General features: G+C 31.3%; 6 protein-coding genes and 1 long non-coding RNA gene across 10 annotated transcripts in view; 3 read left to right on the forward strand and 4 right to left on the reverse strand.

The window, feature by feature from the left end:
- Positions 1–21,181: 21,181 nt before the first annotated feature.
- Positions 21,182–24,285, reverse strand: LOC126769037 (max-like protein X). 2 transcript variants are annotated; one of them, XM_050487576.1, is made up of 5 exons: positions 24,109–24,285; positions 23,955–24,031; positions 23,390–23,500; positions 21,814–22,011; positions 21,182–21,461 (listed from the first exon to the last, which is right to left on the reverse strand). In XM_050487576.1, the coding sequence occupies exons 1-5, from the start codon at positions 24,182–24,184 to the stop codon at positions 21,300–21,302; spliced, it is 624 nt and encodes a 207-aa protein (XP_050343533.1). In that variant the 5' UTR covers positions 24,185–24,285; the 3' UTR covers positions 21,182–21,299. The 2 variants fall into 2 exon arrangements, with proteins under 2 accessions (XP_050343533.1, XP_050343532.1); XM_050487575.1 differs by having other exon boundaries at positions 21,182–21,467.
- A 572-nt stretch (positions 24,286–24,857) lies between these two features.
- On the forward strand, positions 24,858–39,727 carry LOC126768943 (F-box only protein 28). 3 transcript variants are annotated; one of them, XM_050487422.1, is made up of 8 exons: positions 24,858–24,999; positions 25,288–25,592; positions 25,944–26,192; positions 26,406–26,601; positions 30,539–30,755; positions 30,998–31,196; positions 33,955–34,068; positions 34,601–39,727. In XM_050487422.1, exons 2-8 carry the CDS (start codon positions 25,317–25,319, stop codon positions 34,811–34,813), a joined length of 1,464 nt encoding a protein of 487 aa, XP_050343379.1. In that variant the 5' UTR covers positions 24,858–24,999; positions 25,288–25,316; the 3' UTR covers positions 34,814–39,727. The 3 variants fall into 3 exon arrangements, with proteins under 3 accessions (XP_050343379.1, XP_050343378.1, XP_050343380.1); XM_050487421.1 differs by having other exon boundaries at positions 24,868–25,108; XM_050487423.1 differs by having other exon boundaries at positions 24,868–24,999; positions 25,291–25,592.
- A 7,430-nt stretch (positions 39,728–47,157) lies between these two features.
- Positions 47,158–64,114, forward strand: LOC126768991 (putative carbonic anhydrase 3). Its single transcript, XM_050487522.1, has 7 exons — positions 47,158–47,370; positions 60,506–60,550; positions 60,679–60,843; positions 61,624–61,762; positions 62,091–62,196; positions 63,191–63,418; positions 63,599–64,114. The coding sequence occupies exons 1-7, from the start codon at positions 47,307–47,309 to the stop codon at positions 63,842–63,844; spliced, it is 993 nt and encodes a 330-aa protein (XP_050343479.1). The 5' UTR covers positions 47,158–47,306; the 3' UTR covers positions 63,845–64,114.
- Positions 64,115–66,389: 2,275 nt separating this feature from the next.
- LOC126769086 (uncharacterized) lies at positions 66,390–67,398 on the forward strand. The gene is made up of 2 exons (XR_007669330.1): positions 66,390–66,917; positions 67,287–67,398. It is a non-coding gene; the product is annotated as an uncharacterized LOC126769086 (long non-coding RNA).
- Positions 67,399–68,777: 1,379 nt separating this feature from the next.
- On the reverse strand, positions 68,778–70,208 carry LOC126769050 (coiled-coil domain-containing protein 12). Its single transcript, XM_050487600.1, has 3 exons — positions 69,840–70,208; positions 69,645–69,765; positions 68,778–69,053 (listed from the first exon to the last, which is right to left on the reverse strand). Exons 1-3 carry the CDS (start codon positions 69,983–69,985, stop codon positions 68,841–68,843), a joined length of 480 nt encoding a protein of 159 aa, XP_050343557.1. The 5' UTR covers positions 69,986–70,208; the 3' UTR covers positions 68,778–68,840.
- Positions 70,209–72,148: 1,940 nt separating this feature from the next.
- On the reverse strand, positions 72,149–84,518 carry LOC126768919 (putative uncharacterized protein DDB_G0271606). The gene is made up of 2 exons (XM_050487372.1): positions 84,429–84,518; positions 72,149–74,936 (listed from the first exon to the last, which is right to left on the reverse strand). The coding sequence occupies exons 1-2, from the start codon at positions 84,435–84,437 to the stop codon at positions 73,212–73,214; spliced, it is 1,734 nt and encodes a 577-aa protein (XP_050343329.1). The 5' UTR covers positions 84,438–84,518; the 3' UTR covers positions 72,149–73,211.
- Positions 84,519–98,887: 14,369 nt separating this feature from the next.
- The window catches only part of LOC126768949 (uncharacterized), an 11,026-nt gene continuing 335 nt past the window's right edge, over positions 98,888–109,578 (reverse strand). Inside the window, exons 2-9 of the mRNA XM_050487433.1 lie at positions 108,842–108,986; positions 107,721–107,843; positions 106,051–106,231; positions 105,777–105,850; positions 105,618–105,710; positions 105,009–105,532; positions 99,542–99,617; positions 98,888–99,083 (exon numbers count right to left, since the gene is read on the reverse strand). Coding sequence (XP_050343390.1) covers positions 98,919–99,083; positions 99,542–99,617; positions 105,009–105,532; positions 105,618–105,710; positions 105,777–105,850; positions 106,051–106,231; positions 107,721–107,843; positions 108,842–108,986 — 1,381 coding nt within the window. The 3' untranslated portion in view covers positions 98,888–98,918. The remainder of the gene's footprint in view (positions 99,084–99,541; positions 99,618–105,008; positions 105,533–105,617; positions 105,711–105,776; positions 105,851–106,050; positions 106,232–107,720; positions 107,844–108,841; positions 108,987–109,578) is intronic.

Below are 109,578 nucleotides of genomic sequence, written 5' to 3' on the forward strand. Positions count from 1 at the left end.
ATATATATATACACAAATTAAACCAAATAATAATAGTAATAGTTACACGATTTGGGATGAGATTTGGGTATTATTATTCCCGTAAAGATCCCGTAAAGAAGAAGAAGAGAATTTTATCTACAAAAGCTTTTAAACAATCCAGTATTACATTAGCAATCTTATATAATTCCTTAATAAGAAGCAACAAGGTGAATATTGTACAGTAGCTAGGAATTCATATTATCAAACATATCAAGTTTTAAATGTGAATTTTCGAGAACGAATTTAGATTTAAATGAAATTTTACACAAAACATACCAGCTCTGTTACAATAATTCCCTAAAAAATGTTAGTATATTTATTAAATTGCTAAACTGCTATAAAGGCCAATCTCGAAACATACTTTCTGAAATTGTACGCTTGATAGGCTGGTACGGCTGGGTAGGTACCATCCATTCATCAGATATTTTACCGCTAAATAGCAATAAGTTGTATTTCGCTTGGAAGGATGAGTGAGCTAGTGTAACTACAGATACAAGAGACATACCATCTAGTTGCAAAGTTGGTGGCACATTGTTGATGTAAGAAGTGGTTAATATTTCTTACAACGCTAATGCCTGTGGGCATTATTGACCACTTACCATGGTCAAAAAAAGGGTGGGTCAAATGAGCCGATCGCTTGGGTACTTTATAAAAAAATATATCAATACAGTCAAACAGAAACATAAGAAAACTGTCATTGATCATCATCTGATCACATTATCACTCGAGTAGAGCGAAATCCAAGTATCATGAGATCAAAGTAACTGGTCCATTTTATACCGAGATCACCTAGACGTTAGATTGTTAGTTAGTTAGTTCTAACTATTTTTCTCTTAATTAGTTTGTCAAATATAGTAAAATCAAATTATGTCGATTGACATAGAATATTCTCAGTAACAGACCACAGTTTGGAAGTTGTCTTGAAAGCACGTGAGCAGCTGCAGACCTGAACACTCAGGTTGTATTGGATTGCTGTTCCATTGGATTAATAGTGAGGGGTAAATAAGTGCACTTATTTTTCATACAAATTAAAGTATTGTAATATCTTGTTGACTATTTATTCTTAGTTGAGTAGACCGCCGTGACAGAAATCGATTAGGAACGATATAAAAATATAAAAGTATCTTATTGCACTATATGTTGTTTTAATTTGGTCGATTAGATTAGCCATTATCAGTAGGTTTAATTTAATTATAAAATAATGTTAAAAGATGTTATCATGCCGAATTACTATTAAAACGGTACTTTGGACTGTCATTAAATGGACATCCACCTAGAAATATTCACGTCCCCTTATGGATTCTTATTACTAATGGAACAATAATGGTAATGTCTTGCTATTATATTTTTAAATTGAGTCTAATTTGAATTATTGTTTGCATTAGCAGGTATATAAGAAATAATATTGAATGTCCCAATTGTAAATAGTGACAACGAATAGAACGATTTTTTAATTCTTATCAGTCGAAATATGCTTCTTTTGGCACAACTAGAACGTGTTAAGAGATCTGGCTACAAACTAACCATAGTTATATTATAGTACATCATAATATAGTTCTGTATACAATTAAAAACTCAATATCTCTAAAAAGGCATTGGAGTACCACCGGCACAGCAAGCGGCCCGATGATAGGATGTCTGCCTAGTGGATTTGTAAGAAAATAATAACAATTAGTAAATAACTTATTTGCAGATATTTATACAAAATAATTTGCTAATCAAAATTAATTTTACATGAATCTAATAAAATCTAATTTGATTCTAAGGGCGTGGACCCATGTCTATAGTGCGGCAACGGCACGGCACCGCTGCCAAGAGACGGTGCCGCAGCACGGTGCGTGCACGGTGCAGCGCAATATTTGAATGTTGCTTAGTTCGCATGTGTCGCTGGTGGGAGCACGTCCCGTTCTCTTATCTATACATCTATACTAATAAAATATAAGTAAAATTGAAGTGTTTGTCTGTAATTTCAAAATAACTGCCTCATTTAAAGTTAATATGCCTATTTGAGATTTACCAAAACCAAAACAATTTTTTTTTTGTCTGTCGTCTGTCTGTCTGTATGTCCAGGCTAATCTTTGAAATAGCAAAAAATTACAAATTTAAATAACTTAATTATTATAAGAAGTTTTTTAAGGTTCCGTTTAATCTTTATATCAGTTGAGTTTATCAAAAATTATAAAAACCATATGTATTTTTATTGTTATCTATACACATATAATGACTTTTCCTGATTGATTTATCAATACAGAGCCTAAACCATAAGGTTTAGAAACATAAAATTTGGGCAGTTAATACATTTTATAATGTAAAAATCCTACTAAGAAAGTTGAAATTGAAATGTAATTTTATATACAAGCTATTGGTTAGAAATAAATAAATATGTATTTAAGTGTTTTTGAAAGTCTACCCCCTAAATGGATAAAATATGGGCTGAAAGATTGTATGGGGACTCCGTAATTTTTATCTAAGAAGGATGATATTTAATATTAAAGCTTCTGAGAAAAAATAAATGCAAACGTATTTCGTCGTTTTTAAAAAATGGAGTGGAGCCATTAGTATAAAAATGGGAAAAAAATAGTCTGATCTGCTTGAAATTTACTACTTATTTAATTGATAAACATGTTTTTCAAAGTGTTTAGAAATTTCACCAAACGGACGATTTTTTATTTTTGTTTTGAGAACGGTCGTATGTACGACATATTCGCTAAAAAAGTTCAGATATATACTTCTGGGGGCAATTAACAAAATGCAAAATACGCAATGTCTTAATATTAATATCCCCTAGGGAGGTTTTTTTATAGAATAGGAAGGTGGACGAGCATGTGGGCCACCTGATGGTAAGTGGTCACCAAACGCCCTTAGACATTGGCATTGTAAGAAATGACAACTATCGCTTATAGCCAATGCGCCGCCAACCTTGGGAACTAAGATTTTATGTCCCTTGTGCCTGTAATTACACTGGCTCACTCACCCTTCAAACCGGAACACAACAATATCAAGTATTGCTGTTTTGCGGTAGAAAATCTAATGAGTGGGTGGTACCTACCCAGACGAGCTTGCACAAAGCCCTACCACCAGTATGAAAGTAATACTTTTTTTTATACAAACTTTACTATGTTAGTGAAGTTTGTATAACGTTTGTGTAACGTAACGTATGCCATTATTGTCATGTGTACAACCTAATTGGTATTCTCAATATAACCCTCAATTCCTACTGATTTATTTTAGGATGTGCTCGAGGTGAGTTAGTTTTCATTCCAAGAATATCATCTATGAGAATATATCATTCGAATTTCAAAGTACTGTTAAAATGTGCTTACCTGTGATAATTAAAAGTCTCATAACATATCGTAGAACATGGCCGACATTCATTTAATTGAATTTTTCACGAATTAAATCACGGGTTTGAACCCAGGACCTTCAGGTCTGCAGACCAACGAGGCAGTCACTTAGCACTTTACTGTATGGGCGAATAGATCGATTGGCGAGTATTTATACCTTTTTGATAAAAAAATAAAAAGGCAAAAAAATAAATAGAGTATGTTTTGTAAAATATTAACGTTGTTAAATATGTACCAAATTATCGGATTAAATAAATAATAACTAACGATTTTATTCTGATGTTTTAAATGTATTTATATTACTGTACATAGTTAAATATTTGAACATAAGACTAAAAGTGATGTTTTCGAAAATAGTGACAGGAGGATTTCACGGTAAAATATAATCATATACTATTTGTATCTTTAATGCTACGGGCAAAACCAGAACAAGTTGTGGCTGTGTTAATAGTATATACAGAAGCGTAAACAAAACTGTAGTATTAATCATTTATTATGCATCTCATTCATCCATTATATACATCTATTTCAATCTTTTATGTCCTGAAACGATAATTCATATTCATTATTTAATTTACAGATTATCTAAAGATTACGGAAGAAAAAAAATTTTATCCTTCCGTAACCTTATTAAATATTATTTATTTTATTATTATTGCTTGTTTTTGGAAATGCATATCTTCTTCTAAAATATGAGAGAATGATAATAATCAGTAAGGAAGTAACTGTATAACTAGCTTAATAATCAAAACTAGTTTAAGTTCTAGTAGCGAAACTTTGTTTTATAAAAATCCCAATATTCGTCTCACACAAAACACTGTCTACATTTATAATACAATTTTTAATTATATAAGGTCCTTACATATGAAATTGGCGTTTTGTACGGGAAGAATATAAAGTCAAATTTTTTTTGTAAAATATATTTAATTAATCAAAGTATGCACCGTTGTTATCTATGCACTTTTGCCATCTCATAGGTAGTTCATTGATCCCTTTACTAAAAAAACCATGGGGGCGATAATCAATAAACTCTTTGAAGGCAGTTTGAACTGCCGCATCGGAGTTGAATTTTTTTCCTTGTGAGAATTTGTCCAAATTCCGGAAAAAATGGTAATCTGTTGAAGCAAGGTCCAACAAGTTGAAACCAAAAACGTTCCGTGCTTTCTTTTGCGATACCAGCGCGGTACACATCATTAATCCTTCGAGCTGTTTCTGCAGCACTGGTGCCACGGTAGAACTCATACTCGTAAATATACCGATATTTTATGTTTTCCATTGTGCGGTAATAAGCGACGACAAAGAAAAAAATAATGAGGAAAAAACAAATGAGGAAAAAAGCATTTGAGTTTTGAAAACAGTCATTGATTTCAAAACTCAAATGTACCAGCTAAATGAATTTATAAATTTGAATTTGGAATTCTTAACCAAAGAGAAGATATTTCAGATCAAAGTAGTCAGTACGACAAAACGCTAATTTCATATGTAAGGACCTAATATATGTTTTTATATAATTAAATCATAACATGATTAAATCTTAGTATATTTAAAACAAAATCATAAATTGCTAATTCGTTTTTTTTGTATGATGGAGCAAACATACAAATAATCTGTACCGTAACCGTAACAGCCTGTGAATGTCCCACTGCTGGGCTAAAGGCCTCCTCTCCTCTTTTTGAGGAGAAGGTTTGGAGCTTATTCCACCACGCTGCTCCAATGCGGGTTGGTAGAATTCACATGTGGCAGAACTTCAGTGAAATTAGACACATGCAGGTTTCCTCACGATGTTTTCCTTCACCGTAAAGCACGAGATGAATTATAATCACAAATTAAGCACATGAAAATTCAGTGGTAATACTTTCAAATTATTAAATGGCATCCAACAATTATAAATATATTTTTTTATAAATATTTCTTTCTTTTTCAAATGTGATAAATTGATAATGTATCGTTTTATAAAATAAATAACAACAGCTACCTAATTAAGATACCTAATTTAGCTAAGCAACAGTTATGGAAAACCGCTTAAATAGTGGCCAAACTTATTCTATCCACTCGATATCTAGTCACTATAAGGCTGACATGAAAGTCAACCCACCGGAAATTATCGCGGTTCTATTATTATCAGAATACGTGAATACATACATGTATCTATCTACTGAGTCGCTGGATCAGTAATATTTCAGGCCCGAAGGAGAGCGCACGTTACGCCCTTTAGGCACGAACTATTTTTGTTATTTGTACTTTTGGTGAAATCTAATATTAGATTTTTTTCATGTTCAGTTCAACCGATACTCAAACATATGCCTGACTATTGTCTATTCTTAAATATGGCTGCTATAGATTGAAATTTCTTTTTTCGGAATAGTTAGAAGAAACATAGAAGATAAGTTTTGACGTTAAGTTTTAAGGGTCCTTGAATTAATTTCTTTGTCGACCCAATAATAATTGAGTGGAGTTTTAAGACGCTTAAACGTAATATTAATAAAACGAGAAGAATGCGGTAAGTTCTATAGCTTAAATTATATTTATTATGTTTTATAATTGTTTTTTGCAACACACATAGAATATACTGCTATATTTATTACTCAGACATAATTAGCCTAATCAACCACTTAAGCAAATGGTATAACAGTACTCGAGCTGTCTAGTTAAGTTAGAGCCGTAGGTTCGATGCTTGGCCTCATGCATTCACTCCCAGTACGGGCTTAATAAATATTTAAAGGGGAAAAGAGGAATGTTAGTTAATACCTTGAATACAGTTGATTTAGTTTAAAAAAATACATATTATAGCTATTTCGTCATTTATTAAATCTGAATATTATGTATAAGCGTCTTATTATCTTACGGTATTCAGTTAATTCATAAACATTAAATAAGAGTATGTAAGAGTACTTAAAATAATTTGCACAATTATATTTATCTTGAAAAATCCGTTTTGTCCAATAATCAATAAATCCTCCAATCTTGAAAAAAGTTTTAAGAATGACAAGAAACAATATTAGGAGAATTATTGATGTGTAAATAATAAATAATGGATTTCGGAATGATGAATCCAAACAATTTGTTTCAAATCTAAACAATCCTGTTGAGATAAATTTTGTTATGTGTTTTTAATACATATTTGGATAATAACTACTGTAATACATACATTTACTTTTTCTTTAATTAGATATTTTTTTATTTTTTGGAAAAGGAAAAATATTACTTACGATATTTTCCGGTACATTTTACTCAGTCTTCAATCAGGGAAAAAAACGGTGTAGTATGTAAATTAACTAGAGCAAACATTAACATGCTGTTTTATTACATTCCATTAAATATTTTGGGTCATTTAGTTCAATATTTATAATTATGATTGATTTAGCAAGAAGTAACCTGTCTAAAAATTATTTTTCTGCGAATTAAATAGTCATCCTGTTAAAATATTTTTTTATTGGACCAAATTAGACCAGCATCATATTTTTCAGAAATTATGTTGTTGTTATTCTAATTTTTTACAATATTTAATTTTTATATTATAAACATATAATATTTCCGTTCATTTCTTCAAAATAGATATAATTTTTTTTTATAGTATAGTCAGTCTACCACTGACGAGTATATGGGCCATCTGATAAGTCATTCATAATTGTTAGATTCGTTCATTTATTAGAATCAAATTTTTAATATAATTAAATATATACCTTCTTAAAGTTATAATCGAATGTATATATCTAAAAGCTATCATAAAATGTTGGAAGAAATATACCAATTGTTAATATCTAACACCTGCAATTATTTGAAAGAGTATTTATAAATTATTTAAGTATGCATTATGAGTTAATAATAATATTATTACCAAGGTTATTTTTTAATATAATATAACTTATTGATACTGTTTTAGAATTAATTAATCTCTTTAGATATTGCAGATTACGGATTGTAACATCGTTTTATTGTTAATTTGAATGAGGTATTTTGTTTTGATAATATAAAAGAACCGATACGAATAAAATCAAACAATTGCTTACTCGATTATAATAGATTTGTTGTCTAACTAGAATTAAGTTTAATCACATTCTTAAGATATAGCAATATATTCTTTTTGTTATTCTTGTTTTGTCATTCTCGAGATCGTTAATTAAAATTCTTTACTAAAAGTAATATGTCCAATAGGTTGGTAACATATTTTCGATGGCAAGTAATATCAACTGTCCACTACACGCTAAACTTTGGGGCTGAAATAATATAGAGTAGTGAAATAATGCTTTCAAACTATCATAAGTTATTAATATTAGCACTTCAAAGCTACTTATAGTAAAATGACAAAGGCAGTTAAAAATGGATCAATAGAAGATAATGTAATAAACAATTTTCTTTTAATTAAACAAAACATATATTTTTTTACAAATAAAATGCAGTAATTTTAAACATTCCTGTAAAAATCGAATATTAGTTCTTGTGTCAATAAAAGACATATAAAGACGGAATATAGAAATGCTCAGATAATTGCATTCACGCAGAGGTCTGAGTGGCGCCGCAGGACGAAAAGCAATTTGTTTGGGACAAAAGTGGATAAATTTAATTGAGCATATAGGTATAGTGTTTGTTGCTGTTGACTGCCTCGTTGGTCTAGTGGCTTGATGTAAGGCCGCAGACTCAGAGGTCCTGGGTTCGATTCCCAGGTCGGGCCAATAAAAAGTTATTGGGTTTTTCTGTCAGAAAATTCTTAGTAGCAGCCCGGAGTCTGGAAGTTGGAAGTGTGTTCACTCCCGTGCCTCGGAAAGCACGTAAAGCCGTTGGTCCTGCGCCTAAACTCTTTCCGGTCGTGTTGGATTGCCGTCCCATCGGATTATGAGAGTTAAGGAATAGAGAGTGCACCTGTGTTTGCGCACACACTTGTGTACTATAATATCTCCTGCGTCGGCTAATTTTTCTTAAGATTAGCCGCCGTGGCCGAAATCGGTCTGGAGGACATTATTATTATTATTGTTTGCTGTCTTAGAGTTAATTAATCGATGTTGTACCTTAAATATACATTAACTATAAAATAAGTGACTATTTTATATATTATTAAATATTGTCTATAAGCAACTAATAAACTCTTGATATTATTTTATTGAAAATATTGTTTGAAGTGAAATAAAAATTTTCATTAATAAATTTGCGTTCGTTGATATCCAATTTATTCCGAACTTTCACCGTCTTCGAATCAATCATCCACGCTAATGAAATGTCTGAAAAGTATTTATATTATACTTTATTTATATTGTATTTGAAATAATCGTGTGAAGTGATTTTTATGTTTTGAAAAAAGTGAATTTTGTTTCGTAAAATGCAACAACGTTGTCTCGATGTTGCTGAAGATTAATAGTTATTGCCGTGAGTGGATTACCACACGGCGACTAATATAACCACCCAATCTCATCCCGTGTGGGATGTAGAAGTCGTCCCGAGGAAATATTTATCAGAGAACAGCGTCTCTCTAAGTACTATGAAAATCTTACTCTTATCAACCCGTCTGCCAAGCTTGGCGATTTTGACATATGTCATCTAAATCATTAACTCCACAAAACCTCAGCCCCTAGTCCCCCTAGTAGCCCCCTATGGGTTAGTAGTGGGGTAACCTTGCTATTCTTGCATGGAATGTCTTAACATTCCTAGTACAGAACAGGCCTAGGAAGAGACAGAAAAATTATTCATTTGATATATAAAAAAGGAATTGTAGTAAAAAAGTAGCATGTACATATTTAATCTACTCACCCATAGTATATACACAAATACCCACTCACATATATACACATACATACACAACACACACACCCATGCACATAAAACTTCATACACATGCGCTCACACGCACATATTCACAAGCATACATTATTTTTTATTTCTACTTTCATAAGTACTTATTACTAGATATTGTAAAAGCTATAATCTTTCTCCTGTTTTCTATAAAATTAAATAAATAAATAGTTCCTTGCCCAAGAGGGGGAGCCAGGAGACCCTTAGTACAGGGCAACCTAGTTTGGGCTCCAGTCTCCCACATACGACTGTATATATATAATGTAAACATTATTGTTTATGGGAGAGCATACATAAATTTATTATTATTTATTATTATTCCATGCTATCACCGGCAGAGACCGTGTTAGCAACAATGACGACCTCCGGCTCTGGCAACATTTAACGCTCACACACAGCGGACCATCGAGAAGATCATCGAACTAAAAGAAGAACAGACGAAGTATCACTGGAATATCGCCTGAGAGGGGGAGGACACAGTTATCCTGAAAACCGGTAAACTGCTCTATTTCCGGGAGGGTGGCCAAATGTCCCAAGGTAATGTAGGGTTCATAGTCCAGAAGTCCATAACGTAGTGGAAATCGAGAACATGTCGACTAGGTTGGCGTACCTTATACTAAGAATCATCAATCGGTATTCCTTGCTGTGCCTGTGGTTTCATCGGGGTATAACTTAAAGAAATCACTAAAACCAGACTTATAATATTATAGTATATACATAACATTTTTAGTTTTATTTTTGTGGGATATTAGTATTTATTGGTTTTTGCCGCACCCGCATCTAGATAGGACAACATACAAGTGGCCACGAGAAAAACATAATTCCCTTTTATTTATTCCGACATACTTGAATATCTTTCCCTGTGTTTTATTTATTGTGCAAACGATACCTTCACGGAAAATTGTGTCATTTTAAAACGAAAACGTAAATCTGTTTAAATAAGTACTTATAATCAACTAACCGACTAACTGGTTCATTTTCACCCAGAGAATCGGAATTGCGATTCTAAGGAAAAATGCTGGTAGCATTCTTGCCACCATTCCAGTTACGCGGTTACGATTTATACAGTAACTATTTTTTAATTTTTATTTGTATATATTTAAGTCTTTACTTCACTTGTCAAACTAAGTATAAATTTAACAAAACCATGAAAAGATATATATGTGGCAACGAAACGAACTTACCTAACCTATAAATTTTAACTTACAAAGTTATTCACAAACCGAAAACAAATACTTATGTATGAGTATTTTCAAACGACCTACTACCTCTTGAATTATGTCAAAACTATAAAAATTCTAAAAACTGTCTATGATCATATCTCGATATATTTTATAAGAATTAATGCCATGTTTATAAAAACGAATTTGCAAATAATGCATTATTTTAGAACAAATTTGATTACCATACAAAAGGTTACAGTGAGTAGCGACGTATGCCAGCATAAGCTAAACCCTATTTAATATGTTTTATCATATAGATCTGAGCTCAATGTAAGTTATATTGGAAGTATCTGAATCTCTGAAACTATCCATTTTTTAACTTTGTTTTGTTCGTATAAACTTTCAATCATCGTCATTTTACAGACTATCATTTATCGGTAGCTAAAGTTTCAACCAATTAAACTGAACAGTTAATTTATAGCATTTTTACCGAATAAATGTTCGACGTGATTCTTTAAACTGACATAACTTTATTATTTATGAACCGATTGAAATAAAACAAACACTAAATTTTAAGTGAAGTTAGCCATAATACATCAGTGAAAACCGCACCCAAATCCGTTTCTTATGATGAGCGTGTACAAACGCACAGGCAAACAGACAAAAATTCTAACAATCATTGTTTTGGATTCTATTGCGCCCCCTTGATTATAGTTTTACTTAAATATCTTCCATGTACAGACAGCGATCAGTTACATTGTTATTATATGTAAAGATTTCTATGTCCATTATTTCGCAGCGATTACAACAAAACAATTTAAACATTTAAAAGTGCGGCAACATTCGCACATTGCGCCGCCCGACGCTGCTGCCCGTGAAATTGTTACATCTCCATACATTTGTTTCAGCCGCAATACGCGTTGTCGTTCGCACCGCGCGAATATTTGCTACAGCGAATTTCCCGTGGCCACGCTGTTAAAGAAAACAAACTTAATAAAAGATATCAAAGCGCTTGAACTATTTTATGTGCTAGGGCGATCCTTTTGCACCATTGTACCAGTATAAGATTTATCCTTTGAATATAAAACTCGGTATTTTGAGTTTATTATTTTCACGGCAAATAGTGTTTAAAAACATCCAACATTTTCTTCTTTTCTGTATTCAAACCAACTTTACTCTTACTCTTTATATATTATTTTATCTTTATATATTATTTTATCTTCATATATTATATTATAATATATATAAATCGTTATATAACGACTATACATTATTTATATTTTTTTGTGTATTTTGGTTTAATGTGTGGGTGAGCTACTTTCAAGGAACATAACATCAAATTTTCTGTGGTTCTCAGCGCATTGATGATGTGAGGAATATATAATATTTCTTACAATCCCAATAACTACGAGTGGTGATGACTACTAACCGCTTCATTTACTCGTCTGTATTTCTGTAATAAATAGTAAATAATTGAAAATCTATTCAAAGCCATCATCTCGTTTTTTCGATATTTTAGATCTATAATCTAAAATATTCAAAAAAACGAGCTTCCAGCCAGAGACTAAAACATTTTATATATACAATTATCCACGTATGACTAAGTAAGTTTTTTTATTAATTGATAAATAAATGGAATAGATTTAACAGCTATTTTCAATACGATTACATTAAGGACGTGATGGGTAATGTGGTTAAAAAACCCATTAACCAATTCATTTAAAATGGTATTGTATATGATGATATATCATATTTTGTATTATGATTTTAACTAATTTACCGTAAAGTGAGTACAGTACAAAATTTTAAGAAATTCAACTCAGTAATAATCTAGACTTAAAGCGCGTCTGTGACGTTAAAAAAATGTTACAAGTCTTGATTTTACTAATATAATCAACTACTTCAAGAAAATTACTATTAAATTCTGAAATTTAATAAATCCTGCCCATCAAAAATATTTCTTCTTCTTCTTCTTCGTCGTGACACTCTTGTCAGAGCGGTCGTGGTCGCCATGAAGTATTATAAATTATTCGGCGCAGATGTTATTCGCCTCACGAGCCTGCGCCATATGTCCCTATCAGTGGATGCAGCCTCGTGCATTCATGCAAAGGACCGCCAACAGTTGTTTTTATTTGGTCGGTCCATCGCATGGGCGTCCTTCCACGTGGTCTGATGCCATCCACCTTGCCTTGAATAACAAGGCGCTCAATGGAGTCATTTCCTGGCCGGGAGAATTAAATAAAAATATTTACGTAAACGCAAAATAAAATTCAATTATAAAAACCACAATTTTGTTTAATATTTATTAATATCAGAATATTATACCGTATTGTTGTCGTTCGAATGATATTCATTGTTTACTACCTCAGTTCATAGCCTACAATATCGAATTGCAATCTACTCAGCTACTTCCCTTTTCATAAAAATCCTTACGGATCCTCACTGTTATTTTTAATCCCATCAAAAACATAAATGTGAAATGAGAGCTAAGTTTCTTATTATTATATATGCCTTGGTTGTTGACTTCAACGACAAAAGAAGTGATATCTAAATGGGTACCAAGTTTAATGGTCAGTCCTGAAATTTATTTATAACACCATAAAATATTTTATATAAACTTAAAATATCCTTTTTCTTATAACTTAGGATAATATATTGAAGCCTAAGATCTGACTTGGCTAGTTCTCATATACGAATTATATTATAGTCTGCGCTTACATAGATAGCTTTTTAATAAGAATAAGAACAAAAAATCATTCAATACATTACTAAAATAAATTTTTCTCTTAAAAGACAATAATTCGTAGGATCAAGCACGAACCTTTAGTTTTACCATTGGACTATTTTTATTTTAAATCGATCATATAAATCGTCTTTTTTAAATATCAATTTTTCGTGAAGGATTACTATTACCACGAATTTGAGAGGTGGTTATTTGGCTTGGCTAATATCAATGACCGAAATATTTTGAAGCCCTCTGGAATTCTAAATGCCTTCTAACTTAGCCGAATAATTTAACTAGCCGTGCAACGGAACGTTAAATCGCATTTCAGTTTTATTTAAGCCAAAACAAAACATATGTATAGAAATAAAACAATATTGTAACTTACTTATATTGCACTTATAATACCACGTTTATCGTTATTAATGATAACGTAAATCTGTTTATTGATAGTAACTTCGCAACATATCTACCGTAACTTTATTCGGAAGTTTTATAATTGCTATCATCTATCAAGTTCGCAGAATTTTAATTTACCTTTTCTGTTATTCTACGAACATATTCGTAAATGTAAATGATAACATTTTTTTTTTATTTTATAATAAAATATGTAAACCATTATTTTTTTGTATAATAAAAAAATATGACGGGTGAATAGGCCACTTGATTTTCAAAGGAAATTCACTGCATCGTATATTTGGTACGAACGGCTACGCGCCTTGCGACTTCAACAAATGTATGATGATGTCTGAGATCCAATATCGTTCGTTTATTTGCCGCAAAAAAATGGACTTCGAAATTTTTCGTAGGTGCGTATTAGTTATTCGTTGTGTTTGTAAAGATTTTTTTGTTAGTTAATATTTAATTTATTATTTTAAATTATATTTTACATATTCCTTTTTTCAATTTTTGAAATGATAAATTTTCACTTTATTCTAGTTTCTTTTTGAGATAAGGTTTTTTTTTCACGCAGTGCAAAACCCTCAGAAAGGTACCCAGCTCCCATGGGGGGGGGGAACTGGGTTATGTGGGATTCTTACCCACTAAAACCATTGCGATGGCCGTCCTCAGCACGGATCGGAGAGGCTGCGGGACCGGTATTACCTTTGCCCCCGGAGGAGAGCTCCGCTCGCAGCTCGGTGGAGCTCTCCTCAGGGGGCAAAGGTAATACCGCCCCGCCCCCGCACTCCTCGCTAGTGCATACGGCAGCGTGAGGCCATCCCGGCTGCCGTCCTGCTCAGGGTTTTGAGATAAGCTAACCTAACTGGGCAGCTATTCCATTTATGTTTAATAAACATGCTATTATTGCATGTTTATTCGAGACAACTTGAGATATAATAATTCAATCCGGTGTACAATAAACAAGGCGGTGGTCTCAACTGCCTGTGGCTTGAAAACCGCGTCGTACGAATTGCTGCTTCGTGCATGAACCGTCGATCGCGCTCCTTTTCCATGGTAAGATGTTATGACCCTCGTGCTTATAAATACACTGGCTCACACACCCTTCAAACCGGAATACAAAATCACTAAATACTACTACTATACTATTGCTGTTTGGCGGTACATACCTTAGTAAAACTGGAAATAGTATTTTAAATATTTGACGAAAGCCAAGTTTGAAATTTATATTAATAAATTATTACATTAATATTGTCTGATTAAAAGCTTGATGACATTGTAATCAAATTTATTTCATTATTAAATGATTGTTTAAGTCTGCCATATGCATGATTAATCTTAAGAATCTTTATATAACTTGACATTTTTTTTCCTAATTCATATTATTATTTATTGTGCTTTAAAAGACTTTTTATTAATGTCTGCTTATTTAATCTTTTAATGTATTATCTATATTTGGAAACTTTATTGGGTTATATATGTGTTGTGTTCGTTATTTAATAGTGACATTATATTGTTTGTTTCCTGCTTTTAAAGAAATAAATAAAAAGCTAAATTAATTTATCCAGCTTATAACTTATTGCGAAAAGCAAAGTTAATTAAGTATCTATTTAATGAAGTGATAGATCTGCTATCTATATTAATAAATGAGATGTTTTTTTTTTGTGTTAGCTACTTAACTAAAAAAACTACTAAACCAATATACATAAAACTTATACCAAAAGATTCTTGATGATAAGTGTGCAAATAATATGCAAATAAAAAAATATACCGTAATAAATATATAAATTGTACATTATGTATGTTTCTTGTTTTTATTTTTGCTTTTTATTTTACTTTATTAAATCATCATTTGTTTACATCTAAATTCAATTCAAACAGACAGACACTATATTAGTCATATGATACTTGCAAACATTCTATATTTATTCTTGAATCAAACAAATGGATAAACTGCCAATCAACGATCTTGAAATAGTTCGTTTATAGAAACGAAGAAAGGAATACTTACCAATTAAATTAATTAGTGAAGCTTGACAGTGGAGTCTAATTTAGCGTTATGATCATTAATTTCCTTGATTATTTTCCAGTTACGAATGAACAGTAACTCAAGTAAAATCAGAAATAGAGACGAATGTAAAATATATAAACACGTAACGTAAACATACTATTATACTCGGTTTCCTACGATAACGCAAAATGCCACAATTTTAACGATTACGTCATTATAGATTAACTGATCGTTTCCACAACTTACCGCATCTATTTTAGAGACAAAATAAATTATAAAGGAATTGCTCTGTAATAGTATTTAACACTTTAGAAACATTTTATATATCTCATTATATTGTAGAAATTAATAAATGACATCAGTATTTTTCAACACTTTTAAATGGTTTATTACTTTTTAACAATTTAATGTATATTAACAAAAGTCTGATTTGGCACAAATACGTTACCATATTGAACAGAATCATTACAGTTATTGTAAAATAAAATGATGAATACAAACGTTATTTTACAAAGTTCAACTTGGATGTTGGGAGTCCACTTAAGGGTTCAGAATACGCTTGTCCTAATGTCGCCTCCTGTGAGGCCGAACCTTAGCTTAGGACACCGTCGACATCAGGAAGGAGGACATAATGTGTGCAATGACACCGTCATACGCCTAAGCGCGGGCGGGATTTGCAATGCTACCACCCGACCAAATCTTTACTGTGTCAGCTGACGGTCTTTCAACCGCTACCCAGGCGTTCTTTATTTTACATATTTTTTTACAAGATGACGCATAAAACTAGGCAGCTGACGATTTTTTTCCAGCTCAATATGATGTTAACTATTAATAAAAAAGTTTCAGCCGGCGTACTATGACTTTTTTTACCAAAATAATATGTATTAAACGAAGTTTTCCATTTACTCATATTTAACTCCAAGAAACTCTTGTAGTTAAATAGCAAATTCGTCTACGATAGAAACTTTTTTGCTATTACTATAAAATAGGCGACTATAATAACCACTAAGATGTTGACCCCAAATATTTTATGGCATACTCATAAAAACGATGAATGTGACGCGCTCCTTGGCCGACGTGTTTATTATACTTAATCTTAAGAAAATCGTCCAGAGCTATAGAGCTCAACTTTACTATAGAGTAAAGGCGATAAAATAATTATGAGAGGCTTGATTACTGTCAACGTCTTAAACAGCACATTATAATTTTGTTATGTTTATTACTATTATTTATTCGTGAAAATATGATAAAAGGATACTTAAAAAAAATAAGCTTTTCCGCAAAACAAACAATAAATAAGTCATAAAAAGACTACATAAACGTAAGAAAAGAAAGAAGTAAATATATATACTTAATATATATACATACAAACTTTTGCTTCTTATCATATGCTAAATTTGTTTATTCTTTTTTCCATCTCAATTCTCGTTGTATTAACAAGGGGTGACGTGACTCGGAACTGGAATTTTTGGAAATTCTGATATATGAATTCTTGTGTAAAATTTGTAGCTGGTGTGGTCCTTGATCTGTTGATACTCTGTGATATACAATAATGTGTGGTATCATTTTAAATATTGAAGTGAACTGTTACAAACATGTTGGTGTACTTCATAATGCATGGTCGACTGTTATGTAAAGTGAATTTATGTGTTAATACTTAAATAAGCTTATATTCGTTAAGTATTGAAAGAATACAAATGATAGATTGTAGATTATATATATATACCTCAGTAGGTATAATATCAGTATATTGAATTCGTTTTAACGGTCAATAAGCAGAGCTGGTCTAGTAAAACGTCTTAAAATATATTTGATACGTAAAAACTTTTTTTAATTACAGGTAAAAGACTAATATATTTAAAAAGATGGGCCGTAATACAGGTGGAGTCGAGACGAATGGTGAATTAAGAATATTGTTAGTTGTAACCGTAATCATTGGTCTGCTGCTAATGTTGTCTCTGCTCATGTGCTATGCGTGTGTTTTGAAGCGGCTTTGTTGTGGCACTCCAAGAGAACGAGCAAAGAATCTGGGTGGCGCGAGAAGAACAGAGAGTTACCCAATGGGTGACGTCACATTATTATCGCAACAAACCGAAAGTGAACGTGTGTAATAATGGTACCAATAATTTTAATATTTTTTGTAAACTATACAGAATAAAATATGTTTATATAAAAATCTATGTGTAAACCAAAATTGCTAACAAGATGTCATCTTCACGTCACACATAATATTTAAAAAATTAAGTCATCATAAGGATACTTAGAGTGGGCAATATTATAGATTTTTAGGTACCTACCTATGTTTATTTAAATGAATGGCTATAATTAACATACAGGTTTATATAATTATTAATCAAATAAAGAAGTAATATGTAAACATTTTAATGTTGTAATTTACGTAGGTACCCATGCTGTATTTAGACTTAACTTTTACTTATTTAATTATGTACGATAATATTATTTACTTTTCATTAAAGTAATTGAATAATGATAATAACGTATAGAAATGCGATCTCTTTATCTTTACCTATAAAATCATTGTTTTTTTTTGTCTATTGTTATAGTAGAATTTTACTTGTGATTTTCGCTAAACATAGAAAATAAATTACCTTGATGTCGTTTTGAATTTTTAGGTAAATTTTACACTAAATTGTTTATCGTTAGCTACAACATAACTAATTCTTATTTCATATGAAACAGCTGATATAACAGTGAATATAATTGTATCAAAAAGATACAATTATATTCACAACTTTATCCGTGTGTTAGGTACAGGTAAAATAGTAGCCTACGTATATAAGCTTGAGCCACAATGAAGGCTTGGGGATCGAGCTTGCTTCATACCAAATTTTATCAAAACCTTTTTTTATGGTTGCCGTGAAAGCGTAACAAGCAAAGTTACTTTTACAATTATACTAGTTGTAAAATATAAAAAACAATAACTGGACGTATAAAAAAACTTATTTGAATAATATTTGCTGTTATAATATAATGACTTGATATATATTTCAACCATAGCACGAGGGCTACGTCGTTTTAACAATTTAGAATTAATTATTTTTTAGGGTATAGAAATGTTATAATTTAACAGTCATATTTTTACTTTATTATTATATAACGAAATGAAGTAATATATGAGTATATAACGAAATAAAGCAATTTAGTTAAACTACACGCTTTAATTAACTTATTATTGCACCTCAATAGAATGAAAGTTAGTCAGGTAAAATTGTTGTAAGGTTGTAAATTTTTGAATTCTGGTCATATTTTTATAATGGAAAAATAAATGAATTATATTATTATATAATTATATGGATGGGTAGTCACCCATCACATCGTCACATCACTTTTCTCTTGTGATAAAGCTCGTACTATTTTATTGTAAAAGCTTTAGATTAATTTCACCAAACTATACTACGTATATTGTATTATGGAAATATTAATAGTAAGACGGGCTTCTTTCTGAAATTTCGTAATCAAATGATCTTAACATTTGCAAATTCGCAATGTCCATATGTTATCCATTTGTAATAATACTGCCCGCACCCAACACACTGAAACTTCGTAGTGGAATAATTTTTGAATTTTATGAGTTGAGGAGGCCTTTGCACGTAAATTACCATTGGCTCTTCTTATATTATGCATAAAAAATAAGTAAGTAAATGTCAACTTTGATGTACGCTACACCGAATTTTATACCAGATTCTCCGAAAACTCAAGAAATTTTATTTTAAGTTTCACATTATATGTATATTTTCCCTTTTATGACATCATCGATTTTTTTAACTAATGTGTAATACGTTTTCACCCATCATACCATCTCCAGGTACTTTATATATATATATATTTGAATTTTATAGAATTAAAGCTCTCATAACGATAACGTTCAAGTGTTTTTCTCCACTCGTATCGAAAAGCGTATCGCTGTCGTCTTAAAAAGGATGTGGAATGGTTTAGTTTACCCTTTATTTTAAAACCCGGCTCTCGACACTATATACCTAACATTAAAAGACAATACAATTACGTAAAAAATTGATTTAAAATCACCGCGTTTACAGGTTTCGAGGACACCTCATCAATATACTATTACGATTGGTCGAACGATTTTGCGAAATCTTCCTCTGCAAAGCAAAAAATCTTTGCAACGCCCTTGATTCAAACATTTCTCTATATAAAAACCTTTTTTCTAGATCAAAACTTACCTCTAAAAATACCGTTTCTGAATAAAGCTGGTAGATAGCATTCGATTTTCAGCATTGGATAAAGATAATGACAATGAACATAATTTGCGTAAATAATGTCACCGAATTAAATTCTTACAAAAATTTATCTCAATATTATCGAACATATTTTTATTTTGAATGTTAGGTACCTGTATACAAATATTGAATCAATAATATAAAACATTTATAAATATAATAAACAGTACGGGAGTGTGTCTGTACTACCCGCAGAAATCAATTTGAATTAAAAATGAAGGCTCATTGAGCTTGTTTGTCAATATTCTACTTTATTTAAAACATTCAATTCACTATGAAACATCTAAAATAAATTTTTTACATTATACCGAAAGCCACACTGAAAACTATCTTTTATTTAAGAGTAGTAATCGAGTAAAATAACAGGCGCTAATAAACTATACTATTAAATTATATAGCTATTTAATTAATTAAAAGTAACTTTATTGTTAAATGTATTGAGTTATTTTATTGTACTAATATTGGTGTTCTTTGAATACGATTTTAATATTTATGAGAGTATATATAAAATAATCCTGAAGGTTATGACAAAAACTATACAAAATTGAAGAATTTTAAGTTAAATTTTTTTCATTTATTTTGCTGTCTATACCGACAACAGATGAAAAAAAAGAGTTACAGTGTGCGAAATGGATGAAGCGAAGCGTTGTAGAAATTGTTTACAACATGGAGGGTACTTTTTATAATGGGAAATTAGAAAAATCTATAGAATAACAAAAATAGTCTTCTTTAAATTCAAATCTTCATTCGCGTAGATACTGGAGTTAAATAAAAAAAGTCAAATATCCACGCGAATGAAGTATCCAAATAAAAACACAACGAACATAATGACACTGCTACTGACGCTGGTTTACAATCACTGAATTATCAACAAAAATATTTGTTCCTATAAGGACCTTCTCTGCCACAAACTCGTTTGAAATATACGTTTTGTTACATTAAATGTACTATACAGTTAATTGAATTTTAACTAGTGAAATAATTATCTATAATTATTAGTTGTGACTAATACAATAATTAAATTGTCATAAATGAAAATTTCATTACTTATTTTAATCACAGATTTCTTTTATGCATACATTTTCTAAGTAGGAAGTAGATGAATATTTTTTGATAGTTTCTTTTACTTATATTCAAAAATTAAGTCAAAACCCTTACTTATATATATATCTAAACAAAAAATAATGTAGAATCAACAAAAACTATATTACAAATTATTTATTATTCACCGTTATTTTCGAAAAAAAAAAATCTATTAACAATAATAAAACAATAATTATTTCTTCTCTTTGAATTTACAAAAAAAAAATAAAACAAAAATAACAATTTAAAACTATTTAAAATTTGCTACATATGTAAGTAAAAAGCATCATTCATGCGAATGATTGTATAAATATAATGATTATAACAATAAACTTTTTGTTTTTAAAATTACTTTGTATTCAAGGCACTGACGATATTATAAAATAGATAAAAAGTAAGAAAAATATTTTATTATGTTATCTGTTTGTAGATAATAATAATGATCTATTTTTTTTACTAAGAGTATGGCTGTGATGTTTTTATATATTAAATTTTTAAATGGTTAACTCGTATCTAAGGTGTATAGTTTTGTTCTCGCAACACACCATGCACCAAAGTCCGAAGCGATTGAGGCTTGCAATATTCTTCCAGCCAGTTGAATACGCCTGCAGAGAACTCGGCAAAATTGTTAGTCGGAACCGACTCAAAGGATTCAAACAGTTTATCCATTATACCCTGGAACTAAAGAATGTTGTTATTTCCAGGTTAAATAAATAACCTAAAAATGAAATGAAATCTAGCTTTGCATGGAAATATATATATTGTTTGAGTGATCAAAATCGTGGTTCATTTTTTGTTTTAAGGAATTTACATAATATCTTTCGAATAGTTCTGTACCATAGCTGTAAACTAAATTAAAATGTCAAACTTTATTTTACACTATTTTTATGTTTGTAACTTGTATGTTTGTCTTATAAATAAATAGTCCCTTTAATTACAAATATTAACATTTGATTGTTAAAAAAATAATAACCTTGTCAAAATAAGATACGGACAAATCGTTAATTTCCAAAAAAAAAATACTTACGACTTGAAACTTGTCCTGGTCGCTTAGCCTCTGTTCGTTGTGACCAGGAACTGAATGTTGCGCTTTGACTATCTGTTCGTAATTCGCCTGCATTATACGTAAAGCGACAACGTCTTTCCGGAGCGCATTGCGCTCTTCCTCTTGTCGTCGCCGTTGTTGAAGTAAGTATTGAATATAATCTATGGACTTCTGAAGAACCTACGATATACCATTATAAAATATTAAACATTTCTTGTCAGGTGCTTATTATAAGGTAAATTGTACGTCCCGATATTAATCGAGATTAGAAATAGTCGGGTATTTTTGCCAGCTCTTCTTTTTTTTTTTTTTTTATATCGCCGGGAGGGCAAATGACTCTACTCCACCTGATGGTAAGTGGTAGTAGAGTCCAAACGCGACGACGGCCAGTACAGACGGGAAAAACGTTCTGCACTAGCCGCCTTCGCCTTGCCGGCCCGCAAGATGCCTCTTCACGCCTCGTTTGAAGGAACCCGGGTTGTAAGAGGAGGGGAATACGTGAGCTGGTAAGGAATTCCATTTTTTGGAAGTGCGACAAAGAAAGGAGTTGCCAAATTTCTTTGTTCGCGATGGAATTGATGTCACAGTTAGGCGGTGACATCGAGAACCAGCTCGCGTGGACTTAAGAAGGAAGGGGGAAGCAGGAATTAGAGAGAATAATTCCTCAGAGCACTCGCCGTGATACAGTCGATAGAAAGCGCTCAGTGCTGCTATCTCACGACGCAATTGTAAAGGTTCAAGGGTGTTTGTGACCTTTACGTCGCCAATAATGCGTACGGCACGTCGCTGCAACCGGTCCAAGGCCTCAAGTAGGTACTTAGCGGAGCCATCCCAAAGGTGCGAGCAATATTCTACGCAAGACCGTACCTGTGTTTTGTACAGCAGGCACGCAAGACCGTACCTGTGTACCGTCTCAGACAAATCGATAGTAATTTAAGATGGAACTGACAATACAAACTTATTAAGTGACCATTTTAAGCCAACTGTAATAAAATATTCTAGTTTATTCATATCTTTTTAACAGCCTGTAAATGTCCCACTGCTGGGCTCCCTTTTGAGAAGGTTTGGAACTTATTCCGTCATGCTGCTCCAATGTGGGTTGGTAGAACACACATGTGGCAGAATTTCATTGAAATTAAACACATACAGGTTTCCTCACAATGTTTTCTTTCACTGTCAAGTACAAGATGAATTATAAAAACAAATGAACACATAAAAATTCAGTGGTGTTTGCCCGGGTTTGAACCCACGATCATCGGTTAAGATTCTTCACCTTCTAACTACTAGGATATCTAGGCTTATTAATATTTATTTACTGTTTAATTTTATTTAAATTTAATTTTCATATGATGTTGGTGACCATATTTCAGTATATTGTATGTAGTTTATTTTTATATTTAATTATACTAATTTTAACAAATATATTAAAATATTACACTACAATACAATTACTATACAAAATTGAGAACTAAATTGTTAGATTTTATTATCTCTACATAAACCTATATATGAATTTTATTTTTCTCTTTGTTTTATTATATTTTAAAAAATAACTTACAGCAGCTTTGCTTGGTTTATATCCTGAAGCATCAGTTTGCTGGCAGGTAGGTACAAGTTCTTGCAATGAATCATAACCTTTTTTAATGGCATCTCTTCTCTTTTGCTCTGCCTAATATAAAGATAAGAAGTGGTTGAATATTGATTTTTACAACAAATATAAATAAGCGCAAAGTAATTACTACATTTCTACATAGTAATTATAAAAAGGTTTAGGGTATTTATAACTAGTTAAACCCAGCAAACATTGTCTTACTTATGTATATATATCAATAGTCATGGGACTTGATTGAATGATAGAGAAGTTAAAGTGCTGTAATGCCTTCTAATGACTAGTTTCAAGAAAATAGATTGTATTAAAACTTTCTTGGTGATGTCAAACTTTGGTAAAGTCTATTAATATCAGATACTATATAGAGTAGACTGACTTTAATGTCATAACTTGCAATTAGTAGCATAATATTTATTATTATAAAAAACACTATTAATTAGATTGCGAATGAAAAATTAAAATTGATTATTTCTTATATCAACAATATGATATTATAAAAAAAAACTAACTTTACCTGAGTATGAGCCTCCCGCCGCCTTTCTTTAAAACTCAGAGCAGATGCTTTGTTATCACCACTGTCATCTTCATCCTCTAGTAAATAACGAAATATTTTTTAATTCGAAAAAAATCCTAAGCAAATTTGTAAACATGAATTTTACTTAACCAACCTGAGTTATGATTCGACGAAGATGGCGTTTGATGTATATTTTGAATAGATCCACTGCTACCACAACGTGAATACATTATAAATAAGCTTAACTAATAGTTTAAAACAAAATTAATTAACATTAAGAAAATAGAAAAATAGAATTACGTTTTTGATTTGTCTCCATGACGTTTATCATGTGTATGAATGAACTATGATGTGTAGTTGTGTGTGTGACAGACAATAAATACAGTAAGAGATGCATTCAAATGGTTTTCAAAATCGATTTTTTATTCATTCTTTGCTTCAAAATTATGGTTTTTTTTATAGAATATGTAGGCGGACGAGCATATGGGCCACCTGATAGTAAGTGGTCACTAACGCTTTTAGACATTGGCATTGTAAGAAATGTAAACCATAGCTTACATTGCCAATGTACCATCAACCTTGGAAATTAAGATGTTATATCACTTCACCCTTATGCCTGTAACTACACTGGCTCACTCACCCTTAAAACCGTAACACAACAATACCAAGTACTACTGTTTGCACTACCCCGACGAGTTTGCACAATGCCAACATTAAGAATTAGAAATTTTAGTAGAAAATGTAATAGAATATTTTTGTTACTTACAATTAATAATAATCATTATTAAGAATAAGATTTTAGTTTCAGACAAAAAAAAAAAAGTTTTTTTTTAGTTTGGTAGCCCTGTTAAATTGAATGGATTTGAATTTCATGAATGTATGATTGAATGGATTGTGGAACGTTTTCTCTCGAACCGAACTCCAACAAACAAAAAAATATTACTTGTGAAAGCATAGCGCTGTTGGTACAATTGCGTCTTATTTTAATATCTATTAATATAATAATTCATTTTTAAAGAAACAAACCATGTGCATGAACTCTTGAGTGAGTGTATTACTTGAAATATTATAGTTTATAATGATGCATAATATTTGTACTCACTTGAATACTCAAGTGACCCAGCCAGCAATGGCCACCATTTTAGAATCGTTCGGTAGTGCTTTAAATTCTTTTTTTAAAGATTTATAAATTGTGTTATTGTATTAATTGTGTATAATGATTATTAAGCTTCTATATTTTATAATTTAGAAAAAAAAAGTTTTTTGTTCTATTAAAATATTTTGATTAATCTTGCTATAAGTGCGAACTTGCTATAGGAGAAAGTTTTTTCAGAAGTAATTGTATAAAAATAATCGAGCAAGATGGTGTCGACTAGGCAGATGAGTAGTATCGGAGGTGGCAATGGGAGTAACGATGGTCCTGGGCCATCTCATGCAGAGCCTGTAACCGTAGCGCGGGTAACACGCCACTCTAGTGCTTTGCTCCCTGGGGGCTCCTCGCCACACGGTTTCTCCAATAAAAATACTATAGTACCGGCACCTAAGACGTATTCAACTAATTTGCTGGATTTGCCTATCGAAGTTTTAGAAAAAATATTTCGCAATTTGGGATTCAAAAGTGTCTCGCACCTTAGAATGGTAAATATATTTTTCGTATTGTATATCGTACATATTATATTTGAATGGTTGAGTTAGTTTTTATATAACCTTTATTTAAAAACTTGTTTTTTTGCTGTACAATTCGGTAACCCAAAAGTACTTTAGAATTAAGGGTCACATGAGGAGGTGAGATTAATAGTCGTGACTGATTAGTGCTCTTCGACTTTTTCGAAACTAAAATCTCGACTATTTTTACTATTGCAGTTATATGTGCAATTATTATTACATAAAAAAAAAACCTTAGAAAATAAAAAATGAAGTCATTGACCTTATTATATAATTGCATATAAAAAATAAAAATGAATCACACCGTAAATTATATTTTTTTAGGTTAATCGGCAATTCAACACTGTATGTAGTAGCATTCTAAATTCAACATTTCAACGGTTACAAAATCAGATGCTTCATAGATTTCAAGCAATCAAAGCTAAAATGCCACGCAGAGAGTCTGCACGAAGGAGCCACCCACTTGCTTGTGAATCTGATATTATTGAAACTCTGCACATGAGATTGAGCTTATTACAAATGACATTTGGCAAGCACATTGAAAGGAAACACTGTTGTTTTTTCCCAGGGGAGGTAATTGTACATACTTTAGTTTATAATTTAATTTTATAAAAATGGTTTTGTATTATTTATATCTATAATAAAAGTAATTTATGTATAATTTGATTTCATATGCATTATTAGCAATTATATCTAAATAATTATAAGAAAAAATTCAAATATATAACATAATTACAAATTCTTATAACTAAAAATATATATGTTAATAATATAAGCACATTTTAGATTCTTGATGAAGTATACAGTATTTTATCTTATCTGAAAACAACAACAAAATTAGCAAGGCCTTACAAAGTAACAGATGAGCTTTTTGATTTAACAACTATGGCAATGGAATATTTTAAAGAACACATTGAGCCAAACTTGCCTGAAATCACATATTTTGGCACGGATTTCTTTGATATCACAACAGCCTTCTCACGTAAGTACATGTTTTATAATGGTTATCTTTTAATATTTGATACTGATTTTTAGTACACACATCATATTGTAAAGGTTTTTTTATTTAACATCCGCTATTTATATAATAGTAGTTTCATTAATATACTATTATATGATACTAGTGAAGCCATGATTAAATTATCAATTAATTCTTCCAGAGGAATAGTCTAGTCTTAATGAATATATTTATTATTATCTATTATTTTAATAATATATGTTTTAATTTACCAGTCCTTTTATTGTCATTTTTGAATAGTACAAATATACATTCATTATATAATACAAGTATACAGCTATACTATATAAGTTTACTGGTGGTAGAGCTTTGTGCAAGCTCGTCTGGGTAGGTACCACCCACTCATCAGATATTCTACCGCAAAACAGCAGTACTTGGTATTGTTGTGTTCGGGTTTGAAGGGTGAATGAGCCAGTGTAATTACAGGCACAAGGAACATAACATCTTAGTTCCCAAGGTTGGTGGTGCATTGGTGATGAAGGCGATGGTTAACATTTCTTACAATGCCAATGTCTAAGGGCGTTTGGTGACCACTTACCATCAGGTGGCCCATATGCTCGTCCGCCTATTCTATAAAAAAAAAGCAAATTATAGCCAATGATCATGTAACCACTGAATTTTAATCCTTACTAATATAAAGTGAAGTTGTTTGCCTGTTGCTTACACTTTCACATTTGAACTACTCAACCGATCTTCATGAAATTTTGCATACACATTGCCAGGGGTACAGAAAGGGATATAGCATAGCTAATAACTGCACTCCCCTTACCCTCACCCGCGGTTGAAGCAGTGGGCGAAAATTAGTTACATAATAAGGAAAATAACATTGTATAAAACTGATTATAAGATATTATTCCATTAAAATTTTAAACATAATATTGCTTTGTGTGGACAACATATTAACGAAATATATCATACCACGTTTCAGTATTATTGTTAATTAACTTTGAAAGTAACCTCTAAAATTTAGATTGATACTAAGATGATACAGCAGAAAATACTATTGCATTATAAATAACTAATGAAAGAATGATTCATAGTTACCTAAATTTGTTTAAATAAATTTATTGGTTGTTAAATTATGTAATTCAAATTATTGTTTAAAAATGAAACCATCATAATGATACATAATCATGCAATCATGAAATTAGTTGAATTTATGAGAAATCAAAAAATCCCATACTGTTTATATAGCCGAAAGGGTTAATTCTGCACTTTTTATTTTTTAAATAGACGTTTTTGATGTAATTGGTTTTGTGTTTAGTGAATTTGGTTTAATCCAATATTCTAATTCTCGTAATGTCTTTACTTATTTCGCTACCCGTTATTTCGATATAAAGCGATTATTATCTCGAGAAAATTTTTATTCAATGAAATATAAGCATTCGCCTATTGATCTATTCGTCCGTACCGTCTTAATGCGCTCGACATTTTTCTAAATTTACTAGTTTTAGAGAGCAATATTTATCTATCACGATAATTTTGTTTTTATTTATCTATGATTATTGTGTAATTTTAATGTCAAAGTTGACAGTGAAATTACATTATATAGCTCTACATAATATATATGCACTACAAACAGTTTTTATTTCTTTTGATTGGAATAGACTATAAAAACAATTAAAATGTTAAGACGGGTAAATGCTATAATTCCAAAAAGTGTACAAGATAGATAATAAATATTAATCATACTAGATACATTTATTTGAATGACACTTTTTCTTCCTAAACAACTTCTATATTAATGCATATTTTTATGCAAAATTATTACAAAATTGATCAAGTAGTTTTACCAACGCAGCCTGATGTCATATTTGGATTATCAGTTCTCAATAAGCCATCCACGTATTATATCAAATTCATTTGTAATGTTTATAATCCAAAATATTTGAATCAAATACAGGGAATAACTTTATACTGTTTTAAATTCCAGCAAAAACTGTGAAATCAAAACGTATGAACCAGATTGTAGAAAGTAATAAAGGTACCCCCTTTCCAGCACCCTTCCTATCCTATTCCAAATAAGTTATTACGGGATTTATTCGATCATAATCGACAAATTTATAATTTTACAATAGTCTATAACACAGAAACTAGTTACCTAGACCTGAACATATTTTTTAAATATAGCGATTTTACCTAACGAAAAAGAGGCATGTCATTTTTTTAAATCAAATAATTCTGCTGTTTTTATAAAAGATCTAAACGTCAATCAAAGTGGAAAACGTTAGTACATGATAAAGCACACTTATATTTATTTCGCTTAGCATTAGCATTAGCGATTTCGGTCACGGCGGCCAATCTCAAGAGAGATTAGCCAACTACGCAGGAGATATTATAGTGCACAAGTGTGTGCGCAAACACAGGTGCACTCTCTATTCCTTAACTCTTATAATCCGATGGGACGGCAATCCGACACGACCGGAAAGAGTTCAGGCGCAGAACCAACGGCTTTACGTGCTTTCCGAGGCACGGGAGTGTTCACACTTCCAACTTCCAGACTCCGGGTTGCTACTGAGAATTTTCTGACAGAAAAACCCAATAACTTTTTATTGGCCCGACCTGGGAATTGAACCCAGGACCCGGAGTATTGACATTGATATAAATCAAGCCACTAGAGCAACGAGGCAGTCAAAATCCATTCCTGAATACGTATGTTGTAGACGATGAAAAAGTGGGACGACATACGACATAATATACCCATTTTTAAATAACATATCCCTGGATAAATCTTAATATCCTCATTATAATATTCCAATCGTTTACATACAATTATTCCAATTGCATGTAAACGATTGGAATATTTGTATGTATAACTTTATAACATACCGTAAAGTTACAATATGTTTACGTACATATTCAAACGTGGCGTTGCTTAACAATAATATTTACTGTACTCGAAAAACTAGATGATTTGCTTATTGGACTTTGATGTTTTAATGTTTTAAAACTTAACGATCCATGAGGTGATGGTTTCAAATAGTAAGTCATAACGACAAAAAATGCACGATCACTCAAAATCAGTTGTTCTATTTTTGCTTTGACTGTGGTGTAACGGTAATAACAAAATAGACAAAAAATAACGATGGTTATTGTATACTATCCGTGATTCTATTTGGAACTGGAAAATTGTATTGTCGTGAAATAAATTTACGTTGTTTAGTTTATTCCTTCGAGTTAATTAGAGACAAAGTTTATTTAGGTACAGAAAATTAATAATGGGTGGAAAGAAATTATGACTGCGGAAAAATCCCTATTTTTTTTAATCAGCGTCATACTATACCATAAAAATGTTAATTTAAATTTATAGTACTTTTGTACTACAATTTCTATTCATGCACTTTTCTTTATGTAAAATATTATTGCAATCGAAATATAAACATGAGCAAGACAGCTAAGCAAAAACGTTATTACCTGATTAAGTGTCATGGGGATATGTATTATACAATATTAGATGCGAGGGATTCTTGAAGTGAGAGATTCTTTTTTTTTTGTGATTTCGATAAACATGATAGTAATCACATTGTTTGAATCTACATTTAAGTTACATAGAGCGGTAATCAAGTTTTCTTGTTTGATTCAATTACATCTTGTATAGGTCATTATAATATAAAACTATACATAAACTAATTTAAATAGACCAGACAAATTTTAGGTATTTTATATATTTAAGGATATCGTATCTTGCTACTTAAAGTTGATAAATATTATAATGAATAATTCTTTTTATAATTTACATTCATTAAAAAAATGTTCTTTTTAATCATAAAAAGCATTATTTTCCAGGCATACATACCTGGCATAATATTGTTTACATGCATTAGCATGTATTTTAATTACAAACTATTTTCTCTAGTATTTATAACTTATACATTTTATTTTATTGAATATGTTTCTTCAGCGGGTGAGAGCAGTAAATCTTACATTTGCTTGGACTCCCCGCCGCCCAGCGGGTTTGAGTCGTCGTCCCAGCAGGCGGGCGGTGCGTCCACGTCCGAGCGACGCGTGTCGTCGCTCAACCTCTACATGGAGGAGAGCTTACCGCCCTCCCCGCCCCCACCGCAGAGCAATATGGTCTTAAGGAAAAGAATACACCGTATTAAACAAGGCATGAAGAAGTAAGAACTAGTTTCGATAGTTGAATTAATTGCGTTGCAAGTAAATTGTTTACGTTGTATGTGATATATAGTATATTAATAGATTAACGGCTTGTTGAATTTCAATACACAAAAAGATACAAAGACTTTTCGTTTATAAAGATTTTCGTACCAATTGTTTAATATGACAGACAGCAAGAATGTGGTTTAGAGGCATATATCATTTATTTATAAATTGTCAATAGTTTATAAATGATTTTCAGGTACAACGATCAGTTATCTGCATTGAGAAGTGATCTTCGGAGTTGTAAACGTAAGACAGCCCTTCAGCAGAAACAAATAGCAGAACAACAAAAACAGATTGCGGAACAACAAAAGCAAACTTTAGAGTATGCTAATCGATTAGATGACTATGACAAAAAGAATGAGGAAACAAGTCGGAAATTTCAAACTTTACTACAGGTAAAGTATTACTGGAAATTTTGTGTATATTGGGTTGCCATCTTTTTTTTTTTTTTATATTCGCCGGGAGGGCAAATGACTACTCCACCTGATGGTAAGTGGTAGTAGAGTCCAAACGCGACGACGGCCAGTACTCCGCCTTGCCGGCCCGCAAGATGCCTCTTCACTCCTCGTTTGAAGGAACCCGGGTTGTAAGAGGAGGGGAACACGTGAGCTGGTAAGGAATTCCATTTTTTAGAAGTGCGACAAAGAAAGGAGTTGCCAAATTTCTTTTTTCGCGATGGAATTGATGTCACAGTTAGGCGGTGACATCGAGAACCAGCTCGCGTGGACTTAAGAAGGAAGGGGGAAGCAGGAATTAGAGAGAATAATTCCTCAGAGCACTCGCCGTGATACAGTCGATAGAAAGCGCTCAGTGCTGCTATCTCACGACGCAATTGTAAAGGTTCAAGGGTGTTTGTGACCTTTACGTCGCCAATAATGCGTACGGCACGTCGCTGCAACCGGTCCAAGGCCTCAAGTAGGTACTTAGCGGAGCCATCCCAAAGGTGTGAGCAATATTCCACGCAAGACTGTACCTGTGTTTTGTACAGCAGGCACAGTTGTTGTGGTGTGAAAAAACGCCGCACCTTGTTCAGAACTCCGAGTTTCCGTGAAGCTGTTTTTATAACAGCCTCGATGTAATCCCTTGGACTAAGGTCGCAGCGAACGTCAATCCCCAGCATGGCGATTTTGCTTTGCATCACCAGCGGAGTACCACAGAGGGAGGGAAGAGGGGAAAATGTTGACTTTTTCGCCGTGAGAGCGCATACCTGTGTTTTCTTGGCATTAAACTCAACAAGATTGTCAGAGCCCCATTTGGCGATGAGCTTAGAATGTATTAAGAGCGGGCTATCACAAAATTAGCGCTACGACTCCATCGGGCTCTTGAGTATCTAGCTATCCACCCGCGGCTTCGCTCGTGTACATTATTATAGTATTTTTTTAGAATAGCAATCCCCCATTTTAAGGAATTTACTAATATTAGAAATATTAGTAATTTACCTCACACATTAAACAAAGGTGAGGTTTGAACCTGGAACTTGTGTGCTCGTAAACTGTAAACTGCGGAACACATTATATGGCTATTTATTTTTGCTTTTTGTATTTTTTATTTATTTTACTTAATAAAAAAATTGATCTATCATACGTGAACAGAATAGGCAGTCGTGCTATACAGTTCACACTATCGTTTGGCGCTCAAAAATTCAGCACGGGTTCTACCTCCAAAAGCGCTCGCGCAGTACTGAATTCAATGTTGTTTTTTTTAAGACTTTTTATTAGTTGTTTTTTCAATTATTAATAAATTATATAATATTTATAATTCTTTAGAAGTTTTTACGTTAATTTTGGTATAATTTTTTCTTAATAATAATTATACATATATTAAAGTGAAATTCACAATTATTTCGGACCATTTTTCATGTCTTTGAATGCGATTTTATTTATCGTTAATTCACATAAATATCTACATTTTCGGCGTCAAATTGGTCAGCACTGTAGTTCAATCTAGTAATAAGTAAATTGTATAAATAAATTTTTATTATTAATAAAAATAGTATTTAATCGTAGTTTATTGGCTATATTTATAGGGAATAAAAATATCGTATTTATTTTATCTTTCGTCAGCTATGATTGACAAGTGTAGAGTGTCATCCGGGTATATATAGACGATTATATATTATTTATTATAACGATTTTACATTATTATTTGAACAAGGAGAAGTGGTATGAGTGACTTATTATTCTATATAACAATACTTAAACAGTACTATAGTATATTATAATACACAGAAACTAATTATATACTAATAAATATTAGTATATAATTAGTTTCTGTGTATTATAAAGCTGGGCTAAAGGCCTCCTCTCCTCATTTTGAGGAGAAGGTTTGGAGCTTATTCCACCACGCTGCTCCAATGTGGGTTGGTGGAATACACATGTGGCAGAATTTCAGTGAAATTAGACACATGCAGGTTTCCTCACGATGTTTTCCTTCACCGTAAAGCACGAGATGAATTATAATCACAAATTAAGCACATGAAAATTCAGTGGTGCTTGCCCGGGTTTGAACCCACGATCATCGGTTAAGATTCACGCGTTCTTACCGCTGGGCCATCTCGACTTTTTTTTTTTTAAATAAATATTAAGTCATAATATATCACATACAATCAATCAATGTAAAGGATTATAGTTCTATTATATATAATAGATTGTACATTCGACCAGTCAAGCCAACAGAGTCATGCCATTGAGGATTAATTTAAGGCTTAGTCTTAATATTAATTATCTAAGTGACTACTCCGTTTCGGACTGCAATCATAGCAACAAGCTACGAAAGCCAATTGAAGAGGATTTTTGTCAAGAGAGAGTGCTAATGTATTCACTTTGCAAGAGCTTTGGACCAATATTCTTTAAGGGGGTTACCTTTTTTTTTTGAAGAGGAATCATTTATGTTTTCTTCCAGGCATCTTAATTGCTTATTTAATTTGATTATGTACTTAAGATGCGCAAAAAAATTATTAAATATGGAAACGATTTGATGGACCCACGGCTGGCCTACCTACCTGTGACGCCAATTAGATTAGGTTGATTGGTGCATCAGTAAATAAATATTTTTAAAGTATCTTAAGACGATAGAAATAATTAAAACAGACTTAATTGTTCAGACAGTTTTTATTTTATACTGATAATAAATAAATAAATTGTAAATTTGCAGGAGCTGAATAAGTGCAAAACGGAGCTGCAGTATTGGCGCTCGCGCTCGCCCGCCGTGCCGCCGCTCTGCGCCGAGTGCGGCGCCTCGCTGCGACTCTCGCCGGCGCTGGCGCAGGTCTGCCAAATAATATAAATACTTTACTGGTCGAAGTGTCTTCCATTCATTAATGAAAATGAGAATGATTTAAAATCATTCTCGTTTTCATATAGCTTGTGAGGAACATAAGATATTTCTTATTTGTTAATTTTTATCGCCTTCGAATTTTTCAAAGGAGATAATAAGCGAGAACTATCAAATTCTTAGATTTTTATATACAGCATATATAAAAATAACTAACTAGATTTTAAGTGGTCACCTCTCCCCATAGAAGGTAGTACACACAATAATCTATTGTATTATTATCAAAGCAATTGCCAACCTTAGCATCTGAGATATTATGTTAATTGTACTTGTAATTATACTGGCTCATTCACCCTCAAAAATATTAACACAGACACTATATTGTCAAATATAATGTTTTAGATTTTTGTGTTTTGGTTTAAACGGTTAATAAATTAAAATCAACAATGACCAAGATATAAATGTACTTATTCAATACATAATATTATATAGAGTTATTACATAGAGTTCACGTGTCTTATTTCAGTGGGCGGCGGGTTCGAGTGCGGACGCGAGCGAAGAGACGGCGGGCGGCAGCAAGGACTGCGCGGACGCAGCCATGGACACCCCCACGGAGACCAAGCCTGAGCCGCGAGACGTCGACGACAACACGCACACGCCGCCCACGCGCCGTCGCGCCTCGGCCGACGCCACGCCCGACCGCAAGAAACGCCGCCTCACTAGACCTAGGAAGCTATGAAAACGACATGACCATCGACGTCGAGGCATGCGACTGCTCACCGTCGACGCTTCATCGAACTTATATTCTACTGTTAGTGCTAGAGATGGTATATAAAGAGTGAGTACCCTACAGGAGAGAATAAAAACTGATTATTATTTCTTTTCTCTCTGCCCTTTCAATGGTAACTAATGTTTACAACAAAGCATCAAATTCAGGGATAAAAAATCACTAAAAATCGACTTTTTACAATTTAAATTGGAACTTTTCTTTTTTATATGCGACTATTATTATATTTGTACTAACAGTAGTGTATGTGTTGCGTTATTTTGGTATTTGTAATTAATTTACTTTAGTACATACTTTATGGAAACGAATCGTATGACTAATTAGTAAAAATAGTGCACTTTCAGAGTTGTGCTGCAATGTCGACTTACTAATGTTCTTTCTATAAAAGATGGAAGTACTTATAACATTAAATCGTATCATGCTTTGTGTGTAATACGACAATTTTTCGTTTCTACAATATACTCGGGAGTTCTGTAAGAGAAAATGGCGTATATATTCACTCAATAATTAGAAAAAGCTTAGAAACCCTTTTATAAGTTATAAAATGTTAGAAATAAGTATTCGTTTCTCAAATTTTGAAAGCATATAAAAATTCAGATGATTTTTTTGTAACTTTAGTTAAAATATAATTAGATTTTTTTCCAGAAGGTCAGATATTTATTTTATTCTTCAGTATATTAATAGACCAGGAAAGGTTAAAGTAAAATTATGAAATCTTGCAATAGAAATTTAGCGTTATAAAAATATAATATTTAAAAATAAAATGACACAAGGGATAATATGTTTTAACTAAATGTTTAGTGGCCTATTGGCATTGTATATGTATATTACATAAGGCATGTGTCACTCTACAATCGCTCCAATAAAACGAAAGTGACCACAAACTATCTAGTGGTCCAATCTGATTATTAATTGACTAAATAGTGATTTCAATTAATGGATCAGAAATATTCGATAGAATAAACATAACTATTATTAGTGTTTTTAATTCTATGACTTAGTTAATTTGCTAAACAACATATTGGTAAAAGTCTAAAATATAAAAAAGGTTGTGGTTTTCAAAATAATTTTATACAAAACTATAAAATTTTTTTTAATAATATGTTCATGCTTAACTTTAAAATTGTGATTTTTTTCTTCTACAGAAACCAGTATACGTCTTGAATGTAATTTAGTTAACTTAATGTAGAAACGATCATATTAAAGCACACTACTATGTATTAAGAAAGCAATATCAAAAAAAAATAATTTATAAAAATATTTTAGTTATAATATATCAAGCCGAATTTCAAAACGTTGTTTATTGCGAAAATAAATGCGAAATTAGCAATACAATATATAATGAACAATGTTTAAACCATGCTAGATAAACAGTTTATTGAAATGGGTCTTAATTATTAAACTTTAACATGGATGGACCGAAAAAATATTACGAACAGTATTTTCATTCGTATAGTATGAAAAATCGGAGATACAAAAGATATTCCAATTAGTGAAGTTTAATATAATAACAGTAGCTAGCTCAGTTAAATCATACTTGACTAAAATGCTATATTAATTCTAATTAGGTTTGTTAATATAAGTTTGTAATGCTGTTAAAAAATTTAAAAACAACTAGATTTGTTTTAATATTAGAAATGCATTATAATAATATTTAGTTAAGATTCGTTTTACAGCCCTTGTTTACATCTGTGAATAGAGTTAGGAGGTGGAATGTTTTTTATTTGTAAATATTTTTAACATAAAATCTCTTGTGAAATGTACAAATAGCTTATATTTATGATCGTATAAATATACAATTTTAAAGTAAATATTTTGTGACATGGTGTATAGTTAAAAGTTAAAAGAATGATGCCGCATATAGTTATTTTCCCAAACATATGTGTTACATACATGTATGCGCGGGCTTCAAGTCACTTATTCTAAACACATATCAAAATAAATTCCGATATAAGTCTCTGTTAAAGTCAGTCATGCTGGTATCAAACACGCACAATTAGTAACATGTATAATGAAACATTTGAGTTTATTGTTAAAATATGTTTTTGTGGATTCACCTTTAATTTTACGAATACTTAGCATTAGAAAATATTATATTTTTATATTTATCGATATTATAATTTCATTGCGGTCCTACGTTTTATAATACGTTGTAATTATAATAGAACACTGGTGGTAGGGCTTTGTGCAAGCTCGTCTGGGTAGGTACCACCCACTCATCAGATATTCTACCGCAAAACAGCAATACTTGGTATTGTTGTGTTCCGGTTTGAAGGGTGAGTGAGCCAGTGTAATTACAGGCACAAGGGACATAAAATCTTAGTTCCCAAGGTTGGTGGCGCATTGGATATGTAAGCGATGGTTGACATTTCTTACAATGCTAATGTCTAAGAGCGTTGGTGACCACTTACCATCAGGTGGCCCATATGCTCGTCCGCCTTCCTATTCTATAAAAAAAAAAAAAAAGAATAAGGCTTACGAGACGAAAGTATAACTCATGTAAGAAATCACTTGTGCAGGATGAGATGCTTTTTGACAATAAGAATTTTCACTTACCAGCTCTACCACAGTACGAAACATGCCTTAGAATTTACCTATTGTTGTATTTTAGTTTACGACATTAGATAGGCAAAAAAAAGGCAAAGGAGAAATATATTTTCATGTTCTGTATGTAAATCTACATCGAGGTAAATTGCTTACGCGTGTTCAAAATATGGCTTGTAGTCGAGTGCTACTGAATACCTTTGCCATGTTATATTTTTGTATATAGTTACTATTGTACATACTATGTATGCTGTGTGTAGAACTGTAGATTGTTTCACATTGCTAGAGTGATAAGGCTTATTTATAAAGTGAAAAATAATAGATATGTCTAGTATTGAATATTATAAAAAATTTGTGAAAACAATGAAACATCGGTTGATTATAGAATCGAGGTATCAAATTTTGTTACTTCTGTTTATAAAATCGGTTGTAAGTTACAAATTGTAATGCTAAATAATTTCTTGTGCAATAATAATTTTGTGGCTCGGGCACACTTAGTGTGACATTAAATATAGCATAACACTAGTATAACAATTAGCTACAGCGTAACTTTTCTTAAGGCCGATATTATAGAACTAAATTTGTCGAAATAATCATATACAATCTATTTTGTATCGGTGTTTATATTTATCTTGATTTTTACATTGAAATGAATGCATTGTCTTATTTTTGCTGACACTTAACGAAAACAATTTATTACGAAAATAGCGAAGTGTTCTTCCGTCAGTTTTTTTTTTTATTATTATTAATTTAAAAGATTAGAATAATTATCAGATTGTATGTCACAATTGATTAATGATTTATTCTTTCAGTGGTCAACTACAAATAAGTACACTACGTATATAACAAATTAAAATAATATTTCCGACATTAATAGCCTCAGTATTTGAATTAGGTGCATCGTTGCTTAAGCTAAGCTAATTTAAGCTGCGCGCAAGGTTTTACCCGTGTTCATTTCGATCATAACGTGCCCTTTTCAAAGCATAATAAATACTTGCCTACATTTCGCCAGATTCGTTGCATTTATGGTTTCTGCTCAGCTTGTTAGCTCGTTTTATGAAATAAATCCTAAAAGGTAATACATATAAAGGGGAAAAAATCAGGGTAGTTGACTCGAGATTAGGTCATAACAATACGAACTGCAATTTTTTATAGATATATATAGATATGTCTCTGTTTCATACTTGGTTCGACGTTAGTAAGTTAGGAAACTGGTATCGACTAGCTTATTATAATACATGTTTATATTTAAAATCATCGGGAACACATAAACCCTTCGATCGCCATTTCCTAAACTGCACCAAAGATTCGTTTCAGTATTTCACGTCTTGTAACTTCAGTTTTGTTGTCTTCCTTGTTTTAAAGGCATGTGTTTATACGGGTTTAAACGCACACAAAAGCAACCCGCAATAAAATTAAAAAACGTTATTCCAAAGCCTTTAATTTAACGAATATTGATGGGTACCTCAAATATCACTGCTTAATCGTCTGCCCTTGACACGAGATAATTTAAACGACAATAATATTTAGATTACTTTTAGATTTCAAAAGTTTATATTAAAGGTGAATGTTACAAATGCTTTATTTAATCATAATTTAGCCAATTTTAGTTTGTCGTGTATATATTATATTATAATAGAATAAGTAGCCCATTTTGAAATAATTTCTGAACTCGCAATTTATTTGTGAACACGAATTCGTTACTAAGGTTATAGAAGTTTATAATATTCTTCCGTTTATTTTATGTTTAATGTGGCTATTGTGTGATGTGTAAGTTCTGTAGAGGTCTATAAAGTTAAAATAGATGTTTATACATACCTGTAAATTATTCAAAAGTCAACAAAGATTGTAGACTTTAAATCATAATATTAAATAAAGTAAAGAGGTATTACTAATTTAATACATGTTGTGCCTAAATTAAATTATATATTACTTACTACGCTTGCTTAATTCAGGTTATAATTGAGTTCAAATATCAAGATCAGAATCAAATTTGTATACTGAATTGCTTATATTTATTGTAAAATTTGCTTCAATAGTGCAATAAATGAGTATATCCATTGAATGGTATTTTTTGTGGCAAATTTTCGATTTTTCGATAATAAAATTACAAATGCGATTTTAGGGCTGTAAAAGTTTAGGTTAAAAAATTCTGTTATTTGAAAATGTAAGTGCACAGAAAGTATGGCAAAAATGTTGTGTTCCGATAGTGTGTACAACCAGCAAGACTGTCAATTGCTGTATATATATATCCTTATAATACGATAGTTTTACTATAAAGTATTTTTATTAGACGAAAATAAAATAAATGTGTGAAATCCATTATTTCTTTCATTCTTTATCAAACCTTACTAAGTATTAATTTTGAGTATTACAAATATACCTACCGTTTTACTATATATTTCATAAAATTTAGTCTCACAGTTCTTATGGATGGGAATTTCTAATTAGATATATTACCAATTATCTGCTGCTGTATGTTTGAAATATCCCATCAAAAACATAAATGTAAAATGAGAGCCAAGTTCAATGGTCAGTCCTGAAAATTTATAACAATTTTTTTTTTTATTTAAATTTTTAGATGATATAAAATATTTTATATCATCTAAAAATATCATTTCTTCTTATAACTTAGGATAATATATTGAAGCCTAAGGTCTGACTTGGGTAGTTCTCATATTTAAAAATTTACTAGTTTCTGATTTATTCCTTTGCGTTCACCAACTACCTAGAATTTGAGCTTTTCAGGTCTCCTGGATCTAGGTTAGAGTTTTGATCTATAGGTCAGTCAGTGATAAAGATGACGATTTTTGGACGTTAATATCTAAATAACCGTTTGAGGTGTGTTTATGCAATTTAGAACACATATGTACCTCGCAAGTCTCAATATATAAGCCTGATGACATGCTTATGTGAAATTGTTTTTGAGTGACGAGCTGTTTCGCTATTCAAGTAGCGAAACAAACTTGTCTCTGTCTAAACCATTTGTTACGTAATTTTCGTTCTCTTTCTTGTGTAAGTGAGAAGGAAATCGTCATTGCGTCTATTAGTTTCTCTGTCTACGGTTATGAATGAAGATATTTTGACACATGACATTGACAATGGTTCGGAGTAGGTACAGATAAATCAGCTTGAAAAGCAGCAGTAGTACGTTTATTTAATAAACGCAAAAACTTCTGTAAGCTGATTTGGCTGTAATCGCTTTTTTTTCTCGCTGATAAAACGCGTTTACCTTACAACTCTGAATGTATGTTTTAATATATAACCTATTCTAGAGATAGTGTTATGCACAATTATTAATATTATAATAATAATTCAATCATCAAAATTACTAGGTTTCATTATGCGATAAGGACGAATTTTCATAGAAACTAAAATGAAAATTACTCTTTATAATAGTCTTGTACGCAGTCACTTGGAGTACTGTAGTGTTGTTTGGCGTCCTCATTATGCTCACATATTAAGAATGGAAAGAATTCAGTGTTTGATTTTATTATTATTTTAAGTAGAGGTTTCATTTTGTAAAAATAATAATAAGCTTTTAACATTTAGATATTAAAAGCTTATTATTATATTTACAAAATGAAATTTACAAAATGAAATTATATATTATTTTTTTACACTAATTTATTTATAGTTATTAAGTTAGGCAGTTCCTCTTTTATTATTTTTTCTTATTATTTAGTTTGATAAGTTCGTACTTTGTTATGTTAACAGATGTTTTATTTTTCTCGACTGAAGTGTAATAAGGTGTTTACAGTAATTTACCTCCAGCAATTTTTGTGTTTGCTTTTCAAGGATTTTGCATTACACTGTACAAGTTTTCATATTAAACTATATGTTATTTTAGTGTTTATTTATGTAAAAATCGCTAGCAAACCAAAATATTTTTTTTAATTAAAACTTCCTAGTCACTACCGATAAATAATTGAAATAAAAAAAAACTTACTGTTTAATCGTATTAGGTATTAATGTATTTTGTTAATTTAAATATTCAAACAAAAACATCATCTAATCTGCATCATCATCTGGTTAATGAAGTAAATAACTATTTCACTTCCATAGGATATAACTTGGCAAACAATACACTTAATGAACTTTTCACTTTTCTTGACGGATGTATATGAAGTTAGTTCAGTAATTTTGGACCTAAAGTCTAGATGTGCATCTGTTTGAGACAATATAACTAATGATTTTTTAAAAAAGTAAAAGATATTTTTACTGAGCCTATTGTACATCTAATGTAATATTAGCTTCACAAATGGTGTTTTCACCGACTTGTGCAAAAAAGCAATTGTACCTCCAATATTTAAAACAGGTGTTACTAATGTCCCTTTTAGACCAATATCATTGCTCTCAACCTTGTCAAAAATCATTGAAGAATTAGTAAATAAGCGTTTAACAAAATATCTTAAGTCAAAAAATCTGCTGGGAAGCAATCAATATGGATTTAGGCCTCAAACTTCTACTGAGGATGCAGTGTTGGAACTAACTTCAAAAATATTTAACCATCTTGATATGAGAAAAAAGGTGTATTGGGGTGTTCTCAGGCCTACAGATAGCATTCGACACAGTTTCAGTGCCTATTTTATTGTGTCGCCTTGAAAAGCTAGGTCCGTGGAGTGGCACTAAATTGGTTCAAAGATTATCTAAATAATCGTAGTCAGATTGTTAGGGTGAATATAATAATAAGTGATTCTATGTCCTGTAATTACGGCATTCCTCAGGGCAGTACTTGGGCCCAACGCTATTTCTAACATATATTAATGATCTCTGTAAAATCCCCTTAAATAATGGCGAATTAATGATGTTTGCCGACGACACCGTCCTAATCTTTCATGGATCATCTTGGGAAGATGTCGAAAGAACTACTGAAAAAGGCTTATCCAAGGTTACTGCATGGCTAGAAAATTTATTATTATCCCTTAATATAAATAAAACTAAATATATATGTTTCAAACACTTCATTCACCTTAAATACACACACATTTCCTTGTAATCTTCATTCTGATTGATTCTGCGTTAATACCATCAAGTATCTTGGTATTATGATTGATGAATATTTAAAATGGGATTCTCATATTTCTTTTATATCTAGTCGTGTTAGAAAACTAATTTTTGTTTTCAAAAACCTATGAACAGTGGCTAATTTTTCCTTACTTATTAGAACATACAAAGCACTGGGAGAATCACTAATAAGTTATTGCATATGTGCTTGGGGAGGTGTTGCACAAGTGCAGTTAACCAAGCTAGAAAGAGCAAAGAGAGATGCGTACTAAAGGTACTTATGGCACTTCCAATTCGCCACTCAACCATATTATTGTATGATACAACTGAAGTTTTGAATGTACGTAAGCTATTCATATACCAAATAACACGCAGATTCCATAGTAGCGAAAGTTTAATAACTCAGATTACAGATAAAAGACTAAATAAATGTCCTGTTCCCTTTTTTAAATGCTAAGCTTAACCTTAGGAAATAACAAACAGACAACTAAAGCAATTCATCTTTAAGTACCTGTTGGAACTAAATGACACGAATATAAATAGTTTATTTACACTCTTAAAATTGAATTAAATGCAACACACACACACACACACACACACACACACACACACACACACACACACACACACACACACACACACACGCGCGCGCGCGTCCGCACACACGTACTCATGCTCACATAAGCATTGACATCATATTTGTTCCATTTTATATTTTTTCTTACTTCTCACTTTACACATTTATTTTTTCATGGGAAGCCGAGATGGCCCTGTGGTAAGAACGCGTGAATCTTAACCGATGATCGTGGGTTCAAACCCGGGCAAGCACCACTGAATTTTCATGTGCTTAATTTGTGATTATAATTCATCTCGTGCTTTACGGTGAAGGAAAACATCGTGAGGAAACCTGCATGTGTCTAATTTCACTGAAATTCTGCCACATGTGAATTCTACCAACCCGCATTGGAGCAGCGTGGTGGAATAAGCTCCAAACCTTCTCCTCAAAAAGAGGAGAGGAGGCCTTTAGCCCAGCAGTGGGACATTCACAGGCTGTTACGGGTTACGGGTACATTTATTTTTGTTTTTTGTTCATATAAACGGAAGTGGAGGCCTGGTGTCTTATAGAACAGTTTACCTATTGCAAGCACCAGTTTTCACATTATTTAGCTGATATTTAAATGTTATATGTTAATTTGTAAACTTTTTCTGAAGAAATAAATAAAATATTATTATTATTCTTTTTGGCTTTGAAGACGCACATCTTCCACATATGCTATTTTATAATATTAATCATTATCATTTTATTTTATTATACTTATTAATTTTTTTACTATATTAATTGGTAACCTCATATATGCGTATCAGAGTTTCTGAATATACCTAAACTATCTACAGTAATATTTTTTTTTATTTGCCGGGAGGGCAAATGACTCTACTCTACCTGATGGTAAGTGGTAGTAGAGTCCAAACGCGACGACGGCCAGTACAGACGGGAAAAACGTTCTGCACTAGCCGCCTTCGCCTTGCCGGCTCGCAAGATGCCTCTTCACGCCTCGTTTGAAGGAAAATATTAATATATTTTAACAGTGCGAGAATTGTTAAATGAATTGACATCCCATTAGTGATAATGTAAAGATAAATAATAAGAACCGAGATAGCCCAGTGGCTGAAATGTGCAACTTAACCATCGAATAAAATGTTTCAACATGCAGTGGCGTAGCTATCGTAGGGCCAGGTGCAGTGCACCAGAGCCCCGGAGCTCAGGGGGCCCTCTAACCTCAGCTTTGAAAACATATGAGCATAAAAGAAAAAAAGAAAGCAGGCGCGAGCCTGCTCACAAGATTTTTATTTCTTTTTCTTATGTTTTTAAATGAGCATCAACAATTACAGAACTCCTGATTTAAGATCAGTAGTTTCCTGATTTAAGTCAGGAGGATCTTGGCGCATGTGCTAAAAACACATGAAGAGTCCTCGATAAGCATGTGTGGTTTTTATCGTTATTTCAGTTATTTGGTAGTTTGGATGAGTCCTGGGTTTGGCCAATAAAATGTTATTGGGTTTTTCTGTCAGAAAATTCTCAGTAGCAGCCCGGAGTCTGGAAGTTGGAAGTGTGTACACTCCAGTGCCTCGAAAAGCACGTAAAGCCGTTGGTCCTGCGCCTGAACTCTTTCCGGTCATGTCGGATTGTGAGAGTCCCATCGGATTATGAGAGTTAGGGAATAGACAGTACACTTGCGCACCCACTTGTGCACTATAATATCTCCTGAGTAATTGGTTAATCTCTCTTGAGATTGGCCCCCGTGGCCCCCGTGGCCCCGTCTGGAGGACATTATCTTATTATGAATTAATATTTATTTTATAAGAGTATTAGTATATGATTACCGACAAACTTTACTCTCTACCGCATCATTACCAAACAAAATGTTTAATGGTTTTTTTGTTGAGCTTCCTGCAATCTTTATTATACATTGACAAGCAATATAGGAAAATCTCAGTAAGTACTCCAAATTTCCAAAATCGCTTTTTTCTTTTTATTAATCTCATCTTTATAATAAATAATCTGTATTGTCATGAGCGTCGTTGTTTATTTATTCCCATTTTCTTCTATTTAACACATATAGATTCTACCCCTGATAGAGACGACGTATGGATTTAGCCTACTAGGAATAAGTTGAACTCATTGTTTCCTATTCTTGTTCCTATCTATAATTTTGAAGGCCAATATAAGTTTAAGCTACGCGAAAAGAGAGAATGAGGGCCCGATTCTTTCCTTATGCACCAGGACCATAATCCCTAACTCATATCGTCTCTACTCAAGCAACATGTTATTTAGTCTATTATTATTTTTCTTCAAATTAGTTTTAGTAAATGTTATAGAGGAAAATGAAAATTTACGTCGCAAAAAAACATTACAATGAGTATGGATGCTATAATGAAATTAGCTTAGGAAAATATGAATGCCATTACAGTAGAGAAATGAAGAAATGTTTGTTTATATAATTATTCTATTGAAGAGGAAAAGTAATTTCAGGGTAGAGGCGAGGCCTTACATAGAATATCAGAACAAATTATCATTAAGATACGTGATTTATAGGTTAAAAGCAAGGCTGAGGATCACTACGAAATAAATTCCTATTTTCTGAAAGCATTAAACTTGAAGTTAAGTTTTTTCTTTTAAACTTCGTTCTTGTATATATTTTTTATAAATATTACATTTCAGTTGATTGGTTATATTGACTATCGGATAAATAATTTATATAATAAAACAATAATTCTTACTCAATATTCCTCATCCATTCTGAGATACGTTTCTATACTAATATTCCTCAGATATTTTTATATTACCAGCACTAAACACCTGCATTTTCCACATCCCCTCAACCTCCATACTATTAAAAAACGTGGAGTTAGTAGTATTCGTATTCGTTAATTACCACAGATGATGTTATAAATTTGAATTGTTACTGAGATTCTTGTCGGTTACTCCTGTTACAATCTACATTTCGATTCAGTCCAGCCTTAGATTCAATTTAGTCTAACAACATGACAGTTCAGAAGTACTTGTAAAGTACCTAAAGCACCTACTAAATATATTTTAATTATGTTGATTTTGATAATCTCTTACTTCACGAAATAAAAATGCTTTTTAAATATTATATGTTATACAACTTGCTCATTTATGAAAATGACCTCTTGTCCGATTTCTGCCACGACGACCAATCGCAGCGGAAGTTAACTAACTGACTTCGCAGAACATATTATAGTGCACTATTGTGGTTAACCACAGGTATAAAATATTTTCTCAGTCAGTTGGAAGGGACAACCCGACACGACCGGAAGGAATTCAAGTGCGATGGAGTGTAACAATGCGAACTTGCTAACTCGAGGGCGATACTAATTTCTGGAGAAAAAGGACCAATGAGTTTTTATCGGCCCGACCCGAGACACAAACCCGAGACCGCATGATGTACACCAGTGTACAAACCACTTAATGACTACCAAAAAAATAAGGCAGTGATGTTTAATATAGGTGTACCAATAAATAATTGAAAATGTATAATACACCAATTGTTATAAATATCTTAATCTTTACATTTAAAAAAAGTATACAGGTCCTTCTAAGTAAGTATCATGGTCTTTGAATATTTTACTGTAACAATACCTTGTATTGTGTTCCGATCACTTCCGAAAGGATTGAGCTAGTTTATTTATAGATCCTCAAGAGATCTAACGTTTTAGGTTTAGCAGCGTACAAAATTTAGTGCCTAAAGAAATGTAATTTGTACAGTATTACAAATAACGATGCACAGAAGTGATCGCTGAATACGTCTAATCTATATCTATATCTGAATTTTAATTGGGTTTGGATAAGTAAGTAGTCGGAGAAGTATATAAGTATAAGTTCTTACTTACTTCTTAGGATAGTAGGAGAAGGAGGAGGACTAAGTGATCTTAGAAACCAATGACGTTACAATGTATTTGTAAATTAAGTATACTTATTATATCTTTATTACTTATTATCTATTTTAAATCAAAATAAAAGTATAAGCACAATAATACAGGTTAAATATGAAAAAATATATCATATTATATAAAAAAAATCTTCGAAGACATAGTCGAAAGGCATGTGTACATCTTTCTTTCTCAACTTTAACCCATTTTACTGTAAAAAAAAAATTGAATGTTCTTTTCGGAAAATTTTGCGTCAATAACATCTGTCGTCTGTATAAAGACAGGGCGGTTATAAAGCAGGGACATCGTTCGTCACACACAGTTGTCTGGTCACGTAGTAGAGTGTTGTCTCTTTACCGGGTAATATGTTTTATGCGAAATACGTTTCATAAATAAACAATATAAATCAATTATTGTGCATCATATTGTTTAACATAAAAAAATGTGTGAAAGTGCCGTTATGTGGGTTTTAATAATAATTATTGCCGGTCTTGCGCTTTTCCAAGGTATGTTAAAATTAAAAAATATATATTAATATTTAATTTAAATAGATCACCATTGCGCCTTTTATTGTAAAAAATATTTTTATTTGAAATAGCTACAATTGTTTATCAATTGTTTTGTTAGCATAAATAAAATTCATATATATGTAAATATCTATTAAATATGATAAACAAAGAATATAAATTATATATGTCTGAATGAAGTTTTTTTTACAGAAATTGTTTAGTTTTGCGATCTTTAGAATTAAACAGTAAAAGTTATTATTTTTAATGTTGCATTTTTAAGTAGTTGTTATCATAATCTTTAATGTAAAATGTATAAAATTTACGTAGGATTGGATGCACTTTTGTATTAATAAATAAATAAATCAGTAGTATGTAAAACTAATGAGATAATAAATTAACTTCTAAATAAATATTTGGAGTCATATTTATTAGATGTTATGTTGAATATTTTTAACTACAACAATTTGACTTGAAATTAAAGAAACTTCATTTCTTAATATTTAAAATATAATTTACTAATCATCTCCTTTCATAAAAAGTTACGCACCGACCATTGTCCTTGAATCAGCATAAAATTAAATTTTCTAACAATAATAACAAAAGAAATATTTTACGTTAGGTTCGTAGTTTTTCTTAATTTTGTTGGCCATAGTAGAGCCGGAGCTATTTTTTTTTTTGTTTTTTCGTGAGGCGTTTTATTTTCTAATTTCTATTGAGAATTTACACGCGAAATAACACTTAGTGACTTTATACCATATATATTATTTTTTATATTAAATGAGCAATTTTTGAATAAATATAAACTTATTTCGTGTATCTCGAAAACCGCTTGGACAATTTAGCTCAAATTTGTTTTGATGTAGATAATATTAGCTTTTAAAGTGTTTTTTAAAAAAACGAAAATAAAAAAAAAACTACTTTATTTTTACCCAGGTAGTTTGATTATTTATAAACAAATATTATCGATCTAATTCTTTAAATCTTTAAAGCGAAAAAAAAATCTATGTTTAATTGTCTTTCCAAATATGCGTCAAAAAATTAATGACTGAGCTAAACTTGGTATTATGGTGCGTTTAAATTTTCCTTTAACGCAGCTTCAAAAATAATTCCATTTTGTTAGCAAAAATGTTTGAGGAACAATATTGCAATGCATTCCTGTTATTTCTGTTCTTATTAATAAGGACAATTCTAAATAAAACTGTTTATAACTTTGTTAGTACTTACCTACTTTTCATACACATATTTAAGTACATTTCAAAGACTATAATATTTTTAATATTGTTGAAAATATTAATAGATACAAACCCTTTCCAGTCCTTACTCTGGATTATGTATTTATTGCGCAGCTATAGGTAAAAAAATATTTAACTTTCTAATTTCCGAAATCAGATTAGTAAAGTTTCTAATGTTTGTTATATTCAAATAATTCAAGTAATTTATAGGAAATGTCACAACCAAGCGTTTTATCTTAAAGTAATTTATCTATAGTGACTATTACTAAAACAAGATATCTAGGTCTAAGATCGCTGATGCAACAATAAGCCACTTTAATCTTTATTACAGATACAAACTGAGCCACTTTCACTCTAGTAAGTGGAGAGGTACAACTAAAAGTAGATTTTATTCAACTGGCTCAGCCGTAGCTTAGAGTATGTCGTTTTAGCATCTTTTAGAATCGTAAATGAAAAATGCATATAAATTTAACATGAGTTTTATACATATCTGCTTAATTTTGTCTGTAAAGTATTTTGTACAATTTGTGAATTATAAAATTCAATAAATATAACAATATCTTTTGACATGCCAATGACGTACTAATTGAGTTTGTAACCGTGGTTTTTTTATTACTCGACTTAAAATTTATTTAGGGTATATATTTCATAGCAATTTATGGTTAACAGGCGTCTTAATAATTAAATTTTGTAATTAAAAAGATAATAATAATGATACGTTCTTCGCGATTTCAAATGGTGATTTTTTATCACTGTCTTTATTGTAAAGGAAATATGGATTTCAAGTGTTATGCACACAATTGATAGAAACATTTCAGTTTTACATTTGAAGTGGAAATTTTAGGAATCGTTGAGTCATTTTTATTGTATACTACTGAAAGCTAACTTATATAAGATATATTATTTAAGATAGTTTTAAGTATGCAAATCCAGAAGCCTAGGATACAAATATAAAGATAAAGAGGTTTTCTATCAATAAATTCTTAGTTTGGAAGTTGGCAGTGGCAGTGAAAGTGGCTCGGAAAGCACATAAAGCCTGTCTGCGCCTAAAATCTTTCCGGTCGTGTTCCATCAGAACATTTGTTTTGCTGGTCCATGGGTCCATTGGTTGCTGTTCCATCAAATTATGTCACGTCACTGTCACGGAATAGAGAGTGCGATTGTATTTGCGCAGCAACTTGTGCACTATAATATGATGTCACTGTTCGCTAGTCCCTTGACAATGGTCGCCGGAATCGATCAGGAGGACATCAATACCTTTATGAATACATTTATTTATCAATACATCTTTATGTTTTTATTGTTATTATTTTTAATCTATCAAATTAATTTTAATTGCATAAAAATTCTTTAGATCTTTTAGATTTTCGCTTCTAATGCTGCCATAGATGCATAAAATAATAGTAGAAACTAGTACAAAAAAAATAGTTGTAGCGGACGGACGATATAACTCTTGAGTCGCGGCTCTTTACAATTTTCATCACATTTTGGGAAATCACTTACCAACAAAAAATAATAAACGAATCCGTTGAACAATTAGCTAGGAAACATTAGAAGCAGATTCAATTTAGCAGGCTCGACTGAGTAGGTAAAAATAGTTAAGTTGTTGTTAACGAAAAACTCCAAAGCTTTTATTTAAAAAATATATGTCAATGATCTCTCCTTTAAAAAAATCGTATAATGATTATTGCGTTAGTCGTTAGTATATGCTAATTATAACGGATATTGTAAAAAATAACTTTAAGACTAACAAAGAAAAGTCTCACTCTTCAAACAAAAGGCATTTTTTCCAGTTCCAGTTATGAGTCTCACTATAACTGTAGGTAGGTATATCAATTTTAAAATTTACGTTCAACGTCCACTAATTATTTATATAGAATATAAAACCTTTATTTCAAACGAATTTATTCATGTAGACCTAAAAACTAATTTATTTTCTAATATATTTAGGTATTCAACCCACGATAGGTCATACGCAAACACAAGGTCATACATAATCTACTGGTGGTAGGGCTTTGTGCAAGCTCGTCTGGGTAGGTACCACCCACTCATCAGATATTCTACCGCAAAACAGCAATACTTGATATTGTTGTGTTCCGGTTTGAAGGGTGAGTGAGCCAGTGTAATTACAGGCACAAGGGACATAAAATCTTAGTTCCCAAGGTTGGTGGCGCATTGGCTATAAGCGATGGTTGACATTTCTTACAATGCCAATGTCTAAGGGCGTTTGGTGACCACTTACCATCAGGTGGCCCATATGCTCGTCCACCTTCCTATTCTATAAAAAAAAAACACATATGTCCAAGAAGAAATCCCTCAGACCTGAAGAGAACCGGCTTTATAAACTCAGAGGGATTATTTCTTTTTTTTTTTAAATAATAATTAATTACTTTTAACGGCCTGGTGGCGATCGCTTCTAATAACATATGTATAATACATAAACGATGAAAAGGTATTTCATTAAAAATGTTTGAAGCGTTTTCCTAGGATCCTGTTTTAAAAGCGAGACCCATTGTCCCACAACAGAATGATTACCACAGATAACAAGCGTATGTTTGTTTCTTGTGTCATTAATACGTACCTACTACAATTTCTTGGCCCATGTATCATGCCATTTATATCCACGGTCAATATTTGAATGCTCAGATACGAACACATATTCTTAAGTAACGATTCAGCAATTATAGGAGACAAATTAAATTATTTAGTATCTAGTCAAAATTAGACTGTATATGTTAATTCTTACAGTTTCACAAATAATAATTTTAAAAATTATAATTATTATTAATTTTCTGTATAAATAACACAAAGTATATTTACTTCAATGTCAGGAAAAAGATGAAAAATAATAAATTATTCAAATTTCTCATTAATTATTTCCACGTTTACTAAACATTTGTTAATAATAGATTAACCCTGTTAGTAAATAAACATGATAAAGTATTAATGTACCGTATTGTAAAATATTATGTACTAAACAGTAAAGTTTATGAATTACTAGAAACTTTTTTTTCTTAAATAGATTTATTCGTTACGTTTGATAGAAATTCTTGGCTTGGTACGGATGCTTTGTTTGATTCTAACAACATTTGGAATTGAACCAAGAGCGTGTTTTATATTATGTAACTAATCTGTATAATGTGGACCATAATAAAATATTAATATTTATGTTAAGATAAAAGCGAACTCGGGAAATTAATAACATAAAAATTATAATGGTCAACAAAAAAATTGCACACGATGATAATTTGGATAGTAGAAAAACTTTGTGATAACTTGTAAGCTGAGCAATTTGTCGTTATCATGCACCAGAAGCGTGATCGCTCACTCTACTATTATATACAAAGCAGTACAATATTTCAAATGTATTAAACAAATATCTTAGCAAAATTTTGTTCTACTTGTTATGTATTTATTGTTTTACCACTGGTCCATCTCGGTGGTGCCAATGGTTAGAACGCGTGAAACATAACCGATGACTAACCCGCATTGGAGCAGCGTGGTGGCTCCAAACCTTATCCTCAAAAAAGGAAAGGAGGCTTTAGCCCAGCAGTGGGACATTCACAGGCTGTTACTATAAGAACGTAGATTTTTTATTAATTCAACTTTTACCTTCAGTTCATAAGCGAAAGTTTAACTAGTAAAAGTAAAGTATACACCCTATAAATGTCCCACTGCTAAGCAAACGCCTTCTCTACTTTAAGAAGGTTTATTATTATTATTTTATGTTATAGGCAGGCGGACGAGCAAATGGGACACCTGATGGTAAGTGGTCACCACCGCCCAGAGACATTTGCAATGTAAGAAATAATATCCGAAATAAGAAAGTATTGCTGCTTAGCGGCAGAATATCTGATGAGTGGGTGGTACCCACCCAGACGGGCCAAAATTAATATTCAAGGAAAGCTTTTGCACCACGATGCTGGTTGGTGGAAGCAAATAAAGGTGGTCAGCTCGACCACGAAGTGAAACATAAAAACGTTATGCACATCAAATTTCAGTGGTGCTTGCCCGAAATGAAACCTGCTATCTTCGGTTACGATACACGTCTATTCAATGAACCATCGCAAACCAGACATAGTACTTACCTATTAACCATAGTATGGGAAAATATTATTTTTTTATCGTCAATTTGTTTAAACGGATATATATAGCAACCGATAATAGTGTTAAGTATTTAAAAGTATATAATGCCTAGTTTATGACTTAGTAATTATAAGCTTGTATAAGTAAATATAAGCTTGCAAGACGTGCTCTACTCTTAGTTTGTATAGCACGCTCTAGCGACACATTAAATCGATCGCACTTTAAACATCAATGAACGAATCTTATCTTTATAGTTGTTTATACTATCCTACAGATACGACAGTTATTAGCGGATTTAACTCAATTTAGTATTCTTATTGATTCTGCAGTGGCAAAGTAACATGAATATATTTTGATTGCGAAAATAATAATACAAAATTCAGGATCTGATTCTTTTTTGATGATTATAAGTTTATAAAAAAAAAAAAAAAAAAAAAAAAAAAAAAAAAAAAAAAAAAAAAAAAAAAAAAAAAAAAAAAAAAGTGGTAACCACCCCCAATAGACATGCGATGTAAGAAATATTAACCAATCTGTACGTCGCCAATGCGCTACCAACCTTGGGAACTAAGGTCCTTCAAACCGTAACGCAACAATACTAAGTATTGCTGTTTAGTAGTAGAATATCAGACCCAGAGAGGTTGCACAAAGCCTTACCAGCGTGTGAATGGCTGCCTACTTTGTAAGTCGTCTAAGATGTATGATAGGCTAAAATTATTTTGTCTTTATAAGTCGTTCGTTTAAACAATTATGATAAGATTTAAGAACTGGTTAAATCCACTTATAAAAAGTACATTAGAAAGTAGTAGTAAATTAGTAAACTATAATAAATAAAATCTACTCGGGCGAGGCCGCGGGCATAAAGGAAAGCATGGTTTACTTGCAATATCTTCTGATTGCGTTCAAATATGGTTTAAAACACGAGAATGTGAATCTATTTTTGGCAGTAAGGCGCTACATCATTTTAATTGGTTTAATGAGCAAACTTCTCATCATATTTTGGAAAAACCTTTGTATATGCCATGCTTTATTAAAACAATGAGAAAACGTACTTTGTACATGTATATATTATATTCACCATATTTTCTATTTTGTTATTTAAATATGAAACAAGAAAATTAATCAGTATCCACATACAATTAAAACAGCGCGCTATTCGTGAAACGTTATCTGATCTCAACAATGCATTTATCCATTATTATAACATAAGTACTAACAAAGACTTCATATATCGCTAATTCAGTTTAATAACGGCAACAAAAAAATTACTTCCTTTGCTTTTAATAATGTTACTTTATACAAGTAAACAAATTGATTAGAGAATTCATGTGTTATATATAAATTCGTTTTTACGCTTATATATTATATATTATTTTCATCATATATATTATTTTCTTTTGTTCATATATAAAAATTTCGTTATCAACAAGTTAATTTATAATAAATTTAAAAGAATGAAAAGCTACATAAAATGTCCACTTTTAGCAAGTTACACACGTTTTATTTGACGTACCTACATTTGTACAATTAATATCGTTATGATGTCACTACTTGATTATATCTTAATAAGTACTCCATCTTTCCGTAAAACTTATGAAGTGAATGAGTTGAAAATTTAAGAAACGTACCTACGTTTATAACTTATATAATATTTAAACACATTTTTAAATACCTAGTCTAAGTTTGTAAGCTACTATTTTATATCTAGAGATACTTTTACATTCATATATATATAGTACATATAATTCACTTTATGAAACTATTTTCATGAGAAATCGTTATCGAGGCAGACCGCTCGCATTATGACGTGAATAATGAATTGTGCAGCGAGTATGTTTCACAGCACGTGCTATTGTTATTTTATTCAGTGCGGCCTTTTTTCCCGATATAAATAATTACATAATATAACTATACATCAAACACCGCAGCTAAGAATATTATTTTAATAACTATAGGTACTTGTTATGTCTTTATAAGAAGCAAATTATTATTGAAGGTAATTGGTGATATTAGTACTTAGCATTAATAAATAAAAACAACATGATCAGATTATAATTATAAAATAGGTAAGTACATAATTATATTTCCTACTTTTTGATTTTTTTGGAAATAAATGAAGTAATACTATGTATCTAGGTAAACATAACCTAAATAAAACCCTTTCAATCATTTAAAACATTAACAGCCTTAATTATTTTATGGGTTAAACACTGATTTTTCTCTTAGTGTCATTACTGATTTTAAATTGAAAAGATCCTTCTTTTGAAAGTAAAATCAAATATCCTGACACAGTATCGTATTTTATCGTATTTCTCATCTACAGGTAAAGCCGCAAGTTGTCAAAGCTCAAACATTCATTGTAAAAATAATTTGAATTAAAAATTAAGTAGGTAACAATATAAAGAGATTGTTTACGATGGATATCTGTAACAATTTCCATTTCAAGGTAGGAATTTTTATAGATACCTAACTAGTGTTAGTTACTATAATAATTATGATTAAACAAGCTATCCGTACCGACTTCGCCCGGTTACAGTTAAGTTTCGATTTTTCTTTCTACAAATAAGTTTGTAGAAAGAAACATTACAATATTTACCTTCACTGAGCGATGTCCTGTAACTAGAGAATCTACCCAATCCTATTACATAATCACGACTTTAATCATTCAACAATTACATCGAATTACTGGTGGTAGGGCTTTGTGCAAGCTCGTCTGGGTAGGTACCACCCACTCATCAGATATTCTACCGCAAAACAGCAATACTTGATATTGTTGTGTTCCGGTTTGAAGGGTGAGTGAGCCAGTGTAATTACAGGCACAAGGGACATAAAATCTTAGTTCCCAAGGTTGGTGGCGCATTGGATATGTAAGCGATGGTTGACATTTCTTACAATGCCAATGTCTAAGAGCGTTGGTGACCACTTACCATCAGGTGGCCCATATGCTCGTCCGCCTTCCTATTCTATAAAAATACAAGTGGATTTCATTCCGCATTTGCTGCATAGCTTGAAAAAAACATTAATATAACATTTGTATGATATCAAAAACTTTGTAACTTCTAGTTACTGACTATTCGAGAACAAATTAACAGTTTTATGTTATCAGGGTCGTTTCTGTTACACGGTATAATATGTGAAAGTATAAACTATTATGTAATATAGCTGAGTCACTAATATTTTCGTGCTAACTAGCAATTAAAACAATGTTAAAAGCTTCTAAGGAGTCAAGAGTATAATAATAGTTATATGCTGTGTTGTAAATCTTGATACATAAATTATACGGTCATGGTAAAGTGGACAATAAGTACGACAAATGCTATTGTGTTGTTCAGAGATTGTTCAAAATGAACCTCACTTCCGAATTAAGGTCTTTGCGATTATTAAGTAATTTGTTTTCTCATTAATTTCATGGGACCCACTTCAAATCAAATCGATTACTACGAGTAACAACCTTCGAGGCTATTGTATTTGAGTTGTATCTACTTAAAATTTAAGTAAATATTATGTCGAGAAATATATTTCGATGACTAACATCAACTATTATATAAATTAAGAATTGTAATAATATTTGAAATAAGCAAAACTTGTAATTCATAATGATATTTACGTTAATCAATAAAAAGCATTTGTGTAGAATATCGTGGCAGGTAAATGTGTCCTCATAGTAAATTATTAATGTTTTACGTTTACTTGGTAAGACTTTGTGTAAACTCGTCGTGGTAGGTGTCATCAGATATTATACCATCAAACAGCAATACTTATATTGATATGTTCCGGTTTGAAGAGAGAGTATAACTACAAGCACGAGTGACCTAACATTGAAGTGTCCAAGGTTGGTGGCGTATTGGCGATGTAAGGAATGATTACTATTTATGGAATGATTATATATTAATATTTGGACGGTGGTGGCCAATTTTCATCAGGTGCCCATCCGCCTATCTATTCTATGTAAAAAATAATAAATAAACTATAATAATAAATAAACCACTGGGCCATCTCGGCTATTACTTTGATTGAAAAAGTAATAGCCGAGATGGCCCAGTGGTTAGGACGCATGAATCTTAATTGATAATCCTGGGTTCAAACCCGGGCAAGCACCAATGAATTTTCATGTGTCGTGTTCGTCGGTGAAGGAAAACATCGTGAGGAAACCTGCATGTCTAATTTCACTGAAATTCTGCCACTTGTGTATTCCACCAACCCGCATTGGAGCAGCGTAGTGGAATAAGCTCCAATCCTTCTCCTCAAAAAAGGAGAGAAGTATAAGGATATGTAATATCGCTGTTAGAAATTTAAATAGCAATTGTAATATATTCAAGCATATTTTTATAATTTTTTTATTTGCATTTGCATTGGTAGTTCATATGACGGAAAATCACCAAAATTTTACACAACACTCTACTGCTAATTGCTATCAATTTGTATAAATAACGTTAACAAACATTATAAAATTCAATAACTAAATAAGCAATACTATATCAACTATTTAGGTAAATTTTCAATTAACTTTTTGAGTGTATATAATAACAATACATAAAAAAGCGGCCGTCACGGGACGACCATTTCAAATTGAAGTATTAATTAAATTATTTAGTAGTAAAATATATAAACACACAGAATTTCGTTACAAAAGTTAATATATAGCAAAGTATATTGTATACGCGCTACGAACACACAAGTGATTAGAGAGCGGCAGCGGAGACGATGACGATGATGACGGGGTAAGAGAGTGTCAGGCCATTTGCGGTCACAACATACGAGTTTGTTTTACTCCCAGGGTGCGAAAATAGATTTTTCACATATAAATAAAACCCATACATGCTAAATAATAGTCGTTTGATAATGGATAGTATGTTTACATTTTATACAAAAATTTAATATACTAAATAAAGCCCTCATTTAAAGCAAATTTGACGTATGTTAAAGTAATTGCTTTGCTCCAATAATAATATTTTGTTTAGGTATGTACCAAATTGTTACGCGGTCGTTGGCAAGAAGAGAAGGTCAATGTAAAATTAAATTACTCTTATTATTTTTATCAATGAACTTGATACGCTTCGTTAGAGCGGTATGGCACAATATTTCAACATTGCCTCACTTTTTCAAGCTATTAAACTTTAAAATCGACAATACTTTTTGTTTAGTATGTAAATATTAAAACAATAATTGAGAGTTCCTACATTTTTACCTTTGACTTTGACTTTTGACTTTGACTTTAATTAAAATAAACATCATATTTCATTTATTTTAACACGGCATGCATGGATGGATAAAGCAAAAGGATTTGTGATATATGTATGTGATATAAATTTATTAGTTAATAAATTTTATAGTAAAATAAAGCAGGTACTTAAGAGAATTGTTTTATTAAAGCCTTACAATTGTTGTATTCTTAAATAAGATTTCTTTATCAAACTCATAGATAGATATCGATACTCGTTTTACTATAAAACTAGTACTACACCGTGTAAAAGAAAAACTAAACTTAATAAAAAATTTATGCCTTGAAATATCGGCTCAAGGTGACAGTACATTACAAAACGCTAGATTCTGGCATTTTGTTTCAAGCTTCTCATTACAAATAGAAGTGTTACATGTAGAATTGTACCTACATGAAAGCAAAAGTGAAGTACCAGCCTGGTAATGTTTTCCACTGTTGTGCTAAGGTCTCCCAACCTTTTTTTAAGACAAGGTGCTCGTTCCTCCACGCTACTTCAATGCGGGTATGTGACATTTAACAGATTTTAATTTGATACATGTGGATTTCGTCACGGTGTTTTCCTTTGCCGCCGATCACCATATGAATTATAAACACAAATTAAGCACATGAAAATATCGAAGTCATCATACCATACAACAATAAAAACGTAGAAAAGATGTACACAAGGAACGTTAGATAGTTATGCAAGATATACATACCTCCAGTAGGTTAGGTAAGTTCGATATGGGGGTCACGGTATCATGCGAAAGCGATCCCGTGGCGCTCCACGTTAAGACGGTAATAACGGTATTCCGATGTTCGGAGCGCACTTGGCGCCTTGGACACCGGCAAGCCCTACATACCCCTACTGTTCCCGTGCGTAACGCGTTTTTCCAGCGAAAAAAAAGTTTACCTATTTACGTATAGTTATTGTTTGCAGATAATCTATAAAAAATACTAATAAAGTGTTGTAAAAGTAAATATGTATCTATAGGTGTCTTATTCGAATAAAATACTTCGGAACTACAAGAAATAATTTCTATAACATCAAGGTAGAAAAAGGTTTAGTTGGAAAAATTGGTTATTTTAATGACAGGATACGCGATAAAAGACAACAATCAAGGCTACAAAAGTAAAATTCGATGAGAAAACGCCCTATTTAGATTTAGATTATCGCCCGCGCCCGCGAAGCACAGCTTCTACATTTTTTTCTTAATACACTAAATTAATATTTTAAGCACAAATTGCATTTGGAAAATTTTTTCAAAGCAATGTTTTTCAATAATTCAATATAATATTAAGTTTTAACATTTAACATTCACATAATTAAATTTACGCGTTTTTTAATAAAAATGAACAAAAATGTTTTTGTATAAAATTATATTTTGAAGTAACGAATTATAACTTATATGAATAAGTAATCTATAAACAAAAATATGTTATCACTCAAGCAACATTTTCAAAATCAACATTCACAAAATGTGTCAATCAAGTATACATATTTAATAATTTTATCTGTAACGATACGTCATATGAATATAAAACACGTTTTCTATTATATATAGTTGCGTAATACAAGGGGGAATTTTCCGGTGTTAGTCAAGTACAAAGGAACACGACATACTTAACTAAATTACATGCGATTCAAAGAGTGGTAAATTCTGCAAGATAATAGTACAATGATGATTGTGAGTTGGTAAATGTCAATCACAGATCGAATCGAAATTTTATTAAGTAAAAATACTACTTACGTTAGATTATAATTTCAAGAGGTAATTAGTTCGTTCATTCAACCAATATACTTCAGTTTAAGGAATAGTCCGGTATAAACTGGTGATAGTCGACTTGGTTAGCTGAGTACGTAATCTATAATTTCACAAATTACAGTCATCTTCTCATTAGCTTACTACTATCGTAATATATCTAGTTGAGTAATATGGGCACAGGTCATTTTGATTTTGCTTTTTAGTCTCTTGTTTGTTATTGGTCATGCTCATCGGAGCGATATCGAGAAATATTTCTTAGAGAGGTCAGGTTCCTAACTTAATATTTATTACGCTCGCATGAGATACATACATACATTGGGTAGAAACTTTATCGATTTTATAAAAATTTCAATAAGGACAACATTTATGAAATTCGATTTTTACTATTCTAGAGCAAGTTAAATGGAAAAATAATATAATCAGCGTTGTGTTGATATTTATTCCTGATATAAAAAATAAGAAAATTTAGGATATAACTTTTGTTTATGTTGAGAATTTATAATAGGTATATTAATAATGCCTATAAGCCCACATCTTCTCTATATCTTTGTGTCAGTTGCAAATATCTAAATAGGGTAGTTCGGGCAGCCTATGAAGGCCAATTTCAGAAGGCGGAATTTTGCATAACTTTGTATGTATCAATCCATCATTCAATCAATAGGCAGAGAGACTGCGCCTCTTATTTTATTCTTTGCACAGCGTCTGTTAGACTTTCTAAGAAAAGTTTGCAATAGTTTAATGCGTTTATAACTAAGTTGCAGTCACATTGTACTTAGTACAGTAGAAAATAGTTTTAGTATTGTACTTTGTAGCTACCTCAACGGTTTAAAACCAAACCTTTTTAATTACAGTACCCGAGCACGCATGCGAGGACTTTGGCTATGATGGAGTTATAGGTGTGTTATACTAACTTATTTTTAATAAATAAACCTGTAAAATTTTGAAGAATAAAATGGTAGAAGCACGATAAAACGTGATGGCTTTTATACAGAATTGATTAAAACGACAAATTTAAATATTTTAGGTCCAACGTACTGGGGAGATAGGTACCAGGAATGTAGAGGTAAACACCAGAGTCCAATTAATATAAATGTGCTTCGGGTTAAGCAAGTTGCGTTACCGGACATCGCGTTCGTCGGCTTCGATGATTCCATAGATGACGTACACATCTCAAACAATGGACACACAGGTAAAAAAAATACATATATTTATTTTAAAATCAGATTTTGTGTTAAAAATTAAGACTAATGATTTAAGAAATTTGCTTTTTAAAATTAAATTTAAAAAAAGAAATTACTGATATTTTTATCACGTTCCTACAACCATATTCACTCAATAAGCAATTAATATTTACAATACGAATATATCGCATAATTATAGGTTTTTAAAATATAATTCAGCTGGTCCCTCGTGAAATCTGTACTAATATACTGGTGGTAGAGCTTTTTGCAAGCTCGTCTTGGTAAGTACCACCCACTCATCAGATATTCTACCGTAAATAGCAGTACTTGGTATTGTTGTGTTCAGGTTTGAAGGGTGAGTGAGCCAGTATAATTAAAGGCACAAGGGACATAACATCTTAGTTCCCAAGGTTGGTGGCGCATTGGGCATGTAAGCGATGGTTAACATTTCTTACAATGCCAATGTCTATGGGCGTTGGTGACCACTTACCATCAGGTGGCCCATATGCTCGTCCGCGTTCCTATTCTTTAAAAAAATACATTATATATATGAGAAAGTAACTCTGTCTGTCTGTTACGCTTTCAAGGCTAAACTGAATCAAATTTGATATGTAGCAAGTTTGAACTCCAAGGAAGGACATAGGCTTTTTTTGCCCCTTTTTTATACCTTAAACCTGATATGTGCAAATCCGCTGGCGAAAGCTGGTTAGTTATAACTAGAATAAACAAATGTTTTTTTTCTGATTTGGATATATTAAAATTTATAGGTAACTTATATATCTTTTCAGTTTTAATCGAAGTTGAAAATGAGCCTCATCCACGAGTTAGCGGAGGCCCTCTAGACGGTGCCTACGTGTTTAGTCAGATGCATTTTCATTGGGGAGACAACGACACTTTCGGTTCAGAGGACAAAATTAACCATCGAAGGTTTGCATTTTCACTATAATGGCTCTCATTTTTAAATAAAAAGCAACTTTTGTTAAAAATTAACTACCGTTTGTTAAATATGTCACCGTTTGTTAAATGCGTCTGTTACTAATAAAACTATTTTTAAAATACATCACACAGTAATTGGATTTCGATATCACGACGTTCTTTGTAGAATTTTTAAAAATCTTTTGTTTACGCTATAGCGTAATTTATAAATTATTTTATAATTTTGTCTTAAAAAAGAAACAGCGAATATAACAACTTTATTTACACTATCAAATTCTCACACATAAATCTTGATAAAAACAAATTCTATGCTTTTCAGTTTTCCAATGGAATTGCATATGGTGTTTTACAAAGAAGAATATAAATCCGTGAAACAAGCGATCAAGTATTCAGACGGCCTCGCAGTACTCGCATTCTTTTATGAGGTGATTTCTAAAAATATTATAGTTTGAATTTATTTGTTGCATTTTTCAGAATGAAGTTACGTTTTTTACAAAACGAGATACGTTTTAAAAACGACTTTTAATTTTTAATTTTTACGCTGGTGACATAATGTACACGATATTTTTTTCATTTAATTATCATGTTATTCTAGATATCTACAGTAATATTACATAGTTTCTACTCGTCATAATTGTCATTTCTTTTATACGTTACAATGACAGAATATACTATAAAATAGTAGTAGTAGTGTGCTACGAGGATAAGTTATAACCAAAGATGACAAAATGCCATGATACAGATTTTTTAAATTTAAAATACGTCGTTTATAAATATTAATCAATTTCAAATTGATGAATGCAAAATTGATAGATTTCTGAATTACTCGAATAGGTATGACTGTTCGTTTAAATGTCTTTATTAGCAGTTGGAGTACCTACATACTAAAGTGTTTATGCTAGTAAAAATATTTGCACTTCACAAATACACTTATGTTTTCTCTGAGTGATTAAACATGGCATTAAAATAGAAATTTGAATGAATTTATCATTGTAAGTACATAGATTAATGATGCGTCGAACGTCTTAGCACGAAGTTATTAGTTTTTATTAGAAACTATTGGTTCACCCGGACATAATCAAAAATCATAAGAAGGCAAAATATGTTAATTATGTTATATTTTATCTGTGATAGCTTTATCACACTATCTTTGAAGAAGTAACATATAATCAAAACTCGACACGACCTTTCGTATTTATGATATAAGTGTTGTTTTGGTTTTGGTAACTCGCAAATGGTCATATTAATTTTTAAAGAAGCAGTTATTTTGAAATCACAGACAGAAACTTCAATTTTATTTATTTGTATACATGTGATAAAGCGTGATGAAGAACCGAATACTCACAACACACACAACCGTTCGTATTATTCGTATATTTTAAAATTGTAATTGTGATGGTTTTAAATTTTTGTTGATAGTTGGATCGCCACAAGCACCCGGCTTATGATGATATAACCTCTGCTTTGGGTAACGTGACGGAGCCTCACACGAGTATTGTGATGAGTGAGCCATTCTCATTCCTCAACATTTTACCTTTAGACCTGCGGCGGTATTTCACTTATCGAGGTTCCTTGACCACTCCGCCTTGCTCTGAAGTGGTCATATGGCTTGATTTTGAACAACCAATCAGATTGGCACATGACCAGGCGAGTATTATTATTATGATTAAAAGTTTTGAATTGTTATTGTTTTATATGTTGTGGTGAGATTTATTCATTTAATTGTAAATAATTTAAAGAAAGCAACAATACAAATAATATTATAATATTTAGTTTAATAAATAATTTGTGATTTAATTTAATTTCAAATTATTAAAAAAATTACAGATAGAAGCATTCAGGGAGTTGCGTTCTGCGAATGGAAAAATTAGGCATAACTTCCGACCTATACAACCGATCGGCGATCGAGTTGTGTTTTATAATGTTGATAATAATTACTTTAATTACAACGAGATTGATGATCCTGATGAAGCTAATGTTGGACCAACCCGTAGAAAAAAGGGTAATAATGATGGTAGCATTTTAAGAATAAACCTATACATTTTCTTTGCTACATTGATAATGTTGTGGTAATTTTAAAATGAAATCATTATTTTAATACCATGTAATGTTTTATAGTAGCTATAAAATATTGTGTAAAAGTTTCTTGTTTTCTGTAGAGCAGGGTACTCTATGGTCGTTTTATTTTATAGTAGATCTATTGTTGCTATTTTTATTTTAAATTAATTTTTAAGATGTATATAGTAGTATTATATGTTTTAATTTTAATGATATTAGACATCAACTTTGCCATTTCTTAAGCTGAATTGTAAAATGATAAACTGTGATAAAAATAAAACTATGTTCTTCATTGAGAAATTTTTAAGCTTATTTTAGATATATAAAACATCTTTAGTACTTATATGTGTAATTGTTTAAAAATCCTATACCAATAGCATTGTACTTTAATAAATACCAGTTGCAATAATTCGTTAATCTCTATAATTCATCAATTCTATAGTAAAAATTGTGCATTAATCCTTCGTAAGCCGGAGCGCAGATCTGCACTCCCAATTTTTTACCCGTAGTATGCCGGAGCGTAGATCTGCGCTCGGACGTTGAAGTATTCTCGCTGTCAAATCTCATAATTCAAATTTTTTAATTTTAAATTAATTCAAACATATACCTAGCTCTTTTTTATCTATATATATAATATATATAAAATATAATATATATATATATATATATATATATATATATATACTCCTTTTTATCATTTATATAACTGCTTCCTCCCTGTAAAATCCTATGAAAGTTTGGTTCGAATATATCTGTTACGAGTTAATATTACGACTCGGCTGTAAAATAATGAGAATATTTGACATGTCTGTTACGTTGCCCTCATATCGGTTTTTATTAATTAGGAAGCCAACATTACATATTAAGAAAAACATTTTCTTGTTGATTATATTAAAATAGTGTAACAAAATATATATAAATTACAGGCTAAGTTAAATTGCAAATAAAATATATAAAGTTTTTTTTCTATATTTAGAATTTATTAACTTAAGCATTAATTCAATTAAATATGTTTATATGAGAGGTTTTTTTTTAATTCATAAAAAGTTTACTCTAAAAAGTTTATAAATTACTAAATAATATGAATAAGATTATTATATCTACAAATTCAGGTACCTATCAATCATTAGTACAGTATCAATACTTACAAGTCTCTTGGACGAATCTAGTCTGATTTTTTTGTTAGCATCAAAAACGTTAGGTGATTTCGGAAAAGGCAACGTCTAAAATATTATCCTAGATTGTTTCAATCTATCCGTTTCAATTCCATCTAAACAATAATAATATCTTTGTTTCGTAATTAACAACACCATTTTACCTATAAGTAGTGAAAATAATTGTTTTCTTTTAATAAGTTTAAACCTTCTCCTCAAAAAGAGGATATATATATATATATATATATATATATATATATATATATATATATATTATGCATAGACAAAGAAACAAATAGACCAAGGAGCCGTGAAACCGCGATTGAGACAGAGATAGATTGTCAATGTGTGCGTATAATGTTGCCATAGTTGTAGCCAAAGCATCCCCTGTTTTGAGAGATAAATAATTTTCAGGATTTAATTAAAACAAAATGAGGTCATTAAAGTTTACTTTTTAATATTTATTATACATTTTTCTAATTAAAATATTTTTGTTTTCCAACTACACCCAAAAACCGTTGCATTGTTTGTTTTTGTTTCCGTTATCAATAGTACTTCAGCATCTATATATGGTACTGGATTAGCATTATCCTCAAATATTGAAATGTAAATCACTCAATTAAATCATTAATAAAAAATGGTTGCCACATATATTTCTATGATAACCTTTTGACTCGGAATTTACTAATATTATAAATTCATGAAGAATGTTAAACAATGTTGTCATTAGGAAATTATAAATAGGAGAACGAATAAATTAAAATAACATACTTAATTATATATAATGGAGCACTTTAGGCTATTATTGGACTCCGTATTTATTTGATTACATTGTCGACGAGTTGAGATTTTTTATCGAAAATCGGGACATTTTTTTAGCTGACGCAGGCACTTACATGATAAATAATTATAGGTTATTAATGATAAAAACTACAAAATCCTATTATCTTCAGGATTTTAATGCAATATAAGGTTCCGTTGTACTATGGCATAAATAAACATCACATGAGAAACTATATTTAGGAACAAAACCGTCGTAATTACGCGTGAAAACACACGCCGGAAATTTTCTTCTTGCTATCGCTTTAACATGCAATAATACGACAATGCACCATTGTATAACCTTCGATATGATATAAGGATCGTTTCTCGGCCTTTTCGCTGGTTTTTCGAATATAATTCACAACAATAAAATGATTTTATTCATGATAACAAAGGTTCTTGGGTAAGCGTAGAATATATTTGTATATTCTATATATAAAATAGCTTTTTTGTACTTCTTCCTCAAAAATTTTAGTTTACCCTAAATAAAACTTATATGATTATTTTTTTTAAACTAATCATTCAATTATAATATTTATATTTTAATTATTTAAATAAAGTTAACATATTAAATTAATTTCATACGTAGGTATTTATCAATATTTTGAAAAACATTTTTGCAGCAATAAGATTCAGCTGTCAGTTTCAGGCCGTGTTCGGTTCTTACTATTTCTGAACTCATTTTTTTAACTTCATTGTTTCATATACAAAAAAAATAAATAAAAGACATAATAATTTTCATTAACATAGCGCGATCTTAATTTTTTTTTCATTTTTTAACAGATTTTGTTGTTTTAACTTAATAGCCATATTTTTTACTTATTAAAACCGTACCGTAACAGCCTGTGAATGTCCCACTGCTGGGCTAAAGGCCTCCTCTCCTCTTTTTGAGGAGAAGGTTTAAACTTATTAAAAGAAAACAATTATTTTCACTACTTATAGGTAAAATGGTGTTGTTAATTACGAAACAAAGATATTATTATTGTTTAGATGGAATTGAAACGGATAGATTGAAACAATCTAGGATAATATTTTAGACGTTGCCTTTTCCGAAATCACCTAACGTTTTTGATGCTAACAAAAAAATCAGACTAGATTCGTCCAAGAGACTTGTAAGTATTGATACTGTACTAATGATTGATAGGTACCTGAATTTGTAGATATAATAATCTTATTCATATTATTTAGTAATTTATAAACTTTTTAGAGTAAACTTTTTATGAATTAAAAAAAAACCTCTCATATAAACATATTTAATTGAATTAATGCTTAAGTTAATAAATTCTAAATATAGAAAAAAAACTTTATATATTTTATTTGCAATTTAACTTAGCCTGTAATTTATATATATTTTGTTACACTATTTTAATATAATCAACAAGAAAATGTTTTTCTTAATATGTAATGTTGGCTTCCTAATTAATAAAAACCGATATGAGGGCAACGTAACAGACATGTCAAATATTCTCATTATTTTACAGCCGAGTCGTAATATTAACTCGTAACAGATATATTCGAACCAAACTTTCATAGGATTTTACAGGGAGGAAGCAGTTATATAAATGATAAAAAGGAGTAAAGACGATCTGTGGACCATATCGGACTGAAAAAACCTTATATGAACAGATACATTTTTAACATTTTATGGTAAAAAGAAAACTTATTTACCCAATTCCTTTAGTAGAGATATTTGAAATATTTTTTGCAACATGGGATAAAATCATAATGGAAAGATTTTCATCATACCTATGAACAAAAATACTCGTAATGTCAGCCCTAGATTTAATTAATTACTCATAAAATTCAATCAATCTTCCAGCTTTGGTCTCAATAAACTAAAGCATTTAATTAATATCAGGGGTCACTTCCCGTTTTATTATCGATAAAAAATAATCACTTAATGTTTATAATCATTGATAGACCCTTTAAATTATAATGTAGTTATACATATAATATTTTATTTTCCACCATGAACTGGATTCACCTTCTGCAATATCAAGTTAAACACTAACAACTCTGCTCTTAATTAAGATAATTTATCATAGGTTTGAGGATAATTTTTGACAAGGCTGCTGTATATGTATGCTTATCCGATGATGTTACCATGTAGTTGCCAATGTTTTGCATTTACATATTTAATAAAAAATACTATTTCAGCTTCAAGGAAGTTCATAAACTTTCATGCCAAAGTGGGCATATAGTACATGTTCAATGCAGACAATGCAAAATTTAAATACAAATGTTTAACGAAGTATTGTTTTATATATACAGAAGATTTTGTATCAATTATATATTCATAGCCAATAATAATCCTAAAAAATCTTCCAGCCTGCGATAGCATAATCCCATACAATAACTTTTTTTTACATCATTAACCCTATCGTAAAATCTAGATTGTGTTTCTATGATATTTTCATCTTGTGTTAAATCTAATAAACGTAATTAAAATTGTGTTGTAAAAAAGTAAAAACAATCATAATAAATGAGTAAAACACTGAGACTTTTATTCAACAAATATTTAAAAAATCGGGATATGAGAGCTAGCGATAAAAAAGGTTATACAAAAATAGATAATATTTTCAAAATAAAGTTTACATCTGGTTATACCAAATCATAGTGTGCGAGCTATGAAAGAGACGGAAAAAAACTATTTCTTTCTTAGGTATATGTTCATTCTCTTGCAACTGATAAATCGGTGGCAGATACAGCATTTGTCATGGTGTATGAAGCGGCATATGTAGGGTTAAAATGCTTAAGTTTTATATAATGTTCTCTTTCCCCTTTTACAGATAATGCAAAACTGATTTTGTTGCATTATTATTGAATTGATTGCTTTTTTTTTAACAATTTCAATTATGCGACATTAAGATGCAATCTAGTTCCTACATATTAAACCTATTTCAATAGTATATATGGTGATTTATTTATATTAACATATATGCATTGAGTGGTGAAGAAGTGAAAAACTAAAATTATTCTTACCGCTTACGTTTATTACTTATTTATCTCAAAATAAATTTACACAATAATAAATTTTAATCATCATCTGTTGGTTTATTTTCATTCATAGTAACCATAGCACTTAAATTCTCTTCATTACCTTGTTTAAGTCGCTCCCAAATTAATTCAGCTATTGCTTTTTGTGTCCTTCTCTCTAGTTTCTCTAACTTTTTAGCAACATCTCTTTTTAAATCCCAGTCGGGTTTTCGTGGGGCTAAGCTTGATATATCTAAATCTTGTAAAATTACCTGAAAAATTAAATCATTTATAATTAATCCTCTTCTATAATTATACAAACAGAAGAGTACTCAAGTAAATGGACCAGGTGATAATTTTATTTATTATTTTTTATTATATTGGCCAAGCATTCTGAATGCATGTAAGCCATTGGTTCTACACCTGAACTTTTACGGTTGTGTCTCTTTGCCATCCCATTGGGTTATGAGAGTGAGGGAATAGAAAGTGCACCTGTGTTTGCACACACACTTGTGCACTATAATATGTCCATGTTGTTGGCTAATCTCACTTGAGATTGGCCACTGTGGCCGAAAAGGGTCTGGAGGACATCATATCAACCAAATCCGGAATAATATAAAATAGCTTGTAAAAACACACCAATCTCAGGTTGAATTTTATATAGTGCAACTAAGGATATAAAAATGTTATTCATCAAACTTGAACAAAAAAAATTAATTGATACCATGTTTAAAAGTTCCATACATTATTCAATAGTCAATAATATTGAAATTGTTTTTAATGATGCCTAACATATAATATTACAATAACATATATACATATTGAATTGATATGAAATTAATTTTTTAAATCGCCTATTTTACCTTTTCTTTGCCAGCTTCAACTAAATCTTTTACTTCTGCTTCAACTAAAGATGGTTGTGCGTCCTCTATTTTTTCTTTTTGTAGAGTTTCATCTTGAGGTTTATAGCTCCTGAACTTAGGCCTGGAATATATTTTATTTTTCTTTTATTAAGTAATAATAATTTGAAACAACTATATATAAACTTAGTTACTTACTTTGGAAGCACAATTGGTTCATTTTTTGTGGTACTTGATGCATCTTCGTTTGGTAATTTGCGCTTAAGACCTTTTAGTCTTTCTTTTCTTTTAAGTGCTTGTTCTTCCAAATTACCCACGCTATCCATTTTATTTAATATTACCATAATAAAATCGCAACTTTGAATTGAGAACTGTAGACTACTTTTATTACATTCACATGTTCATCACACATGTTATTACATAACCTTATGTTTGAATGTAATTTTTAAATTATATTTGTCGATTGATTGGGTTTTTAATAATAATTAAGAAAGAACTAGGATGGTTTTATTAATGTAAATATATAAAACTGAAAATACACACTCCTACGACGCTTAAGATTTCATTGTCAGTGCCAACTGTCAAGTTCTTCGATGTCAAAAGACAAAAATATTACAGACATTCAATAACAAATTTTGAGATTATTATAGGATTATAAACACATAATGCTAGATAATGATATAATGAATGTAATAAAACTTTAATCTAATAAAAATATCTACAAATGTATACAAACGTGTGTTTTATTTTAATAAGTAACCTATCATTAATTAAGGCACATCCATATCTGCGTAAGCGTAACAAAATAGTCTGTGTAGGATATAACCGCTAATAAATTAGGCTGCATAGACCGTGTAAACTTGCAGGTGTGGATGTTACTTAATAATTAATTCTAAGGTACGGGCAAATAAAATGGGAAACAAATTAATTAACTTTAGACTATATAACATACTTGATTTATAAATTTTACAAGTATTTTCAAAGAAATAGGAAATACTTTATTAAGACGTATTTTCAGTTCATTACTTTTTTGTAAATAATTAATCGATTTATAAATTATGTTCAACAAACGCCTTATAGTTACTTTTTCTTCTAGTTATTTTAGTTAAGATTTTGACATCATTTTTGCATGGAAACATTAATTAGTCAATTAAAAAAACTTAATAATTTAGAACCAATGTTTTTTATCCAGGTATCTATTAGAATATAATTTTGAGAATTTGGCATAGTCACTGAACAATTTTTGCGATAAGTCTACTCTATATTTTGAACTACACATTTTTATGTGTAGTTCATAATATTTAGGGACAATGATGTATTTAATTCAATAAATGTTTTTTAGAAGTTTCTTGATCATCAATTTTTATATAATTGTATAAAGATCCATATAGATTTTCTTTTACCAGCTTTCTTTTGATAGCTCTTTTCCTTTTTGAAATACCTGACTCAAATTTTCTACCAGCATTACGATCACGTGAACTCATTTCGTAAATCTCGTTTTGTTTCGCACAAACAGTCAGAAATATTTTTTAAGTATCACGCAGTTTTTTTACACTTAATCAGCTTACTCAATAGTTCAAATACTATAATACTTTTCTAGTTCAGTCAATACTTTAAATACTACAAGAACGTAATATTTTGTAAATCATACTGCTAGCAAAATAATTCCTAGGAGACAAGAGTTGACGAATGAAATGAAACACGGGAATTCCCTAAGCGATAGAGGAGCAGAACATTATGTCCCGACTCGCGATATCCAAGTACTACATAATGAATTTTTCAATTATGTTTTGAGTGAATGAATTAGTTAACTAACTTTATTTTAATTTACCGTTATGTTATAACCTTTATAAGTAATTAAGGATCAAAATCAAAAGTAAATATAAAATATAGTTAAAAAATCTTTATTTTTTAAAACTAGCTTGGGTTGTTGCGCGAGGCTCCTGCAAGAGCGAGGTCCCGGGTGATTGCCCTGTTCGCCACCCCCTAAGGCCGCCACTGAGTGTAGTAATATAGTAGACTTGTCTCTCTCCGATTTTGTCACATTAATTTTGATTATTCATTTAAAAAAAAGCAATTTGTTTCTTTAGTAATTCAAATTGCTTACAATAATACAAAAAGAAAATAATCTTATAAGTTAATTTTGTTAATTTGTAGATATCAATGACATCAATGACATTAATTGGATAATGGAATGCGGGTAGTGTAATTACGACGGCCGATTAAGACGACCTTTTTACGTTTAACTGCTGTTTTACGATTTTATTGTTTGACTACTACAACGAAAAAAACCTTGCTAATAGTACTATGAAATACTTTTTTATTGATATTATTATATAAAGGTACGACATGATTCGTTTTTCTAAATTGCTAAGATTTTGTTTTAATCAGTAATTTTATAATTTTAATGCAGTTTTAAATGGGTATTTAATTAAAACAGATGATTATTTATATAATATTTAATAATTTTTACAATTTTATTCAAACTTTGTTAAATTACGCCTGTATATTAATTATACAAAGTGTCATTTGCTAAAATATATAAATAACCATAATTATTTAAAATCGCAAAAAATAAAACTAAATTAAATTCCTGATGCTGTTTTTTGCTTGATGACTATTTTAAAAGAATTTGCACTAGAGTTTGGGAAGACTCGACATTTTCAAAAACAATTTCCAACATGTTAAGTATTAAGAAATTGCAATGAGAAGTTACAATGAAGAAGAAAGTCCTGCGTAACGAGTCTATTAAATCTAGCAAAAAAATTCACACTTAACGACGAATAGTCTTAATATATTTATACTTAATGCTCTCCGTATATACGTTTACACTTAATAAAATAAATTTGTGAATAAATCTCTACAATATTAATTGAATTCAATATTAATATGATATATTTATCTTTACTCTTAAAATCTTACTTCATACTTTGTACAATTTTATAGTATAAAATCTTCTTATACTTTTTTTTTTAATAAAATTATATTTCTCTCTGGTTTGTCTCTGTAAACCACCATCTGACAATTTTTAATTTCATATTCGTTAGCGATAATGCTGACTGCATAATACATACACAGTTTATGTATTATACAGAATGCTAGTGTACTGCCAACTACACTCTCGACAACTAAAATATTGTATTATAACTATGACTATATGATAACTTACTTAATAAAACATGATATTGTTAGATACATTTACTGTAGTTATTATAAACTGCAGACTGTTAACTACTTATGGCAGAAAAATTATATTGTAAAATAAATAAATTCTTAAATTAAACAGTTATATAATATTTTGTAGTTTATTTCAAAAATTAACTTATGTAGCTTTGTGAAATAAAACGATTACTGCTAAGTACAATGCACAAAGTGACCTTGATCTTTGGGTTGTGCCTTATGTATGTCCTTTGACACTAATTAAAAAAAAACTCCATGGCTATCTGTTGAAATAATGTGTGAAACTCGTATTAAAACAGGTACTCAAAATTTGACAATTGAAGGCAAATAATTCAGACCATGAAAGTTGAACTATACTTATTTCTATGACTGAATTATATTTTGTCACTTTTAAGACAAAGTTCTTGTACGTCTTTGGTTATCGAAAGACAGTCGACTTGGGATGTTGTGAAATGGAATTCCATGATTCAGAGACAAAACTTTCGATACAATATTAAGATCTTCCTGCGCCCGTGAGTTAAGATTACTTTGAGCTAATAACTGTTTTAGTTCCACATCTGGGCTGAACGGGTTAATTTTGTTTGGTGTTGAAAAGCGATTTGTAAATGGTGGCTCAAAGGTATTGAATCTATTGTATTTTGGGATATTTACACCTAAATTCCCTACATTACTTTCATGACGAAATACACGAGTACCTTGCTTCTGTCTTGGATCATCTGAAGATTTGATTTGATTTGTTAGATGAAAATTTAAGCCTTGAGGAAAGCTTTGATCAGAATTAGGTTGCAAGAAATTGCTTATGCCTTGAGGGAGATGGTTATCTTGTAAAGGAAACTGATTTTGTTGTTTCGTACGTAAGTGAATAAGAAAATCAACAGCTTCTCTGTTTGGAAGTTGCTGCTGAGCGGCTAAGGTATTTGTTTGATCTAATGAAAGGCTTGGTTGAATTGACACTTGGGATTTTTGTGGTCTTAGATTGTTTTGACTTAAAATTTGGTTTTGTGGAACGCTTTTATGTGTATAAAAGTTAGATATTTGTTGTGTTGGAAGCTTTTGTTGTTCTAATAATATTAGTTGTTTCTTAAATTGTTCTTGTTCAAACAGTGACTGTTGTATTCTTTCAACTTCTTTCTGTTGCAAAAGTAGTTGTTGACTCCTTAATAATTCTTCTTGTTGCCTTTGTTGTATTTGTAGGAATCGAAGTCGTTCTTCTAAAAGTTTTTGTTTTTCTTCTAATTGTTTTTGTAGTGTTAACTGCTGGCTGATAAATTCAGTGGATGAAATATCTGGTACAGCATGATTTAGGTTTGACAGTTGGGGAATATTAGTTGGTAAGTTTGATATTTTTGAACCACTTTGAGTATTAGTTTGCTGATATATGGGTATAACTTTTTTTGGAATTCCATGTGCATCTTGGTGAACTGTAAAAGCTGCTACTAAGGGCGCTTGAAACACTTGAACATCCTTTTTACTCACTTCTTCAATATTTTCTCCATCTTCATTGTGCGTTGGTTTTGGTGTCGTAGTCGTAGTTGTAGTTGACGTTGTAGTTGTTGATATACGGTGAGGTTTTTCTGTTGTCAGTTTATTTTGTGCAAAAATGCTATCTTTAGATTTTGATGTACTTGGTATGCTTCTTACTTGTTGTATATTAACGCCAGTCTCTCTTGTTTGAAAAACTTCATTGAATGGCGTTTGTGTCGGAAGATTTGATGTAACATGATTTTCAACATTGCCAACTGTTGTACTTAAAATTGATATATTGTTATCTATTATTGTTGGAGTCGCGTGTGATGTATTATTAAAGGCAGATTGGCCATTGACAACAAAGGAATGAATTTGTATATTTTCTTTATTAGCCTGTGAGACTGTTACTTCGTCACTAGTGTTTTCTGAGAAAAAAGGTGATGTGCCATCCGTTGTTTCCGAGATGGTTACATTTTCACTCTCTTCAAGATCACTGAGTGCTTTTAATAAAGCTTTTCTTATGTAGGGATCTAAACGAACCGAAGGCGAGGGTTCAACGTGGTTTGTCTTAACGTTAGTATCATCATCACTTGTCGTATCTTGGGCAACACCAAGACAAAAAAGAGCACAAAGTATAATTGCCGGTACCTGAAACATAAAAAACAGCATTGTTATAAAATAAATTTCTTATAAGTGACAGTTATTGTGTTGGTTAATGTGAAAAATAAAAACATAAATTTAAATTTTTAAGTACGTTACTATAATTTATCAATGTTACAATGATTCAATTTTAAAGTTTCGATATATTGTATTGATATTCGATGTATATACCTATGCAAATGAATTTTAACTTAAAATTTGAGTCGTACGTCTTACAAAAAACAAAAATATTTCGTTGAATGTACAATAATTGTGTTTTCTTTGTCACATAGTTACATTATTGCTCCCATGTTTCTAAAATTGAACGAATTATATTTGATATTTTGGTTGTGTATCATCCAAAGAGATATGATACGCATGTATTTTGTTGTTCAAGAGACATTTGAAATAAATTACTACAACAAACACGTGGCTGACCAAATACTCCCATCGAGCACAACGTGGATATTATATATTGATATAAAATTATAATTTATGACTACGGATTGCAACTTACAAAATATTATCATTTATTGTTATTATTTAGTTTTATCCCATTGAAGAAAAAATATATTATTGATAAATCTTCGTTAAGGCATATTTTTATCCATAAGGCAGATATACACAGCTATGTCTTCTCGAGACGTAGTTTTGAAAATGTATAAAAATAAACTGTTCTAAGTTCGACCCTCGAGTTCTCTTGGAGTCACAGGAAAAGAAACAATGCAAATTGTCTTCCTTTCCGGAAAACCAAAGGTCAGTGTGTATTGATGTAATTTTCTAAGTAATAATAAAAATCTCTCAACATGTGGCAGATAAGAGCAAATTATATAACTTATAAGTATTACACCTACTTTTTGTTATTTTCGAAACCATTTTTCTGTGTTATTTTACAATGGAATTGATCGAACAATTCGGGTCTGGATAGTGTATATTATATATACCTACATTTTTGTCAGAGCCTAGGCCTATGCATTTTCTATTTTCTTCTTTTTTATAAGGATTCTGAACATAAGTGTCAGATGCAGACAGATATTTTTTGATCGTCATGAGCATTTTAATTTATCTTATTATTTAGTGTGTGTAGTATTCAGTTAAAAAATATACACATATTAGTTTTATTCTAAATATACTTTACAGTAACAGCCTGTCCCACTGCTGGACTAAGGCCTCCTCTCCCTTTGGAGGAGAAGGTTTGGAGCTTTTTCCACCACGCTGCTCCAATGCAGGTTGGTAGAATACAAATGTGGCATAATTTCAGTGAAATTAGACACATGCAGGTTTATAAAAACAATTTTTTTCATGTGCTTAACATGAAAATTCAGTAGTGCTTGCCCGGGTTTGAACCCACGCTCATCGGTTAAGATTCACGTGTTCTAACCACTAGACCATCTCGGCTTTTTTATATATTATATATTATTATATTTTTTATATATAATTTACATTAGTACTTAATGTTTTTGCCAATATCATTCCAAAATAGGTTATAATATTGAGCACGAATCTTTGTGCGTAAGTAATTAAGATAAGCTAAGCAATAGTATGCAAACTAACAAGACGCTTTCACCATTCATAGCTCACGCCTCAAAACATGTCAAAATCAATAAAGCACACCTACGCACCTAAGAAAAATAATATTAGCTTTCCGTTTATTTTTTGTATAATTATATTATTTTGCGTTTGACCATTGACCGACAGAACTATATAAGGACTAAAGGACTTTTTTCAAACTTCTTAGGCGTAGATATTATACACAGGTATTATGTGATGGGATTTTCTATGTCAAGGGTAATGTAGGTATCTATTTAAGCAGACAATTATCATCGCAAAATAGCTTCGTCAATAGTTTTGTAATGAATTTCATGTTGACTGTATAGTAGTAGATGAATTTATTTCAAGAGCGTGTAAAAAATAAAATATAAATAAAAATAAATTTATTAACACAGAAGATGAACAGTATCACGTAATATCACGTAAGGTAGTTTAAAAAATATAGCAAATTGTGATTGAATATTATAAAAGCGACCATGACTGCAGACAGATGATGAAATGTCTCATATAAGGATTGTCAATATCTTACCATTTTTGGTATGGGGCCCTAATTAAGAGTCGATATCTCATATTACGCAAGTGGGCTCGATCGTGCGTAAGACATTACGCGAAGAAGATCTTGCTCGAAGCATTCCAACGCTGTGACCCATTGATTCAACAACAATGACCACCGAGCTATGATTTATAATCTTTACATTCAATTATGTCCACAGTAAATTGCCGTGTTCTCTACACTTTCACGCTTTACAATTTATACAGCCATTAATAATACGATCCTTTTTACAAAAATTTACTACTTAATGTGATCGTATCTTTTTTATTATTTTTGACCGAATTTTGAAAAGAGTTGCACATTTAGACAAATGCTGAATATAATATATAAAATGGATAACAAACATCTCGAAAGTATAGTTAGACTAAAAAAAACACTAGAAGGAAATGCTTACAATTGAGTAAGTTTTAAATATAAATATTAGCAACAAGTACATATATTACATATGGTTATTAAAAATAAGATTTTACATAAATGAGTGACGAATAATATAGTACTGTTGCACAATTATTCGTTATCGAAACTGTGGAGAGATTTCTCAGTTAGAAATTGATCTCTACAATTTGCTGGTGAAACTCAAATTAAAACCGTTTGGTTGACTTGAGGTCACCTTTCAAGCGCAATATTGTCTTGATCTGTGCTTCTAAATACATATTGTTTATAGTTTTTGCTAAATATAGTCGTAGAATTTAACTTATGAAAAATAAATATGTCCATAAGGTAAATTCTGTAAACATAACGATAATTTTCAACATAAATAACGTAATAAAATTAAATATTAGAAATATATTAATCATACTTAAAAATTTTATAATTATTACTTCAACTTTTCAGCTTTGACTTGCAAAAGAATAACGTATTTAATTTTTTTTACACTTTTATAGGTGTGAGTGGCGCTTGCTTATAACAAGAAATATAAAGAAAAAATATTTATTCGTTTATTTGAATTACTAAACTAATTTCTTAACTATTTTAATTGTAACACCATATTTATATATGATATATTCTTGTGTGAACACAAAACTTAAAGGTATTTATATATTACAAACATTTAGACACTACAGTAGGTTCAAGTTGAATATCATATTTCATTTGACAGGCATTAAGCCCGTTATCGACAGGACAATACTTCTCAATGAGTTTCTATATTCACACTACCTCAATTCTTAAAATCATTGAAGATATTGTAGGAGGATTTGTTAAACTACGTATGACAATAGTCATTTATATACATACAATGGGACCAATTACATAAGACGTTATTGTCAACAAAAGAGGCATTTCACTTTTAAAGGTGAACACTGATTACTTTTAACACAGTAGAGTTTTGCATTCGTATTTCATATGAATCAATCATTATGTGATATACGCAAATTATTTGATTTGTTTGACCATTGACCAAAATTGTTTCACAGCGCGAACATTTTATCGTATGAATATAGCATCATTTATAAAATGTTGTGTTAACTTTAAATTACTCAGAATACAATCGTAATAAAAATTTAGTCTTCTTATTGCACGGCATTTGCATTTGCGGTAACATAAGTAATTTACAAATTTATTAGATTTTTTTTGTTTAGAACATATTTTATGTGACCATTACTATCAAAAACGTCATTACTTCTTGTGAAATACCTAGATATGTTTTATTCGATAAGGATAATAACAAATTTACATATATGTAAATTACAATATCTAAAGTAACCTATAGCAGGGGTCAATTGTTTCATAAGATATTTTTGTTGGCGCCTTGTAAATTGTGTAACAGATAATATCAGTCAAAGCTCGAGGAACTTAATACAATTATTTATGAGAGCACCGGTCGCCCCGAGGTTCGTCTGACGTGAACGCTGAAATATTATAGCAGACACTATATTAATCTTTCATAGCGATCTTATTTTCTTCTTTATCAATTCAATATAAAACAAATGAATTCAATGCGTACAAGAAGAGTATTTAATCAAAGTAATAGGGAAGTGAATTGTAATAGGCATATTACGCTAGAGAGAGTGTGAAATATTTTCCACAGTCGTAACAATTGCATGGGATTATAAAATAAAATGTGTAATAAACTGAGGTATGGTCGATATAGAAATTTTCGAAATAATTATGACGTGATCTTAAACTGATGTTATAATATTACTAAACTGAAGTATTATGATTGCGTTTTGTTGCGTTCGATCTATCTTTTAGTTGTAGTCCACGATGCTAAACATAGAGATTAATTAAGCAGACACGTGAAAACAATGAGTAAACTTGCATAGTAATCAGTTAATCAGACAACACAATAAAAATATTGCATATATTTCTCTCGTACAAACAATGCTCGTGCCTCGTCTAATGAGATGTTGCAAATAACCATACACTTGTTGAAGCATATCTAAATTTAATGAGCACTTCTCGGAAACATTACCTAATTTGTTATATTTTTATATTATAATTATACAGGTTCTAAGGGCTAGGGTTCGATATGTTCTTACGTTTCCATCCTAAGACGACTATGGTGATAAACCATAGTGAAATGACATGAAAGTACTTCGTTCTTCTAGTCGCAGAAGTGTACCGGCTTCGGGTAGAAGCTAGGGTGAGCGGCACAATCAAGTATAGACTGACTGTGCCTACCGGACACAGCTGTTTTAAGTACCAGCACGGGGTAACGAGGCTGGAGGCATCATCCTCCTGCCACTAGTGTGTTGCAAAACTGGACATCTTCGAGAGTGTTATCTCGCGGAAGGAAGCCACGGAGCGGGAGCGTCAGGGGAGTGTCTCCGCTGACCCGCTCCGCCGAAGAAGACCGCTGTTAGCGTCACCGGGATTGGTGGGCCTCTATACCTCGGAAACCTACCTTGAAATGGAGGCCCGCCTAGACGGGCCGACCGTCAGAGCATCGCGGTAGCTTGCGCAAGCGATCCCGTTGCACACTTCAAAAAGCTGGAAAGGGTACCGCTGATTTTTTTGGATATTCCGATGTTCAGGGTGCATTAGGTGTCTTCGACACCCGTGAGTCGCACTTCACGTGGGAGAAACAATTAACGCGTTTTAACAGCGATAAAAAAAGTCTGACTGCTCTGGACAGACAGTTTGGTGATAGTGCCGCCCACTCATCAGATTGTCTAACGCAAACAGGAATACTTAATGTTGTTGTGTTCCGGTTTAAGGGTGATTAAGCCAATGAATCTACAGACAAAAGAGACATAACATCTTAGTTCCCAAGTTTGTTGGCGTGCTGCCGATGTAAAGAACGGTTTATATTTCTTACATCGCCAATGTCTATGAGCGTTGGTGACCAATTACCATCAGCCCTCCTATAACATAAAAAAGAAAGTATTTTATTTATTTATATACTGTTGAAGCATTGTATTGTATTATGTATATATATGTATACAATGCTACATTATAATAAATAAATAAAATAGCAGTAATCATGTTTTATTTGTGTCATAAATATATCATACATACATTCATACATTTTCCAAAAAAAAATCTCAACTTATTTAAATTACTGGAAGCTACTCGAAGCTTCTAAGATATTCATAGACTGCTTCGTAACCTATTATTATAAAATTACTTATTCAGAACACTATATAATTTGTTGAAAGTAGATGAACGTATAATTTTTATTGTATGAATGTTCTTAGAACATTCATTTCAAAGATTAAGAGCATTTGAATAGTTTATTACATATGTTCTTAATTCATAAACATGATTCAATATTCAAATGCTGCAATTGGAATAGACATGTGTAGCTCGTATTCATACTGTCATTTCAATTTAAATAAAATTAGCTAGTGGTCGTAATTTATAATTAATATATTTCATACAACATTTATGTAAATATAACATATGCAAGAAAAATGTTTGATTTTTTTTTAATTTTCATTTATAATTTTTATCTTCGGCCGAAATTCATGAAATAATTTTTTATGCAAATCTATGGTATCTTAAAGTTTGTCATTTATTTTTATACACAGTAGATAATATAAATATAGTAATTTGCTCAGCAGATTTAAAACTTTAGTTTTATTATCTTTCGCAAGATCTTCTTACTTTAAAAGAAATTACTTACCTAGTAATTTTTTTTCAAAACTAATAAATACTTTTGAGGTAAGTTAGTTTTTGTTACTCCTAGATAGTTAAAGTTATAAAAAAGTACGAATATAATATTATAACGGCTACATTGTAGATATATTATTCCTGTCTTCTGAATAAAAAATATTTAGACTTTGGTAATTCTCGATTTCAACTGGTCCTTATTATAACTTCTTAAAAATGTATACTTAAATACATTTTCTCACGAGTAGGAATAAGGAATTAACTACCTCGAAATAAGAATGGATAATGCCAACGTGAATCGTAAGATTATGTTAGTACTTATTATCCTTCGAGATGTTTTGTGATATGCATTCGTGGAAAGATTTATAAGTAAGATACAACATCCGTTACTTAACCGACCCAAAACATTTACCGAGTCTTTCATGTTTTTGAAACTACACAATTATAAGTTAGAGCTAAAACTATATAAGTATTTAACATTGCTCATCATTATTAGTATTATGATAAAAAAAATGTATTTATTAAAGTTTTGTATTTATAAGGACATAACACTTGTTGGGCTACATTCGTTTGTTTTTGGTTTACTTAAATTGGTTAACAGATAAAAATATCATTGATGCTTGTAATTTTAAGTACTGTATTATTGTAATGTTTTATGACTCGGAGACTGGTTAAAAAGGAGTTAATAGATTGTATTTCTCAAAGCATTATTTAAGTATTATAAACAATAATTATTTAAAATATTGTTTTATGGACCTAGTCATCGATGTAACAAAATTTTACGAGTTACGTTATACATTAAAGCAAATGCTTTCATTATAATAATTATTATATACTTGTCATATTATATGAATTATGAAATTCGACAACTTTATATTAATTAACTTTATTTATGAAAGCATAATCTTAACATGTAAAAAAAATGAATTGCATATTTTTATTTTGTTGCTATAAATACATATACATAATGTAAATGAGCCAGTGTAATTACACAGTATATATCTTTGTACATATATATAAATGAAATAAAATTGACTAATAAACATTCAAACTTTAACAATATTAGTAGGGTACCATACATACACATATTTCGAATACATTTTCAAGTAAATAGCATTTTGTTAGCAGCGTACAAAATCTTTTAAAATGACTAGGCTTAACAATAACCAGAGGAAGTGATGTGATTTCACACAGAACTCTCACTTTTTGTACTTGATTTTGACAGGCTATTACTTTACTTTATACTTTATTGTACACCACAAAGAAAAAAAAAATACAAAACATTGATACAATTAAATAAGAGTAGGATACAACTTTGGTGACCTTATCGCAACATAGCGATCTCTTCCAGGTACCAATGTTAATTTAAAAATATATCTACTTATTTGTGCCCTTAACTCAAGTTAAGTTGGTTCCTAATTAAATTAAAAATCTCACAATAGATGTGCAGTAATTATGGAAGCTATAATATTTTGTATTGCAATTCTAAATGAAAGCATAACCCCCCCCCCCCCCATTTATGTTATTATTTTTCCTTAGTAAAGCATTCCTGAATTGAGACATTGAAATGTTATTTTTGTAGGCAAGTTTTTCTGTAAGATTAGTAGATAATAAAGTGTTATCCAATAGAGTCTAACAGGTAAATTGATTTAACTTATTCTAGAAAATATTTTTGTAGAGAGCATAGGTCAACGTTGTGAGTCGACGACACTTATTACTAGTTTATTACGTAACAGATGGATCATCAAACCGGTAGAGTTTTTGATATATCAACATTTCTTTCTCATATGTTTCGTAAGAACAGGATCTTCTAATTGTATTTCTATGCTAAATTAAATCTTTCATAACAGCACAACTTTTTTCACTTAAGTTTAGTATTGTAATCATGAAAATATTCCATTAATTAAAATTTAAAATATGTCGTTAATTTTACTTTAAGGTATGAAAATTACGTAAGCTTATTGCACAATACAAACACAATATTACAAAATTTAAAATAATATATGTTTTTTTATGTTATAGGTAGGCGGACTTATTTTATTCATTAAATTAATTTGGAGTTTATGTTATAAGACGACTGGCATTTGGGCTACCTGATGTTTAGTGGTCACAACTGCCCATTGATGATGGCGACATTGGCGATGTAAAAAGTATTAACCATTCATTATATCGCTAATGCGCCACCAACCTTGGGAACGAAGATGTTATGTATGCATGTAGTTACACTGGCTCACTCATTCTACAAACCGGAATGCAGCAATACTAAATATTGCTGTTTAGCGGTAGAATATCTGATGAGTTGGTGGTATCTCCCCAGACGGGCTTGCGCATAGCCCTACCACCTACTAAAAAATGAAACTTAATTTAATCAAAGATTTTTATGAGTTTAAAGCAAATATTTGTTCTGAATTTTATGTTAAATGCTTACTTCATAATTAATTCGATATGAAACTTAGACCCGACTTGTAAATAATGTTTTTTTCCTAAATATAATAATTATTATTTCAATTTTGAAATTCGAATTATGCTGTTTTATTTAAATAACGTAATGATTTTCATTATAATGTATACAATATTTTTAATTTAAATCTTTTAGACTTCTTAAAAAAATATTGTTAATTCATCAGAAAAAAATGTATACGATATTTTTAATTTAAATTGTCTAAATATTATTTTAATTTCTTACATAGTTGCAAAGAAAGTAAAATTGAGAAATCCCTTGAATGATATAATATTGTTAACAAGTCAGCAAACGTCTTGTTGAGTTATTCGCACACAGAATCTTTAATAGCCGTATTTTCCAACAATTCGCTTTAATTGTAAAGGAACAGATCGCATCATCACGCATGCAGCTTACGTCACTCGGCGAAAGTGCATACAGTTTACATCAAAGACATGTTATATTTATTTGTCACTGTGATTGTTCTAAGATATTAAACTTAATTTGCGCTTTCCTTGCGGTAGCTGAAATAAGAATGTTTTTATGCCATTGTAATATAAAAATATAATATCAATGTATAAAACATAAAAATATATATTTTTAAACTATTATATCTAATTACCTTTTATATACTTTCTTGAGATATTGAAAAAGTTAAATAAATAAATAAAATAATAATAAATAATATAATTTATTATCAGCGTTAACGTTAGTTTAAAAAGTTAACATATAAAAATATAAATGATAAATATTATTTTATTCATATATATATAAATAATTATAATTTTTAAAATTACGAAAAATTAAATTAAGAAATTTGCAGTAATCATAGTAAAATTTATATAATACACGGTTATATAAATTTAACTGTGATTGATGAAAGTAAACAAACACGGGTACTTACCGGGCGCATCGTGCGGAGGCTTCGTCACTGCACACGCGGCTGGTCAAAATGAAAGGTTTCACACAACACTTGTGGCTTCTCTGCTGTGTCGATGAATACTGTTCAAGTCTAAGTCTCTGAACACCGAGCCCGCTGTCCCCAACGCCAGCTTGTTATGATCATTCCCCGGCACTTGTTTACAAATTCACATTACATGTCAGTAATTGTTTCAAAATTAGCTATTTGAAACCAAAACTGTTTAAAGAAATTAAGCAACAATTATTAACTGCTATTTCACTACACATATCAATTAATATTCAGTTACAAGCTATTAACTTTGTTACATTATTGACTTGAATACTGAGGATTATTAATAATATTATATTATATGTATGTAATAATATTACATATTTAGTTTCGAGTTAAATGTATAATACTTTGAATAAGAAATTTATTTATAGCTAATGCGCGTCTTATTCTCCTTAGTAATCGTATATTAATTCATAATGAACCCGTAAGTTCTCTGAACATGGATATGCAGTTTTTACCGATAGCTTTTCGCATGCCTACGTAACGCCATCAAGTGCGATTTCATGTTTTAGAATGAGCAAAACTACTAACAACAAGGCGGGGTACAGATATAAGTCTCTATTTATATCTAATATAATTTATAAAAAAACATTAACAAATATTAATATTTATAAGAAAGAACTAATGTACCAAATTGAATTGCATATAATAAATAAATATTTTTTTATTTGTATAGTCTAAAATAATGTTAATATATGAGTGACTATCTATTAAAAAATGAAACATATATCTGTATCGTGACCGTAATAAAAATAAAGAATTAAAAGTTTTTCAAGTCTGTACCGCCTCTAGAGGATATAGAATGCAAAGTGATCGTCTGTAGTAGGAAATAGTTCTGTAACCTGAATACACCCAATTTGCATTACTAAACATTTATAACTTTACATAACACTTATAAAAAGCTTAGCTTGACAAATTAGACTAACGTTTATTATACTATTTTATAACGTATTAATGTTCAATGCTTGCCGATTAAGTTTTTATTAATATTTTTAAGAAAATTATAAATTTGGAAATTGAAATACTCGGCTCGGAATAAAATCTAAAAATCTTTTTGCATAAAGAGTAAATATAATTTTCATATATTATAATTTTGTTAGATGATTGCTAAAAATGGGAACAACCAATCTAACAGAAAAAATATCTTAGAAAAAGACATCAACGCACTCTCGTCTCACGAAATCCTTCAAGAATCTAAACATCCTTGAAAATTCTTGATGTTATTCTTATTAATATTATTATTCTTGATAGATTCAATGTAATTATATTTTTATATTTATATTATATTATTATATTGATTTTTATTTATACGTTTCTATATAAAAACAATCATATATTATTGTTTTTTTTATACATTAAAAATATATATAAATTAATTATTGTCATAATAAATTTAACAATAAACGGGCACAGGCTTATTCGACATAGAAATGCTATTTAAAATAAATAATACTTCCATAAAATAATACTATTTAGTAACAACAAGAATGTCTTCTTATACTGATCGATAACTAATTAAATATTTATTACAATGACATGTCTTTTCATGTTTTATTATAAAAATGTTTTATTATACCACTAATATAAATACGATGAATGAAAAGATTCGTAGCTTATTGTAGTGGGAGGTCAAGCGCCGACCGGTCTGCTCACAGTTCTCAACGACTAGACTTTCTTTTCCGACAACTATGCCCGTGTCTTTGAACTTACACGTGAAATATACGAGACGTTCAAATATTATACGATAATGTACCTTAAACAAATTTACTTGGTAAAATTTTCGTGAAATCATAAAATAGAATTAGATAATCAAAGTCAATACAAAATTATATTCATGCTCTTATCTCTTAGAATTCACTGAAATTATGTTCTCATACTCAATAAAATATAATATTTTATTACATTAAATAAAATGATTATATAAAATCAACACTTATTTTGTAATAGGTGAGGTTTTACTGCTTAACTTATGTATGTGAGTGTCATCATATAAGTATATATTCAATACGAACGAGATGCTTATTAAATATCGAATAAGTATGTTCAATGCGTATTCAACTTAATATTTCGATAAATACGTCTTACTAATTAGTAATATATTGTTCCTCGAAAACAAAGACACTAATTGTAAATAATTACAAAAGCAAATTAATAATTTTAATTATTCTTTACGCTACATGATAACTAACTAAAGTCACGGATCTTAGATAGCGATAAACAAATCTGCCATTTAACATTAATAGGCTCATTGTAGTATTTAACCTTTGTGGCCTTGTTTCCAGTTGTCAATTATCTGATGGACTGGGTTAAGTGGGGTCAGTGAAAATGAAAACAATAGAAATAATTAAAACAATATGATCTCAACACTAGCTTATATAAGTATTACGTTTTAATTTTTTTAAACGTTTAACTGAATTAATCTTCATCGAAATATACTTTATTCAAGTAGACGCTTACAAGCACTTTTAATTTTAATGTAAAGCTACCACCAGTTTGGAATGTAGATTCTATCGAGAAGAATCAACGAGAAACTAAGTAGTTACTTTTTTCATCAATCAAAAACGTACATGTAATCCTATACATAATCTTGTTTAAACGTAAACGAATACTAACTCCAAGCTTGGTTAGTATTCATTTTGGAGTTAATATTAATATATTTTAACATGAATTTCAATTAATATATTATATACATTTTATATTTGTCTGCCTCGTTGGTCTCGTGGCTTGATATATGGCCGCAGACCCGGAGGTCCTGGGTTCAATTCCCAGGTCGGGCCAATAAAAAGTTATTAAGTTTTTCTGTCAGAAAATTCTTAGTAGCAGCCCGGAGTCAGGAAGTTGGAAGTGTGTTCACTCCCGTGCCTCGGAAAGCACGTAAAACCGTTGGTCCAGCGCCTGAACTCTTTCCGGTCGTGTCAGATTGTTGGATTATGAGAGTGAGGGAAGAGAGACTGCACCTGTGTTTGCGCACACACTTGTGCACTATAATATCTCCTGCGCAGTTGGCTAATCTCTCTTGAGATTGACCGCCGTGGCAGAAATCGGTTTAGAGGACATTATTATTACATTTTATATTTATAACAATTAAATCCTAATTAAATTTCTTATGTAATACTAGCGCAGCGCCCGCGGCTACGCCCGCTTAATAATCGACCCAAATCCAGTTAAACGGGATAAAAAGGCCAAAATATGTTTTTTTGTCGTATAGTTATAAAGTAATAAAGCGTGAAGGACAATTATTCATAAAGCATACAATAGTTCGTATTAATGATATTACTGTGATTATGATTATTCTAGTAATTAAGAAAAAATGGATATATAATGATGAATCCGATATAAACAGCGGTAACTGTAAAGATCCTCTACGTCTGTCTTATCATCACTGGTCTGACGTCTCATTGTCTAACCATTGAGTCACATTCCCTCTAAGTCCTAACTCTGATATATCAAGTCAACGTATCTCTGACTAGACCAATATGAGCTTGATAGAAATTCCTAAAATGTAGAGTCTGGTGACAGCCTCCAGACTGAAATTCCTACAATAAATTATTTCATTGGGTTGATTTCCATAGCCAATCGCTGTGTTAATAGTCATCGAACGATGATTTAGATTCATCTTATAATATTTTTTAATAATTTACTACGAACGTGAACGCTACTACTAAAGTATTTTAACTATTTTAATAAATTTTAAGTGAATAATAATAATTTTTCAATCGAGTTTACTTCCTAACTAATATTGTAACATCGATTGCAATTTAATTTAAATTAAATCTTGATTCCCCTGCCTACAAAAATGAAATTCTTTGAAAGACCTCTTTCAAAGAATAGATTCAAAATTGGCGCCGATTTGATAAATATTTTTATGGTTATGTCAAATTTTATTTTTTATTTTTACTTAAAAAAATATGTCAAGGAAATCAACTGAATACACCTATTCTTAAGATTTACCCAATTATATTATTGATTATAAATACGATGACTGGAAACGATGAATGGTCATAATATATTTTTTGCGTGAATTGCATAAGCTTAATGGTAAGTAACAATGTGTGACAACGTGACAAATTGTTGAAATTAAAAACGATGCCGCACCTTCGGACGGCGATGTCTGTTTTTACCGCTTTATGGTTGTTTCAACATGATGAGGCTTTCTCCTCACGTCATTTACATATACTTACGCACATTTTCTGTTTGCTTAAAAAATTTCACCATCAATAATAATCTACGGGATACTAAAGAGTTAGGTATTAACGTATTAAAAATATGTTGCTTGAATTTACAATGCCATTATATCACGTCATAGTAACAATCACAATATAACAAATCACAATATAGTTTATAATATAGTTTATATTGTGATTTGGATACGTAGTAGGTACGTACGGGGTATCCGTATGAACATTTCTTTAAGTAGAGTTAAGTTTTAAAAATGTGTATAAATTGTTTCGGTATTACTGATGATGCATTGTCTTAAATAAAATGGCATTTATTCAATGTATTTATTGCAATGAAATCTACAAATGCTAAATGCAATGTGAAAATTTTACACTACGATTTACGAATCATTGTATTAGTATTTCATAACTCACTTCTTTTTTAGTCTATAGGAACTAAAGCTATGTTTTTCATCATTGTTGGACTTGGTTTTAAAACTTAATTATCAACGATATCTTTTTTAAGCGTATGTGAAGCATCACGAATTTCTATAAAAAGTCGGTTTGCCGTTTGAATGAGCGATTATGAGCCGTTATTTTAAAAATAACTCTAATTATGTTGCTTATTGCATTAATTTATGACTGTGAGTTGAAATCGTGAATAATGCCGAGTTGTGCAGACTTCAGACCAGATATGTATATTGTTATAACACCTGATTGAAATTACTTTTCCTCTATTTAACAATTAGTACCTGCATAACAACCTAGCTTTGCTCGGTTTAATAAGATAAGTGATAAAAAAAATATTTATAGATAAACTTAAAAATCAAAACCTTATCTAAAGTATTGGTCATTTACTATTATAAGATAAGAATGATTTAGAAAATGAGTCATTTGTACTTATATATCGAGCTGAATAAAACGTTTTATTGTAAATAGTTAATATAATTATGTAAAGTAGTTTTTATAGCAGAACTGGCGACTTTCTTGTCGGTTCCATCTGGTAGACTGACCAAATCCAAACTAGTGGTAACAGTCTCGTTTTAAAAGCACAAGTAATCTTTCAAAATTGTAAGAATTTGTGTGTTTCTGAAATCTATGTTGATCGTAATATGATGATGTGAAATAGGTTTAGTGGGACACATTATGCTTTGGAAATAATGAATTAAAATTAATGACTTTTTATAACTTATATCAATTGCAATCATCATTACTTTGTACCACTTTATTTACTTTGTATAATTTAAGATTAAATCTAGATACTTAAGTAATTAAATTTTCATTAACATTATTTGTATAGTTAATGTATTAGTTTTTCGATTGACTACTCTATTTGATTACATTCATCGAGACGATTTAATACATATTTTCATTACTCAAAACTGTAGCATAATGTCTCATGACGGTTTAGTGTGCAATATAAAGTTAATATTAATTTTTTGTTCTTCACTTGGTTTCCACTACAACTTTTTTCCTCATCAACAAAGCGATACATACTAAAATCATGTTTCCTCGTCATAGCTTAAATTAAATATAACCAAAACCTGAAATTATGCATGTTAGGTTTTGGTTATATTTTTTCACGGACGCATCATATGACATATGTTGAATTTTGTCAGGATTAAGTCATACTTTGTTTATTTTGCATGTTCTTTTTACACAGAAGAAAGTTATGTGTTGAATTACTAAAAGTTTTATGTTTCACTTGAAGACAAAGAGCAGAAAAATATATTTTACAAATTAAATATTTTTTATGGCATTATATGGTTTTAAATATAAGCTTAACTTTTATTTTATCTGCATTGACTTGTATACTCGGCTACCAGAATTTTTATGAAACCTGGCAAATGTGCTTTGTAACAATTCTACAATTATCAAATGAATTCGGAAGACTTGTAAGTCATAAATTTAAAAGCGCAACAATTATTATTACTACAGTAAAAATAATTGTTGCGATAAATTGTCGAATTTAATTATTTTGTATGAAAATATAAATAAACTTTTATAAATATAAATAAATTAATTAAATTTTATAAACTTTTAAATTGCCGAATTTAATTATTTTGTATGAAAATACGATTTGAGATTCCAAGCAATCCTTATATTTTGGAATGAAAAAAATTTATATACAAAACGCCTAATTTTGTACTTATTTCGATTGTTCTTTCGCTAGGGATAGCTGTACATATTCTATATTGAAACTGATTAGATTTTTTATATATATAGGCTACATATTCTATATTGAAACTGATTTAGATTTATTTTTTCTATGTAATTGTAAAAAAGGGGTACTATATTATTTTCTCTTGTCTGCTTCTGACGCTGATATTCAGAATCCTTCTGAAAAAGACGAAAATCGAAGAGGCATACATCAGGATATTGATTTTGTACAAATCAAATTTTTAAGTTTTTTAAATGATATATAAAAATGTATATGAAATGCACATATGATTTTTTCGATTATTGACATTGCGAAATAGCTGCTAGTATGATGCCTCCCCGTTGTCTATTTACAGCGCTTTGAAAATGTCAAAAAAATGTGCGCTACATAATTTGCTCATATTTGCCTTTTGGACGGACGTTTATATTGCTTATAAAAATTTAGAAAATAGTTGAAACAGATACCCTGACAGATTTTACAAAGGCAGATCATTTAAATATTGAAAAAAAAAATCCTGTGTCAAATATTAAGTAAAGAATACTACGGCTAAAAAATACTAATGAATATGGTTCATGTTAGATAAACAATAGATAAAGGCGATATCAAAAGTATATTTGTAAGTCTTTGAAGCTCAAAATCAGTCGGCCGTTTTAAATGCCAATTAGTATTCTTTCATTTTCCAGGAGTCATAAAGAATCGAATGAACGCAACTCGAACCATGAGTGAATGACTTATAAGGTCATTTATTACATTTTCACAACTACGTTCCTTCTTTCTTTGTTTCTAGGATGATTTTAAACACCAGCCTCAGGAGGCAAACAAATAATCTAATACCCTTTTTTATTTTTACAAATTTGAAGCACTATTACTCAAAAACTAAGCGACATAGAATTTTAATTAACAGGACTAAATCGATTCGTATTGATCTGAACTTTAATCGAAACATTGGCAAATCATATTATAACAAAATGCTCGCCAACTCTCTCTAGCCTTTTGATACTCTTAATATTAATACTTCTGTATTATATTGTAAAGGGAATTATTATCAATATTTTATACGTTTACTCTAACAGTTGGGACTGCCGTAGAAATTATGCACCTACACTTTAATACGGTATGATATACTTTTATCTTGAAAAGTTGTAAAATATTTTTTAATCATTAATTTCCAATATATTTTCATTTACTTACTACTTTTAATTTTTTTTTTAAAGTACGTAAAGTTGTTGGTCCTGCACTCGAACTCTTTTCGTCGTTTCGAATTTACCGTCCCATCGGATTATGAGAGAAGGGATAATAGAGAGTGCAGTGCATAATTTATCTCGCGTCGTTGGTTAGTCTGGCCACTGAGGCCGAAATCTGTCAAAAGAATCATTTTGTATTTTTTTTAATTTTAAATAATATAATTTAAAATATAAAAACACATTAGTAAATATAAAAAAATAAAATAAATAGTGGTATTTTGTCATGTTTTAAATGATTTAAATTAGCTTATCTTAATATTATCCTCTATTATCTTAGCTTACAGATTATTCTCTTAAGAAGGTTAGCATCTTGATAGTTGCTTCTTTTCAAAAATGCTTCATTTTATTCGCTCCAATAATAGTAATCGACGTGATTGTTAGAAAATTCAGTAAAATAAAAATTTATGTCGCCGGTAGGATGTTTACAAGCGCTGGTAAATATCTGCTACTAATTTATTTATGTTCATATCATTTCATTTATTTACACACATACCTCATTTTTGCACCTTTGTCTGATGTATATTATATTTCCGTGCCAAGTTTTCAATGTAAAATTTTGACGCGTTTTTGTAATGGTGACTACTTGTTGCATTGCAATTTTGCGTATTTTCAAGCATGACTAAATATTATCATTATCACCTGGACATAAGCTTGTAACTGTTCATATTTATACTTATTTTTTTTACTTCTTTTTAAAATTATTTAAGCCAACTTTAATACCTCTGATTTAATTTATATGTTTCCAGATGCGAGGCTACGTGCAGAGTACAGACATTTTCTCGATTGTTTAAATGAGCGTCTACGTATCATGGCGTTGTTGCTTACCTAGTTTGCTTAATTCAACTATCACAAAAAACGCGGAATTCGGTTTGAGATAATAATATTGCGTTAAACAAAATTAAATACTATAAATAATAGTTGTAATAATAAATAACTTTATTCACCAAAAAGAAACAAAGACAAAAAAATAAGGTACAAAACCATAAAAAAGAGTTAACAATACGATATTTGATAATTTGGTGAAAAGGTCGTAGTCTCAGCTAGGCTGCTTTTCAGTCTACGCCTTGTACATATGCTGCCAACACAAACACTACATTCAGTGCAGTAAAAGATAAAAGAAGATAAAATTACTTAAATAATAAAAATTAAAGGAAAGGACAATATTTCATATTGAATAAAAAAAATAAATGAAAATAAAATAATAATAATATATAAAATGTTAAAGCAAATAGAGATATATGTTTTAATAAATTACAATCAAAATAACAATTAAGTATTGAAGTTTAGTTACACACATTTGTCCAGACACATTGCGTCTTTTGCATAGATAGAAGCCATTGCTTGCATTGTGCCTTAAACTTATTTTGGAGGTGGGATATCGTTCCAACACTTAGAAGCTGCGAAACGAAAGCTACTTCTAAATGCTTGCAAATGTGGTCTAGGCAGTACTAGTCGCGGAACTCGGCTCAATCTACAATTAGATTCATTTATTTCAGACCATTTAAGTTTATCCGCCAAATAATTGGAAATTATACGATATTTTAAGGTGAAAGTGATATTATTTAATTTAAGTGTACGGTGATTTTTCATATTTAATATATTCTTGGAAATTAAATAAGGTGTAATATGCGAATGTCGAGGTATATTGTAACAAAATCTTAGACCAGAGTTTTGTATCCTCTGTCTTTTCCTTTCAGTTTTTTTATGAAGGCAGGATCCATAAAGAACATCACAGTAGTCCAACTGAGATAGAACTAAGGATTCCACAAGTTTTGATCGCACTGATTCACTCAAAAATGGTCTAAACTTATAAATAATTTTGAGTAAAGCGTAACACTTCGAAGTAACAGATGATATGTGTTCTTCAAATCGCTTACATAGCCAATGCGCCACCAACCTTGGGAACTAAGATTTTATGTCCCTTGTGCCTGTAATTACACCGGCTCACTCACCCTTCAAACCGGAACACAACTATATCAAGTATTGTTGTTTTACGGTAGAATATCTGATGAGTGGGTGGTACCTACCCAGACGAGCTTGCACAAAGCCCTACCACCAGTAAAGATACTATAGAATTAATTATTTTTAAGATGCTCTCGGCGGAAAGTTCTGTAAAATCACATCCAGAATAAATCGGTTGGTTATACTTATTTATAATGCTACTATTATGTGAAACACTAGGTACTGAGTCAAGGAATGCTTTATTTATTATATTTGGATCACATAGATGAGCTGGAATTATGTTATTGTGAGTGCCTAAAAACTTTTTAAGTTCACCGTGCATTTTTTTTTTCGGATTATTAATGAATTTATAAATTTTATTTGTGAAATACAAAGATTTTTTTTTTGAGTTACCTCAAATGCAGTGTTACTCAATTGTTTGTATGCATTTATATCACGATCAGAGTTCGTTTTTTTAGCAATATTACAAGCCTTATCTCTATCTATCATCATTGCTTTAATGGTATCTGTATTCCATGGGGAAGGGGGATATTTGAAACGCTTAGTTTTCAAAGGAACAAAATGATTGAAAAGGCCCAGAATTAAAAAATTAATACACTCTACCATAGCATCGAAATGGTCAAACTGTAATATCATATCCCAAGGTGTAATATATGAAGCGAACTGGTATGTATCAAGATCAAAATTATTAAATGGTCTGTACTGAATAACTCTTGGAATTGGTTTATTTACTTCCAGAGATACAATTGCCGTGATAAAAGCTTTTTTTTTCACTCAAATCACTCAAATTATCGTTATATTAAACAATAATTTCATTTATATTTAAGCTATCATTACAACAGATAACATCTATTAGAGAGCTAGATGTATTCGTGACTCGAGTAGGTTTGTTAACTATTTGATTCAATTTATATTCCGCTATTAACGTTAAAAATTCATTTTGAGAAATATCATGCGAATTTTTTAAATCAATGTTTATATCCCCCGTTACAAATACGTATTCATATTTTGGTGTTAAAAATGATAGATTGTCATCTAGCGTAAATAAATGCTAAAACTAAATTTAGGAGATGACTCCTACAACAATTATGCATCTTTTAATCTTAATTTTAAACCACTGTTGCTCAAGTGCCGAAGAATCCAGTGGCAATACTTTTACTCTCAAATTTGAACGTATGTATGCGCCTACTCCTCCTCCTCTAGATTGCGAACCTGATCGTGGTTCATGAAAAAAATTATAGCTTGGGATATGTAATTTTTTAGCGTGACATTCTCAGATAGCCATGTTTCCGTAATAGTAATTATGTCTGGATCAAAATATTTTATAGTGTGTGATAATTCGTCTCTTCCAGTATTTAGTGATTGAGCACAGATAATTTTAACTTTGTAACTTTTTTACCCATTTTATAGGATTAAGCGTAAATATATATATAAATTTACATAATAAAAAATACCATAACTTTTCCTTCTTAAAATGTTCGCGTGAAATATTTTCCTCATAATAATTGCATTATATTTAAATTGAACGATATCAATTTCGCAATTGCCTCTAAAAGAATCAAAAATAATATTTGTGTAAGTGGTCACCAACGCCCATAGACATTGGCATTGTAAGAAATGTTAACCATCGCTTACATCACCAATGCGCCACCAACCTTGGGAACTAAGATGTTATGTTTCTTGTGTCTGTAATTACACTGGCTCACTCACCCTTCAAACCGGAACACAACAATACCAAGTACTGCTATTTTGCGGTAGAAAATCTGATGAGTGGGTGGTACCTACCCAGACGAGCTTGCACAAAGCTCTACCACCAGTGCCATTTGGTGCCATTTGGGATTGATGTTATCTGTTTTTCATCCTATATACACATTCTAAATCATTGGGTAGAATCGACATTACCGTGGTTTTCGATATTAGACATACAGTAACAGCTAGGTTTTCATTAGGAGTTTGTGTAACACCGCATATCTCCAAGTTATTGATACGATCTTTTTGGTCCCTTTTATTTATTTCATTTTGTAAGATTAAATCAGATAATTTCTGTTCTATTTTTTCGATTCTTTGACCCTGATGTTTAACTTCTAAGACTTTTGTTTGTAATTCAAATAAATCATTTTTCATCTCCATGACACAAGATTGTAGCTTTTTGAATTCATTATCTTGTTCCTTGTGTCTCGCATTTATTTCTGCGCAAAAGATTCTTATTTCTGTTAATATTAAATTATTAAAGTTTTTGTTTCTCTCTTCTTGACTACTTGACGTAGTTTGTGGTATAGGCGACTTGTTACTATGAGATGAAGTGTTGATATCCTTATTACTTACACTCTGCACTCTTTTAGAACTTGTTTTGCAAGTTGAATACTTCCATGTAGATCTAGCGTTATTCGAATCACTGAAACAAACAGCTACAACTATTGCACTTAATACGTTTTTGCCCAACTCCTATGTTGACCTTACATATCTCACATGTATTAACCATCTTTTGAATTAATTATTTTTAAAAATTATCGTGAAAATAAATGTCTGGTAATTCGGGGTTTGAACCATCAACTTCTACGAATATAGTACCAGAGCCGTTACCAATGCGCCAGACGTTAGCTAGAAGACTATAGCGAAAATATGCAATACTGTTCTGTCACTTATGATGTTTACAGAGTACAGTAACTTTGATACTTATATTGTGTTTTAAGACGGTAGACAAATAATTATCTACACTGATCTCCGAACCACAAAACTATATGGATGTTATTTATAATGTTCACAATTTTTAACACTATTTTATTAATGATTACGTGAAACATTTCACTCAACATATATAACAGCCAATTTTTTTATACTAAGTCACTAATTTGCTGGAAATATTTTTTTTATTCGAGGAGCACTAAACTTTTACTGCGTACACTGTGGTGGTAGCACCCGCACTCCCTGCATCATATGTATCTTGTGTTATTGATTTCGATGCAAAATTTATCTAAAGCAACTCGTTATATATTGTTAGCACTTTATTAAATTAAATAATAATAAAATTAGATCTAGCCCTTAATTGTCATTATGGAAGAGGACAACTGGCATGGTAGCGGTTTTTTTATAAAAATGGAGGAACTAACAAATTAATTATTTTTTGTATTAAGATTATATCGGAGAATAAATAACGTTATATTGACAACGGTGTCTTATTTCTGACCATAAAAAAAATGTCTATAATTGAAATAAAGTGGATTTCCAGGTTATTTTTTAATATTTAAGTTAAAATGGTGTTACATCTCTGAATGCTTCAAATGAACAGACAACAGCGCATAAATATTGTAACACTGGGTTGGATGTCAATGCAGCTGTTGTGTAATAAAAGCGATGCAGCCGTAGTGTCGAATCCGGCAAAAGGAATGCATGGCGCAACCATGCGTGACCAATGCAGTTCAAGGACAGCTGAATAATGAAAGCAGTGATTTAATATGTAATTAATACAGAAATGACCTAGTCTTAATGACTATGTTTTTGATGCATGAAGCTTAGTAATTTCCATAAAATGTATATTATTATAGTAACTAATAATGCTTTAATTACTTATTGATACTAATTTATACATTTTTATAGTATAGATAAGCGGACGAGCATATGGGCGGCCTGATGGTAAGTGGCCAACGTCTCATCACCACGCCAATCGCGTCACCAACGCTCATAGACATTAGCATTGTAAGAAATGTTAACCATCGCTTACATCGCCCATGCGCCACCAGACTTGGGAACTAAGATGTTATGTCCATTGAGCCTGTAATTAATCTGGCTTACTTACCCTTCCAACTGGAACACAACAATACTAAGTAATGCTGTTTTGCGGTAGAATATCTGATGAGTGGGTGATACCTACCCAGACGAGCTTGCACAAAGCCCTACCACCAGTAAAAATAAGTAGGTATTAAATAATTGAGAATGTTCTGAATTACTTAAAGATATTTTTTATTCTTACTAAAATATATATATTTATTTATTTCAATGAACAATGTACTAAATGGGACCAAGATATTTGTATTGATTTTATGACATGTATTATTTATTTACATTATGAACTATTTAATGATGTTAGCTTGTAATAAATCAAATATTTTGGTTTTATATATAATATAAGTATATTACAGGACTTTCAATGCATGACAATGTCCTGCTTTCGCCTAATTTCCGAGGTAAAGGCCACCAGCTGACAACTAGTGTTGCGTTTCGATTCAGCTATATGGCTAGATATTTTCCTTTTGCATACGTACAATTTGAATTCTCATCATTTGTTAAGTTCTGCAGTCTGGTAATAAAAGAAACCTTTCTTTATATGCAAATGTTAATATACTTATTTGTCATCACTTTTACTATTTATTTTATATAGATAAAATAATAACAAAATACTAACCTAATACGGGCCTATTATTAGGTTCAGGTTAAGTAGTATAAAGTCTTAATCTGAAACAACTATTTATATATTATTTTATCTACATAAAAGAGGCATTATATACAGTTATTTGCAATAAGTGTTTATTTTTCATAAGTAAAATCTAATTGTTACTACTTTATAACTATTTCTGAATCAAATCGTTCTGGAGACACCCTTGTATGTTAAGTAATATTTCTATGTTTAGAAGTATTCTATAGGTATTTGGAATATTTAGTTGAATTAAAAGCAAATATTCCAAATACCTTTATCAAATAATTGTGTCATATCTCCTTATGTAAAAGATACATTTAAAAAAAATTAAATAGTTGGTAAATCACTAAATATACCTATTGATTATTCTAGAACACAAAAATTGAAGATGCGTTTAATTTCATTTAAATTTTGTTTCTTGTGCTTTAGAATAATCAATATATTTTAATTTATTTAAGAAATATTAGATTTACAACAAAGGAACTATATGTTTGAGTTAGTGAGGTGTGGAACGTATAGCAGTTGTGCGAGGTTGCTGCGCGCGTATCGGCCGCGCTGCTGCGGCGCGCCGTGTCCGGGGCGCCCCCACAGAGAAGCCCACGTCGTGTGATGTCGCCGGACGCTCTCCGCAGAATCACGGCGACACTCCTACAATAATGCACTCATGCAAAATGTTTAATGTAATTATTCGGTTAAGTATTTCAACTAATTAATCTCTTAGAATCATATTTTTGAAATATTTGAGATAGGAACTACATTTCTATTAAAAAAAGATAGAAAATAGAACTTTAAAAGCACATTTGGATCTTTTAATGAAAAAAATAACCCGATCAGTATATTTATACATGTACATTCATCGGAAAGACCTACGAGAAAATCAGTAAAAAGTAATTTTAATTAAATGAAAAAAGTTTTTAAATTAAATTGATATACCCTAATAAGAAATGATAATTATATGATATAGAGCTAGAATATAATATAAGACAAAACACGTAATGTTTTGATAACATTAAATTTCTACAAAAATGTTTTATTACAAATAATAATCCAACGTATATTTTGCATAAACTTCATACCCACAAAATATCGTTTTATCTGATTCTTACCTTTTGTTTTTCACTTTTTATTCGTATTTGATGTTTTAATTCCTTTAAATAGTTTACATCCATAAGCTCCCGCCATCTGATGATAAGGAACGTAATCATTAACTATTTCTATGTACATGCGATGTCTACATACAAAAGTAAAATTTAACATACATACTTAATACTAAAAGTTTTTAAATATATTATTGACATTCCGATTTGATATGTATTTGCGATATTTTAAGCAAAAAATAATAATTCGTATATATCATTCCATATGTAATAAAAGAAAATTAATAAATAACAATTCTTGTACTTTATGACACAATCATTTTCAATCAATAAATTACTTAAGATTTTATTAATATGTACTACCATATTTCCCGGCGATAATCATATATCTTCCGAATGACATGACCTTTGATAGAAAGCTGTGATATCAGCTTTATTTTAAGTTTAAGTATTATTGATGTAGAAATATTAATTAGAATAATAGATTTTTTTTACAAATGTTTACAAAATATCTAAAATTTTTACTTCATATTTTAAATAATAAGATTAGATCTTATGCCTATGAGATGGCCTAGTGGTTAGAACGCGTGAATCTTAACCGATGATCGTTGGTTCAAGCCCGCGCAAGCACCACTGAATTTTCATGTGCTTAATTTGTGTTTATAATTCATCTCGTGCTTGACGGTGAAGGAAAAACATCGTGAGGAAACCTGCATGTGTCTAATTTCATTGAAATTATGCCACATGTGTATTCTACCAAACCGCATTGGAGCAGCGTGGTGGAATAAGCTTCAAACCTTCTCCTCAAAAGGGAGAGGAGGCCTTAGCCCAGCAGTGGGACATAAAAAGGCTGTTACTATTGTGCCTAAGCTAAATATTTTAACAAAAATGAATTTTTAAATTATCATTAAATTTGAAATAACATCTGACTTTTTTACACATTTTTGACAATATATCATAAAAATTTAATTGCACTTCATGAAGTGTTTGAGAACATCGCTTCTAAAGTGTTCTTCAGATACATATTGTTAAATAAATGTTTTTGATAAATAAAGATATGTTAATATAAAGACTATATAAAATAGGTAAAAAAAAAGATTTTGAAATTCATTTCAAATATTTAAATTTTAAATACATATATTCAAATTTAATTGATTATTAATTAATATAATTAAGTTTTTGATAATGTCAAAACACAAGGGCAACGGCACTATGGAAAGGTTATGAAACATATAAAACTTGGATTTTTATAAAATTAACTAACTCGTATGGTTGGTTGGTTATTTCTTCACGACAAACTCATCCTAATTTTAAAATCACGTTATGAAACATGGCTATGGCAAAAATGAGTTATTTCTAATGTGTTCGTTTGGGAAATTTATTAATAAAGTGTCTCCAACATTGCATGTTTGCCTTCGCGTGACTTTAACATGATTTAACATGTGAAATATTACACAAAAATGACATAAAATATTTTCTTTGATTTATTGGATTATTAAGTTATTTTATTATTCGTTCGTTGATCTAAGTGTGATTGTTTTGAAATTTATTTTGTTTATATTTTGTGGATTGAACAATTGAACAATCTAGAAACAACGTAGAAAACTCATTTTTGTTCTATATTTGAAAAGTATATAATTGTTCAAATAGTTGCAATAATTTTAACTGATTTCCAATAACCTTGAGACTGAAAATGTTCACTAAAATTGACAATAAGATTGTACATTTCACAAATCTCGCATCTCACGAGTGTACAAGTATAAAATATCTTAGCCCGCTTGAAAACGACGTATATTATTTTACTATAAATATAAATTGCATTAAGAGTCACCAGAACGTAAAAATACAAAATTTTTGCTAAAATATTAAATTAAATTGAAATTTGTAGAAATGTATTCTGATGACTTTGTTTATTATACCTATATCATTACTGCTTTAATTGTTACCACATTACATAAATTTTAAGTCAATCAATCAATCAATCAACAGCCAATCGTTGTCCACTGCTGAACATAGGCCTCTCCCAAGGTGCGCCAAAGCTCCCTGTCCTCCGCCTTCCGCATCCAGTTGGTGCCCGCCACCTTCTTAAGGTCGTCGGTCCACCTGGCTGGAGGGCGCCCTACGCTGCGCTTGCCGATTCGCGGTCTCCACTCTAGGACTCGTCTGCTCCAACGGCCATCGGTCCTACGACATACGTGACCAGCCCACTGCCACTTCAGCCTGCTAATTTTGCAAGCTATGTCGGTGACTCCGGTTCTTTTCTGGATAATCTCATTTCTGATCTTATCCTTCAAAGATACTCCGAGCATAGCTCGGAGTGAGCATAGCTCGCTCCATAGCACGCTGAGCGACTTTGAATTTGTGGTCTAGTCCCGCAGTTAGTGTCCACGTTTCGGCACCGTATGTCATGGCAGGTAAGACGCATTGGTTGAAGACTTTCGTCTTCAAACATTGCGGTATAGACGACTTGAGGACTTGACGAAGGTTGCCAAATGCTGCCCATCCCAAGCGAATTCTTCGATCGGCTTCCTTCTCGAAGTTGTTCCTACCGACTTGTATTATCTGTCCTAGGTAGGTATATTCACTAACAACTTCGAGAGGTTTCCCCTCGACGTATATCGGTCCCGGCACGACATGCCTATCGAACATGACCTTGGTCTTGTCCAAGTTTATACCGAGACCGACACACCGGGAAGACTCGCCTAGGCTACGCAGCATTTCGGTGAGTTGTTCCAGCGACTCTGCTATGATGACGATATCGTCGGCAAATCGAATATATATATAATACCTAGTCCAATCCAGCGTCTTGAAAACGTCTTCCAACGCGTTGGTGAACAGTTTCGGGGATATTACATCCCCCTGTCTCACCCCTCTGCGCAGTTGGATCGCCTTCGTCTTACAGTCCTGGATGTGGACAGTCATTGTAGCGGCGTTGTACAGACATCTCGGTGCCTCGATATATCTCCAATCGATATGACATCTCTGCAATGAGTCGAGCACTGCCCAGGTTTCGATGGAGTCGAAGGCTTTCTCGTAGTCCACAAATGCCATACACAGCGGCTAATTGTACTCTTCGGTCTTCTGCACAATTTGCCGAACAGTATGGATGTGGTCCACGGTGCTGTAGCCTGATCGAAAGCTGGCTTGCTCTGGGGGCTGGAACTCGTCAAGTCGTCTGGCGAGACGGTTCGTGACGACTCTTGAGAACAGCTTATACACGTGACTCAGGAGGGAGATAGGTCTGTAGTTTTTCAAGAGGGTTTTATCACCTTTCTTGAAAAACAGTACCACCTCACTCCCGCTCCACGTTTCCGGGGTCTTGCCATGTTGGATGACGGAATTAAAGAGGCTTGCTAGCTCTTTCAGGACCGGAGTCCCACCTGCCTTAAGCAACTCTGTTGTGATTCCGCCATCTCCCGGAGCTTTATTGTTTTTAAGCTGTTCTAGAGCCGCCCTAATCTCGCCTTGGTCAACGACCGGGAGCTCCTCGGAGTAATGGCGCATAAGAGGGGCGCGCTGGTCATCAATACTGATTCCCACGGGTTTATCCGATCTTGAAGAGAACAACTGCCCATAAAACCTCTCTACTTCTCCGACAATCTCAGGCCTAGAGGTAACGACCCCACCATTTTCAGTTTAAAGTTTTGTCAGACGCGGTCTCCCAAACTTGCGAGCGAAAACTTTCGATCCCCGATTTTGCTCAATCGCAGCCTTGATGGCACGGGTATTGGAGCGTCGGAGATCGCGTCGCGTCAGCGTTTTTATTATTCGATTTAAGGCCTTATCTGACAAAAACGATGGTAGTTCTCGCCGTTTTCTCATGAGCTCGATTGTTTCAGCAGAGAGTTTTGGTGCGTTGTCTCTTCTCTGTGGCGGAAAACACTTGCGGGATGTGTTTTGCAGTATTTTGACCAGCGTGTCGGTTCTCTCATCAATGCTGCTTATGGTTTCCAACGCGGTGAATTGATTTTGAAGTTCCATTTGGAACTTTTCGGAGCCTTGAGCAGCTTGGAGCATGGTAGGTCGGAGAGTAGACCTCATCATTCTCGATGTTTCGGCTTTTAAGTTGATATTTAGAGTGCCTCGAACCAAGCGGTGATCACTTCCGGTATTAAACCTGTTGATCACTGAAACATCTCTAAATATGTGCCTTTTATTCGAAATGATAAAGTCTATCTCGTTCCTTGTCACGTTATTGGGGCTTCGCCAGGTCCACCTCCTCTGAGGCTTCTTTTGAAAGAAAGAATTCATCAAAAAAAGCCCCTGCGCTTCGAGAAAGTTTACCAGCATTCGCCCCCTGTGATTTCTGCAGCCCAAGCCGTAAGGTCCGATTTTCGATTCACCGCTATCTTGTACTCCTACTTTAGCATTAAAGTCTCCCATAACAACATTGTAGTGGGCCTTCGAGGTGTCGTTGAGGGCCTTTGCGATGTCCTCGTACATCGCTTCGACCACATCATCAGAGTATGTCAAAGTTGGCGCATATACCTGTACGAGGTGATGGTCCAGCCTCATCGAGCGTCCATTGTACGTTGCCATGTGCAGTCGTTTTATACGGTAGCCTACCGTGAACCGGTGATTCTTAGCACCCCCTGCCCTGCCGATACCGCGACCGCTACCTTGGTCGGGCCTAGCGGGCTTGCCGGTAACTGGGGGCCTTTTTTTGGGCGCATCTGCCATTAAGGGGGGGGTTTGCCCATACTCGCCGCGCTGGGCAGGCGTGTTGGCGAGCGCAGTAGGGGGGTAAGATGTTTATGGGGGAGGGACGCTGCTGCCCATCCCCCCTTTTCCCTGTCCCTCAGTCGCCTCTTACGACACCCGAGGGATGAGATTGGGGGAGTACTATTCTAAGCCGGTACTCCACGGCAAAATTTTAAGTAAGTCATCTTTATTGATATTGTAAATGCGGAAGGAGCTCTGTTTGTCTGTCTGTTATGTTGTCACGGTTATGCCATTTGTTACAGAGCAAGCTTGAACACCAAGGACGGGCATACGAGTTAAGGATTGTATGCAAAGTCCGACGGTGCTGTACTCTATCAGGGTAGAAATGTAGTGACTAATATTTTGGCTTTACGGTACTTCGAGAATTCTCAGAGATACAAGTTACCTTTCATCGTTAAAGCCAACACAAAATAACTAATGAATACGTTGCAGTCCAACAGTTTTTATACTAACTACCGCTGCTTCCTAATAAAGTTATTATATAATATTTTACATCTATTATTCGAATAGATAATTATTATTTTTCGTCAAATGGCAGATTTTAAAGAAAATTCATTACATTACCTGAATTAAACTAGATAACTAGGTAAATATATTACGAGCATGTGAGTAGGTTTAGTGTTTATCGAAGGTAGGTAAAATAAGATTACTGATACTTCAACTTAAATTCTTCTACAGTCGACCACAACCATTTATATTACCTATCGATTTGGCACTGAACTAACTTGTTGCTTATTGTATATTTTATACATACTCGCATGACTGCTCCTGAGGTCGTGTGACATCGCTCGAAGGCAGAGTTCGAGCACCAACGCGCCTACTTCTTGCTAACAATGGAACAAGCTCTATGCCTCCAGTCGCATGTAATATCGTAGCCTCTGGCGTTAGTTTTTTGTCTACGGAATTACTTTCTCTATTGCGCTCTTCATTATCAGAAATTCTTCGAATTACTCTGTCTCCATTTGATAATCTTTTGACAAATTTACTCTTATTCGACCTTCGTTTTTGTCTGCCGTTTTTGTTAGAAATATATATATGTTCTTTGCCTCCACTTTTAAATTTAGCATCAGTACAGTCATCACGATCTAGGCTTGATTGTTTACCGGGTATGTCAGGTAACTTTTCAACGCTGGAATGTTTTATATTTTCTTTATTTGTTATCTCATCTTCTTTGGTACAATCGTCCACTGTCTTTACTTTAGGTAAAGTAAGCGACGACCTTTTATGTCGCTTGTGTTCACCTCTTAATATATTAAAAATTTCATTATTTGTCCAACCCTAAAAATTATTATTCCGAATTAAAGTTATTGGATTATCTTATTCTAGCAAATTAATCATACAAAATATATTATTATTTATTTACCATAGACTTAGAGAAATTTAAGCCAATATCTCGAGGGTTCCTCCAAATCGTCCCACCTGGTCCTGGCTTGCCCCAAGGTCCATCCATCGTTTGCTGAAAATTCAAAAAATAATTTCAATATCAAATTAAAATTTCTAAAATAATATAACATTTTGTTACCATTTTGCGCTCGTATTCCAAATTGCGTCTTATACCTTCTTGTATTGATTTCTGCCTCTTATCAACCATTTCATCTGAAATGTAGATAACGTTGAAAAACAAATAACCATTAAACTATATATTTTTATATTTAATTAATTTCATAAAATTTATAACACATTATGATTTTTTTAAAACTGAACTGAACTGAATACGAACTGAACCTATGTAATATATGAAAAATTAACTATGATGTTGTGAACGTTACTCGGTATCTTAACATCTTTTGTAAAACCTAGAATTTGTTTATAGGCCTGTTGCTGGTTAGGCGTTTGCTTATATCTTATGTCATTGTCAACAGTCTGCCGCAAAACATCGGCGTAGCAAAGTTGTGGATCCTCGCGGAGACGCAGCGGCGTGCTTCGGTGTCGACGAGGCGATGACCACATCCGGCAAGGCTCGTGAGCAGCTGTACCCTGAAATTTTAACCATGTATTTACGATTATAACGACAGGTCAAAAACAATTAAATTGTTATGACGAGCTGGTTGGCGCGGTTGGTGGATACTTGCCTGTCACGCCGAAGGTTGTGGGTTCGATTCCCACCCAGGACAGATATTTGTGTGCATGAACATGTCTGTTTGTCCTGAATCTTGGTATAATTATCTATATGAGTATGTATTTACAAAAGAAAAATAATATATGTAGTATATCAGTTGTCTGTTTTCCATAGTACAAGCTCTGTACAAGCTTAATTTGGGATCAGATGGCCGTGTGTGAAAAATGTCCCAGGATATTAAAAATTAAATTAAATTACTAGTTATTTACCACGCAATAATGATATTTATATAGTTGCTCAAATCTGCAGAAATAAAAACATTTATGTTTATCAAGATAAGATGGTATTCGATTATGTATGAAGGTGAATCAATTTTTCATTTTTTAGTGAATATTTTAATTTTTTTGATGAAGTAACACATATGACCTTAAGTAAAATTTACAATTAACAGAAACTCGGTACATTCTTTATATTAGCACACTTAAAGTATTCATATTATGTCACTCTCACCCAACGGTTAAGCCTTATAGACGGAATGTGACCCTTGCCTTATACAGATTGATTGCAGCACTTACTTGATTACAATCATTATCTCCCCAAGCATTGATGACGAGGCACAATGTGTTTTTGAAATCATATTTTATGTAAATAGATCGGCCTAAAGTTCAAAAGTTGAATTTGACTTAAGTATAATTCTAAATAATATTATAAACGCGAAAGTTAATTTGTTTGTTACGTCATAACCACTAACCGATCATGTGTAATACTTGCCTCCTACCCCACGCATGAACGAAGCCACGGGCGGAAATTATGTGTAACTATACTATATATAATTACTATAAACAATTATACTTCATATTTATTTTGTTATTATATTTATTTTATAACAAAGTAAAATTATATATTTATTAAATTTTAATTTAAAAGCAAACAGTTTCAATGTTAAAATAATAATGTTTCATAATTATAATTTGATTAAGCCGAAAATAGATCTTAAAAACGAAAATTATGAAATATTTTGCCTTGGCATTCGTATAATACATAATAAATAGAGATGCAAAAATTGCTAACGGAATTAGAAGATTCTAATTTTATTTATTGCAAATATGAAAGGATGTACAAAAGTGACAAAATATCAATAATGATAATATGTCGTGTTGTTCTCGAATTAAAAAATAGGGGTTAATGCAAATAATGGGTGTCGTAAAACAATAGAATATTTTTTTAGCCATATCCTTCAATCGAACATGGAAGCGTCTCCAAAGAGGCTTGTAGCCTAATGCTCAAAAAAGAGCGGGTTTAAAATTTAATCATGTATTGTGTGTGTCGTAATACTCCTTATAAACTGTAAACCATTTCTATAACGTTGTTGATTAAAAGTAAAAATAAAAAAACTTGATTAACTACCTTAAGTTCATCTTCAGGGTAGATACCAAAAGCGCGGAGATTGCAAAATCGTACGCTGCGAAGATTGGGCGCGCCGCCGCCTGCGCGACCCCACGGCTCATACGACGCCAGCTCTAATCGGGCCTAAGATATTTTTTTATTCTTTTATTTTTATTAAGATAATAGCTGGAATGAACTATTGGTTAGAACACGTCAATTTTATCTAAAGATTTTAGTTTAAACCCGGTTAAAATCCACTAACTTTTCATGTGCTTAATTAGTGTTCATAATTCACCTAATATCTGGCGCTGAACGAAAACTTCCACCAACCCGCATTGGAGCAGCGTGGTGGAATAAGCTCCAAACCTTCTCCTCAAAATGAGGAGAGGAGGTCTTTAGCCCAGCAGTGGGACATTCACAGGCTGTTTCGGTCAGAACGAAAACTTCTTGAAAAAACTGGTATATGTCGGATGAATTTTTTCCATACGTGTACAACCCACATTGAAGCAGCGTGGTGAAATAAGCTTAAAACAACCTCAAGAGCATAAAAGTCATTTGCTCAGCAGTAGGATATTTTCAGACTACTTTGCTTGTATTACAATACCAAAACTTGAAAGACAATGTTAATAAGACTTAATTATTAGAAAAACAAATAGTATTAATGTTTATATACTTAAAAAAAAACAGAATAATATTTGACCATATTACAAAACGCTTCAAATAAACATTAGTTTCTTATAATTCTTTGGCTTTCTCTACCTATTGCAGAAAATAAACAACTAGCGGTTATGTTATTTTCTTCAACTTGTCGATTTTATGTAAAACTTCTCATAACCTATTGGTAATAGAAAAAGCTGTTCTCAACATTTTTAAAAAATGTTTTTTTGTCGGTAAAGATATCAATTTATAAATCTTGTAGTTTATTACTATTTTAGTTAAACTAAATTAAATCAAATAAAAATACGATGGCCCAAAAAATGTAAATAAATTATTTAATTCACTTAAAAAGTGATATTTCGTACTTTAAAAAAATCATAGATGTTTTATGTATAATTAAAGCTAAAATTGGATGATACCCAAAAAAGTATTTTATAATTTGAAATACGAAAGACACCTTGGAAGTTGAAAATACCTGCGCATACCTGTTTTTGTAGTTCAAACTTCTCCTTAGACCGTTGTTCACGTCTTTCCTTAGCAAGCCGTTCACCCTCAGTACGAGTTTGTTCAGCTCGTAGTCGCTCCCGAGCCCGTCTTCGCGCCGAACCAGAAGACACAGCACTTAATTTCCTACGAGTTGGTGGTCTTAACATTATTTTTTTAAACTTATGGATACTAAATTTTTTTGTTTAACTACGGTAGCTAAATTATATTAAATTATGCCTGTGAATTAAAGAAAACATTTAAGAATACAATGTTTAACTTTTTGTTTTGTGAAACTTTAATACATTAATTAAAACATACTCTTGAGATTAGCCATCTGTGCATTAAATATGTGAGAGTGCTCACACTCTCTATTTCCATTATTTTCGACTGGAAATCTGCTCGATGCAGGGCCAAGCAATTTATGTGCTTTCCGAACACGTGAGGTTAACACCCATAATTTCTTAATTTCGGGTAGCTTGTGATAATTTTCTAATAGAAAACAAAACCAATGATTATATAAACCCGACATATTCCGGATCTGGAGCCGAACAAGTAAGCCACTAAGCCTACAAGGCTTGACAGTTATTTACACTTTTAATAAAATTGGTAATAGCCCGTGAATGTCCCACAGCTGGGCTGTCCGTGAATGTCCTCTCCTTTTTTGAGGAGAAGGTTTTGAAGCTTATTCCACCACGCTGCTCCAATGCGGGTTGGTGAAATACACATGTGGCAGAAT

Source organism: Nymphalis io, chromosome 6 (genome assembly GCF_905147045.1).
Source record: "Nymphalis io chromosome 6, ilAglIoxx1.1, whole genome shotgun sequence".
Lineage (NCBI taxonomy): Eukaryota > Metazoa > Arthropoda > Insecta > Lepidoptera > Nymphalidae > Nymphalis > Nymphalis io.

What these genes read in the sequence shown, in the direction of transcription:
- LOC126769037 (XM_050487575.1), bottom strand. Translation starts at nt 24,184, where the DNA reads ATGTATTCACGTTGTGGTAGCAGTGGATCTATTCAAAATATACATCAA. An exon ending in GGCGGGAGGCTCATACTCAG is followed by an intron (nt 23,501 to 23,954) that starts GTAAAGTTAGTT and finishes TCTTTATATTAG; the next exon opens with GCAGAGCAAAAGAGAAGAGA. An exon ending in ATAAACCAAGCAAAGCTGCT is followed by an intron (nt 22,012 to 23,389) that starts GTAAGTTATTTT and finishes GGTATATCGTAG; the next exon opens with GTTCTTCAGAAGTCCATAGA.
- LOC126768943 (XM_050487422.1), top strand. Translation starts at nt 25,317, where the DNA reads ATGGTGTCGACTAGGCAGATGAGTAGTATCGGAGGTGGCAATGGGAGT. An exon ending in GTTGTTTTTTCCCAGGGGAG is followed by an intron (nt 26,193 to 26,405) that starts GTAATTGTACAT and finishes AGCACATTTTAG; the next exon opens with ATTCTTGATGAAGTATACAG. An exon ending in AATTTCAAACTTTACTACAG is followed by an intron (nt 31,197 to 33,954) that starts GTAAAGTATTAC and finishes GTAAATTTGCAG; the next exon opens with GAGCTGAATAAGTGCAAAAC.
- LOC126768991 (XM_050487522.1), top strand. Translation starts at nt 47,307, where the DNA reads ATGTGTGAAAGTGCCGTTATGTGGGTTTTAATAATAATTATTGCCGGT. An exon ending in TACTCGCATTCTTTTATGAG is followed by an intron (nt 62,197 to 63,190) that starts GTGATTTCTAAA and finishes TTTTGTTGATAG; the next exon opens with TTGGATCGCCACAAGCACCC. An exon ending in TCAGATTGGCACATGACCAG is followed by an intron (nt 63,419 to 63,598) that starts GCGAGTATTATT and finishes AAAAAATTACAG; the next exon opens with ATAGAAGCATTCAGGGAGTT.
- LOC126769050 (XM_050487600.1), bottom strand. Translation starts at nt 69,985, where the DNA reads ATGGTAATATTAAATAAAATGGATAGCGTGGGTAATTTGGAAGAACAA. An exon ending in GAACCAATTGTGCTTCCAAA is followed by an intron (nt 69,766 to 69,839) that starts GTAAGTAACTAA and finishes AATATATTCCAG; the next exon opens with GCCTAAGTTCAGGAGCTATA. An exon ending in TTGAAGCTGGCAAAGAAAAG is followed by an intron (nt 69,054 to 69,644) that starts GTAAAATAGGCG and finishes TTAATTTTTCAG; the next exon opens with GTAATTTTACAAGATTTAGA.